This window comes from Ochotona curzoniae, unplaced genomic scaffold, assembly GCF_017591425.1.
Source record: "Ochotona curzoniae isolate NIBS_2020 unplaced genomic scaffold, NIBS_Ocur_1.0 contig_883, whole genome shotgun sequence".
Lineage (NCBI taxonomy): Eukaryota > Metazoa > Chordata > Mammalia > Lagomorpha > Ochotonidae > Ochotona > Ochotona curzoniae.
This window is the reverse complement of record NW_024466599.1, coordinates 36,234,272-36,378,450: the sequence shown is the minus strand read 5'-3', so window position 1 is coordinate 36,378,450 and position 144,179 is coordinate 36,234,272. Positions and strand designations below refer to the sequence as shown.

At 46.3% G+C, this 144,179-nt stretch overlaps 1 protein-coding gene across 2 annotated transcripts; it reads right to left on the bottom strand.

The window, feature by feature from the left end:
* Positions 1 to 27,020: 27,020 nt before the first annotated feature.
* On the bottom strand, positions 27,021 to 114,169 carry TGFA (transforming growth factor alpha). 2 transcript variants are annotated; one of them, XM_040993247.1, is made up of 6 exons: positions 114,065 to 114,169; positions 81,346 to 81,399; positions 40,385 to 40,505; positions 32,934 to 33,083; positions 30,238 to 30,347; positions 27,021 to 28,691 (listed from the first exon to the last, which is right to left on the bottom strand). In XM_040993247.1, exons 1-6 carry the CDS (start codon positions 114,102 to 114,104, stop codon positions 28,684 to 28,686), a joined length of 483 nt encoding a protein of 160 aa, XP_040849181.1. In that variant the 5' UTR covers positions 114,105 to 114,169; the 3' UTR covers positions 27,021 to 28,683. The 2 variants fall into 2 exon arrangements, with proteins under 2 accessions (XP_040849181.1, XP_040849182.1); XM_040993248.1 differs by having other exon boundaries at positions 40,385 to 40,502.
* Between the last annotated feature and the right edge of the window lie 30,010 nt (positions 114,170 to 144,179).

Below are 144,179 nucleotides of genomic sequence, written 5' to 3'. Positions count from 1 at the left end.
GGGCCTGGTGGAGGAAATTGGGAAAAGTCTCTGGTGGGCCATAGCTCCTGCTGGTGAGCACATGGTCCAGGCCAGGGTGTTTGTTGGGCCAGGCAAGGTAGCTCCATCCATTAGGAAGTGTGTGGGTTGGTTTTGGAAGGGGGCAGACTGGGCAGGGCTAGGCAAACCTTAGCTCACTGGCATGTGCAGAAATCAAGCTGGAATGTGGGTCATGCCGGGTTAGGCTATCACCCCTACCAGTTTGAGTTAGCTAGGGATGGGAGCAGACTAAGTAGGGCCAGGTTACAGCACTCACCAGTGTAAGCTGGGACTAGGAACAAGCTGGGACATGTCAGGCTGCAACATCTGATGGCAAAGGCCAAGACAGATAAGAGGCTATGCCAAGCTGGGTCAGAACGACCACTAGCATGTGTAAGACCTATGACTGGGAACAAGCCTGGTTGGAGAGCTAAGGGGACATTTCAGCTGGAACGTGGTTCTCACTGGTGAGCACAAGGGCCAGAATGGGGGCAGAGATCTGGTCTGGACATCACTAGAGTGTCTCTTGGCACGGGTGTGGATTAGGTCTGGAATGCACCAAACTGGGTTAGACTCCAGTATACACTGGTGCTCATGAGAGCCAGGGTGGGTGCAGGTTGACCTGTGTCATTGGGCTTCTACATCCATGTGGGAGACCCAGAAAAAATTTCAGCATCTCAGCTTCAGATCTGATTAGCTCTGTCCATTACAGCCATGTGGGGAGTGAACCAGCAGATGAAATCCTCTATTTCTCTCCTTCTCTCTCTATAACATCTGTCTTTCAAACAAAATAAATCAATCTTTTTTTAAAAAAAAAAGTACAGACAAGGACCAGCCCCATGGTATAGCAAGCTAATCCCCGTACCTGCAGTGCCAGCATCCTATATGGGTACCAGTTTTAGTCCTGTCTGCGCCACTGGTGATCCAGCTGCATGCTAATGGCCTGGGAAAGCAGCTGAGTACAGCCCAGGGCCTTGGGCCCCTGTACTTATGTGGAAGATCCAGAAGAGGCGCCTGGCTTCCAGCTTCAGGCTGGCTCAGCTTTGGTTTTGGGACCATTTGAGGAATGAATCAGAGAAAGAAGATCTCTATCTCTCCTTCCCTCCCTTCCTCTCTCTCTCTCTCTCTCTGTAACTCTATCAGGTAAAAATAAATTTTAAAAATCTTAAAAAAAAAATAAAAGGCTCAGAGAGCTATTAAATAGTGATTAAGGGATCAATTGAGCAGGATGAGATAAAAAGTTTAACCAGGGGCCAGAACAGTGGTGTAGAACACTGGCATCACATAAGGGTGCTAGTTCATGTCCTGACTGCTCCATTTTTAATCCAGCTCCCTGCTTATGACCATGGAAAGCAAGCCCTTGGGATCTGTACCCCCATGGGAGACCTGGAGGAAGCAAGCCATTCCTGATTTTGGATCGGCTCAGCTTTTGCCCTTGAAGCCTTTTGGGGAGTGAGCCACCAGATGGAAGATTCTCATTCTTTTTTTCTCTCTCTCCCCTTCTGCCTGTGTGTGTATGTCTCCTCTCTGTAAATCTGCTTCTTAAAAAATATTTTTTTTTTTAGGTTTTACTATATGCACCAATGACAAAGCACCTAAGGAAGTGATAGGTTCTAATACAGTATTTGTGGGGAACTTCATCCTATTTTTACCAATGGACAGGTCGTACAGATAGAAACAAAGATGAATTACAGTTAAACTATACTTCAGATGAGAAAAACATAAAAGACATTTATGGAATAGTTCAGTCAGTTATTGATTTTCAATAACACAAGGAATATATTAGATTGCACAAGTCTCAACAAATTAAAAAAAATCAATCATATACCTTTTATGACTACAATGAAATAAAATAACAAATCAGTAACAAAAAAATCCTGGAAACTATACAAATACTTAAAAACATTCTGAATTAGTTCATTTGAGAAAATCATTAGATAAATCTAAAACTTTGTTCCAGCAAAAGAAAATGGAAACACAGCATACTAAGGAGATTCAAAACAAAAAAAAAAAACACTTAGGAGAACTAAGAGGGAAGTAAACAGCAATAAATTCCTGTATCAAAAAATATAGAAAGCTCAAAAAAAAATCTGCCAATGTAGCTCAAGGAACTAGACAAGCAAGAGCAGTGCAGACTTAAATCAGTGGGAGAAATCACAAAGGTTGGAATCAAAATAAAGAAACAGAATGTTAAAAAAAAAAATCATGAGTGACTATAAACAAGCAAATTAGCAAATCTAAAAAAAAAGGATCAACTTCTAGACATATAACCTATCACTAATGAACTATTAAAAAAGAAAAATGCAGAAAACATAAAGAAGTCAATAATGAGAAACAAAACAGGAAGAAAAATTCCAAAATAGAAAAATCTAAGGGGTCCTGGTGTGGTAGCATAGTGGTTAAAGTCCTTGCCTTGCACACACCAGGATCCCATATGGGCGCCAGTCCACGTCCCAGTGCCCCACTTCGCATCCAGCTCCCTGCTTGTGGCCTGGGAAAGCAGTTGAGGATGGCCCAAAGCCTTGGGACCCTGAACTCACACAGGAAAGCAGGAGCTCCTGGCTCAGTGAATGAAAGATCTCCCTCTCTGTCTCTCTTCCTTTCTATATATGACTTCCCAATAAAAGTAAATAGATATTTTTTTTTAAATAAAGAAAAAAAAACCCAAGGACAGGGGTTTATGTTGTAGAAACATGGGATAAGCTACCACCTACAACACCAGCAGCCCACATCAGTCCTGGTTCAAGTCCCAGCACTATTCCATTTCCAATTTAGTTCCCTGCTAACGCATGTGGGAAAGCAGCAGCAAATGGCCCCAGTACTGGGGCCCTGTCCCCATATGGAGACCAGATGAAGTTACAGGCTCCTGGTTGCAGCCTGGCCCAGCACTGGCCATGGTGGCCATTTGGGAGTGAGCCAGAGGATAGAGGCTCTCTCCCTCACTATCTGAGTGCTTCTCCTTCTCTCTCTCTGACTCTCAAGTAAATAAGTAAATTTTTTAGAAGTATTAGTCCAAGACAAGATGGTTTCTCTACTGAATTTCACCAAACTTTAAGAACTAACATCAATGTCCCTCCAACCGTTAAAAAAAAAAAACTGAACTGGGGTTTTCTCTGTCTCTTCTGCTCTCTAATTCTCACGTTACATATTCAAAAAAAAAAAAAAGGAGAACTCATTCTGTACAATCTTATGCTGAATCCAAAGCCAGAAAAAGGACTCAATAAAATCAAACTAGAGACCAATATCCCTGATGTACAGACTTGCAAAAATTCTCAACAAAACACCTGCAAATTGAATCCAAAACCACTTCAAAAATGACTCACCATAAGGAAAATTCAATATGCATTAATTGATAAACATAATCCATCACAGCAATAGAATGATGAGAATTATGATTCTCAATAAACAGAAAAAACTCAATAAAATTCCATATCCCATGATAATTTAACAAACAACTTCAACAAATTAGATTGTACCTCACCATAATGAAAGTTATGTTAAGTCCACAGCCAATATCGTACAAAAGGGTGAAAAAGAAGTATTTCTTCAAAGACTTGCAACAAGACAAAGACTTCTACTCTCACCACTCTCATTTAATATAATACTAGAAGTTTCAACAGAGCTATTATTCAAGAGAATGAAATAAAACACATACAAATCAGAAGGAAAAAATTAAATTACCCCTCTTTTCAGATGATATGATGCTATATTCATTTGGAAAAACTTAAATATTCTATCAACAGTCACTTAAACTAAACAAAATCAATAAAGCTGCAGAACACAAAATCAACACACAAAAATTAGCACCACTTTCACACACCAATAATGACTTTCTAAGAAATTATCAAAGAATTATGAAAGCAAGTACATGCATTCACAATAGCTACTAACAAAAAAAAACTTAGATTTAACAAAGGAAGTAAAAGACATCCACCATGAAAATTCAAAAACTAATGAGATATATTGAACAAGGTACAAAAAAAGTATCAGATCTCCACTGGTCTTTTATTTTATTGAATTAATCTTATTAAACATCCATGCTTCTAAGTACTTTACAGATTCAATCTAATCTCTGTAAAAATATCAGTGACATTTTTTTCCATAGAAATAGAAAAGCTCCTAAAATACATTTGGAAATAGAAAAGATCCTATATCATTGATCTTAAAAACAATGAAGCTGGAGGCATCCAAAACCTGATTTCAAGTCATACTCCATAACTATAGTAACCAAAACAGCATGGCACACACAATGTAATACAGATTCCTGCCAAAATCTATACATCTGCTACTTTGCTGGCTTTACCTTCAGACCAGAGATGGTCTCACCAAGAAATCGTTGAACCCACTAGGATAATAAGACACTGGACTTTATGCTTGGCAAATACTTCCAATGAAAGAACCTCAACTGAATTTGAACTGTGGTAACACAGCAAGGTGGAGAAATCCACCATGGGGAGAGGGTTTGGGGAGGGGTGGGGGGAATCCCAGTACCCATAACACTTTGTCACATAATGCAATACAATTAATAATAAAAAAAAGATGAAAAAAAAAGAAATGTTCTAAAACCAAAAAAAAAATCTACACATCTGCAATCAACAAATTCTTGACAGATGCGACCAAAATATACAATGAAGAAAGGACAGCCTCATCAATAAACAATTGGTGCTGGAAAGCTAAATATTAATCTGTGAAAGTAAATCAGAGATCAAAATATAAGACCTTCAACTATAAAACTTCTAGAAGGAAATATACAATGACATCAGGATAGGTGATATTTTTGCATATGACCTTCAAAATACAGGCAACAATAGACAAATGAAATCACATTCAGCTAAGAGGCTTTCATACAGGAAACAAGGGAACAATCAAGAGAATGGAGGAAAATGAACAAGGGAAGGAAATAATTAACAGCATGAAGAGATCACTTGTAGGACAAGAGAAAGTATCCACAGACTACTTATATGGAAAGGAGCTAATATTTAGAATCCCACCTTTAGGGATATCCAAAGGAAGTGAAATCAGCCTATCAAAGAACAATCTGCACTCCTACATTTATTGAAATGCATTTATAATAGCCAAGATATGGGACCAACTTTGTGTGTCCATCAACAGATGACTGGATAAAGCAGCTTATGGGACATATAGGAGGATACTTGAGAAAATTTGTAGAAGTATAAAATTTAAAGATAAATGTGCAAAAAATGTGAAATCTTTGCATATCTTTTTAATATTTATTTCCATGAATTTTTTGAAGAACCCTTATAAAAACTTTATTCAAAAGAAGACAATCTCATCATTTGTAATGTAGATGGAACTGGATGATACAATGTTCAATAAAATAGTTCAGAAATAGACAACTATACCATGTTCTCTCTCATGTATGGAAGCTTATGAATAATTCAACCTCAATGTAGACTTGTGACAACTAGAAGCTGGGAAGGGTGAGAATACTGGGGTTGGGAAGGGATAAGAAAATTGGAAAATGGGTGCCAAGATACAGTTAGATAAAAATAAGTGTGTTCCAGTATGTATTGTAGCATAGTGATGGGACTATACGTCATGCTAGCATATATTTTATCAAGGACTTCCAGTTTTCATCTAGAGAGGAATTCAAAGCCTTTAAAAAGGAGATGCGGCAGGGTTCGGTCATGGGGTTAGGGCAAAAGTAGCTCCCTGCAGTGTGGCGGCTGTGGGGGGTGCCCCAGCCAGGTTGGACCCAATGCTGGGGATTCATGCCAAAGCCACTACCAAAGGGCAGTGACCGGAGTCCTAGGCTTTGGGTGGCCAGTGTGCCATTTTCACCAGGCTCTGCCTGCTGGCTGCCCGGCAACAAGCTCTGCGGTTTTTAGGATATGTAATTGCTGCCTAGGGACACCCATGGATAAGGTCAATGTGAGTGTAGGTGAGGGATGAATTCTGGGTGATTCCCAGCAACGTGGTCACAGAACTTTCTGGCAAGTGTGGGGACTGAGACCTGGTGGTTTGGAAGTGAGTCTATAAGATCTATTTGAGCCAGACTGATTCACCAGCCCAAATGGGAATCCTGAGATAGGCTGTTAGCATAGAGCATCACTGGCTGCCACACAGCAGTTCACACAAAAGCTATGGATGGGGGCCTGTCTGGCAGGGCTAGGTATCAGTTCCTGACTGAGAAGTGGAACAGTGAACGGGTCACACTTGGCAAGGTCAAGACACTAACCAGCACACAAGAGAACCAGGTCTGGGGATAGATTCTGTGGGGCACGTGTGGGCCAAACCCTGTGGAAATACAAGTCCTCTGGTTAGCTCGCAAGCTGGGGTGGTGATGGGCTGAGCTAGGTGTGGCCATGGAACCTGCCATCAATTACAGGTAAAGGAACAACAGTCTGGGCAGGTTAAGGCAGCAGCACCTGAAAGTGCATCCTTAAACAGAATGTGGGATGGGCTGAGCTGCAAATGGAAGGGGGTAGACCAAGCAGGGCCAAGCAAACCTCAACTCACTCAGGATGGAGTACAGGTCATGCCAAACTAGGCTCTTAAACTAACTGGTCTGTATGAGCCAGGGATACTAGGCCACAGCATCAAAGGCAAAGGCTGAGACAGATGAGGGGCTAAGCCAACTGGGTCAGAGCAACCACTGGCACTGGCACGTATGTAATCTAGGGCTGGGAATAGACTCGGTTGGGGAGCTGTGAGAGTACACCCTTGCTGGGTTGGGGTTCCCACAGGAGAGTGCGGGGGCCAGAGTAGGGGCTGCATTCTGGTCTGGATATGGCTGCAATCTCCCTTGGCACAAGTGTGAACTGAAGCTGGGCGCACCTATCCAGGTTAGACGCCAGCACCAACTGGTCCTCTGGAGAACCTGGAGTAGATGTAGAAAGGATTAGGCTAGGTCTCTGCCCCTACTGAGCCATGTGTGAGCACTGTCTGGGTATGGACAAGCCTTGGCTGGGCTGAAACATCCAACAGTAAGAACTAGAATGGATTGCATGCCAGCAAGGAGGGCTGTCCCATGGAACCACCAGTATGTGCAAAATCTGGCAATGGGAGAGGTTCTGATGGAGGAGCTTGGGAAATTCCTGTTGGGACACAGTCCCTGCAGGTGTGTACAAGAACCACAATAGGGAGCATCCCAGATCAGGCCAGAGAAAGATACCCACCAGCATAAATTTGCCATAGGTTGGGAGCAGACCAGGTTGAACCAGTTCACATCATCTGCTGGTGAATCTGAGCACCAGAACAGAGTGTGGATCGGGCCAGGTTCAGTCATGACACAAACCAGTGCACATTATGGAATGCCAAGGCGAGGTGATGTATCTGCAGATGTACCTGCAGTGCCTAAGCAGCCCACATGAGAACCAGGGAGGGAGGGAGCAAAGCCGGCAGGGGGAATGTGGGCTCCCCTGCTGGACAACAATTCCCACTGGAGAGCATAAGTTGGAATGGGGGCAGACCAGACCAGGCAGAACTACAATATCTGTGGGACTCATGTGAGCCAGATCAGGGAAAAGCCAGGCTGGGCTGACTGTTCCGACTGGTGCAAACAAAAATTAGAGTGGGTGAAGGTTGGTTGGGCATTGCCACAGCATCAGCTGGCAGATGCTGGCACTGAGGGCTAAATCTGTCAAGTTAAACTCCAGAACCACATGGAGAGAGCATAACCCGGGAATGGAAAGGCCTAGTAGGGAAACAGTGGGCACCTCCCTCTTGGGTTACCACTCCCGCTGCTGAGAATGAGAACCAGGACTGTGACGGGTGCAGCTACACTTCCAGCACATGCATAGGCTTGATAATAGGGCTGCTTGAGTTGAACTAGGCTTCAATGCCCATTGACATGTATGATAGCTAAATGGGATGTGGGTCAGACTGAACAAGTCTGCGGTACATACTGGCAAGCATGGGAACCAGAGCAGGGGGCAGGCCTCGTGGGAGTAATGGGGAGTCACCCCAACTAGACTGCAGCTCTCACTGGTTTGTGTGAGGGCCAACTATGAAGTGGACAGGATTGGGCTGAACTGCAACACCCATCAGTTCGCATGGAAGACAAGGCTGGAAACAGAACTGACCCAGCAATTGCAATGACCAGCATGTGCATAAGCTGATTGGGGTGACGGATGATGCTGGACCCTGTACTGGCAAGCAGACACAAGAATCAGGTCTGGGATCACCTCAGACAAAGTTTTTTCAGAGATTCCTCCAACTGAACTGTTGATCTCAGAACCCCAACCATGAAGAGACTATGTCAGCCAGTGGATTCTGAATAGATTTTATCATGATTGGAATGGCAAGATTGGCAGCAATTCAGAATTGTTGAACTATCAAAACTGTTTGAGCAGGACCCTCGGAGCATGTCTCACATCAGGGACCTGGGATGGGTGGGAGGCTGGGTGGGGCTTCTCCCTTTGTCTCTCCCCTCACCCCAGATACAGAAAAATATATATATATTAGTGTGGAAACAATGGTCTTACCCACTTTCCTGTAGCCCTTGATCCTTTGTACCCTAATCAACGCTGTAAGATTATTAAAAAAAAAAAAAAGAAAGAAAGAAAAGTTAAATATAAAAAAAAGGAGATGGGAATGCTGGTGGTCCTGACTGTATCAATATATATCGAGTGCCTATGTTCAGATACCACCACATACCCCATAAATATGTATAAATCGTTCTGCCAATCAAAAATACCATTAAGTTTCTTATAAAAATGAGAACATAGTGAAATCCATAGATAAAGCAAAAGTAGTGCAAAGAGACACACTTATGGCAATAAATGCCTGTATCAATAAGTAGATAGGTTTCTAAGGAACCAAGGAAGTAGAAAGCAAGAGTAAGTCCAAAATTAATAGAAAGAAATAATAAACATTTGAGCAAATGTTAGCACACTCTGTCCCTCCCTCCCTTATATGTTTTTATATGTGTATAGGTATGTCAATGAAGAAAAAAGATTTTCTGAAAAGATAAAATTGACAACCATTTAGCTATCCTAAGAAAAAATAGAGAACATCAAAATATATAAATTCAGGGGCCAATATTGTGGGGCAGCAAGTTAAGCTGCCCTCTGCGACACCTGGCATCTCACACAGGCACAGGTTTGAGTCCTAGCTGCTCCATTTCTGATCCAACTCCCTGCTAATGTATCTGGAAAAGCAGAGGAAGATTGTCCAAGTGCTTGAGCCCCTGAACTCATGCAGGAGATCCGGCAGACTCCAGGCTCTGGGTCAACCCAACTGCAGCACTTGTGGCCACCTGGAGAGCAAACTGCTGGATCTCCCTCTCTGTATCACCCTCTAACTCCGCCTTTCAAATAAATTAATTAATCTTTGAAAACCATGCCAAAGAAATTAGATCAAAGATAAAAAAAAAAAGCAGCATTACAGCTGATACGAACTAAATACAAAAGAACATTAAGTGGCCTAGTGTTTTAGCACATTAGATTAAGCCATCACCTACACTGCAGCATCCCAAATGAGCATTAGTTGGAGCCCTGACTACTTCACTTCCAGTATCATTCCCTGTCCATGTACGTAAGAGAGCAGCAGAAAATGGCTCAAGTGCTTGGGCTCCTGCACCCACATGGGAAACCAAGGCAGAGTTCTAGGCTTCTGGCCCTCTAGAAAGTGAATCAGCAGATGAAAGGTCTCCATTGCTTTCTCTAGTTCCCTCTGTCCTCCTCTGCCTGTCAATTCAATAAACCTTTTTAAAAAATATATTTAAAACATCATTATGAATGGTTTCAAACTATACACCAAAAAATTAGAAAATGTAGAACTGGATAAATTACATACATATAATCTGCCAAGCTTAACCAAGAAGAAACAGAAAATTTAGGACAATAATTTGCAACAAAATTTAGTCAGCAATAAAAAGGTTCTGAAACAAAAGCTCAAGACTAAATAGCTTTATTGCCGAACACACCAACTTTTAAAGAACAAATACCAGTGATTCTCTGACTATTGAAAAAAAGTAAAAGGGTAGTGAATTCTTCCAAACATATTCCATGAGGCTAGCAGTAACCCAATAATGAAACCAAACCAGGACACAGAACACCAAAAGGAAAATATGGACCAATATTCCTGACTAACATACATGCAAATATTCTCTCTCAAGGAAATACTAGCAAATCAGACTCTGACTCTCGGCTTTCCAGGAACAGAAAGCTCCTGGTTAACTTTGAGCAGCATCCTAGGATGACCACAACCACATCCTTACAATCCTTTATCTTTGAACACATTCACTAATTGATAGACACAGGAAAGCAGCAGACACAACAGTGTGGCATTGCAGTGACTGATACCCCAGCGGCATTCAGCAACCCATGATCTAAACTCCACTGGCTGCCGAAATTCCACCAGCAACAAGGTGAGAAAGGACGTTTACCAGGAGCTCAGGAGCTAAACTCAAACAACTGCCCATCCTGATGGTCTGATTTGACCAGGAGCCGAGACAGAGCAGCAGGTCCCAGATGGGCAGTGTGGGGAACAGGGTGAATTTCACTATCCAGTCCACCCCCTAAAGCCGAATCGGATGCCATTTTGTATGGTGTGAAAAATTTACACTGCAGGGTCAACAGCAAGCTACACATGTGCAGAGCTGGGAGCAAACTCGCTGAGCTCAGTGCATTACAGTGGTCCCACAGGAAAATAATACTGACTTTGGCATTGTACAGGTCAAAATAGGTCTGTGTGGCCCTCAGACCTAATAGCCAACAGGTTCTGGCAAGATCACCACCACCAACAACTTCGTTGTGTAGGACACCTGGTGTCTCCCTAATCCTGGGACCTAATCCAACCGGAAGTAGGAGAAAGGTTGTACAGACAACAGTGCAGTCTCAGCATGGTATCACAGGAAGCGGAGAGTGGTGAGTCAGGAGTTGGGGCTATGGAGATTATGGTGGAAGTCTAACATAAGAAGAACCCAGACCTGGAACTCGCTGGAGGGAGTGGCACAAGTGACTGCAAACAAAGGCCATGTGCCAACGGCAATAAGTAAAATAGAATTGTAGACCTGTGGGTGACAGAGCTTAGAATCCTGCCCCAAGGAGAAGACTCTGTTAACCAGAAGTAGAACGACCAACAGCAATACAGTGGCACAATGAATATTTCTAAAGACTCCCCTGCAAAGGAGTAAAACCCTTTGCCAGCCTCAGAGTTAACTGAGGAAGACATCGAGAAAATGGGGGAATACAGAATTCAAAACACTTGTTATAAAGCTTCTTATCAACAATGAGAAGTACATGAAGCAGGCATTCAAGGAATTCAAGGAATATGTTACACAGCAAATAACAGCAGTGAATCAAATGAAGGCTGATATATCAGAAGTGAAAAATAGAGTGAGGCAAACTAAAAGTACAATGGAGAGTCTCCAATATAGAATGAAGCAAGCAGAAGAAAGAATGTCAGAATTAGAAGATATTTCCTGTTACCAGGGGAAAACAAACAAAAAGCTGGAAGCAGAGCTGAATCAGGCCAGAAAAAGGATTCAAGAATTGAAAGACACTATTAAAAGGCCAAATATAAGATATAATATAAATGAGTCCCAGAAGGTAAAGAAAGAGAAACTGGGTTTAAAATGTATTTACAAAATAATAAGGGAAATTTATCTAATCTAGAGAAAGAATTGGGAAACAACATCCAGAAGGGACACAAAACTCTCAACAGGCTTGACCAAAAGTGATCTTCACCAACACACACGATCATCAAGCTCTCTTCAATTGAACATAAGGAAAAGATCCTTAAATGTGCATGAGAAAAAAATCAGTTGACATATAAAGGAATGCCAATTAAACTCACAGGAGACCTCTCACAGGAAACTCTACAGGCAAGAAGAGAATGGAGTGACATATTCCAGATTCTAAAAGCAAAAAATTGTTGGCCCAGGATAACGTACCCAGCAAAACTTTCCTTTGTCTTTGAAAATGAAGTAAAATTCTTCCACAGTAAAGAAAAGCTAAAAGAATATGCCAAACCTGCCCTACAAATGATACTTAAAGATGTTCTCCACAGAGAAAAGGCAAATGTAAAGAATATCCCAATAAAACAACAGAAGACTAAATCAATGAACAACCCATTGCTAAAATCACAGGGCCAAATTACTACCCGTTCATATCAACCCTGAATGTAAATGAATTAAACTCATCAATCAAATGTCATGGATTAGTGAACTGGATTTTTTCCCTTTATTTTTGACAATCTTTACATAGTGAATTAGGGCAGGAAGGTTTAAGGGCTGCAGGAGAGTCAGTAAGTCTATTGTTTCCACATTATTTTTTTTTTTCCTCTATCTGGGGTAAAGAGGTATATAAGGGGAGAAGTTGAAATCCTCAGTAACTGACTAGATGACTGGATCCAGCAGAAGAAAGAATATCTGAACTTGAAGACATGTCTTTTGGAATATATAAAATGAATTTTTAAAATATTTTTTAAAGCGTGAAAACAGGACCCGTGGCAGTAGTCCAGTGACTAAAGTCCTCTCCTTGCATTTGCCAGGATCCCACATGAGTGCTGGTTCATATCCCAGCTGCTCTACTTTCCATCCAGCTCCCTCCTTGTGGCCTGGGAAAGCAGTAGAGGATGTCTCAAAGCTTTGGGACCCTTTGGAAGAAGCTCTTGGCTCCTAGCTTTGGCTCAGGAGCTGATGCAGCCACTTGGGGAGTGAACCAGCAGACAGAAGATATTTCTGTTTCTCTTTCTCTCTTTAAGTCTACTTTTCCAATAAAAATAAATAAATCTTTGTTTTAAAAAAGGATGAAAACAACTTTTGAGATCTGTGGGTTACAATTAATCTTATATTCAAGTTGTGGCGATCCTTCAGGATAAAGAGTAGTAATCACATAAAAACGCCTATTCAATGAAACAGCAATGGAAAATTTGAATATCTGAGTAAGGAAGCCCATAGACCCCACACAGGCATCACTAGAAGAGGTCCGCAGAGGTTTCACACAGCACAGTGAAATCTCAACAAGTCAAGACAAAGTGAGTTCTAAAAACTCCAGAAAATTTAAAGAAAAATCTTCAAAGGAAAACCCACATTCAAGGGAGGTGCCAGTAGAGTGACAGCAGAAGTCTCAGCAGGAACCTCACAGCCCATGACTGGAATCCCAGCCTCCATTTTCTGAAACAAGACTGTTTAACCAAGCATACTCAACCCAGCAAAGCTATCCTTCACAAAGGCAAATAAAGAAATTGAAAGTAAAAATAAAAGAAACAGGATACATTCCTTCCAAAGACTTTTAAAACAAAAATTTTAAAAACATAGATCAGTATATAATGATCAAGGAAATAAGTGCAACAAGAAGATCTGAGGAATTTATAGAAATACATGGAGACTGAATAACACCTTTCAGACAGAACAACAGGTCACTGGAGAAATCTATGGGAAAAGTTTAAAATTCCTGAAACAAATGGACATATAACACATCAAAAGTTATATAATAATGGGCCCGACGTGATAGCCTAGTGGTTATATCCTCACCTTTGAACCACCGGGATCCCATACAGACACTGGTTCATGTCCCAGCTACTCCACTTCCCATTTTCTGGCCTGGGAAAGCAACAGAGGATGGCCCAAAGTCTTGGGACCCTGAACCTGCGGCGTGGGAGACCCAGAAGAAGCTCCTGGCTCTGGATCGACTTGGATCCAGCCACTGTGACCACTTGAAGAGTGAACCAGTGGACTAAGATCTGTCTCTCCCTCTTCCTTCCCAATAAATTAATCTTTTTCTTTAAAAAGGTTATAGAATAACACCTAATACTAAGGAAAAGAGTTTATAGCAGTAAGATATATTTTTTAAAGTCTAAAACAACTTAACGTTGCATCTCAAGTATCTAGAAAAGACCAAATGAAAGCCAAGGTTAGTAGAAGGAAGAAAATAAAGATCAAAGCAGAAACAAATGAAATAGAGGCTTAAAAATACCTATACAAGGGCCCGGCGCAGTGGCGCAAGTGGTTAAGGTCCTCACCTTGCACGCCCGGGATCCCATATGGGCACCGGTTCTATCCTGGCAGCCCCACTTCCCTTCCAGCTCCCTGCCTATGGCCTGGGAAAGCAGTCGAGGACGGCCCAAAGCTTTGGGACCCTGCACCCGTGTGGGAGACCCTGAAGAGGCTCCTGGCTTCGGATCGGCATAGTATCGACCTGTTGCGCTCACTTGGGGAGTGAATCATCGGACGGAAGATCTTCCTCTCTGTCTCTCCTCTCTGTATATCCGCCTTTCCAATAAAAAAATAATAAAAATAAATCTTTTAAAAAAATACCTATACAAAATCAATGAATTAACCAATTGGCCCTTTGGAAAGATAAAAGCAATAAATCTTTGGATAGACTAACCAAGAAAAATAGAAAAAATCAAATTTTAAAAATCAAAGATGAGTGGGGCCAATGTTGTAGCACAGGACATTCAGATGCCTGCTGCTACGCCAGCATCCCATCTGCATGCCAGTTCAAGTCCCAGCTGCAGCTGATCCAACTTTCTGCTAAAGAGCCTGGGAAAGCAACAGATAGTTATGACTGAAGTGTTTGGGCCCCTGACACTCTCCTGGGAGACGTGGATGAAGCTCTTGGATCCTGGCTTCTGCCGACCAAGCCCTGACTGTTGTGGCCAGTTGGAGAGTAAACCCTTGGATGAAACACCAACTGATCTCTCTCCCTCTAACTACTTTCCAAATATATCCATATTTTTAAAAACTCAGAAGTGAAAAAGGAAGTACTATAACTGTTATGAACAACTATTCCAAATTTGAAAACCTGAAACAAATTTCTCAACAAATCTAACTTACTAAAATTGAACCATGAAGACATTAAAAAGAAATCTCCAAACAAAGGAAAATTTAGGACCATATAGTTCAATGCTGAGTTGTACCAGATACTTAGAATAGAACTAATACCAGTGCCTCTCAAATTACTCCAAAAAAATTGAAAGGGGAGTCCACCCCTTTGATTCCAAAACCAGACAAGGATTCAACAACAAAGTATGGGCCAACTCCCTAATGAATAAATTACACAAATGCTCTCAACAAGCAACAAAATACTACCAAACAGAATCCAACAACATATTAAAAAGATGCTCATAACAATCGAATGAGATTATACCAAGGATGTAAGGATGATTCCATATCCACAAAGCAATAAATATAATCCATCCATCAACAGAATGAAGGCTACAAATCCTATAGCATCATTATATACAGAAAATATTCAATAAAATTCAACACCCATTCACAAATAATTCCTGAACAAGTTAAGCATAGAAGGAACATAACTCAATACAATAAAGGTTATACGGGACAAACTCACAGCCAACATCACATCAAATGGGGAAAGCACTTGCTATAAGATCTAAAACCAGTCAAGTATGTCCATTCTTATCGTTCCTATTTAATATATTACAGGAAGTTTTAACCAGAGCAATTGGACAAGATAAAGAAATAAAAGGCATACAAATAGAAAAGGAAGAAGTAATATTACTATATTTGGAGATTATGCTTCTATATAGAAAAAAAATACTAAGGATTCCACCAAATACCATTAGAGTTGATAAATGAATTTGATAAAGCTGCAGCATACAAAATCAAGATGTAAAAATCAGCAGGATTTTCCTACACTGTTTGTATATTCATTTCTAAATAGATTATAAGAGCAAGGCCAGTATTGTGGGTAGAAGCATTACCTGAGATGCTGGTATGTAATATATGCACCAGTTCCAGTCCCAGCTGCTCCACTTCCAATCCAGCTCCCTAATAATGCACCTGGGAAAGCAGTGGAGGATGGTCCAAGTACTTGGACTCCTACTGTTTACACTGGAGATCCAGATGAAATTGCTTCAATCTACATTGCAGTCATTTAGGGAATGAGTCAGCAGATGAAAGATCCCTCCATGCCTCTTTCTCTCCTGTAATTCTGATTTCAAATAATCTTTCTGAAAAATTACTTTTCAGGAAAATTATAGACATATATCCAAAACAGTAGAAACGCCACCTATATTCACAGATTAGAAGAATTAGTTGCATAAAAATATCCATATTATCCAAAGCAATTTATAGATTAAATGCAATTTCCATTTAAAAATGACATTTTTCACAGAACTTGAGAAATAATCATAAAATTTGCAGAGAAATGCAAAAGATTCTAAATAGCCAAAGCAAGCTTAACCATAAATAACAAAGCTAGAAGCAACACTATACCTGTATTCAGAAAATACAACAGTGGTATAATAACCAAAACAGCATGGTGCCAGTGCAGAATCAGACCATAAAACACATGGGGGAAACAAGCTCAAGATCAATAGTCATCAAGGAGCCACAGATCAATACTTCAATGTAGTATAATCTCATGAAAGTTAGAATGACTGGTTTCGAAAAAGAAGAGAAATAACAAATGCTGGCAAGGATGTGGAGAAAAGGCGTCCCTTATATGCCGCATATGAGAATGTAAACTACTAACATCACAATTAGAACAGTATGGCAGCTCTTCAAAAACTAAGCACAGGTCCATGTCAGAAAAGAAACTCCAGAAATGAATCCATGCTTTTACAGTCAACTGATCCTCAGTAAAAGAGCTAAAATCCTATATAGGCAAAGGACAGTTTGTCTCTTCAAGAAATGATGCTGGGGAAACTGGATACTCATCTTCAGAAACCCAACACATAACCCTCATCCTCCATCCTATTCAAAACTCAACCCAAATGGATCAAAAACTTAAATGTAATACAGAAAACTACTATCAGGAAACACGTGAAGAAATTTGGCAGAGTAGTAATTACCCCAAAAGGGAGGTAATAAATATAGAAAAAAAAATGAGGGTTTAGCTCAAACTAAGAAACCTCTGCACTACAATGCAAACACTCTTCAGAATGAAAGGATAGCTGATTGGATGGGAGGAGATATTTGCAAACTATTTATCTGACAAGGAATATTTAAGGTTCTCAAAAAAACTCATGAAAAAAAAAAACTCACTAAAGAAATGGGTAAAAGATCAGAATTGCCTTATCTCAAAAGAAATACAAATGGCCAACAGAGATAGGGAAAAATTATCCTGGTCACTAGCCATCAAAGAACTGGAAATCAAAAGTACAATTAAAACCATCTCACTGCAATTAGAATAGCTATTAAAAAATAACAAATGCTGACAAGGATGTGGAGAAAAGGGAACACTTCTTTGCTTCTGGTAGGAATATGAATTAGTACAGTTGGACAGGCGCAGTAGCCTAACAGCTAAAGTCCTCACCTTGCGCATGCCAGGATCCCATATGGGCGCTGGTTCTAAACCCCACTTCCCATCCAGCTCCCTGCTTGTGGCCTGGGAAAGCAGTCGAGGACAGCCCAAAGCCTTGAACCCTGCACTCGTGTGGGAGACCTGAAAGAGGCTTTTGGCTCCTGGCTTTAGATTGGCTCAGCTCCGGCTGTTGCACTCACTTGGGGAGTGAATCATCAGACAGAAGACCTTCCTCTCTGTTTCTCCTCCTGTTTGTATATCTGACTTTACAATAAAAATATACATCTTTGAAAAAAATACTTACAAACTATTCATCTAACAGGGAATATTTAAGAAACTCAAGAAAACTCATGAAAGAAAAATAAAAATTGAAAAATGTTTGAAAATATGTGCACATCCCACAACAGAGTATTTGGGCTTGATTCCTAACTTCAGCCCCTGGAGGCCAGGTTCATGTGTCCCAGGGACAGGGGATCTAACAGGGCTGAGGTAGCCTGGCTTAGGTCCTGGGACCTATCTGCATGGTGGGGGCAGGTTCCTGAGCCCTGGGGAAAGGGAAACCGGTGGAGCTTGGGTCACTTAGCCAAGGTCCTGGGGCCTGCCTTCCAGGTAGCTGTTGGGTTCTTGAGCCCTGGGGGTGGAGGGTCTGGCAAGACTCTGATCATCTGGCCCAGGGCCTGGGGCCCACCTATTAAGTAGGCATTGGGTTCATGAGTCCCAGGGGTGGGGGATCCAGCAGGGCTTGGGTCGCATAGGCCAGTTCTTGAGGCCTGCCAATGAGGTGAGAGCTGGGTTTGCAAGCCTCAGGGTTGGGGAATCTGGCAAAGCTCAGGACGCCTGGCCCAGGGCCTTGGGCTCACCTGCAAGAACATGTCCTAATTAATGAAAAAGGCAGAGCAGTGGACACAGGCCCTGTTGTAAAAGGAGAATATGGCAGCTCATTTGATGCTGTAACAGAAGAAGGAGAACAGAACAAACTGGACAACTACCCTAGCCAAACGATGACAGCAAAAAATCTTGGTGAATGGAGACTTGAATTACTATGTCAGCCAGTGGATGGGGGGGTGGGTAATATCATCCTGACTTGGTAAAATTGACAGCATTTCAGAACTATCAAAACCACTTGGGCAGAACCCTCAGAATATGTACCACTGAGACCTGGGTTGATATGAGGTGGCAGGTCCTCATGAAAAGCAGTGAGTGGCTTACCCTTTTGTCTCTCCCCTTCCCCAAGAAACAGGAAAAAAGAAATAGAAAATTTGAAAACAATGAGTTCACCCAATTTCCCCCAAACCTTGATCCTTTCCACCCTGATCAACCATGTAATCATTATAAAAAATTTAACTTAATTTAAAAATTAAAAAACTAAAAGATACTTGAAAAGATGTGCACATTCCACAACAGTGTATTGGGGCTTGATTCTTAGTTCCAGCCCCTGACTGCAGTTTCCTGCCTGCCAATAGACCTGGGAGGCAATGGCGATAGCTGAGCTAATTGGAATCCTGCCACCCACATGGGAGACTTGGATTCAATTCCTGGCACCTAGATTTGACTCCAGCCCTGTCCTAGCCATTGTTAAGGTGTTCAGGGAATGAATCAACAGATAGGACCTCACTTGCTCACTCTGTCTCTCTTTCTCAAATCAAAATGTTTATGTTATATATAGAAACAAGCAGGAATATTAATTACCTATAACAAAATTCTGACATTTGCAGAAAATGAGTGGAACTAGAAGTTGCTATGGTTAAGTGAAACAAGGCAGATACAGAAAGTGAAATACTGCATATTCTTGCAGTATTTGTTAAGTTTTAAGTCTGTATGAACTTAGAATAGTGATTACTAGAATCTGCAAGAGGGAAGAAAAAGACAGGATATTTGATACTGAAACACAGGTAGAATAACTTCTAGTGTTCCAAAGCACAGCGTAGGTGGGATGCCTACAGTTCATCATATTGCATTACATAGTATATAAAGAATTGGAAAAAGAACAGGGAAGCTCCAAACAAAAAAATAAGGAAACATACTAACTGCTGCATTTAGGTATTTTTATACTATGCATGTGTTGAAACATTAATTGTACCTTATAAAATGTATAAATTTACACGTTAATCCAAAAATTCTAATTTTAAAAAATAGACAATTCAAATGTCCATCAACCAATGAACAGGTTTTTGCTTGTGAGAGAGACAAACAGAAAAAGATCTTCCGTCCACTGATCATAAATACCCACCATGGCCAGACCCAAACCATAGGACTAAAGCTCAATCCATGTTTCCCATGTGGACTGCAGGAATACTGCCAGCAAATTGCAGTTGGAAGCACAGCCAGGATTCAAATCCAGGTACTCAGATCTGGGACACAGGCAACCCAACCAGCATCTTAACCATTATGCCAAATATCCACCCTGATAAATGGGCCTTAAATATCATACCAACTAAAATATTTAGCCAAAAATATGGGTCACAATTGCATGTTTATGAACAGTCTGCACTACTATAATAATATAGGCAGAATCGTGGGGACAGTGAGGGCAAGGGATTTAGAGAGGGGGTCAGCAAAATCCCAGAGCCTATAGAACTGCAACATAAAATAATTTTTTAAATGAAAAAACCTGTATCATGGTATAATACATGAATTAAAAGAGAACATTTTCTATAATTAAGTAGGAATGATGGTTATTATAGCCACTCGAGTACACTAAAAGCTACCAAACTATACACTTAAAAGAGTGAATTATACTACAGGCAATATATTTCAATAAAGCTATTTACTTTAAAAGAATACAACTGAAGATTACATTCCATTTGTTAAATATACTATTGTTTAGCATAACACAAGAAGGTTCAACATATACAGGGCAAGTTATCCCTAAACAATTTGGTATTTTATGGTTTTTTCCTTGTAACTTATGAGAACACAGATAGACAACTAGCTATACTCATAGAATTGAATAGATGTTTAGGTCACAAGCAAAGAACTGAACAGGTGCTGTGTCAGACATGACATCAGAGGATGAATTATTCTGTGTTGAGAACATTCTTGGAAAGTTTAATGGAGACAGATAAAATGAGTCAGCACAAACATGAACAGTGTTGCTGTCATGTTGGTGTTCACATGGGACTTGTTAAGAAATGTAATTCCACGATGGCGTCATTCAGCAAGGAAACAGAATCTGAACTCATGGTGTCATTCACCAGGAATCTCTTTGTTGCCAAAACATTAAAGACAGAACCCATGCTGAATGTGGTGTGTTAGGGTCACACTCTGGATTAACCCAGACAGTTCTGTGCAAACAAGTTGCCCAAACAACATGGGAGGCTGTGATCACACAGGGCTTCTCTAGCTAACTAGTGTCTAGGTACAAAAGCAGTTCTTAAAGCTGTGGGAAGGGTTAGAAACTGCACTGTTCACGTCATCTGAGGCAAAGGCCCCAGCTCAGCTCACCAAAGAGAACTGGGTCAATTCTTGGTAAATTATCAAGGTGATACCTTCCGAATGCAATTCACAAGTAGTTCCTCAAACATGGGATTTCATGGGTTCATTTTCAGGAAATTATGTCTTAGCAAAAATTTACTTGGGAAGAAATCACATAACCCATTTTCCCATATAAAAATCTGTTTTCTAATAATAAAAATGATTATTTGAGGTTCTTTCTCAAATTGAAGAGGTGAAGATTGAGTCCCATACAGTCCTTATTGTTAAAATTATGAAAATGAATTAAATTGCTCAGTTGTCTTTTTCAGTTAATATTGATGTAATGAATGAAGAGCTGCAGGAGAAGTTTTAAAAATCTGATACTGGAAGCTGGCATTGTCATGTATCACATCAAGTAGCCACCTGTAGCACCAACATCCCTCTGAGCATAGATTTGAGTCGCAACCACTCCACTTCCAATTCAGCACCTCACTAATGGGCCTGGGAAAGCAACTGAAGAATGCCCAAGTGTTTGAGTCCCTGCATTCATGTAAGGGATCCTGAAGAAGCTTCTGGTCCCTGGCTTCCAATCAGTCCAGCTCTGGCTGTTAAGGTCATTTAAGGAGGGGAGAGAAGCAAGATGGCAGAATAGGATAACGACACATTTAAACAGATGAAGAAATATTAGCCAGTGTGAAGCAGAGAGGGCACATTCCAGGAAGCAGGAGAGGACAGAACAACAGCAGAGGGGACCTACACTTACAAACATAGGAAATCAGGGGAGACAATGGTGTGGTATTACAGTGACTGATACTCCAGCACCATTCAGAGAGCAGAGTTCTGAACTGCACCAGCAGCCAGAACTATACCAGCAACCAGGTAGGAAGGGACTTGCACTGGGAGCTCAGAAAGTGAACCCAGACAAAGAATTGCCTGTCCTACTGGTCTGTTTGATTTGATCGGGAGCAAAGACAGAGCAACATATCCCAGATGAGCAGTGCAGGAACAGAGTGGATTTCATAGCCAAGTCCACCCCCTAAAGCCAACTCAGATGCCATTTTGTTTAAGGAGGCAATGGCTATGAACTGTACTGTGTATGCATTGAGCTGGGAGTGAACTCATTTCTGGCTCAGGAAACAAACAACACGGCATCCTACAGGTTCCACCCAAATATGTCTGGGTAGCCCTCAGACCTGATGGCCAGCAGATCAAGAACTCTAGTAGTGGCACATCAGGCACCATTTCGTACAGTGTGACAAAGAATTTAAGACTGGAGGGGACAACAGTGAACTGTGCATGTGCTGAGCTCAGCAAGAACTCACTAAAGGAGACACTGTGGGACTAATGCCACTGGATGTGGCCCTACTATTTTAAAATTTTCTTTTGAGGAGCTATTTATTTAAAAGCGAAGAGACGTGCGTGTGCATGCACACACACGCACACACAAGTTGAAGGAGGAGGGAAGGAGATGGATGGATCGATCTTCTATCTATCTTCAGCCATGCTGAAGCCACGAGCCAGGAACACTCCATTTGGCTTTCCCACATGGATGGCAGGAACCCAAGCTCCTGGGCCCTCATCCATTGGCGTCCAAGGAGGCTAGATCAGAAGTGTAGTAGTAGGCTTGATGGGGTATCCTATTGGCTAAAGTCCTCACCTTACCTATGCTGGAATCCCATGTGGGTGCCTGTTCTAATCCCGGTGGCCCCGCTCCCCATCCAGCTACCTGTTTTTGGCTTGGGAAAGCAGTAGAGGACAGACAGCCCAAAGCCTTGGGACCCTGTACTCACATGGGAGACCTGGAAGAGACTCCTGGCTCCGGATTGGCCCAGCTCCGGCCATCATGGCCATTTGGGGAGAGAATCAATGGATGAAAGATTTTCCTCTCCATCTCTTCTTCTCGCAATATATTTGACTTTCCAATAACAATACATTTTTTAAAAATGTAGTAGCTGCATACTGATATGGAATGCAGGCATCCCAAGAGGTGGCCTGGCCTACTGCACCGTGATTAACATATGCTCCCTATTTGCCAGTGGGAATATCTCTCGGGACACTCCACCATGCCTTCCTACACCTTGAACTGGAGGTCACTGGAGGACCTAGGGAGTAGGGCCTCTCCAGGGTTACACAGCAGTTTAAAGGCATCTATGACCATATTAACCCTTTTGATTCCAAGAATCAGGCTGTATATGGGGAGTTTCAGTTTTACTGCCACAATTCTTTGAACTACACAGGTAGGAACTAAGCAGACAGGCCTAGTGGCTGGGAAAGAAGCTGCTTTTGCAAAGGCTGGAGGTGGTGGTGAGGGGGTGTCACACTGCAGTGAAGGGTGCAGCTGGGACACCTGCTCTGCTCTGGTTGGACATAGTTTTAGTTATGCCAGCTCCCCATGGCACAGGCCAGCTGGGACACCTGCTGTGTACAGCCCAGACCTGTGGCTGAGGACCTGGCTCCAGGCTACTGGAGTGGTTCCGTTGGTCAGTTTCTGGTTTTTCCTCCCTGCTACAGGGGCTCTGGGATGAATGTTGTAGAACAGGGAGCTTCTATGGTCTCAGGGCACTTGTGGCTGCACAGCAGGCTCTGGGCCATTCTCTACTGCTTCACCAGGCCACAATCAGAGAGCTGGATGGGAAGTGGAACAGCTAGGACATGAACCAGCACCCATATGGGATCCTGGTGCATGTAAGGCAAAGATTTAACCACTTAGGCTATTGTGCTAGGCCCAGGCCTGACACTTCCATTGGAGTCTATGTCCATAGTATCCCATCTCCCCAGCTATCTTTCAGAATAGTCATTGTGTATTTTATATGACTTCAGGCATTAGCCATGTGGTACTTCTGGGTCCACAGTTCTTTCCATTTCTCTGCTTACAGAAATGGAGGACCTAGGGAGTAGGGAGAAATGGAATGGGGATCCAAGTTTCTGGATGTCCCCAGGTGCTAACACAAACTGAATATTGACGAATGTACTTAAGGCCAAAGCAGAGTGTAACGCCCTGGGTGGGTACCAGCTCACACCTTCCCCAGGTGTGATTCCTGATTCCTGGGACTTGGTATATTCTAGAGGGCAGAAGGGATTGGATTAGTGTCACCAGGAGTGATCTCAACAGATGCCCAATGGCCATCCACCCACATATATGTGAATTCCTCACTGATCTGGGGTGAGAGACTACCTCAGTGGTTAAACAATGCTTATCCCAGCTGCTGTGACCATGGACAAACTACTCCCTGTGTTAGAGGTGAAAAGCTGTCACAGAAACCTAGGTGTCTGCTGCTAAGAGTGGAGGAGGAAGAAGGGGTTTTAGGAGCCAAGTTCCAATGCAAGAATTCCAGGGACCTCAAGGGCAAGGAACTTTGAGCTAGAGTAGATGTAGGCAAATGTAGAGTCAGACTTAGACATGCAAGGCCGGGATCAGGGCACATAGAACTCAAGAACAGTAGGGGTCTGAGGTGTAAGGGAAATAGCTGGACCCCAATGATCTGGAACATGGTATTGAAGTTGTTTCCAGCAAGTCATATGATGTATGAGGAAGGGCCTGACTCAATCCAGAGTTCACAGGCATTCTTCTGGGATGGATTGTTCATACAATTGATAGTGCAGCATAGCTGGTAAAGACCAGTGACAGCCACTGGATGTGGGCTCTTGGAGGCAGACAATGCTAGCAGGAGAAGGGCTCAGGAATAGGGAAGGAAGAGCAGATGTGGGAGCTGGTGGGAAATCCCAAAGGTTAAAGGTCAGTTCTCCAGATGTCCTTGCACACTGTCAGGTCATGACCCAGGATGGAGGAGTTGGCTGTGGGTAAGAGATAGTGAGATGAATGAATAAACTGATCTATGATCTAGATAGATGCAAACCCCAAGCCAAGGCTATATATTTTGATAGCTGCTAAATGTGAATCTGATGAAGAAGATGTTTTTTGGCCAGGACTCTACAAAGGTTTTCCTAGCAATGGGAGCCCATGCTTTGGTCCTTTACAGAGTCCTGCAGCACAGGGATTTGCAGATTGCAGGATATGTCATAACAACTTGGGGGCTCAAGAGGGAGCATGGCATCCCTAGGCTTAGTGGGTCTGGGCTGAGGCCTGAAGATTTGCGTTCCTAACAAGCTTCCAGGTAGTGCTGATGCTGCTGACTGGGGATCACACTTTGAGAACCATAGCTCTGAACACATCCTCTCTGCCTTTTCACTTCCTGATGAACTTCTGTTTTGTTTACAGATAGTTCAAAATGACTCTATGTATGTCAGTTGGTCTTCCCCGCTCCGTGTCAGTTCCTTTGGAGAGCAAAGATTGTGTGTTATGGATTTTCCTTCACATCAATCAGCATTGTTAGACACACAGTAGGTAAAATACTTACATACTGGGAATGGGCACACAGGGATCAACTGTGGCTCATTATAAGTCCCATGTTTAGCAAATCTTTTTTTTTTCTCATCATCTGCATTTGCAGGGAGAAAGTGTCATTTGTTGTGGCAATCTCTCCATCTCATTAAAAATAACAAAAACAAAAACTCCACTCTTGGTTTAGGAAAAAAGAGTTCATTCCTTCATCCTTCCAAATAAGGTACAGTACAACTGAACAACAATGTACAACACTGACGAATGCAACTGCATCTTCTAGTGCTCACTACTCTTTTAAGTATAATTCAGATATTAAGGAAAAGAACCGCTAATCACATTGACACATTACAGAAATCAAAATTAACTTACCACACAAAATAAATTAAAACATTAAATATTAACTTTTTCAGTGCAACATATACAGAAGTCAGAGTAAAGAGTTCTTAAAAAAGCATCCTGTTATAATAAAGATAATGAAAGGTTGAACATTTCTGTAAGTTACTATGCTGCTAGGGAATTGCTTCTCCGTATTCTCTCTCTGTGTGTGTATCACTAAGATCTTTCTGGAAGCCTGGGGAAATCAAACCCTAGAAAGAATAGATCTTATGTGAGAACATTAAAGACAAACACATGTGTAGGTCATATTTCTGTTACAGCCTGTGGGTTCTGGGCTTTTGGATCATTTCATCCTCTTTGGCTGGGCAGACTGGGAAGCTACTGACAGACTGGGGCCTACTGTTTAGGGGGAGAGGTTTCTTGTTCCATCCCTGCCATGCTACCTGGAAAAACAACCTGTGGCTCACATGCCCTGCAAAATCTGGCTTGAAAACCCCAGGCAGCCTTCTGCACTGGCAAAGAGCATTCTTGAAAGAAGTTTCAAACCAGCAAGCTTTCCTCCCTCGTTGTGCGGGTGGGTGTGCATCAAGCTCTTCTCCTTTCTTGGAAGGCCTTGGCAGGTCCTTTTGCTCACCTCCCGTGCTGGAACTGAACAGGGAGCTCAGCCTTTGCTTCCTTCCACTCGTGCTGAGCGGTAGCCCTGGCTTCTAGATTGTAGGTGGCAATGTTTCCTGCCAGCATGTTGAAGGAGGCTGCAGCCTGGAGTGCAGTGGCAGAAATGTGTGAAAGATGAGCAGCCCTCTGCCAAAGTGTTCGTTGTTGCTGGGGGGGGGGCGGGCTTTTCATGTCTTCCAAGCCATAGGGAACAGCTGTGTTCCCCTGCCAGATGTGTGAGTGTGTCCCACATTAGGGAAGGCTTCCCTGGTCATGATCATGGGCTTTCTAAAGGGCAGTGAAACACAGGACCTTGCAGATAGATTAGAGGTGGTTGTGGTGGGTTTTTTCTTCTCTTTCACCTCAAAAGGGGACACTTGTACAGCTAAGCAGAGAATGACTGTTGCCATGGCACCAGATGCTCATGGGTTATTCGGTTTCTAAAGGAAAAAAAAAAAATCCCCCAAAGGAGCAAGTCCAGCATATCACAGACAGGCCTGCTTTGATGCAGTCACCATTCCCAACCCTTCTGAGTCTTGCTGCTTTATGAAGGACTGGCAAGGAGGGAGGTACCATGGCACAGTGGCACAAGGCAGGGGGCACCACCAGCTATTCTCTGCTGGATATGAGAGCTTTCACGGGCACCAAGTCTAAAGTTCTTGCACAGATCCTGTGCTCCCATTGCCTGTCCATTCCCATCTTCTCAGGCCCCTGTTGAGTCCTTTGGGTGCCAACTTTGACACCATCTTTAGAGGGACACTGCTGCTTCCCATGGCTGGGTGAAGAAAGCCCCACAGGGCACTTCCACACGAGCTCAACTCTTTCCAAGCAACAAACTCTTCCCAGGTTCTCTAGGGGACTACGAGAGAATTGTCTTCAAGTAACACCAAGCGATACTTATTCCACTTTCCTTAGTTTCTCTGAACCAGAATCTCAGACTTTGAGGAAGGTCTGATGACAAAAGCAGGTGTCAAATGGGGTCTGTGGGTGGTGTTTAAGGAGCTTGCTCCCAGCAAGCCTTGGGCCACTGCTCTAGGACCAGCCTACGCAATGAAAGCTTGAATCTGTTTTTAAAAAAATCTGGAGCTGTCAGTGACGTTGCTAGCCGCCAGCTCTGATTTTTTTTTTTTCACTGAATACATGAGGTGTGGCATTATGACACAGGAATGCCAAAGTAAGACACAGCACTTATGTCTGTCTCAGATGTAAAACAATAATGAGGAAATTCATGGAAACAGACCAGGGAAAGGAGAACCAGGGGGAGGATAAAATTTTCTAGTGAAAGCTCCAGCTGACTTGATATATTAAAAATGTCTTTTTTATGGTGGGATAAGCTAGATGCCCTGCAGGTGACGCATGTGGAAATCTTGTACTCCCAGTATTAGTACTCAAAGAGTTTCCTCACAAGAGGCGTTTCCATCATTGTCCTGTTTCTAAGTTTTCATGAAAATTCCTAGGCATGAGCTCCCTGCTGTCTATTGGAAGGGCTTCCTGCTCTCTCCAGCAGGCCCCTGGGGTCAGAACACCTCCTTGTGATCAGGACTCCAAGACAGAGATAGCTCAGGAGCCTTTTTATGAATAAAAGTCAGCATCCCGAATGGAAAAGAAAAAGCCACTAAAATATTTCTCCCAATGCTTTAAAATAAATAGGAAAGTTACACTTCTCCTTTTAAAAATAAAGCAACCAACCAAGCAACCAAATGGAAATTCTATGACTGGTCTCCCTTTCATGGAGTTATCCTGAAATGCCCAGGGGCTCGCTGTTAGGCTTGGGCGGGGCATGCGAGGGAGTCTCTGGTTCATGGCTGTATGGTGGCATATGCGTCATGTCTGTCCTGTGCTTGCTCCCCTGTACACGGGCTGCTTCGGCTCCCCTCCCTGAAACAAAGTTATCTGGGGCAATTACCTGCTCTGTGTCTTACATGGCATGGCTTCTAAACACCAGTATTTGCTTCTATCAGGAACCCAATTTCTGGATCCATTGTCACACGCTCTGGGAAAGGGGGTTCCCCAAACCCTCTGCTTCCTAAACAGGCTGGTGTTTCGGATCTGTATGACAATACATATGTCATGAATGTACACGTTGGAAGGGGTTTAGGCTTTTTACACTGACTTAGGAGACTGACAATATAAATCGTTCTCCATCTAATAAATAACAAGTGATCTCTGAGGGCAGCCATGGCTTGGGAAGGACTTCAACACCTCGTACCCATAGAACACTTAAGAATGGCTGAGGGCCTTGTGGTTGGAGGACATGGCGCTTCTTAAACTCGCTGTCTCCATGTAACAATCAGCAGCTTTCCCCGTCCCAATCAGCAGATGAGAGGAAACTGTCGTGACGGTAGGAACCCCGGTGCTGGGCAGGATTCTCTAGTGGGGACGAGACTGGAATCTGTGACGTCAGGAGGTAACCGCACACACCTGGACTTGGACACTGACCGACCACACACCTGATGTAGGTAAACAGGAAGTCCACCCCTTGGCAGTTCTTGTTGGACCAGTCTTTGAAATCCTGATCCTCCGACTTCTCTGGGTCATGGAGAATAACCCCAAGCAGACAGAGTTCTTGGCAGAGTTTTGAAGGCCCCCAAGGGGGCAAAGAGGCTGCACAGGTGACAGCAGGCAAAATAGGAGGGGTCAGCCGGCACGTCCCAGCATGCCTTGCAGCGCCATCCTGAGGAAGGCCTCTCATCAGAATGCTGCAGTCCACCTGGCCACGCTTCTCCTCGGGGTTCTTCAGACCACTGGCAGGGAAGAAAAACAGGCTGGTCACATGCTCTGGACCCTGGGAGGTGGTACCAGCTACTTCTCTGGTTTCCCTGGGGAAAGATTTCTACCTGTTCAACCTCAGGAAACTGTTTTTAGGGCCAAACACAATCTGGAAGCAACAGGAGTTATGGTGGAGAGAAAGGAGAAGATATGGTTGCTCCCTTGTCCTGAGAGAGGGCCTCAAGCTGGCTGTGGCCAGTTCCCTGGGGTTCTGTGGCAGAAGATGCTCTGAGGGTATCCCCTGTGGCTGTCAAGGGGCAGCAGCAGGGACATTTCCTTAGCTCCTGAGTCCTGCTCAGCATGGGCACCTTCCTGTCCTGGTTCTGTCCTGGCTCCTGTGGCCATCAATCCAGGGAGAGGGGCTTCAGTCTAGAGGCCTTTTCTGATGGCCAGACCCATCCTCTGGTTCAAAGCTAGCATTTACCAAATGTTACAAGAAACTGACTCTCCTGCCATATAACTGTGGAGGTTCAGACAGATGCGATAAAATCCATGCATTTTCTGAAAAGATTCCAACTCTTTTTCTAGCAGTGCTATGAGAAAAACTAGCTGGAGGGACTGCCTTCCCTCCAGGTGGTGGAGAAAGCGGCGGGGTGGCTTCAGAGGCCCAGGTCATCCCCTGGCTCCGCCATTGACGCAAGGGGAGGACATAGGTGACTCAGTTTACCCATCTTCCAAAGGCCAGGGTAAGGATGAAGGGGTCTGATCCTCAAGGGCTGTGGGTCTCTAAGTGCTGCTCTGGTCCAACTGCCACAGCTCTTGAATTGGACAGCCAATGAATGATGCCTTTGGGCTCACATCTCAGGAGGCTTTCATGCACATGTCCTGGCTGCATGCAGCCCTGCCGCCTTTGGACAGCCTGGATTCACTCAAGATGGGCATGCAGGTGGAGCAGCCTCTGATAGCTGTCTCTTCCCCTACTCCTCCCTCCCGCAGAGCTGTCAGTCAGGGTGGGCTCTCATAGTCAGGGGGCCCAGGATGCAGGTGAGACATCCCAGGGGAAGGAGCTGGGAGTCCAGGAGTCCAGAGCCGGGGATGCTTAATGAAGGTTCCCAAGGGAGAGTCACTCTTCCTCCAACCCTCCACAAGGCAGGTGTCTAAGCTTCTTCCTGGGCGTGGGTCACAATTTCCATGAAGCAATGGCAGACCCAGTGAAGAACATGGGATCTAAGAGTGTGAAGGGGTCTCCAAGACCTTCGATGGGCCAGGTTGTTACTTCACTGATGGCAGAGGGGGGAAGCAAATGAGCATCTGTTTCTGTGTGGACCTTGCAGCTCCCCTTGCAGCTAAGAATGGGTGAGGGGAGGCTTTGAGGGGTGAGGCCACTTGTTAAGGGCCACCTAGTCACCAGTAAGGACAAGATTCTCTGGCTAAGTGAAAGGCACCTGAGAGAAACGGAACTAGACTGCGTGGAATACAAGAACCTTTTTCTGCTTTCCCTAAAGCCACCCTACTCCACTTGGAGGAGGTGCTTCCCGAGGCTGGCCTGCCCCCTTCCACCACTCCATGTGGGTTCCTTACCTGTCTCTGAGTGGCAGCAAGCGGTCCTTCCCTTCAGGAGTGCACTAGGCTTCTCATGCCGGCACACGAGGGCTCGGCACCACTCACAGTGTTTTCGGACCTGGCAGCAGCTGTGGACACAGATAAGACGGCCTGGGTGAGGGACCTGGTGGGAGACAACCAGCCTTCTTCTGGGAGGCATGGGGTACACAGGGTAGACCCAGGCCAGCACCGAGACACCCACTGGCTGCCCCAGAGTGTCAGCTTTGTATCCAGAGGCTGGCCTGACAACAGCTTTCCTGGCCATTGCAGGACATTCACAAGCTATTTTCTATAAAGAACATACTGAGTAAACTGTACACGTGGACTAAAGGCCTTGGAACAGACATTAGGTCTGGAACAAAGCAGCCAGCTTGGCTGGCAGGGCTGTGCAGGTTTGGGAGGAGGTCAGGATTAGGCACTGCCAGCCACAGAGCAGGCAGCTGAATGTACTGAAGGGACCCATGGAAAGGAAGGGGTGAGTGAGTCATACATCTCGATGGCTTTGAGTCCTCTTTTGAGGACTCAGTTTTGGAAAATCAGAGCTCTCCATAAATCTAGGTGACCAGGAGTCCCAAAGCACGAGGCTGTCAAATGCGCCTGCCTCTGGCTGCGGCCAGGAGCGAACACTGCTCAGAGCTGGTGTGAAAAGAGAGCCAGGAACTTGGAGCAGCAGCTGAGAAGGGGGCCCTGAATGACACTGAAACTACCCCTGGTGTAGCAGGGGGCACACTGTATCCACATGAAGGTTAGAGCGAGGGCAAACAATCCATGCACCCTTGGCCAGGACTGAGGAGGAGTGGTCCCTGCTGACTTGTGTCCCCAGAGATTGGCAGCAAGTCTGTTCTGTGCTACTCTCTTGATGCCAGGTGGCACCAGCCCAGCCCCTGTTGCTTGACCCTGGATGATGAAGCTGGAAAGATTGCCAAGCTCTGACTTCAGAAAGCAGAACTGAGACGGGGAGCCTGAGACCTTCCAGCCCCACCTGTCTGTCACAGGGAGGGGAGTAAAGGAGAGGCTGGGGCAGTCTGCCTGGCCTGGGGCCCTCTTGACTGAACAGAATCTGGGCCGGGCCCAGGCCCAGTGCATACCGGGCTCTGCTAGATTGCAGGACCTAAATTCCAGAGCCACCTGGGACTGTCTTGCAGTCAGCTAACAGGTTTGTTGTAGTCACTTTTCATCCATGAGTTCCCAGAGCAATGGGGCAGAGCCTGTAGTTCCCTTTGGCATGGGATAAACTGCTGGTATCCATCAGCCTACAGGACGCAGGGGTCAGTGTCTGTAAATGGACAGTGGAGACGTGCGAGTGGCTCCCTCTCTGGGAATGAGAGATGCCCAGGCTTCTGGATCCTTCCTGTCTCCAGGACCATGAACTTCCAAGTTCCTCTGATTGTAACCTGCACAGCCCTGCCAGCGTGAGGTGGCTGCTTCGACCCAGACCTGATACCTCTTTTGAGATTCCTGTACATTCTTTTCAGTTCCTTGTTGTGTTCTTTAGGGAAAAAGCAACTGGGTGATGGCCAATCTCCTCTGACATCTGGGGAAGTTGGAGTCAAGACAGCCTCTGGCACAGAGCTGGCACTTTGGGGCAGCCAGTGGGTGTTTTGGTGCTGATCCTAGTTTTGTTAAGGTTCTGGAACCCTCCAGGCCACAGAAGCGATGGTGAGCACACTCAGATTAGCTGGTGATGGGAAGCCAGCCCAGCAGGTTGCTCTGGCACCCCCATGGAGAATATTCATGAGTGGCAGAGCCCAGGCTGTGCCAAGACTGAACTAGGGGGCTGCTTGGCCTCTTGCAACAAACCTGCTTTCCTAAGGTCCCTGGCCTTGAAATGGACACTGGTAGCAGAGGAAGGAAAGGCCAGCCCAGTTCAAGCTGCCTCCCTCACCACCTAATCCTGGCTTGGCCCATAGGAGTGTGTGCACAGCTAGGGTTACTGCCAAAAGCTGAAGCTCGAAGAGATGTCTTGTGTGTTGTTAGAACCAGGGGCCTGAGCTTCCAAAATCATAGTAGCAGCAAACCAACAGGACCCTGTTCCTCTTTACCCATCCCAAACCTGAGCGTCCTCCTGTTTAGGAGGGCTGAAGTCCCACTTCCTGCATTAACATGCTTTTGCCGTGAGTTACCTGTACTGGGTGGACCCGCAGCATTTCCATGATCTGTGAATTCCCTGTGCATATTCACTTAGATATAATTTAGGCTTCAGCTATTTTCAGGGAGCAAATCGGGCCCAGTACCCGGTGCTGGGAATGTGACTGTGTTTTCCTGGATCTCTGAACAGGCCAAGTGGTAAACAAGGGCAAGCAAGAGAAGTTAACACTCCTGGAAAGGCACTTTGTTGGTCCAGAGCTCAGGCTGGCTTCCCGGAAGTTGCTTTACAGAACCTGAATTTGGAGGAGCAGCAGCAAGGGTGGGAAACGCTGTGGGGAGTGGTGTCACCAGCCTTAACAGCAGCAACCCAGGATGTGCTCTGTGCCTTCAGCAGCAAGGAAGTGCTTTGCCGCTACCCAGAAGGGGTTGGAAGCTGCTCCAAGGTCTCTGCAGAACACTTCAATGTGCTTTATGGTGGAGAGGTCTTCCAGTAGCATGTGGGCCCACCCACCCTGTCTGAGAGTCACTGACATTTGTCTCACTGCCATCACAGACAGCAGCTGTTTGCCTGCACAGCAGATACTCACTGTATCAGCACGCACGTGATGATGAGGACAGCCAGGGCCACGATGGAGACCACCACCAGGGCGGTGATGGCCTGCTTCTTCTGGCTGGCGGCCACCACGGCCAGCAGGTCCGCGTGCTCACAGCGGGCACCCACGTAGCCTGAGTGGCAGCTGGGGAAGAAAGGCATGTCAGCATGCTCTGCGCATGTGTATGTCTGCAGGCCCAGCTCTCCAGGGAGGGCCCAGGGCCTTGGGACATAACCCACAGGAGTCCCTCTGTCCTTCGCTGTGGGAGGCAAAAGTAGAAGCCAGAAAGCTCCTTCCTGGTTGCTGGCCCCACCTGCAGGGAGAAGAGGCTGGGGCTGGAGCACCTCACGGTCATTGCCACTGGGCCAGATCTTGAGGGAGTTAAGACAGCAAATGTGTCTTGGACACAAACTGCATTTTGACAGTTCATAAAAGTCCAGGTGACTTTTAAACCCAGTGCATGTCTATTTAGGATTTCTGATGCTGGAAGAAAGAAAACAAGCTAAGCCAGTTGGAGACGTAGGCTGTGGTTGGCTTTTTAATCTATGTCAGCAAGTTTAATGAGTTATGTAAAGATTTACTCAGGGGGGCAGGACTCAGGGAAGTGACAAGCAGGAGGGCCCAGGGTCACTACCTGGTCACGGAAGGGCTGGGAAAGGCACTAGCCTCCTGTAACCCTGGAGTTCTCATTGGCCATTGACACCTGGCCTACTTCCGCCACAGGATTAGCACAGACAGTGGCACAGTCACATGTGAAGGTGCACAGCAAAGGGCCATGCCAACATTGGGCTGTGTTATCTCTGGCATTACTATAATTCACAACGGCCTTGGCATTGGCCGCTTCAGTAACAGCCTTATGCTGGGCACAAGTGGGTCCAGGCTGTGCCCCAGTGTTTGGAAGTGAAGGTCATTTTCTTTGACAGGCATTTTGCCTAAGTACATGATTAGTCCCTGCAGAAGATACTTAGCTTCTACAATGGTCCCTTTGTATGCAGAGAAAATGTTTAAGTTCCCTCCCAAGGGGGACTTCCGTGAAGGACATCCACACCCCCTACATGCTGGATTTAAAGTTTTAGCTACAGCAGCCACATCTTGGAGGAGAACTTTTTTCCTCCCTTGAGATCCTACCTTTGGCCTAACCAACCATCCTAGATCCTTCACTTGTAGACGCAAATGCCCCTGAAGAACAAGGAAAGCTGGGCAGAGATTTGATCCTGGAGAGCCTGCTACTGCACCAGCCTGGCCCTGGGGCACTACCCCTGTGACTGCTCTAACTGCACACTACTAGACCGTTATGCCCCGGATGTTGGAAGGATGCCAGAAGCCACCAGGTAAGGCCAGGATTTCCCTGGAACATATACTTTGTTCAATGTCGGCACAAAGGCAAGCATTCTAATGTTAAAGCAATAGGTATTGTTTGGATTTAAGATTAACGGAGGATGGAAAATGCTGCAGAAAGTTATCTGAAGCTACTGCATGGGATCCCAGGGGGTACAAGCTTTTGTCTTTAACACTGCCTCGTGGAAAAGTTGTTCATGGACTCTAATGATTGCAAAGTCAATTGTCAATGCAGCTTACTTAATATACCAGGCTACTTCAAAATAGCTGGGGAAAAGGGAATTAAAAGGTGACTCTTTTTGGGTGCAAACAATTTTGAAATCCTTGTGCATGAAGAGGTCTTCAAAGTTCACAGAAAATGCTACTGTGAAAAAAACTTCATGGATATCAAAGTGTATTTGCACCAAAAACAAATTTACCTTGTATTTCATTGTCTACCAACTTTTTGAAGTACCTTGTGGGTTTTTCTTTTTAGTTTGAATTCAGGCATTTGTTGCTCTGCTATGAATCATTCTGTGTTTAACATATAATTGTTTTGATTTTTTCCATGCAAGAATTAAATTTAAGACAGTTGCCTTCCTTGTACTCTATGAAGGATGAATTTGTACCCAGATTGGCTGTCTCTGGGATATGGGTTGGTGTTCATTCACTCTCCAGGCTGTTTCTATATGCTGGCTAGGGTCTGGTGTGGGAACGGTACATTAAGGCTCTATAGGAAATCTGATTTTTGGTTTCATCTCTAATTTTGAAAGGGTGAAAGGGGCCTCAGAGTCTACTGCATGTTCTGAGAGGTGCGAAGGGCTTGCAGTCTTTGCTGAGTAAGGAAGCTGAGGCAGCAGGTGTGAGCCAACTGCACCGAACAGGGCTCTCAACAGACCTGTGGCAGAGAGAAGGCGGGAGTATCTCCAGCAGGAAATGAGCCCACCCCAGAGCTCTGAATAGGAATACTGTTGCACAGGCTGAGGGGCTATGGGGCCAAGGTAGGCTGGGACTTGTGTTTGCTTTGAATTTAACACAATTACATGAAGGCAGGAGTCTGGCAATGGCTTGCACTGGAGGCTCATCCTGTAGGTAGTGATCCCTGTCCACTAGTGGGAAGCTGACTGTGGATGAGACTCCAGGCAGAGGGGGTGCTCAGCACCAGGCTCAGGCAGCTCAAGTGTCCACACAGCCAGCACTTGCTCAAGTTTCTGCATCCAAATGGCTCCCTATGTGGCAGGGGCCCACCTAAGATGTTGGCTTCCTCACTGCCAAACCCAAACCCACCCTCTCTGCTTTCCCTCCCATCACCTTAGCTTCCAGCCAACTCCAAACTATCACCTCTCCTCTACTTGTTGCTGGATATCACACATGGATGATGTACCTAAGGGATGCAGGCACCACACTCGCACTCAAGACATGCTGCCAAGGACCACCCTCCACTTGCTCATCTCAACTCTCACCGTTTTCTCTGCCTGGGGTGTTCTCTCCTCTGGACCTCTTCTTTCCCTCAACATCACATTCTCCCAAAACATGCACTTCACATGGACATTTCATCCACTTGCCTGCCCATCTGTCTTTTCCCACAGCTCGTTCAATGGCGCTCCCTGTTCTCTTCTCCATTGAACATCTCTAGAACTTTGCCTGCTCTTCTGAGCACTTTCCTCTCCCTAGCCACCTTGCTCCTTGCTCTACTGAAACAACAAAACAAAACAAAACAAAACAAAAACCCAAAAACCACTAAACAGACTGGGGCCAGAAAACCAGCACTTTGTAGTGGATCATGAGATTTGTTTTTAGGAGCTGTCTGTCACCAAGGCAGAAGGAGTGTTAATGAACATCTTTGGTAACAAAAGCCAGATGTAAGAAGAAAAAAAAACGTTAAAAGACAAAAAGAGAGAGCACACAGACGGACACACACACACACACACACACACACACACACACACGGGTGGGAGCGTGCCTGGAGGTGTGAGGAGCCTTGGTGTAGTGAAGGATCCTGGCAGGCTGGTGATGAAAGGCAAGTGCCCCAGCCAGGTGGGTCCCCTGAGGCCTTTCCATTGTTGTCCCTGATTGAGTGTGGAGGCTGCCTCCCTGCTTTTCTTAGGTCCTTTGTAGCTGCTCCTTTGGAACAGGAACAATTGCTGTCTATGCGGGGCCTTTCTCTTCTGCAGGGGGCTCTCCTATCTTTCTTAACCCCTGGTTCACCTGGTTCAATATGTCTTTGGAAACTTTTAAGAAAAGTGAGGATGCAGGAGCAGCTTTGCTCGCAATAAATTTTCTCCACCTAGAATGTTTTTAAGCTCATTAGAAAATGCATAAACTATAATAAGGAAATGGGGAGGAGGAAGAAAATCCAGTTTGTTGTCCTTCCCCTCACCCCCCAGAGGCTGTTTTCTTCCAGATTATGCAGATTCTAAGATTTAAAAAAATTATATCAATTTTTTGTTTGAATATTGCTTCATTTTACTACATCATTAGAAAACTGCAAAAGTCATTCTAAATGGCTACACGGTGCCTGTAACATTCTACCATTTGCTTCCCTCATCATTCATGCTATCTTCAGCTTTGGTATCAACAGTAACTCCAGGTGACAGTCTTGGTGCATGCATCTTTTGCATTCGGGGTTATTTTTTTCAGGACAGGGTTCTAAAAATAGGCATAATAGGGTACAGAATCTGTGGCCAAATTATCATGAGCTCAAATACCACCACCTAGCTACCTGTGGGACCTTAAGCAAGTTGATCTGAGCCCTGGATTCTGCGTCTGTAAAATGTAACAGTAAGCCCTCATTTGAAAAGTTATGGGCCTCAAATGAGTTAATACCTGGTCAAGAGCAATATTCCATCCTTGACCAAGACAGGCATCTGAAATGCTAAAGCCACATGCAAAAGGGTGGGAGTATATTTCATTTCTGAAGACATGTTATGTTCATAATGTGATGGACTCTCTGGCGAAAGGGTAGTCCTGGATTTTTAGCCAAGGCTCCTGGCACAGTCTTTAACATGATGGTCAAGAACTAAGTTAAAATACTTTCAGAAATAATGCTTTCTATCAACTTGCTTATAATATAGAGAAATTGCACAGAGTTGGTTGGGAGTGCAAATGCCAAGTTAAAGGGTGTGTGTACAGGGCTTGCCCATTCCTGGCCTCTCCAAAACTGGATCGTCCTGTCCAAGACTCCAGGGGCAGGGGAGGGGTGGGCTGGAGGAAAGGCTCCCTGCCTTGCAGCTCTGACCCAAGGGTCCCACGGGCTGTCCTTGAGTTGTGTGGTCCTTTCAGCAGACCTAGAAGGGCCCTGTGCTGATGGCTGCTGTGGTGTTGACAGGATGGTCAGAGTGCTGACAGCAGCTGCCACAGTCAACACTGGAAGTCGTGTGTTGCACTAGGACTAGGGTCTCAACTTTTTCCTGTGCTGCCTAAAGAAACTTTCTGGGGTGGCAGGAGGTGTGTGTGTGGTCTGCAATCTGGGCTGTCCAGTACGATAGCCACCAGCCCCCTCAAGGTCCTGAGTATTAAAAATGTACCCAGTACAACCAGGAAACTAAGCAAAGGGGGGCTGTGTGTCTAGTAGCTTTTATCCTAGCCAGTAATTGCTCCATGTGTGTCACCATACCTGGGTTCTCATTTTGCATACAAAGATATCGAGGCTGCATGTGACTAAGACCCTTGAATGAGGGACTCAATAGATCTTAGGTATGTCTCAAATTCAGGTCTTTGTTGTGTGGTCTGGTCTGCTGTGCGCCCCCCGTTTCTGGTGGGCACAGAGACTATGACCTATGTGCTCTATACACATGGAGGTGCATGATGTTAATAGAGGTTTGCAGAAAGCAGGAAAAAAATCTCCCTCCAGCCTTGATCCACACTGGTGGCTGGTTCCTGCATCGGTGGGGGTGGTCACATCTCTAGGTGGTGGACTCTGCTGCGATTCCCCTGGAATGTTTTCCCTGGCTGGCAGCAGTCTGTTTTCCCACTCACCTGTGGGAAAGCTGTTGGGGAGTCCAGTGGTGCAGGAGCGTGGAGGACAGGTGAGTTCCACCTGCCTGCCACCTGGCTGCTTCCTCCACATGCTTGCCTTTGAAGATTTCTAGGGGACATAGCCCAGCAGCTGGAGGCATCGCCTCAGGGACAAGTTGCTGCCCTCACTTATTATTTCTACAAGCTTACCTGTCTCTGGAAATTCTCTTCTCTGTTCTCAGGCAGCTGGGAGTTATTGATGGGAGTCAAAGCAACATATTGAGTATTGATGTTTAAACTTCTTACTTCCTGTGCTCCTCTCTGAGTAGTTCTTTAACCTGTTCTTTTTTGCCTTCATCTTACAGCATGCTGTGTCAGCTCAGGTTCTCTGGAAACCTAGAGAATTCTGTCTCATGTTCGATGGAAGAAGTCTCAGAATGATGGTAAACAGTGTGCCTGCTTCCGGGCTGTAGTGCTGGCTCTTGGAAGTTCTTTCCAAGGCCATGACCTCCAGGTACAGCCACTTCATTGAACAGCATGTGCTGGGCGGGGCTAAGAGCAGGGACAGAACATTCTGGCTCTCTCTACCTGGACTTCTGGTTTAATAAAAAGTTAGATGGACCTTCCTATAGGTGCTGTAAGTACACCAGGGTAGAAGGCATGGTCTTGTCTGTTCTCTATGGGCAGGGAGGCCTCAGGATGCTGGACTGTGTACAGGCATGGAGTGTGCACAGGCACAACTACAGCAATGCCTCTGTGCCCAGGGGCACCATTATGCATTTTCACACTGATGATCATGAGTCCTGACAGCTATCGCTCTATATCATCAGCATCTTCACTGAACTTTGCATTTGCAGGTTGGGCTCTGCAAATGTTCCCAGAAGAGTCAGGTGATCCAGGGAGCTCTCCTTCCTCTGCAGGTGGGCTCTCAGCTGCCGTTCAGGAAGAGAAGGGCCCTACCACATTGCTTATGGCAGCAGGCTGTCAGGTCCCCAGTGGCCCCTGGGCGAGCATTGAGTGCTAGGGCTTGGAGCTTTGCTATGCAATCTGGGCACCACCTCTCTGTACTTCCCTCATAATTCTATGCAGATTACATGAGTTTCCCTGTGGATTGTGTTGGAAACAGAGCCTGGCAGGGAGCACCTGCTCAATCATTATTAGTTTTAATGAACATTTACTGTTATCTATGTTATCACTAGGTTGGAACATATATGTTTTCTGACTTGTGACCATTTCTGACCTATAAAAATGGCAATTCCATAGAGATCACTGACTTTTACCTGGCGGGTGGCAGCAAGGGGTGTGCTACAGGCATCTCAGCAGGTAGAGACCAGCAATGCTGCTGATCAGCTTGCCTTGCCCAGGACAGCCCCACAGAAGAGTTACTAGGCTCAGAATGTCAGTGGTGCAAAGCTAAGTACAGGCCTACCTGATCGTGTGCTAGCAGGGACACATTGACTTGCAACAGCTCTTCCCAAGACATACATTGCTCCTACTGCCTAGAGCATAAAGCTCACTTCCCACAGATTCTGCCTCCTTACTGACCTGCAACAGCAGATCTCCCAGGCTCTCCAGGCCTGGAACAACCTTGTTACCTTCCCAAGTGCCTTTCTTTCCCAACCTGGCAGTTCTTGACTAATGTGATCGCTATGTTCCTCACTGGGAGGTTGGGATTCAGTAGGTCAGGGTGCAGCTCAGCAATACTTAAGCAGCAACCAGGAGGCAGATTCTGTGCTACAAATGGCAGCCACGTGCCCTGGTCTCATCTCTGTTTCTAAGGGTTCCAAAAGCTCCTCCCTGCTTCCATGTATGGGCCCTATGCATGCACATCTAGCTTCTTACTAGCTGGACAGTGAAGATATTGGAGCAGGAGACCTCATCTTGGAGACTGGCCATGTAGAGGTATTCAGTCCACCGAGTTGCCTTCCAGAAATTCTAAGCAGTGAATTCCACTCGAGTCTGGAAGTTTTTAGACCTTGCTGGGTCCAAGGATCTCAATTCCAGGCTCCAGCCCAAGGGATTCCCCATGTGACTTTAGGCTGGGGTTCTGTTGAGCAGGCATCTGAGCCCAATGTCCAGATCCATGGGTCTCAGGCCCGAGGCAGTAAATACTCTGGTTGGACAGTGGCCCTCCCTCCAGCCCTGGAGCCTGGGTGACCAGGGATACTCACACGCATGCTGGCTTGTCTTCCTGCACCAAAAACCTGCAGGTTCCATGGAAGCAGAACTGAGTGTGTGTGTCTGGACAGTCGTTGAAGTGGGACACCACTGCTGCAGCCACGGGCGGGTCTGCTGGGGAAGAAAAGACACGGAACTCAGGACAAGGTACTGCTGAGACACACATTGTGACCTGCACTGGTCAAGGAGACTGGAGCTGATAATGGCTGGGACTTTCAGTCCCCACCTAGGGGATTCCATCTGATACTTTCATTAAGTTCTAAAGAGCCAGGGCAGGACAAAACTTCTACATCTTACATGTTTCAGCAGGATCCTTGTGTTTTGTAGTTGATGACAATATATCCCTAGAACCTTCTACGTAACTCAGAAACACTCAAGCCACTTCATTGTTTCTACTCCCAGAGCACCTGAATCTCACTTTTGCATGGTGTCAGCAACCCTTTTTATGAAAGCTATCTTCTCTCTCTCACACACACAAATCTCTTTTCAAAAAAGCAAGAAACCAGAAGAAAGGCACCAAAGATTCTGATCTTTGGTGGAGAAGGGGAAGAGTTAATGATGTGAAAGGTGTTCATGATAGGCTGTGAGTCAAACAGCAGGTTTCTAATAGGATCTGTACCAATGATCCAATAGACATGGAGGAGTCTGGGAGGTTACACACTAACAGGGCAGTAGGGCTCCTCTCAGGCTTGGGATTACAGGTGACAAGTCTAAAGCAAAGAACTCCTCTGACAGCAGCACAAGCTGTACAGGGAGAGCCTAGGTGTGGGGAGAGAAGGGAGCAGTCTAGTCTTGCTCCTAGTCCTGGCACCAGAACTCTCATGAGTTTGGGTGGGCTCCCAGGAGTTTCCTTCCTTACATTTCAGACAGGAATTTAAAACAACCCACGAGAAGCATTGTTGTGCGAAACATCACAGCACAAAAGGCATCACTTTGCTTGATCTTACTCCATTCCACAGCCTGATTTAGTGTAACACTAGAGGTACCGGTAGGCAGCTATGCATGATGGCACAAGAGATGTGGTTTGTATCACTTCGTTCAGCAGGTCCTCTGAGACTTGAGTTTCAGGGAATGAGTCTGTCCCCTTTCATTTCGGGGAAAATATCCCTTTTGAATTTTAGCTTTCTTAGAAAGAGCGGAACATCTTACACCGAATATTAAATGCATGCTGCTGCTTATTCATGACTTTCTTGAAGGGGTGTAACTTTAGGAATCCCAAAATTCCAGTGGAAAAAGCAGAGACTAAAAACAGAACATGTAATATGAGAATGTGTAGGGTTGGAGGGCCTGAGCTCTGGGGTCCTCGGCTTGAAGCCTGCCTCTGTCACCTACGGGAGGACTTGGCCTCGCCTCGGTGGCTCTGAGGTTGTCTGGGGTGTTAACACTCAGCTGTGAGCATCAATGACCATCCCTAGGGACCAATACAACCCCACAAGGGACAAGACCTCTATGGTATAGCACTCTTTAGGTTCACTGAAGTATAAATAAATGCTCAGTATCCCCTGCCCCATGGAGACAGTGTTGACAAGTGAGGCAGAGAAGCCCAAAGCTGGTGGAAATACTGACCCAGGAGGGCTGGCCTTGCTCCTCGGCTGTGGATTCTCCTCTGGGAAGCAGCTTCCACACTGATGTGGTTTGAAGGTTGGACAGCTACAGCTCCTGCAGCATCCCATGCTGGCAAGCTGCTTAACAGCCTCAGTCAGCGCTAAGGGCAGACCCCAGTGATGTGCACTGGAAGGCTCTGCTGGAGTTGCCCTCACTGGTTTCTCTGTGCTCACTGAGCTTATCAAGGATCAGAAATGGAGAATTGAAGGGGCTACAAATGAGTGCCTCTAATTAGATTTGGATGTTCACACAGGCCTTTCAGGGGGCTTCACAAAAGGCCACTTAACCACCTCCAAGCAGCAAAGGTAATGACTTAGACTTTGGCTTGGCCCTTGCAAGCATGGTCTGTGGACTGACCCACAACTTCACATCCTTGGGAGCTTACAAAAAAGCCAAGTTCGTGGCCTCCATCCCAGATGTGCTTCTTTGGGTTTAAAGGACAACTTTTCTATGTCGGTAGCTTTTAAAGTGAATCATCTAAAGATTTTAAACAACTTATTTGGGCGCTGCAGCAAGTTAATCCTCCATCTGCAGTGCTGGCATCCATATGGATATAGGTTGGAGTCCTGGTTGTTCCACTTCCTATCCATTTCCTGGGAAAGTAGAGAAGATGGACCAAGTGTTTGGGTCCCTGCACCTCTGTGAGACACAGAACTGGGTGTGGCTCCTGGCTTTGGACAGGCCCAGTTCTGACCATTGCAGCTATTTGGGGGAATGAAGCAGTGGATGGAAGATCGCTCTCTCTTTGTCTCTCCCTTTCTCTGTAAATCTGGCTTGAAAATAAAAAGAAATTTTATATATAATAAAGGCAAATCACAGAGATGTACATAGACCTTCCATCTGCTAGTTCACTCATCACAGTGCTTCAATGGCTGAGGTGCTAGAGATCCAAAGGCTTGGACCAATATCTGTTGCCTTCCCTGGCATAGTGACAGGAAGCTGGAGTGGAAGGGATATAGCTGGGACTCAAACTGGTGCTCCATCTGATTCTGGACAAGTTCAGTGAGCACAGAGAAACCAGTGAGGGCAAGCACAGACGACCTTCCCATCACCACGGCATGTCCCGGGTGTCTGCTGTCAGCTGCTGAATGAGGCATCCTGAACGGTGGCTTAACCTGATGCACCACAACACTAAGCCCTCTAGGTGATTCTTTTTCTTGAAGTCCAGCTTGTTGAGATAGAATTGCTAGGCAGTAACTGCCTGGCAGGTGATACACACCACAGTTGGAGAAACCAGGGAAAGTAAAACATCCAGCCCAGTCATACCGTCTGGCTTCTCACTGAGCTGTGTAACAGTTCCAGTGAAGGCAGGGAGCACATGGTTGGGGGGCATCCAGGGGCCAGGTTGGAAACCAGCAGCTGATGCTGAGGATGCGCCCCCCCCCCGGCCGCCCCCCACACCAAGCAATCCTGTAACAAATCCACCTGTCTGCCTTAAGCCAAAATGTGGCCACTTGACAATCACAAGCCTCGGCCATGTTCATCCTAAAAGCCCTTTCACAAAAGTAGTACATTTTTGCAAGTTTGTGAAAACACTAATAAATAAAACACTTTCTCCACTTGCAGAGGACAATGTAAGCAAGTACTGACAAAGACACAGGGGTCAGTGCTTCTGTTTGATGATGGGTTTCTCCTGATACTCTCTCCCACATCATCTGGCGGAAAACTTAGCATGAGACTCTGCACAGGGTGCCATCCTGGCTCCCGACCCACAGAAGTTCAATGGGTACCACTCACCAGAGAGGCCCTAGTTCCACTGGCAGCTCTGGAACAAGTCACAGGCTTTCAAGTAGCAGATGTGATTTGCACTTGAGAACCAAGTAGACAGGGAGGTTCACGGTCACACAATCTTGAGGGTGACCGTAAACCTTCACGGTGAGTCAGCCATCGATGGAGGGGAGGCACAGGGGCTGATCTGTCCCACCATGCCAGCTCTCAGCTAACATGCTTGACCAAATCCCCATGCCAAGTGTGGAGGTGGAGCATGTGGTAGGGGAAGGGGGAAGAGCTGGTTCTTGTTTGGGGGCCCTTAAGGGGTCTTGTCTCAGTTACCACCAGACTCAGTAGGATACTCCTGATACCGTATGTGTCGGTTTATTCTCGTGAGTATCCTAGGAGCCCAGCAGCCTGGGGAGATGGGAGTGTGTCGCCACCAACACAGCCCCTGCTATGTGCCACATTTTTTGCATGCTCTCACACAGGGGCACGTGACCACCCAAGGCAAAGATGAACACCATCTTCTTATGGCAGTTGGGGGGTGAGGTAAAACTGCTTGTAGTCCTCAAAACAAGCATTACCAGGACGTCGCTCAAATCGCCAGGATCTTCTCTCCAAACGAGTCTTCTTTCAGGATCTGAATCTTACTCTGTCTCTTTTTTCAACCTTCCTCTACTCTCTCACTCCCTCTTTTTCCCTCCTCTTTGTGAAAACTCATGACGATACCAAGTGAAGGCAGATAAGGCCCAGAGACAGAAATCATGTAGAAAAAAGGGGAACAAAACGAACGACTTAGGAAAGACATAGTGAGGGGCACATCCCAGGAGTCCATGAAGTGCAAGTGGAGGTGGGAATGGACTGGCCCCCTGTTACCCCCACCTCCTCCCCCATAGCCGGCAACTCTGGGAGCTATACCTAATTGGGACAGGTGCTGATAGGAAAAGCAAATGTTCCTGTTTTCAGACTAGACCTCAGACCACAAGTGCACCAGCAGCTGTGATCCCAGAGCCGCCCATTCCTGTGGCCACAAAACTGACAAGAGACCCCGCTGAGGTGGGAATCTAACACATCTCCCAGACGCCAACGTTCCCTTGGGGGGAAGCAGGGAAATCTCTGCCCAGATCCCAGCCAGCCCCCTCACAGGAAGAGGGTCTGGAATAGAAATTAAGGGATAAAGAAATCCTGAGTTCTGTTCCCCGAAGGGATCTTGGTGGGTCAGAAGCACCAAGGAGAAGCCATCTGGACAGCCCCTGCCAGCAGCCAAGATCCTGGGGGCTGGAGAGTGGGGGTGGGCCTGCCACTGAGAACCATTGCCCCCTGCAAAATCAAACCTAATTGGACTCTGTCACTGAAGTGGGCCTCTCTGCTCTTTCTCCAGATGTTCAAAGTTGTGCACACGTCTGCCTGTTGCAAAGCTGACATCATTTATAGGCATTTCACAACTTCCTCCGTATCCCAGTTAACTTGGACAATTCCACAGTGATGTCTGGCTTCTAGGCATGAGCTCCAAGGCAAAGCCTCCAACATAGAATGAAACAGTTCCTCTTCAGAACCCTTAGAGGGGGCAAGCCAGCAGGTGCCTCCTAAGCGTCCAGAAGAAAAGGCAAAAGATGACCTGGAGAGGATGGGAGTTGGCAGGTGGCCCCGGGCACTGCTGGGGAGGGTGTCAACCACAGCTGAACACTAGGATGCTCCCAGGGGCCAAGGCCTCCATGTTCCGGAAGGTCTGGATGCAGGTACCCATGGGGCCGGCTTTAGTTCCGTTATGGGAAGCAGCAAGCCCAGTTCACAGTGAGGGAGTGCCAACCCCACAAAGCAATAGGTGAACTTGCAAAATTGGCTGCCATGTGAAGCTGAGACCATCACACAGGATGTTACATTTGGAGTGGCAGAGCTAAGCTTGGGCTTAGGGAGGAAAATGCCTGTGAAGCCCAGGCCCCTGTCCCTAGGGACACAGGTGAGTAGGGTTCCTCCTACCCTGGCCTTATGAGAGGTAAGAAGGAAAAGGATCCTTACGATGTTTATAATGGCTTCCAAGGGGGAGGACTACATCAGGAGGGCTCCAACATGGGAGCCACTGACCTCTGCCAGAGAAAGGAATGGCTGATAAGGAAGGAGCCTGGTGAATGCACATCCTGGGGCTCTGTGTGGGCACAAGGATGCCAGGGTCTCCCTGGTGAAGTCAACATAGGACAGAAAAGTGACCCTGGTTAGAACAGGAGCAGGAACTTCGTCTGTCACGAATAACAAGGAACACTGGTCAGCTGTTGATGAAGTTCCCGGTGTGGTGGGAGTGATTTAGTCTAGTCATTTCACTCATCTGCTAGGAAAATCAAGGGTAGGGAGCAACTTTTAAATGCAAGTTATGAGCCCAGCATGATGATAGCGTAATGGTTAAGGTCCTCGCCTTGAACGTGCCGGGATCCCATATGGGCACCAGTTCTAATCCCCTCTGCTCTCTTTCTCCAGATGTTCAAAGTTGTGCACACGCCTGCCTGTTGCAAAGCTGACATCATTTATAGGCATTTCACAACTTCTCCACTTCCCATCCAACACTCTGCTTGTGGACTGGAAAAGCATTGGAGGACGGCCCCAAGCCTTGGTACCCTGCATCTGCATGGGAGACCCAGAAAGAAGTTCCTGGCTCCTGGCTTCGGATTGGCGCAGTACCGGCCGTTGCGGCTACTTGGGGAGTGAATCATCGGATGGAAGATCTTCCTCTCTGTACATTTGCCTTTCCAATAAAAAAAAATGCAAGTTATAAGCTGTTGAAAAGTTTGGCTTCCAAGTGCCATTGTTCAGAGAGGGGGCTTTGATTTAGGGAGACAGGGAAAAGCTGCAGTTCCTCTGGCTACTCCATTTTTGACACTACCAGCTCCCGGCAGCCCAAGATGCTCAGCTTACTGGGAGAATGCCTGTGCTTAACAGATACCAGCTTTTCTAGAACATGATCTTTGAGCAGAGAGATACTAATTCAGCTGTCCTCTCCGACCACAGGGTCATTTTGGCCCTATCTAATTCGTTTACTTCTTTTTTTTTTTTTTCTAACTTTTCCTAATCTTTAGGCTGATGGCAAACCCTGTGACTTTGGGTCTAGTATTGTGGCATAGTAGGCTAAACCTCTACCTGCAGTGCTACTATCCCATATAGATGCTGGTTCATATCCTACCTGCTCTACGTCCCATCTAGTTCCCTGCTCATGACCTGGGAAAGCAGAAGATGGCCCAAGCATTCCGGCCCCTGCACCCACATGGGAGACCTAGAAGATGATCCTGGCTTTGGACCAGCCAAGCATGCTCTAGCCACTGCAACTATTTGGGGAGCAAACCAGTAGATGAAAGATCTCCCTCTCTCTGTGTCTCTCCTCTCTGTAACGCTGCTTTTCAAATTAAAATAAATACATAAATATTAAGTGAGGTGGGGGAAGGCATAAGATGTTTTTTCTTAAGGGGAATGACACTATCTCAGTCAATGTTAGACCCACTTATGGTGTAAACACCATTGATCTGCTTTTTTTTTAAGATTTATTTTTATTATTATTTTTTATTGGAAAGGTGGATATACAGAGAGGAGAGACAGAGAGGAAGATCTTCCGTCCGATGATTCACTCCCCAAGTGAGCGCAATGGCTGATGCTATGCCAATCCAAAGCCAGGAGCCTCTTCCAGGTCTCCCACACGGGTGCAGGGTCCCAAAGCTTTGGGCCGTCCTCGACTGATTTCCTGGGCCACAGGCAGGGAGCTGGAAGGGAAGCGGGGCTGCTGGGATAGAACCAGCACCCATATGGGATCCCGGGCATGCAAGGTGAGGACCTTAACCACTGCGCCACCGCGCCGGGCCCTGATTTGCTTTTAAAAGCAAAGAAACTGAAGCCTAAATGGACCAAAGGACACTCAGAATTTCCTCTGCCTTGTTCAATTTTGAGAGAATGAATTGGTATAGACAATAAGGATGCTGTTCAAGTCCGGCAAGAGAAAGCCCGAGAAGGCACAAGGTCAAGTATGAATTACCGGGCAGGAAGGGATGGAGCACCTCCCTGGTGAAGCAGATCCTGGTCCCTGGCTGGGGCACCCCCAGGAGAAGTCAGGGGGCTGCACAGGCCGAACTTCCATTCTCACCAGGGAGCAGTGGCTAAAAGATGTCAAGAGATGGGCTACAGAGGTCTGCTTGGCTGACCATGCACGATGGTTAACTGAGAAGCACGGCTGCTTCAGGAGATGCTGTGGGGCGTTACACAACTCCCCTGACCCCTGAGCGTACACACCCTGGATCCCCAGCCGCTGGACTGACTCTACAGTACTTTGCCAAGACCCCAGGAGCTTCTAGCTTGGGGCAGGGCTGAGAGAGACCCCCAAATTGCTCACGCAGCTTTTTACAAGCTGCTGGAGAAAACCCTTAAATGGAACAGTTTGATTTCTTCTGATCATTTCCCACTTTGGGTAAAACTTCAGAGGCATAGGATGTGATGAAATCAGAGCCACCAAAAGGTTCTGGAAAGGAAGCAGACAACCTATTTTCCACTGCTCTATGAAAATACTAGTTCTTTACAGTCCTGTGTGTGTGAAACAGACCACGAATTCGCGGAGATTGGGACCCAGCAGGGCTCATTCTGTGGGTGCTGCTTTCAAAGGCAGAGTTGCTGTCACTGCGGGTCCCTTTTAGAATTCCAAGATGATGAAATGAGATCAAATACACATAAAAATACTTCTCCAGGTTCCTATTCCATCTACAACCCTTGGTTCAGAGTTCCTAACCCAATGTGGATTTTCTGAGATTGGGCTCTGATAATAACCATGACAAGGAGTTATTAATAGCAGCTATTATTAACAGATTGTCTGTGAACTGCAGGCACTACATTCAGCATTTACAGAGCAGATTCTCTGTCATATTCACAAAAATCCCAAGAGCAATTCCTCATCACCCGCCCCACAGATAAAGAAAGTGGCTCACAAATTCAGTGGCAAAGCTGAGACCAGAAACCAGGGTTGCTTTTGTCTAACATCCTTTTTCTAACACAACATATTACCACTGTGTGTGCGCGTGTGTGTGTGTGTGTGTGTGTGTGTGTCTGTGCGTGTGTGTGTGTCTGTGTGTGCGTGTGTGTGTGTGAATACAGGCTAAGAAATCCCCAGTGGGCACCTTCTACAGTGAGAATGCTTTCATTTATAGAATAAACAAATCAGAGCTTACATGAAGTTCTCAGGGGGATATTTTAGCATTAAAAGGCCCAAGATTTCCAAGGCAAATGGCTTTAATTAGCCAAAGAGGCTTTAGGAATGGAAAATAAAACCTCAGTAAAATCCTGAAAAGCATGGACTAACACAAGTCTACATGTATCCATCGAAGGATGCACTGTACAACTTGGGGGGTGGGGGCACTTGGGCATGTCCCCAGGTTGCCTGCGCGTCTGCATTCTAGACTCATTAGGGATGAAAAGTACATGGACACAGAAAGGACGTGCCCTGGGCAGGTGACTGTCTCCTTGGTCCTCATGGCCCCAGTCTCCAGCCAGTTCCTTCTATCCCTATATTGATCTTCCTTTTAAAAAAATCAAGAAAATTGCATGTATTTTGCTTTGAAGATGAACAGTTAAGCCTCCCTCCTCCTCTTTTATATTTTAGCATTTTGATTTCAAAGAGACAGACCATTTCTTTTTCTCCTACCTCCAAACCAGAAAGTCTCTTGTTCTAAATGACATCCTCCTGGGTGTCAACTGGCATCCTGAAAAGCTCTCCCTTACACTGCCATTCACAAAGTAAATAAGGACACCTATGTTCGCCTCTCAGTGGCCGGCTTTGAGTCAGCACGTGCACAGCTCTGGGAAGCAGAGTCTTGCAGGCTGGGGAATTCTGCTCTGGCTTTGTTGGAAGAAAAGCCCCGTTGCAGCCCTGGGCTACCTGTCGTTGCCATTTCTGTGTCTGTTCTCTTTGGAAATACCAAAATTGTCTGCAACTGTGTTTGGCAGGAAACCTTTAAGCTCCCCTTAGGAAAAAAAACAAAACAAAACAAAAACGCTTCCTCTTGTTAAGCCTTTGAACCAAGAATCCCTTGGAGCCTCCACAGCCAGGATGTGTAAACACAGTGGGTTGATTGTTTTTCTAGAACGTTTCACGTCCTTAGAGCTTTTTCATTTGTGGTTTGCAGATGCAATCGGGGTGGATGAGGGTTCTCATTTTAAGGGAGGAAACTGAGGCACAATTAAGGCAAAGCTCAGCAACCTTAAAAATAGCAGTGGGTGGGCTTTAGTCCTGGGACACCAGTGTGACTCTCCCCTCTTCCACTTGAGGTTTATGTAGATGGGTTATGGTTGCCCCTTAGATGAAAGTCCTTTAATCAAGATTATATTCCAGAGGAAAGACCCTGAGATCTTAAGAATGGGGACATTACAGGTAATTAACTTGGTTGCATAATTTTCTAAATTGCATAAAGTGAGTATTTTAGAGTATGAAAATAAACAAGGTTTCAAATTAAATTCTTACCACATTACATAGTGAACGCGCAAATTGTTTTTAGATTTAATGTTTGATTCCTAGGTAGAGCTGTCGTGGGATTCCTAGGTAGTGCAGGCTGGCCTGTGCCAGAAGAGACTAGAAGGTACACATGGCAAGTCAAGTGACCGTCTCCTGTTATTATTAGAAGGCGATACAGAGATAGATGGGAATTGGTTCTGGTACCACCTGTGGATACCAAAATCCACCACGCTGAAACCCCTTATATAAGATGCTGTAATACCTGTATACATGGGCACTTCCAATAGTTACACAAAACTACAATTAAGAGATATGCTTATTTTGGTGTAAAATATTGTGAGATCTCTGTATAGGTTTTTCTACCCCCCACAAAATGTATATTCCAAAGAGGTTTTGAATGACCCCATAAAATACATAGATTTCAAGTATTTACTACCAAATGAAACTTATTTTAAAATTCAATTTCCATAACCTTTCTGAAGTACTCTCATATCGCCTATATGCTTCCCTTGGTCAACTTTAGATCAATGACTTCTAGATTGCTTTTCATTCCTAAAACAGGAATCCCTCTAGTGATTTCCAAATTTAATGAATAAATGTGTTTAAATAAAAGGGGAGGGTGGGGGAGAGAGAGACATCTTCCATCCTTCAGTTCATTTCCTAGATGACCTGGTTACACTGTTTGTGATGCTGATGCCCCACATGAGTGCCACTTGGAGTCCTGACCATGCTACTTCCCCAATCCAGCTCCACACTAATAAGCCTGGGAAAGCAGAGGGTGATGCTTGGGTCCCTGCCACCCACAATGAGATGGAATTCCAGGCTTTTGGCTTTGGTCTGGCCTGGTCCTGGCTACTGTGGCCATTTCAGGAGTGAACCAGCAGACAGAAGATCTTGTCTTTCCCTCCACTGATTCCCAAACAAATAAAAAAACATCTTTAAATAAAAGGGGAGGGTGGAAGAGAGAGATCTTCCATCCTTCAGTTAATTTCTTAGATGACCTCAACAGCCAGGGCTGGGCCAAAAGCTAGGAGTTTCATCAGGGTCTCCCACATGAGTAGCCGGGGTCCAAATACTTGGGCCAGTTTCTGCTGCCTTTCCCAGGTCACTAGCAGGACATGGGAAAGTGGAGCAGTAGGGACAATGAAGTGGTGCCCATATGGGATGCAGATAGCAGCTTTACCTGCTACACAACAACACCAACCCTCCTATTGTAACTCCCTCTGACTCTGCTTCCTTTTTTTCTTTCTTTCATGATACAGTCTCCCAGGCTCAGGGATTTCCCCTTCTACCCTTTCCACTAACTCTGCCTTTTAAACAAGTAAATAAAGCTTTAAAAACACCTAATACAAACTAAACCTTTGCTTATTGTATTGTTTGGGGGATGGAGAAAAAAACCCAATTTCCTCTGTGTTTAGGACAGGTGCATTATTTTTCAAATATTGTCAGTTTGTAACTGGTGGACTCATGGGTGCAAAATCCCTGGGTATGGGGTCAATCTTAAAGATGGTACGAATTGACCACAGGGCAGGCCCCTAGGGATGGAAACCTCACCTGCTCCCAAAACAACAGAATCCAGAAAGAACACAGCATATTTGATCCACTCTGTTTCCATTCATGACACTTAAGCCATTTTTTTTTCCTTTTTCAACTGAAAAGAGCTAGCAGGGAAACTGTTCTCCGAAGGAGGAAGGGACCCTCAGATGTTTCCTTAAACCCTAGTTCCTCCCCTCCTGGGCACTCAGCCTCCCTTGCAGCCAGGTATGACCATGTAAGCAACTAGAAGGAAAAGGTCCACTTCTAGGTTCTGATCATACACCTCTCCTCAGGCTGTCTTTCTTTCTCTTTCCACAGCTGCTGGCCAGAGAATTCCTCCATGGTGGGAAGAAAGGAGGGTCCCTGATGGTCCAGCAGCCTTGTCCTCAGCTTACGCCTGTGTAAGTCTGCAGGGCTAAATATACCTGAACAGACTTTGCAAGAAATCAACACAGTTTGGAGCTTATCTTACAGTGCTAAGTGCTGACGTCTTGGAACAATAGGCGAGGGCAGTGAGTAAGTTTCTAACTGGGACAAATCCTTAACAAACACCATAGCCCTTTTCTCCTGTTCTCTCATTGTCTCCTCAGGGAACCACATTCAAGCGCCAACCTGTGCTGGTGCACACAATGGAGTCAGCCTGGTCCATGATTGAAGCTTCTACGTGGGAACCCTTGGTGCTCAGTGTGCTAACCATCTTCCCCCACCCAGGGCTGAGGGGTGAGTGTGTGAGCCTGGCCAAGCTCCCTCATCAAGGCTTTGACTGGCTTTTCTTGAGGTCCCAACAGGGTCCGGATGACCTTCCCCCAGCCTCCCTGCCACACGGGCTGCCTCATCCCCTGCCTGGGCCTTCCAGCATTGATTGGGCTGGTGACATGTTTCTGCTCAGGATAGTCAGTACTGTCTCCCTGGGAAATGTTAGGTGGAATGAGAACCATTGCATCTTGACTGAAACTCTTGCGCTTCTAAGTACTTATATGAGTTCAGAATTAGTTCCAGATTCCGCTGATGGAAAAGAGGAATATAAGTGACCTGCTTCCGTTTTCCTTTTCTTGGAGGCCTTCACCTGTCCATAGACATTTTCTCCATCCTGAGCATATGGGGTAGGCAGTAGCCCTAGTGGCCTCACTACTACCATGAACCATTTAGCAAGTTTCTCCTGGAGACTATTTTAAGAATGGATGCATTTTTGGTGGTCCACATGGGCATCCCTAGCTAAGACTCAGCAAGAATCTTTGCATGGAAGAGAGGAGTAGTTTTCATGGATCAATTCTGTGCCTTTTCTGCCCAGGGCAGCAAGCTCATCCCTTCTCCTGCTCTGCCAGGGTGCCCAGAGAAAGCAACTGTCATTGCTTCTCCCATGAACCAAAGGCTCTGCCTCAAAAAAGTTGGAAATTCCTGGCTTAGCCACAAACAGGAAGCTGGATGGGAAGTGGAGCTGCCAGGATTAGAACCGGCTCCCATATGGGATCCCGGCGTGTTCAAGGCGAGGACTTTAGCTGCTAGGTCATGCCGCCGGGCCCTATTTTTCACTTTAAACCATTCATCTCAATAGAAATATGAAAGGAAAATTAGTCAGTAAACTTTTTCTGGTCTGTACTAACATTTATTTCCTCCAAGAAAGGTTTATCCCTTCACTCTTCATGTTATCAAATACAGCTTTAGAAAGACCTATCTTGGGACTAGCATTGTGGTACAGTGGGTTAAGTCACTGCCTGAGATACAGACATCCCAAATTGTACTGCTAGTTTAAGTCCTAACTGCTCTGAATTGGATGCAGCTTCCTGCTGACATGCTCGCAAAGGCAGTGGAAGATGTCCCAAGAACTCTGACATATGCTTGTCTGCTCTCTTTCTCCATCTCTTGTTCTGTTTTTCTAGTAGGTAAATCAATCTTTAAAAAATCTGGAAAGTCCTTTCTTAAGTGACCCATAGCCATGGAGGCAAGCCTGCACTCCTTCTATTCTTTAGTATTTTTGACATTCTCATAAACATTTGCTATCACCCAAAGTAACAACTGCCACCTACGAGGCACCAACCAAGGTGACTGTTCACTGAACAAAATGCCCTTCCTTCCATGCCAATCTTGTCACTTCTTGATTTCCCTGATTGTTAGATGGTGTCCCAGAGACACTCCTCTGCAGATGCACTTGGGTTCTCTTAACATCTCATCCCCTATTTTCTCATTAACCCTCTGACTATACACTCAGAACCACTGTGAGCCACAGTCTCTTGAGCATCCTGCTTAGGGGATACCACATCTGCTTTTCTTTGAATTTTTGGAAAATTTCCTGGTGCTTTCTTTCACTGCCACCATCATTAAGATGGCACCTGCACATAGCCAGGTTTATCCCACCAAGACTACGTTCGAAGAGGCAGCTGTCCCCGTTGTCATCCCTACCTTATGAGTCACGTCACAGACAGCAGTGGTGTCAGTGTTTCAGATGCTCAATCTGTGGCATGCTAAGATTTCCAGAAAACATACCCATCTGAAGTGTGCTGTCAAACCACGTTCTCCCCTTATGTTTCTCTATGTAACCAGCACCTAGATAGTATGGATTATTCGAATACAACCATCTGGCCATAGTATTGACCCAGGATGATATGACTTTTGATATCCCCTTTTTATTGTCCCTGATGGCCACATAAGCTGATCTGGGGGCCCAGCAAGCATCCCTCCACTTTTAATGATACCCCATTTTCTAAAGGAATCACCACCCCATTCTGTTACACCTTTACTCTCTCTCTTTTGAATACAAGGTTGACAGGCTGAAAACAGTTCCCATTGTTAAGACCACTAACTGCCAGCACCCCAGAGCCACCTGGGTTACTGTTTGTTTCTAAGTGGGACCCTCCAGCTTTCTTGCTGTTTCTGGGGGTTCCCAACAGCCTTCCAACAAAGGTGCTTTTGTTCAAGTTAGCCACATCTGATTGCAGATCCTGACTTGGAAGGTTAGGAGAGACACCCTTGTTGGCGGGTTCTTCTGATGACATCCTGGGATTCTGTCCCTTCAGGCCAGATCACCTATGCCCACGGTCACTGAATCATCCATTCACCTCATGGGAATTATCTACTTACTTACGCTTAAAAAAAAAATCATATCCTCAAAGCCACAAGGCAGAAACTGGGTTAAAATGTCAAAGTTCTCAAGTCATTCATTATCTTTCAGAATACTCCCCGTGTCCTCAGGCATCCAAGATCTTCAGTCCTGGCTGAAGTGCAGCTATGTTCATCACTACTGTTTGGTTTGGTTCTGGATTTCTATCTCCCTGTCCTTTGAATTTCCATTTAAGAACACAGTGATGAGCTCAGTGGCTCTTGCCAAATGTGCACTTACTATTCTGTCCAGCAGGGCACAGCCCATTTATGCTGAATGATCCTATTTATATACTAGGGTATATAGGCAAGAACCCCATTTTGGTGGCTCTGTTGGCCATTCTCCACCATGCTTCACATGTTCAGCCAAGAAAGACCAGAGAGACACTTACTAATTAGCTAAAATTCACAATTCACAATCATATTGCCAACTCCTGTCAGTGAGGACTTTTGGGATCGTTTACACTGGCAGGTATCAAGGCGAAAGTAGTTGGAAGGAAGGCATATCACATGCTAGCTATCTCAAGTCCTGTGGCCCGAGGATGTGTCCCAGGCTCTAGGCTAGTACTGCCCACTGGGTGCATCTCCCCTGCACGTAGCTTTTTGGGACATTTTATTCCCTGAATTTGGAGAAGGTGTCATGTTAGAAAGCTGAGAAGTGAAATGTGAACAATCCAGTCCCACTCACTGTGGTCCTGCGGGCGAGAAATAGGCACCAGGAGCAGAGGCAGGAGGCTGTGCTTCCTTTGAGCCTTGTTTAGATACCTCCAGGGTCTATTTCCTTTGCTGGGAGAAGACTCCAACCACAGGCAACTTCATCATCACTCAAAATCATCTAAGTGGGACGGGTAGTGTGGTGTAGTGGGTAAAGCTGCTGCTTCTGATGTTGGCATCCCAGTGGCCACCAGTTTGTGTCCTGGCTGCTCTACTCTGACCCAACTCTCTGTTAATGGCCTGAGAAAAGCAGAAGATGGTGCAAGTGCCTGTTTCCCTGCTACCACGAAGGAGACCTGGATGAAGCTGCCGGCTTTAGCCTGGCCTAGCACAACTCATTGTGTTCATCTAGGGGAAGCAGAATAGAAGCTTATGCTCGCTCGCTCTGTCTCTCTCGCGCGCTTTTTCAAAATATAGATATATTTTTTTAAAATTTAAGTAAATTGTACCCAGATTTTGACAATTTCAATTTCTGGCCCTTATTTCTTGTTTTCTGTAACTTTGACATTACATTCATAAAATCAATATAGATTCAAGGCAGAAAACTTGAGATAACAAAGCAGCATGATGAAAAGGCCCAAAATACTTGAGAGCCAATGATTTATAGATCATTGCCTCGAACACTTTGGAATTGAACCTTGATCTTTATTCAGAATTCTACGGTGTCCTCAACAGGGAAGAGAATGATGCAATCATGACCAATTCCTCCACTGAAGTATCACGCTGTAGCGGACTCTTCTAAAGTGCTCTCAATATAGATATATTTGCAGATGTATCTTCCTGAAACCATTTCGAATATCCCACTATGACAAGTATCAATGAAATCAAGTATCCTTCCAGATGAATCTTGTCCCAGAAGGAGAATTACTGTGACAAATGAATGCTTATTTCTGAGACATCTGTCACAGGCCAAGCTGCACTCCACATCATTTCTAACCATGTACCTTCCATCCCCAGCCCCCAAGCTCTCACCCCGGCCCCTAGTAACTCCTTCCCAAGACACAGTGTGACCTTTCATTTGGCTTTTTGCTAATCTCGTGGAGGAAGCATGACAGATTGTCTTGCATTGATTGCTTTTTCTTGATGACCTGTGATGCTCAACATTTCTCATATGCTTATTAGCCTTTGACTTCCAACTCTGGTGAATCTGCTGTTTAGAGCCTTGGTTTATTTTCTACTGACGTGTTCTTTCTTGTTTAAGCACTCTACGAATTAAGAGTGCATCCTGTTATACATGTAGCAAATAATTAGTGGTCTGTGTTTTCATTTCATTTCCTCCACACTGTGATTAGTGGTCTCCCCTTCCTTAAGGTTATATAAATATTGACCTGTTTCCTTTTGCTACTTTATTATTTACTTACACCAAATAATCTATCCTTCATTTTAGTATTTGGCATGGATTTTATTATTTTCTAAGCAGCTGGCAGATTGTCACAACAGCTTTATTGAACAGTCTATCATTTCATCATCTACCTAAGTGCCACCTTTGTCAGACACAATACAGTCATCCCTCCCTTGGCATCCACAGGCATTGGTTCCAGAAACCCGTATAGATGCCCCAATCCAAGGATGCTCAAATCTCTTAAATAGCCCAGTATCTGCATCAAACCAGTACACATCCTACCTAGATGATTTTCCTCTGATTATAATACCTTACACCTGTACTGCTGTGTACATCTTAGGGAATATGGATAAGAGTCTGCCTATGTGAATTAGATGGAGTTTTTATCCCTGAATATCTTCTATCCTCAGTTGATTGCTTGAATCCACAGATACAGAAACCACAATAACTGCTAGAGGTGGAGCAAGTGGACTTGCTTTTGGGTGCTTCTATTTAGTTCCACTCAGATTCTATTTCTGTACCAAAGCCACTTATTTATTTATAGTAACCTTGCAGTATGATTTAATACCTGGTAGTACCAATCTGTCATCTTCCCTTGCTTCCAATCCTCAGTTTTGGAAATAATCTGAATATTCTCACTGGCTAACTTTTTCCACATGAGTTTTAGAACCATTTATATAAATTCCATACTCCATAGCCAAATATTTTGATAACTGGCATTATAATTATAAATCGATTGGGAGAACCAACCCATTTACAACATGGCATTTCCTTCCTGCAAATGTGCTACATGTCCCCATTTCTTTGCCTTTCTGCTGTGCACCTGATAATAAAGTCTCATGGGCTCCTGCACAGCAAATATCCCTGGATGGCTGCCTGCTGACCCTGATAGCCACCAAGGCCTGCTGCCACATCATTTGAGGAAAGCTGGAAGGGCAGCCACAGACAGTGAGTTGGCAGGCTGGGTCCTGGTGGTGGTCGTGTCACTCCCACTCCTGATGAGTTTGGCCAAGCCCCTCCCTTTCCTGGGTGTCCCTTCTGAGATGATGGGCTTTAGTCCTTACAGTCAAGTTTCCCTTTGGATGAAAATTTTAATTGTGTTAACAAGGAGAGTCCTTTGAGGACAGAGCCCCACAGCAGTTCCGAGGCGCTGTCTGTGGTTCATGGAGTGCTCAGGTGCTGAATAAGTGAAAAATGATGTGGGTGGGGGATCGTTTCATCTGAGACAACTGGAAGACAGTGAGCCTGACCGTGCTTCCTGAGACCCACAGTGAGTCTCTCCCTATGGATGTGTGTGTAAAGCTGCAGGAACAGGGCTTGGGGTAGAGGGGGATGGACTGAGATCAGAGGGGAGTCCTGCAGGAAAGTGGGGTATGGGCATTTTCACAGGTCTGTTTCTTTTAGCTCTGCACCGAGTAGCGGTTCCACCAAACCATCCTAACCCCACTACTTAAAAGAAGGGGTCAAGTCCACAAAGTTGAGCCCAGTCCTAAGATTTCCTTGATCCAAAGGATGATCAGAGTTAGGCAAATGAACTCAGGAGTCTTGGCCCTGACTTAGCTCTACTTAGGCATCAAGAAGTCATAGCAATGTGGAGCTAGATGACCACTCCAAGTCCAGGACATCAGGATACTTGGTGAAGGGTCAGGCATGGGACATGTGGGCAGGAGATCCCAGACGGAGGCACAACCTGCACAGCAGTGCCAGGGAGGCACACATGTCCTGAGGCTTTGTGCTGTGGGCCTGGCCCCACGGCCAAGGGCAAGAGGCTCCCTGGGCAGGTAAGCACCTTCTCCCATGAGCTGCTGACATAACGTGGGCGTTGGAATGCTGCTGTGAGGCACCCCAGCCTGGCTCAACCTGGCGTTTCACACACCCATCCCTTAACCTCATTCTCGGACCGTCTCATTCTTCTTCCCACGCCATGTTTACCAAAAATCTCTCCTCCCCTCCAGACAAAGCACGAGACCAGGGTTCCCCACAGGGAATGTTCCCACAGCCCAGGAGCTGCTGGGCAGAGGATGCAAGGGGTGGCCACCTTGTCCCACCCTACTCGAGGGACGGCAGCATGGATAAAACTAGTTTGAGAAAGAATGCTTTCCCTTTGGGGCTTGCATATGACAAAACAAGACACTTTTCAGGAAAGGGACAATAAAGCTTTGCTATTTGTCTATAAATCAGGGGACTACAGTGAGGGAAAAGTGAGGACCGGTAGCACCCTGTCTACAATCTAGCGCCAAGCTCTAGCTTGTATTAGCCTAGGATCTTGCTGCCCAATGTGTGCCCATAAGGCAGGCTGGCTGCTCCCCTGGAGTTTGTTACCAATGCAGAAAGCCAGACCCTACCTAGGGCACTGAACCCCTGGTCTTCATTTTAGCCAGACCCTCAGGAGCGTGGTACTCTGTGTGGCTGGAGGTGTGCTGCTTGGGTATACTGGAATTATACCCCATGCCAGGCTCACCTCCCACAGACATTGTTTTAACTATTCTGGGGATACAGCCAGGACAACTGGAATTTTTGTGATTTTGAAACTTCCAGACAATTGCAATATGTAACAAAAATTGAGAGTCACCGGTGTCATATCCACACAAAGAGATGAAGAGTGAGAAATGCCTTCCCAGATCAAAAAAGAATCACACGACTCTTTGCCAGCAACTACAGCCAAACTCATCGACAATAAACTGAACATACAAGCGATCTGACATGTCTTTAGCACAGTGTCAGAAAGTGATGTATTGGGAAAGGGAAACATAAATATAGCAACAGATCTCACTCTCCCATGGAGTTAAAAGATAACACTTCCTCTCACCCATCCTCTTCCCACCTTGTGACTAATAAACTTCCCTCCCCACCCCACTTTGCAATTTTCAAATTACAGCAAATGGGAATAGTTCTATGCTTCCAACATCCTAGCACAATTTTCATTTTTGCATTGCAAATTTTTGTCTGATAATGCTCTTTGCACTAAGGTTACATAAGCAGAGTGGAAGGTCTTGTGTTCACTTGTAGAATACAGAGTTTCCTTTGACTCACACACTCCTTTAATGTAGTTGGACATCAATCTTTCTAGCTTAGAAAGGAGGTTTTATTTCACTGCCAGGGGATAGAACTTCCAAAAAACACAAATGTCTTTCAGCATCAGGTTGAGTAAATAATCAAGGGGGTATGAATTGGTCTCTCTCTAACTTCCTGCCATATTTTCCTTCAACTCAGAGGTGAGCCAGAAGAAGACATCTACCCTCACGATCCAGCCACCTAGGTAGGATGTGTGCACCAAAGTCGAGTCTTGGTTTACCTTGGTTTCTGCACTTGGGGCACACATCAGCTCCTGGGGTTGCAGCAAAAACTAGCCTGGCAATAGACAGGTTTGGGGGCCATTTTGCACCTCTCAAGTCAAGTCATTCATAAAATTGACTGAGGAAAATGGAGTGATTACTCAGTCAGAGTAGATTTTAGCCATGACATGACCACATCTGATGGGTACTGACAGCAGAAAACCTGTCAGTCATCTGAACCCAGAGGCATCATGGAGTCCATAGGCCCACTGATGCCTGCCTACTCACCTTTCATTTATCTCACATGGCACCACCAGAAAGCTCACCCAGAAGAGTGCTGAACTCACTGCTTGAAATTCTGGATGGGGCCTCTTTCAGGCTCAGTAGTGATCAGGTTTGGCTCAGCACCTGGACTGGGGTTGGAATGGAGTCCCTCATGACACTCGTGGCCTAGACTGGGCAACCACGAGGTACTGGGAGGCGCTGGGAGGTCCCGTGGTTTGCAGTTTCAGTAGAATGTGGGGGATCAACAATCCTCCTGACGCAAACCATGCCTTCCAGCTTGGCATGCTGTGGCTGAAGTCACTGCCACAAACTTGAGTGCCAAGGAAACCCACCCTATTCAGCACTACTCCACCAAGATCCTGAGCTCACAAGTTTCTGTGGATACGGGCTGGCCTATGTGAAAGTTGGCTTTTTAAAATGTCCACTATCTCCTTGAAAACTCAAAAAGGGCCAAAGTGTCTGCTTGTCCCCAGTCAGCCAGCTGGGCCCCCTCCTGGGAGATAGTAGCCTAACATGGTTTCATGTCCATGAATGTTGGTGCTAAATTCTTTCCCTGAAGGGCTCTTCTCTGACCCCCTACAGAAGGGCTCTCACTCCTATACAGCTTCCCACCATGTGGAAGATTCCATGGCTGTCAGTTTCCCACCCTTATCCCTTGGAAAGTCCTAAAGCATGGAGCATGGGATAAGAATGCAAACATGCAAATTAATCACATGGCTCCAGTCTCTTGTAGGCAGGAGCTTCAATTCTTCACTCCCCCCCCCCCCCACCAAATATTAACTTAAGTCTTCCTCTATACAGAGAAACTTGTTTGAAGCTGATAAGACAAACCTTGAGCCAATGACACTCTACTTTGACAGGTTCTGGACCCAAGTGAGGTTACTATCCTCATTCCAATCTATAGCAGAAAATGCAAGCAGCAAGAAGGGAAAAAGTAGGAGACAAGACCACAGACTCTGGCAGTGAACACTACAAGGTGTTGGGAAGGGAGAGAGGAGAGGGAGAAGGTGATCTGTCCCCTTGGTCTTGAGCCACTCCAGGGCCCTAGCATGGTGCTGTCACTGGTAACAGGGGGTGCAGTGTCCTCTTCCACATCTGAGGAGAGAACACCATTTAACAGGAAGTAATGGGCTTGGCGTTAGACCACGGTCAGTTGAGCCTGACCCCAGCATCTTCTTGGCCACCCTGCATGATGAGGGACTGCGCATGGCCACTGTCACCGCAGTCTGTCACCATCACCAGCCAAGCCAGGGTTTCCCATTTCAGAGACCAGGAAGCAGGTCCTGAGAGCTGAAATGACTTGCCCAAGATTGCCCTGCTAGTTGGCACCAGAGCTGTGTCAGGGACCAGGACTGTGCTTACTCAATCCCAGACTTTTTCCCCCCTCTTCCTGTTCTAGGCTGTTTTATTCACCTTGACGTTTCCTGCTCTCTGTTTCGGTTACTGAGCTGAATTTGCATCTACAGGGGTTTCCCATACTCTCTCTTATAACTTCAAAACCCAGCTTCCGTTTCATAATCTTTCTGTACGTTGGAGTAACAAGCGACAACTATGCTCCCTTCACAAGCTTCTCACAGACTGTGCCTCAAGTGTGTTCTGAGAAACAAAGGTGTCTTTCATGTTCCTCTACCACTAGAAACAACCTTCTTAATCAGGGTGGGAAAGCTAACTTCCACGGCAGAGCTCCTGATGCTTTTCAGCTTAGTGCATTCTTGTTTTCAAATGTCACTCTGATTAGTAGAGACACAAACACGAGTTTGAAAATTACATGTGTATATGTATTTTTAATATAGTCCAACAGTAATGAATATTGATTTGGGCTATTGTGTATCTGTGGAGAGAGAAAAATGAAACAGGGATGTGAGGGCTACCTGCAGGCAGGATAAGGCCCCACAAAATCATTGACCTGGCACCACCAAGGCAACCATAGGCGAGATTAGAAATTCAATAAATCCATAGCAGACTACTTTTTAAGTGGATAATCCTGTAGGGCCTATGAATGATGTTATAAATATCTAAAAGGCCCCTAGCAGAAAAAAAGCTTGCCCAGCCTTGACATACATAACAAAGTCTCCAAATGCCCAAGGACCAAGCTATTAAACATGCCATTCAGTCAAGAATCGAGTGACAGCTGCTACAACTAATAGGGAGTGCCTTCAGGCACGTTTCCTGTGGTTTTCTGTAGACCAGACAGTAGATAGAGCTGGTAAGAAGACCCCAGAAGGCCCACCCTCCATTCTATGTGATTTATAGCTCCACACTGTTCAGTCTGTATGTGCAAAATTTTGTGGCAATCTGTAGTAGCTGTGTGAGTAGGAGGGATATTTCAGGAAATCCTTCCAGAAAGATCTAGGATCACCAAGGGGGACTGTAAGGCTTATATGCCCACTGTCAGGTGTACTGTGGCATCCATGTGCTTTGGTTCCGATAGTTCTGACCTCTGCATCTACCTTCACTTGCCTCTGCTTCATGCTCTGAGGTGTTTGGGGATCTTTACCCCTAAAGGAAAATGCTAACAATAGTGCAGCTAGCTTCCAAGCCAAACCTGATCTACTCAAGGCGTCACCCACGCTTATCAGTAGCATAACAATGAGCTATTTAACCAATGTTTCAGGAAGAACAGATTTGAAGAGCCAGAAAGGAAACCAAAGCATGAAGACAATGAAATCAGGACAGGTGACATCCTAAGGCTGTGACTAGCATCCAAGCCTGGAACTTGTCACCCAGGACCAGCTAATGTCTAACTATGGCTTAAGTTCAAATTCAGCTTATCCTCCTTTCCCAAATATAGTTGCTTTCTATTGCTACAGTAACAAATGATCACAAACATAGAGACATAAAACCACACAAGTTCATGAACGGACAGTGCTGGAGATCTGAAGTCTGAAGCAAGGCTGGCAGAGGATAACACCACAGTGTCTTCACCATCAGGACCAGCTCCTTCCTGACCATCTGGGAAGAGACTGTTTCTTTGTCTCTTCCAGCCTGAACTCCTTGACTCAGGGCTGCATCCCCGACGGCAGCTGCTTCCCTCATCACACCTTCTGTTCTGATCTTGATCCTCCTGCCTCCCCATCTCAGGGTCGTAAATCAGACCTGTAACATCCACTTGCCACAGATGGTACTATATCCATGGATTCAGAGATGGACATCTTTGGCGGAGCACTGGTGGTTCAATCACACCAAACAAAGAGTTTTCTTCAGGTTCCCCAGTCATTAGTGTGCCGTCTGCAGAAATGTAGTGGGGTCCAGAGACCAAGAGGAGTCAAAGACCCAATCCTATTCCTCTGCTTCTTTGTACTACACAAACCTAAACAGGTTAGCAGTGGCCAGACTATAAAACAAGAAACCTGGTCCCAGAGTCAAAGTAACCTGAAAGTTACAAGCCTGAAAAACTTCCATCAGAATGGGAAAAATAAGCTAACCAACTCTCAAATACCAAAACACCAAGTGCATCACTGCCATTTGTAAGTACTGCTCCTTCAACCCCCAGACAGGAAGTTGGGATCAAATGCCCATATATGTGGCTAGGGACATGATGGGTTCCTGGCCTCTGTCCAAGCACCCCGTATTATTTCAGTGTTTGGAGTTTCCTGATAAATATCTTGTTGCAATGAACATTATCAGTTAAATCTTGATACAGATCCACCCATGCATATTTCTTTAGGATAAATTCTTAGAAGTGGAATTTCTGGGTCAACAAGTGAGCAGGGTCTACAAATCTTTTACAGTCTTATGAGGAATATTGCCAAATGGCTCTCATAAAAGTTGTAGCAATTTACACACACACATACACACACACATCACACATCTCTATAGACTGTATGCACTGACATTCAGTTTTTATCTTTGCTAATTTGGTCAATTAAGTGATATCTGGCATTAATTTGCATTTATTTGATGATTAGCAGGTTGGACTTTCTAGGTTGTCTAGCCCATATGTAACTGTTTAATTCTGCTTTAAGTAATTTGCTCATTCTAACTGGCATGTCAAAATTTTTGTTATTCCTTCATAAGAGTACTGTATGTATTAAGGATATGAATCCTTTTGAATCCTTTTTAGGATTCAAATGCTGACAAGTGTTGCTCATAGCCTTTCATACACAGTAGCTTTTACAGTGTTATTTTGGCAATGTTGAGACATTTATCACTTCCGTAATTTATGTATCTCTTTCCCTTTATGGTTTCTGTCTTCAAGTTCCGATTTGTCTTTTACATTCTACACACACTATAATTTTCTCAAACATTAGGCTTTTATTTTGAAAATATTATAGTAGGCTAGATAGAACTTTATTTTTGAAAGTCACTAAGTTTTCAGATCTTGGACTTTTGGTAATGTTTAGCCTATTGCCTCAGAACCATTTGTAATAGCTACTCTCTACTGATGGAAAGACTACTTTTATCATGGGTCAACTTGTGTGTTTCTTTGATGCTTTCCCATGCTTATTCATAAACGGATCTTTCCTCATGCTAGTGCTATAAGGTTTCCATTATCTCAGCTTGATCATTTTTATGACTATTTGAGTACAAATCCCTGCTCATTTTTATGAACATTTTCTTGCAACTTATTCTTAAATATGACCTTTACACCCTTTTCAGCTAAGTTCACTTAATCATCCTGACCTGTCAGAAGTCTCTAGTAATTACCTTGGATTTATAAAACCCTCTTAGCATTTCACGTGTGCTCAAAACTGTCAGACAAGAGCACCACATATTCCAACAGCTCCCCAGAGCTGCCCATCTACATCAACTATCCCTGCTGAAGAGCAATTTCCTCACCCCACCCTGCCTGCCCAGTGGGTTTCTGATTGGTTACTAATGACTCATAGAAAAATCACTGCTTCCCCATTGGTACCCTTGTGGATACCCTTAATCTTTCTAATAGGCAGGCTGGTGCTTTGTGTTTTCTTAGCATGTAGCTGCGTGATTTATAAATATAATCATCTACTTCCTCTCCAACCAGAGTTTGCGGAGCACCAAGCAGGGTGGCTGCTGCTGCAAACCACCCCTGCCCCGCAACCCAACCTATGTCACCCCTGAAGTCCAGGCCTTTGGATGGAAATGTTAGAATTCTGTACTGCTTACCAAAGGTTATCATTATGTTACTATTTTATGAAAACTATGCTTTCAGGGTCATTATTCTCAAAAAACAACCATCCCCACCTCGCTACTTGACTGTGTGCTTAACCTGTGTCATCACAATGCCAGTCCTGTAATTTTCCCTTTCAAACAAATAAATCTCTTTTAAAAATTGAGGTTTTTTTAAAAGGTTATGGAAAAATGGAATTAAACTAGCATATGGGTAGACATACAGTGCAGCAGTTAAGACAGCCTGAGATTCCCATTTCCCATATCAGAGTGCCGGGCCTGAATTCCAGCTTCTCCACCTCCAGTGCAGGCGCCTCCTCACGTACACCCTGGGAGGCTGCAGGTGTTTTTGGCCTTGACCTATCTCAGTTTTCGCTTTGCCAGCAGAGTAAACCAGCTGGTAGAAGACATTACTATCTCCCATAAAATAAGCAAAAAATTGTTTAAAAGGATAAGTTTATTTTGACACAGTTTTGAAGCCCACGTATTGTTTTTTTCCATGAACTGCTTGAAATCCTGCCATGTATCATAGCCATCCAGGCAGAGAGGTTTTCCCTCATCATTTGAAAAAGTGAATTCACACCAAATACCTATTTATGGAATGGTACTCCTGCATTGTTCTGCCCTGAAAGTGTTAGATGTGAGAAGAAAAATAACTAAAGCCAGCTTACTCCAGCACTACCACTTAATTCCATCAGTGGCAAGAGGCTAAGATGGTATTGCTACAACCACAGAAAGCGGACTTTCTGGGGCAGCTTCCAGCTTACTGGATAGTAGCATTCCAAGAGTAGTTTGCACATCAGTTGATTGGATTTCAGAGGCCACAGGAAGCAGAACATTTAGGAGTGGAGAGTGCTGGAGCAGCTTATAAGTCATGGCCTGGCCTGTAACAACTTGTCCTTGGAGACAGAATGCTACCCAATCTGTGCTTCTTAGGTACTGTGGACACCTTGGGCATTGGGCACACATGCATTCCCTGCGTGCCCTCGCCATCAGCATGCAGGCATGGGTACTCTGCCTTTTCTGGCACTGTCTCTGGGGCCAGGCATGTGCGGTGTAGGTCTCAGGCTCAGCAGGGTCTGAGAAGAAAGATGGGAGGTTCCCACGTGACCCCTTATCAGAAATGTGGTTCCTGGTTTCCCTACTCCACAGGCTGGCTCTTCATTCTGCCCCTTGCATTCTTGCTGTGCAGAACTTTTTTGTTACACCTCATTCCACTTGTCTATTTGTGAATTTGTTGCCCATACTTTTGGGATCACATATAAAAAAAAAGATCTATCACCTAGGTCAAGGCGCTGGAACTTTCACCTTTGTTTTCTCCTGGAGGTTGTATTGAAGTCTTTCATTCACTTTGAGTTGACTTCTGTTTATAATGAGATGAGGGTCTCCAAGTACACACGGTAATGAATATGTTAATTGGCTTGATTTGGCAACCACAATATAAACATTTCATCATGCTGTGAAATGTATATAAAATTTCTATCATTTTTTTTTGAAAAAATGTACACGCTACTTGGTTGCAAAAAAAAGAAAAAAAAATTCCTGCAGGGAAGCTTGTTCTGTGCCCTGTAGGGACTTGCTCACAACCCTGCTGCGCTGGCACACGGGCACATTGTACCAGTCTCCCCCTCATCTCCACCACCTAACAGACCCCAAGAACCGCCCCATCAACCTCAGCTCCCCCGCAGTAAACCAACCCAGTCATCAAAATGCTTCCCCAAAAGTCAGCCAGCTGAAACTGGGGCGAGGAATCCTTTGAACGGAGAGGATCAGGTTTCTCCAGGGTCCCAGAGAAGGTTCTTTTTCTCTGAAGTGTTATGCTTTTCCTCCTTATTCCCAGATGGTTGAGAATTGAACTGCAGTCGCTCTGGTGCCTCAATAATACACGCTCCATTTAGTGATCTAATTATTCTCCTGTCTTGGTGCAGCTCTAACTTGCACTGCTGCTCTGATTCTATAGCACTGGTATCAAAAGGGAAATTAGCAGTGAGCTTTTCCCACATGAGTGGTTATTAATAGTCCCCATGTGATCCCCAGCCTCCCCCTGAACCCTATGTGTGAAGTGGGAGTGACCCACTTGTATGTTAAACCCTGGAGCAAGAGTGTGACTTCCTCATGCGTGGTCCTGCTGTTGCTGTAGCCTCTGTGACAGTGAGGGTCACAAGAAGCCAGTCTCCCTCTGCCTTCCTCACCCTCCTGCCGGATTCCTGCCTCTCTGGCCCTGGCCTAGTCCATGGCATCCCCCACTCCCCGTGCTTCTCTCCCGTTTCCTCATGTTCTTCCTGGGGTGTTGTTCATTTGAGCATACAACCTCTCACATCTGTAACTGCCACCCGGGGGACAGATGGTGCCTCCTTCACACTGGGGACTGTGATTCCTAAGTCAAAGTTCAACTGTTCAGCATCTACTCAAACAGCAGGTCTGATACGCCACTTTCCAGCAGGCAACTGGGGGAAGCTTCCTTTAATCAGTTTGCTGCGTCCCCCCTCCAATTTTTACTGATGTATTTATTTATTTGAAATAATTGAGGCATCGGCGGGGAGAGAAGCAAGGGCAGGGAGAAGAGATGGAGGAAGAAAAGAGGGAGGGAGGGAGAAGGGGAGAAGAGAGGAAGGAAGAAGAGAAAAGGGGAGCGGGAGAGAGGGAGTCTCCAAATGCCTACAATAGCTGGGGCTAGGCCAACCTGAAACCAGGAGCCTGGAACTCCATCTGGGTCTTCCACATGGGTGGCAGGAGCTCAAATGCTTGAGCCATCATGTACTGTCTTCCCAGGTGCATTAGCAGTAAACTGGATTGGAACTGGAACAATTGAAACTTAAACTGGCACTCCGATATGGAATCCCCTCCACTATTATTTTCATTTTTATTTAAGAGACAAGAGAATCTTTTATTCAATGATTTATTCCCCAATGCCTATAACAGCCAAGGCTAGGCTGGACTGAGATCAGGAGCCTGGAACTTAATCCAGGTCTCCCACGTGGGAGCCATGAACACGAGCACATGAGCTGTCACCTGTGGCTTTCTGACATGCACAGTAGCCAGTACTTAAACCAGGCACCCTGGGTACGAATACAACATTCAAAGCCAGATGCCTGCCCGCCCCTGTTTTTTTTTTTTTTTTCCCTGAAGTGTCAACAGTATGTTCTTTTCTATTATGCTACTCATTTATACTATCAAAGTCCTTTATGATATCATAATGCAATCTGAACCTGCCACCAATTAACCACACTGGTATTTCAGATAGCCCTGTTACTGCTTTCTCACTTCCTATCTTTGTAAACCTAAGTGAAAGGATTCATATAACAGATATATAGGACTGAGTGTGCACATGGTCCTATCCTAAGTACTTTACATATCTCATCTCATTTAGCTGTTATCACAAGACAGGTTCTACTGTCACTGCCACTTTACAGATGCGGAAACCAAAGCATCAGGTGACTAAGGAACTCACTCGAAGTCAGTACTCATGGGGCACAGGTGAGAACTGAACCCAGGCTGGGCTGACTGCACACTCCAGTGTAACCACCATGTTACCAAATGCTATGGATTTTAGTTTTAGGCATCCTTCCAGCAAGCTAAATTTAAACGATGAAAAAGATCTAATTCCTTCACCTGATAACAAAAAGCAGAAATCAAAAGGGAGAGCCCTCAGCTAGAAATAGTCTCTGCTGGATGTGCATTTGGTACATGGGAAACTTCACATACAGGGACACTGAGACAGACAGTGTGCAACTCCGTGACTGAAGGGTCCTCTAGGCTCAGCAGCCTGTGTTTCCCAGGTCTCCTAACACAACCACCCTCAGACACGTCCAAGAGAGGCGTCTTTTAGGGAACAATTATCCATGGCCAGACCTGTCTAACTAAAGACACAAGAAGAGAAACCTAGACAACTCAGAACAAAGCCTATTGCTGGAACAGTCTTGGAAGAATTAGTTTCAGTTACAGGAAGGCACCATCATTTTGCTGTTAAGAATATAAAATTAAATCAAAGCTAATATAGACACATACATGCACATGGGTACACTCATGTATACACAGGCACACAGATGCATGTATACACACATGGATGAACACACCTGGCTTTGAGGTGTATGTCTAGTTTCTAATGAAGTGGAGGATTAAGGAGAAGCTGCCCTGTCTTACAAAAGAGGAAGAAAAGGGCCAGTTACTTAATACGAAGTGTTGGTCAATGTCCCCTCACATGATATCTGTGGCCTGAATGAGATACACGTCTATCTGTGAGTATATGTTTTAAGCATAGTGATGGAATGGACATAGCAGTGCAGTGAAATAAGCTTCAGCTTGAAACACCCACATCTCATACTGCAGCGCTGGTTCGAGTCCTGGCTCCCTCCCTCGCCTCTGATTCACCTTCCTGCTAACATACCAGGGTTCCCGCCATCCCTGGGGGCAGATCTAGACGGAGTTCCTGGCTCCTGGCTCCTACCTGGCCACAGACATTTGGGGAGTGAACCAGAGGGTGGAAGATTCTCTTTCATTTCTCCCTTTACCACTCAACCTTTCAAATAAAAAATACTCTTATAAAGCAGTATAATGGTAAGAGAACTCTGCAGTCTGAGTTGTGTTCAAATCCCAGCTCTGCTACTTCCTGTATGTCTTCCCTGTGCCTGTTTTGTCAACTTTAAAATGGGACTAGTAATGTACCTTTTCTTAGTTACAGAAATTCAATAAGAATACACATAGAACATTACCCAGCACATTGTGAGTGCTTACAAGTGTGGGTTCCTAATGTTACATATGTGAATTCTGTTTTAATAACAAAAAATCATGTTAGTTAAAGCGCTACTGAGTTCTTCAGGCAGCTTCTGGCCATTATGTATGTTAAATGATTTCACGCTTCAGACACACACATCATCTGTGGGTTCTCACATGGGTCTCTAGCTGAAATAGTTTGGGAAGGACTGGTCAAAAGTTAAATCCTTGCCAAGTTTCCTGAAATGACAACTGAAGTTTGGCCATCATTGGGCTGGGTGTGCATTCAAGGTCCTAGAGCCTTTTGTCATCCTGAGTTGTGTTTACCCAGCAGGCTGTCAGGTGGGAAGCCTGACAGGGTTAGGGTGAGAGGCCGACCTGCATGGAGGACAGGCCTTGCCATACCCCTGGCCAGATACTGCAAGATCCACCTTGTGGCAGACTACATAGAAAGCTCTCACATCCTCTACTTTCATGATCTCAAAAATACATTTCTAGGCTGGCTATACAAGGTGGGGAAAAGGGTTCACTATCTTCTGAGTCCCCACAAGTCCAGTTAAACAAGGGATTCCTCACCAAGTTGCCAAGTGGTGCCTAGGCAAGTTGATCTCCCAAGTCAACTTCTACCAGCATGGTAGAAAAATCTAGGGCCCGGCGCGGTGGCGCAAGTGGTTAAAGGTCCTCGCCTTGCACGCCCGGGATCCCATATGGGTGCCGGTTCTAATCCCGGCAGCCCCGCTTCCCTTCCAGCTCCCTGCCTGTGGCCTGGGAAAGCATTCGAGGACGGCCCAAAGCTTTGGGACCCTGCACCCTGTGGGAGACCCGGAAGAGGCTCCTGGCTTCGGATTGGCATAGTATTGACCCGTTGTGCTCACTTGGGGAGTGAATCATCGGACGGAAGATCTTCCTCTCTGTCTCTCCTCTCTGTATATCCGCCTTTCCAATGAAAAAATAATAAAAATAAATTTTTAAAAAAAAAATCTAGAAGAATCGAGCCCTCTATTGTACTTCCTCTTAGCCATTTCATGTTCTGCAAGGGGTATCTGTGAAATATATATTCTAATCAATGTAACCTGATGATACCACACAGCCAGATGTGTAAGTCATCATGCAGTATCCATTCTGAAAAAGGAATGGGTCCTTAAAAATTCATGATAAGAAACTTAAGAAGGGAGAATCTGAAGGAACCTGAACCAAACAGTCGTAGGGGCCTGCAAAAGGTAGTGGTGGGGCGGGGGTAGTTGATATCCACACCTGCTTGCATTAGAACAGCTGGAGGGTTCTTCATTAAGGCAGAACCACAGGCACCAGGCTGGTCTCCAAACACTTAGGCTGGAGGCTTTGGGCTTCCAGAAACACACAGCTGATGCCTTACCAGAAAGCCAGCATGTTCATTTCATCACATCCAGGCCAACTGAAAGAGGATGCTTGCAGGTGATGGCCCAAGGCCTGAGGTTTTTGACTTCTCTTTAACATGCCCCCAGACAAATACTAGGAAGTTGATCCTGGAACCCACGTGTTTCACAGCCTCCCAGGGCACAGTGCAGTCCAGCCTGAGGAACAGCAAGAGCTGGAGCGGTGCTGGGCTGGCCCCTTCAGACGACAGCATCTCAGAGCACAAGCACATTAATACTCATTCTCATCTTCTCACTGAGCTCTAACTAAGCATGGTTGAGAACAAGGGGCACTCAGGCATTTGCATTAACACAGCTTGCAGTGTGTGAGAGGAGCCAAGGTGAGAGGAGCATACTTGGACTTGACTCCAGGCCACACTAAATACCATAAGGACACAGGAGTTGCTTCTGGGCCTGGACATCCCCAGTATGACAGCAGAGGAAGGACAGGGAGCCAGAAGCAGCTGCAGCTCACACTGAAAGCAGCTCTGTGTTCACGGACACTTCCTGTCACTCACAAATAATGCTGTGAGCCCTTGATGCTCACAGCAGCCCCATGAGCAGGTGCTACCCTCATTCCGATCCTACAGATAAGCATGTCAAGGCACAGAGAGGTTAACAAACGTGCTCAAATCACAAGGCCAGTAAGTGGTAGAGATGGAATTTGAACTCAGCTCATCTGGTTCTGGAATCTTCATAACTGAAACATTTATCCTATGGCTGAGAGGATCCCAGGAAAGTTCCACTTCTCTGTTGACACACAGAAGTATCAAGTCCTTAAAATATGTGGAAAGTGGATCAAGAGTCAAAAACTGCAGAGCCCTGTGAAGAGTTGGGATTCGCAGCCCCAGAAGTCCAGAGTGCACTGGCAATTGTCAGGGCCAACTTATCCAGACGGTGGGTTTTTGGGGGGCCCTGCAGAGATAGGGCATCCCTCGGGCAAGGCCAGCGGGCAGATCCCCACGCCCCAGAGGCAGCAGTGCTGACAGAGAGACAACTCCCATCAATCAACAGCCGAGGGCCAGTACCCAGGACAGCCCCATGGGATAGTCCAGTGACCACTGAGTGTGGACAGGAGAGTCCAACGGAAATGAGATTAGCCACCAGAGATCTGATGGTGACATAATGTTATGCTGGCCTTTGCATTTTACAGCTGGCACAAGGTTTAGAATATCAGTCAACACAACATGCTGTTGTAATGTACATGGAATGTGCATTTCCCCTATCATTACCATTCTTCATCAACACGTTTTGCAGGCTATAACAGAGACCATCTACACACGTGTTCCCCCTTGCTGATCTTTAAATTGGCTTGTTTTAAAAAATCCATTTTAAAATGTATTTGAGAGGCAGAAAGACTGACAGATTTCCCATCTGCTGGTTCACTTGCAAAATGCCCACCGCAGCCAGGCCTAGCTAGCTGGAAGCCAGGAGCTACAAGCAGAGTCCAGGTCTCCCATGTTTCTCCCTGACTGTCAGGGGCCCGATGGCTTAAGCCACTGGACTAGGAACCAGTCCAAGAATTGAACATAGGGACTCCAATGTGGGATTATAGGTGTTTTAATTACTAGGCCAAACACTTGCTTCTAGATCGGTTCCTTTTCACTCTGATGGATAATAACCATCTTCTCTATTTTGGTAAAGTGGATCTTTGAAAAAAGCACAGGTGGTAAACAGTTGTAGAATTCTTGTTCTCTCAATGACTGAGCATCCAAAAGTCCAAAATCAGAAACTCTAAAGCTTTAGATTTCTTAATCAGGGATGTTCAAGTGATCAAGTCTGTAATTATTAAAAAAAAAAATCTCAAAAATGCCAATACCAGAAACACTTCTGATCCCAAGCACCCAGATAACGGAGAGTGGGCCCACAATCCCAAGGAATTAAGTTCCATAAAAACTAAAACTTATTAGCAGTATTATGTGAGAGTACTTCAAAAGCTTGCAGAAAAAATGGAATTAAGAGACAAATGATGGTGAATTTTTTTTTGGAATCCAGTTTTTCAAAATACAGATATGTTCAGGAACTTTTTGAAGCTCCTTCATACAGGGTCATGATTTCATGTCACCCAGAATAGTATTCAGCAGTTATTCTCAAATATCCTAAAATAGGATAGCACATCTGTCTTTCCCATGGGAATATCCAGTCCTTGAGATGCCTGTTGTGATCAGGGCCCAACGTGTAGTAGCTGCTCACTGAATCGTTGATTGAATGAATGATTCAAAGACTCAGTGTGGACTAGGGATGCGGATCTGTGTGCCTTCCAGGCTGATGAAGGCGCTTCCATGTCCATGGCTTTTCTGCCTGCTGGCACCTCATCTCTTACAGCCTTCCCCTTACAACATTGCCAGAGCCAAGAGGAGAACACTTAACCAAGGAAGAAACTCATCTGATTCTTTCTGGAGGCCCCGAGCTAAAATGCAATTCCACAGAAATGGAACAACCGAGAGAACAATCTTTATGGTGTGCAGAGCACTGGCCACAGACTGCTGTTGCTGGGAGCCTGCCGGCCGCCCCAGCTGCTCAGCAGCTCCTTGGATTCCCTGAGGCCTGGCTGCCTTCACCGAGGTGAATGTGTGTTCAGGTTCTGCTGCTGAATGCAAGGTGCCTGGCAGATACACCCTTTTGGTCCACTTCATGGCTAACAGCCACAGCACACAAGAACGAGCCATCTTACAGAAGCAAATGGAACAAGGTGCAATTTAACAAAGAGAATAGCAAGTACAGAATTCAGAACTTAGATTGAAAATCCAAATTCTGAAAGTGATAAAAGTGCTATTTACTGTAAAGAAATCCACCATGGAGAACAGCCTTGAGGTGTCAGAATCAGCATCATGTGCCTGGTGCATGCACTCTGCTCTCAGGATCAGGCTGTAGTCTCCTGGGGATGCCCAGGGCGGGCACAATGCCCAGCAGAAGGTAGAACTTGATAAAGAGGTGCTAAATAAATGCTGAAAATGAAAAAGTGGAATAGCAAGGCCTCTCCAGGTCTACTTTTTTTACATCACCTAGTTTTGTCATTTGCCTTCCTTCTTTCAACAAAGCTGCTCTCTTACCTGATCTCTACTTAAACCAAGAGCCCAACTTTATCCAATCCCATTCCCTCCCCCCCCTTCTTTTGCTAACAACTAGAATGGTGCCCTCAGCCTGCGAAAGCGCAGTTAGTTGGCTCCTCTAGTTCTCCGGCCTATTTCTGTTCTTAACAATTAGGCTGTCTATTTACCAAGAGGTTATTTGTGTTGGTTCCCAAACCTGTTTATGTCAAGTGTCCTCATTATTCCCTTTACGTAATTTAATTACATATTATGTATACTAATGAAATATCTGTGTATAAGGAAAGAGCTTTTGTTTCTATAGGTTGAGTGTTTTGGAAAGACTGGGTGAAGATGAGAATGTGAAAAGATATGCTGACAAATTAGGGGCAGGCCACACAATTCTAAAAGATGCTGGTGGATAGGGAAATATTCAGGTCCCAAGAGATTTAGAGCATTGGCTCTGCAGGTGTCTAAATTCTCATGATGCAGTCAAATCTAGAACTACAGAAGATGCAACAGAGGGGTAACTGATGCAAGTAAAATGATGTAGAGTGCCTATACACAAATCTATGAATCCTAAAACAAGAATATCAATACACACACACACTCTGAAAGGCAGAGTCACACCAAGACATTAATTTTCATCTATTGGTTCACTTCTCAAATGCCCACAATGGCCAAGGCTGTGCCCGGCCAAAGCTAGGAGCCAGAAACCCCATCTGGACCTTCCATCCGGGTGTAAGGGACTCAACCACTTGAGCCATCACCTGCTGCCTCCAAGATGCACATCAACCACTTGAACCATCACCTGCTGCCTCCAGGATGCACATTAACAAGAAACTGGAACATTGTGGGTAGGGGAGGGGGATAGGTGGCAGGACTCAATCCAGGCATTCTGATACCGGGCAGGTGCCCCATTGTGCCACAATGCCTGCCCAGAAATTCTCTATTTTAAGTATTTCAATTTCATTGAAAAAAAATGCTAATAAGTGCCCAACTAAAGTACAACTTACAGTTTGAAAGGACGCTGACCTGATCCTATTTCTTCGTTTTATTGATAGGAATGGAAAGTTCAGAGAGACTCAAGGTCTCACAGCCAAGAAAGTGGAACTATCATTCTGGATTCCACAACAGCACAAAAAGCAACAGATAAGCACATTTTCCTTTGCAAACAAACAGAAGATGAAACGTGGCAGTGGACAACAACGATGAATCTCTCATTCTCCTCGAAGTGTTTGCAAAAGCGAGGACACACAGGTAGCTGTGATTTTATCCTCACACACACCAAGTCTCCTGTGTGACAGACACATATCTGGAACAGGTGAACTAAGTACCTGGGCTGAACACGTGAGCATTCTAATTTTAGACCAACTTCTGCTCCATGTGGGAAAATGTAGACAAAGGAACAGGGAAGCAGTTTGCAGTTGCGAAAAGCTTTTGTTAGATGAAATGAGCACTAACCAAGGTCCCTTCCCTGTCAGCTGACCCAGGTTCTACCTGTAGGCCAAACAAGATGACCTCAGAGACTGTCCTCCCTCTGTGTACCCCCTGCCCCTCACTCCCCCATCTAAACTCCCATCTCAGCAGACCAAAGCCCAGGTTTCCTGTCAAGGCCTGGGGACCAGCTCCCCAAGTAAGCTGATCATAGTGCCGGTCGCCGTGAAAAAACCCGTGTTATTTCCATATCCTGTCAGCACCCGCCCTGAAAATCTAGACAGTAATCAAGCAAGCCCTCTCACATGCCCCAGTTCTGGGGGGCATTCCTGGATGCAGGTCAGAGGCAAGAGCCGAAGTGCAGAGGGTTCAAGAGCTGCTCCGCAAGAACCTCAGAGCACGCCCTACATCCGGGACCTGGGGAGGGTGGGAAATTGAGTGGGCCTTCTCCCTTAATACCCCCCTTTAAACATGAAGGAAACAATATGGAAAACATACATACTAGTATTATCCACTTTCCTGTAGCCCTTGAACCTTCTTACCCTAATTAACTATGTAAAGATTGTCAAAATTAAAAAAAAAAATTTAAAAAAAAGAGCTGCTCCGAGCAGCCAAATCATGCAAGGCAGGATCCCAGAGGGACGCCAGGTGCCTGAGCCAGGTCCTCACCACACCCCGTGGGTCATCAGTGTGAGTCTCACGAAAATACCAGAACCAGATGGGCGGCCTGGGAATGGTGAAGCACTTCTGAGGGTTAAGCAAGCAGCCGCCTGACAATTTGTGAACCACTATGGTGCATTCTGTCCTTTTACAGGGCATTAAAAGTGCCTTTTGAAGACAGGTCATGCATCCTTCCTTAGGAGGGTGTGACAGCCCTCTAGAGCTGTAGGTGCTGCCACCCTCAGCTGCCTCCTGTGCTCTGTCAACTGACAACCAAACAAAAAAAAAAATGTCCTGGCCCCAACTCCAGACTATTGATTTCACTCCCATGCCAATTCTTTCCTAACTCATGGCACAGAGCAGGCAGCTCAGGGTAGCCCTACCATGCTGATGTTCTTTGGCTGGGTGGGCCCCAGCAAAGCAAGACAAGGAGACGGCTTGTGTTTTTCTATAGTCCCAGCAGCTGAGGGGTTAGGACCTGAATGAACAACAGAGAATCCATTACGTGGCCATCACCCTCCAATTTCCCAGTCATGGTCCCTGCCACTTGATCACCACAATACTTCCTAAAAACCCAAAGACGGCTCAGAACCCTTCACAATGCAATTCCCTGAGCACCATGTGAGAAATCTTACAGGCTCTTCCTGATGTACAGAGCAACAGATGAGGAAACCAATCCAAGCAAGAACCAGATAAGTAAATCCTCTGCAACTTGAACAAACCAAGTCCAACTGGGCTTACCATCCAAGATTCTTGATCTTTAGCTTATGGTGCCATATCCCTCCACCATCCCACTCACAGTAGATATCTAGGAGGCATCTATTAATGGCAATGCCAATGTCCTATAATTCTGATATCACCTCCATATTTGGAGGATCTAAAAGAATGGAAGAAATAAGCCAAAGAAACCTTCTTAAAAAGGCCAACAATAACTCAGTTAACAAGAGGATCAGTCCCATATTCCTTGAAGACTATGCACCACCTGTGATTGGCACATGGGATTTACAGTTTTCTCTCCATGGAGCTCCATGAAAGTGCTGGGTTTCCTCTCTGAGGAGGCCTGCACCCTCCAGCTCCTGTACTCAGAACGCATGACTTCTAGCTTATTCATTATTCTTTCCCATACTGGTCCAGTCTTAGAGTGAAGACAACTGCACATTTATATCATAGATAAAGCCCTTACCTATCTTTGTCCTATTCCCACCCCCCTCTTCACACCTAAATGGATGGTCCTGCAGTTCAGTCAATGAGCTTGCTAACATTCAGAGAAAAAGGAGTTGGTGGGCTCAGGTGTGAATGTCACCCAGGTAACATTTATCAAGAACTATTAAAAAAAAAAAAAAACCTGTTCACCTGAAAGAAATGCCTGGAAGTAGCGAACACCACATGAAAACATTAAAGTGTCACAGAATCAAATCTAGCATCCTCTGCCCTCCATATTAAAAATCAATTCCTGATACTACTGTTAGCGTAGAGCCATGGTTATGCTTTCAAAAGCACTTACCTATTATACATATTTAATGAAGGGCTCATGAGTGAAATAAGCGCTGCTTTCAAAGAACCTGGCAAAGGGAAAAATACAAAAGGCAGGGAATGGCTGAAAGCAAAGAATAGCAGACTGAAGCTAATGTGGGGTATACGAGGATTGATTTCACTATTCTATTTTTCTGTGGATGATTATTACCACAATGACAGTAAATAATCTTACTTACTAACTTAGCCAACAGCTATAATACATCCTTACTCCAATGTTGGAATAATGAATGTGGCTGATGGGGAGTTGGACCCTGGTTTGAGCTGCTTCCACCAAGGATCTCAACTTTGGCTGGGGATGAGGGGAAAGGCCCACCAGGGTCCAAGCAGACTTCTAGGAGACAGAACAGCTGTGAGAGAGAGAGAGAGAGAGACAAAGAAGCCCAGATCAGGCACAAACCCCAGCTATGGAGAGGTGACTCTGGGTAGTCATTGCCATTTGGACCGTCTCCCAGCCTAGTCCTCTTTGGGCTCAGTCTGGATCCCCCAGCAAAAGGCTTTTTCCTTCACCTCTAAGTTCCGCAGCTAAGTGATTTGTCTAGCAGAGAGTAGTTCAAGGGACTCACAGGCAGCAGCCAACACTGGGAGCTGCAAGTTCCACCTGCTTTCATTCCCCATCCCACTCCACAGTCTGTCACAGGATGGTGTGGCTTAGGGCAGGGTCCTGATGGCTATTTCTGACCACATGCTGAATTGAGTGACAGCGAACCTCACAAAGTGCCAATGTCAATGTTATAAGGAGGAACGTGGGACCAAAGGTTGGACACTACAGCAATGACAGTCAATCACTTCTGGATAAATGCTTCTGATCTCCTCAGATCTTCCCTGGAGGGACTGGCTACCCAAGGGGTCCAGGCAGGGGATGCGCCAGGCCCCTGAGGGAGCAGGCTTAGGAACAACATTCCTTAGCCCTTCTTGACCTGTGTAAATGAATGAAGACAGAAAGGAAGGAATCGAAGAACCAGGAAGGTCTCTTTCTCCCCAGGGAAGGTAGCATCAGCATGCGCCTGTGCAATGTGCCACTTGAACAAAACTCAGAGAACCTGGCTCTCAACTTGGCCTACCAGGTCCAGGACCTGGATGGGCTAAGAGGACACTGCAAGAGAGCCAAAGAAGCAGCCCATCTGGCTTTACTATCCATCTGCCTCAGTTTCTCCCAGCTTGGTCTGGGAGGGTACAGGAAGAACAAGGACAACGCAGGGAGCATCTCAACCTGTAGAAACTCCCAGACAAGTGGTGGACCTAAACTGGTCCAGCATTCAGTTCTCCCAAATGTTATCCATGGGCAAGGGTTGCATGGGTTCCCAGAAGGCAGATCACGGAGATCTCTATAGCAGGAGCTATAGAACAGCCTGGGAGAATCACCAAGTTGTCCTCACACCCTCACATCTGAGCCTGTCTAGGGTGGAGGGTCATTCAAGAATGAGGGGGCTTCCAATAAAAATAAAGAGGGAGTTTGTGAGGGGGGGGGAATGTTGGCGTTGTAGCGTCGCTTTGAGGGGGGGCTTTTTCCAATAAAAATAAAGAGGGAGTTTGTATTAAAAGATCAGGGGAAAATGGGTGTGATTTACAGATTGTGATAAATTAAAGATGCTACTGAAGGGGAAAGCCAGGCATGGAGTAATGGGGAGCTCTGTATGGTTCTACAATTTTTCTTTTTTAAGTTAGAAAAGAAAACGAACGTATAAAGTGATGACAGAGGACTGCCTCCTGGGAACCCTGGGGAACCCTGGGTTCCAGGAGCACAACTCTAGGTGAACATATTCTTGCCTTTCCACTTCTAGGACCAACAAAGTCTGGCATGGAAGAAGAGAGCCACTTCCTCATGGTCCATCAGGGAGCACCAGGTGGTTTTTGGGAGCCATGAGGGTTCAAATACATCAGGATGTTAGCTCTGGGGAATGGGAGGGAAACGATGAGGCCACACAGGCAGTGGTACCCAGTGGGAATGACAACATCCTCTCCACTGGAGTCAAAGGAGACCAAAGCACCAGGGACACTGTGTGTTGGTTAGAGAATCTACAAAAACTTTTGAACTGTGCATTCCACTGAGATCTCCCTGGAATAACCAGCAAGACACAGTGAGGGGCTGCTGCAGCAAAAGAAAAAAGAAGTCAGGGGAACAGACTCCATGCTAACAAGGGAGCCATGATGCAGCAGCCTCATGCCTCACTAGTGGAAATCAGTGTGATTCACCTGGAAGTGAGAGCTGGCACTTGGTACCTGGATCTTCAGTGCATTTAGTCCACACCTGATATCCATCCCAAAGGGCAACAGGGGAAGCTTCAAACCAAAGAAAGAGCCACTAGGCATGAAAACAGAGAATCACAACTTGAAAACCCCTGGGGCAAGGGGTATGGAATCACCCATTCCTGTTGTAACGGCGCTTTCTGACATTTTATAAGGAAACATTTCAGGACGTTCCAGCAACATGGAAAAATGCACAAACCAACACCCGAGTTTCAAAATCAGGAATCCAAATCATTTCCTCACTAGGACTAATCCTACAAAAACATTAACTCACACAGACCAAGGCTGAGAGCAACATGCACCTGTAACAGCAGGTGCTTCCCTCTAACGTGCATTCCTGTGTGGCTCGCCTCCTGCACTTCCCAAGCTCCCCAACATGTAGATCTTGGATCTTTACAGTGCAAAAAAGGAAGCTCTTATCTAAATATCCAACCATAAACCAGAAAACAACTGAACAAAGCTAACCAGGCAGCTGCCATCTAGGCGGGTTGGAAATCTGGGTCTTAGAGGTGAATTCACAGGTGAGCTGGAAGGGTGTGGTGAGTGCTGAGTTCAGGGGTCTTGCCAGCCCCACTCAACCAGCATACCTGCCTACACAAGTCATCTGAACCCCTGTTGGGAAGAACTGCCTGCCTGTGGCCTACAGTGAAGACCTTGCAGTGAGCAAAGGGCCCAGGTGCAGGTGCGCCCAATGGGCAGAAAGCCAGGCAGGGAGCTCCGCAGGTGAGAGCAGCGGCTTCACAGATGTGGCCCTGTCTGCTCCCTTCACACAGCCCACACACCACCCACAGCCCAGAAAGGGCTGGACTCACCGCTCAGGGGCGACGTGCTGTTCTCCAGGGCTTGGCACACAGCCAGGACAATACCTGTGAGGGGAAGAAGAGACGGGAGGTGAGAGTCTACCAGGCAAACAGCTTTCTAGGGGGTTCCAGAAGGGGCTATGGTGGCTATACTACCTGCAGGCCCAGCACAAATCTAAAACAAAGCCTAAAGAACAAGGACTAAAACTTTTTGTCCTTCCAGCATCTCTCTCTCTCCACCTATCATGGCATTAAAAAAAATACCTTATATTAAAAACATTTATTTATTCAAGAGGGCAAGATAGAAGGAGAGAAGATGACTTTCCATGGGCCAGGCCAAAGCCAGGAGCCAGGAACTCAATCCAGATCTCCCACATGGGTGGTGGCAGAGAACCAACTATATGGGCCATTACCTGCTGCCTCTCATGTTGGCATTAGCAGGAAGCCCAAGCCAGGGGCCTGAGACAGAGATGGGAGCTAGACGATATGGGACATGTGCATCTCAACCAGTGTCTCAGCAGACAGGCTAATCACATGCCCTCAGTTTCATAGTGGAAAAATGCACAGAACATAAAAATTTTCCCTTTGAAATCATGTGTAAGTGTGCATTTTTCAGTACACTTGCACTGTTGTGCATGTTACAGTACTTGCTATGTGCTTATTCATGTCACTGCTCTCCTTGAGGCAGGAAAATATTTGCAGGTTGGCAATGGATCCCTCACAAGCTCACGGTGGCCCAGTAGCAAAGTGAACAAGACAGCAAGGGGCCCACTGACTGCTGGGTTGCACAATCCCTGTCCTGGGGCAGCAGCTGGATGCCCCATCTCCAGGAGGGGAAGTAAATTTGGGGATCTGATCTTCCTAGGTACCTCCTACCCCAACCCTAGCTGGATGGGTCACCCCCAAGGGCATTGTATCTTTTACATCAGTATGGTATGTGCTGGGTACTTGGACGAAGAGAGGCACGAAAATGGCAGAAGTCAGGCGCCACTCTGGGGCACCCAGACTCCAAGCCTGCAGTGCATGCTCCATCACCTCCTACCTGCCAAGGCTTCTCTTACAAGACACAAATCCTGAGTTAAAATAATGTGGATTTTGAGGCTGCAACTGCCAGGCAGGGAACCCATGCTTACATCCCTTCTGAGCATGGGGCACTATGCAACAACCTCTCAAACCAGCTTTGCTGACAGAGAGCCCTCCTCTGACGCAGTCCCAGAGGTTTCTGAAAACACAGCAGCCACATCCAGCGAGGAAGGAACCTCCCAGGAGTTACGCAATTGAGATGAACTCAACTAGAATGACTTCCCCAAAGTACAATGTGCAAAGATTCCCCAGTGTCCACACAAAGGGCCTGGCACAGGATTAGCCTGGAAAGGGGGACAAACCCAGTGAGGTCAGAAAATGAGCCTGATTCTCATGCTTTCACTACAGGGGATCCGTGCAGCCCACCACTCCATGGGCTGTGAAGGCACCTGCCCTTTGCGGTATAGACCCCAAAGCCACAACTCGAAGGAAAATACACGCAGGTGAAATGGATAAAGCAGTGTCTATGACTTTCAGCCTTTGAAACCAGACACATCGTTTAAGAGCCCCTGGCAGCTTTTCCTGGAGGCCTGATGTGACCTCCCCCAAGACTTCAGTGTCCTGAATCACATGCCTGGGCTAGAGCTGGAGATGGGGGCAACTAGTGACAGCACCTTCATCTGCCTCGAGCCATTCTTGTTGCCAACAGATGCTCTTTGGAAATGCAGCTCTTGGGTCTCCCTGGATATGTTTAAAGGGGCAGTGTGTAATGCAGACATCCAGTGTCAAAAGGAGGCTTACCTTGCTTCAAAGGAGTTAAACATTCAAAGCTGGAACAAGGAGATGGATGTGTGGCCTGGTGGTTAAGACACCTGTGTGTCTCTTTGGAGTGCCTTGATTTGACAACCAGTTCCACTCCTGATTCTAGCTTCCTATTAAGGCAGATTCTAGGGGGCAGCAGGTGACAACCCACAGGGCAGGCCAAGAATGAGTTCCTGGCTAATGGCTTTGGTCTGCCCCTGAAGCTGTGAACATTTGGGGAGCAACCCAATAGAAGGGAGTACGTGTTCTTTAATTAGATCAGAAAACAAAAACCCTAGGGACTGTCATGTTCTGCCTCTCCTGGCACTGCCACAAAAGTCTGGGCTTGGCAGCCAGTGACCCGAAACGATGGCAAAGGACAAGGATATGGGAGATATTTTGCGTGCCTCTCCCGGCAGGCGTGACCAACCTGTCACGAACTGTGCCAGCACTTAGGCCCGAGTCTCACAGCTTGTTCGCTGTCACTCCGGGTGAGCAAGGTCCCATTCCTGGGCTGCACACTGACGTTAGCTGAAGCAAAGCCGAGACAGGAAAACAAACAGCCTGCAGCCGGGCGTGGTGGACACCAGCTCTCCGGGGAGATGCGGGCGAGTGAGGGCGCCATTCTGGCATGCACCAATCCCAGGCCCGGTACTAGGGCTGCACAGGCATCAGCTTGTACAAGCCTCAGAATAGCCCCCAAGCCTTACACCTCTCAGCCTCCTGTTCTTGTATGCAGCTAGCAGAAAGAGCTGACTGGATGGAGGCTGAGAGAGGCTAAGAAACGTGCCTGAGCTCCACAAGTCCAATTCAAACTCACATCAGTCCAGTGCATTTGTCCCAGGAAGAGTGTAGTCACCACCCACCACAGTCCCCTCTACCACAGCCAGCAAGGAGCCCCAAGCAGCTGTGTGTCATCAGTCACCCCTCCTCCAGGGAGGCCAAACATCACATCTGGCAAACACAGTGGCTGAGCCTTGCTCCCTGACATCCAGAGGCCACCCCCGGCCTCATGGGACTTTCCCATTTCCTCTAATTTCCCCACAAATGAGCATCCAGGCTGGCAGCTGCCCAGTTTGCTAGGACACAGGAACCCCGACCTTGGGCCATGTGCTTGCAAAGCCAGGTGCTGGAGACCTTCCGGGAACATGGCACTGGGGCGACCCCAAGACTGATGAGAAACCAAGTTAGCCATGGGGAGAACCTGGCCCATAGGGCTCAGGGATCACACAGCACAGCCTTGGTGCCTGCAGCCACAGTGCTCTACAGCCTGACTTTCAGAGCTGAACTTTGGAGCTGGCATTTCAGCACACTGGGTTAAGATGCCACCTGCAACACTGGCATCCCATATGCACATGGCTTCAAGTCCCAGTTGCTCCATTTACAGTCCTGCTTCCTCTAATTGTATCTGAGCAAGCAGAAGGTGGCCCAAGTGCTTAGGCCCCTGTCATCTATATGGATGACACAGACAGAAATCCTGGCTCCTGGCTTCAGCCTGGTTTCCTCCATAGCCATTGAAACCATTTAGCGAGTGAACAGGCTAGTGGAAGATTCTCATTCATTCTCAATTCATTCATTCTCATTCTCCCCATCCCCCTCCCCTCTTTTCCCTCCCCTCCAGTAACTCTGTTTCAGGTAAGTCAATGTTTTACTAAGAAGTTGAACCTTGTGGGGCTGACACCATGGTTTAGTAGGCTAAGCTTCCACCTGTGGTGTTGGCAACCTATATGGACACCAGTTCATGTCTAGGCTGCTCCACTTCTGATCCAGCTCCTTGTTTGTGGCCTGGGAAAGCAGAACTGGATGGCCCAAGTCCTTAGGCCCCTGGACCCACATGGGAGACCCAGAGGAAGCTCCTCGCTCCAAGCTTTGGATCAGATCAGCTTTGGCCATTGCTGCTATTTGGAGAGTGAACCAGCAGATGGAATACCTCTGTCTCTCCTTCTCTCTATAAGTCTGCCTTTCAAATAAAATAAATCTTTTTAAAAATCACTGGGCCTGACCTTGTATGCCATGGACTCTCTGTGGATACATGTAGGCTGGGATCGCGGGTAGGCTGTTTTGGCCAGTAACCCATTGAATAGTTGCAAAGAGGGGAATCCCAAGATTGTGGACTTCAAAAAGGAAACTGGGGAAAAAAAGGAGGGGAGAGGTATCCTGGGGAAAACCACACACAGTCAAAGGAAAGCCTCAGGCAAGCCTGGTCCCTCTTTCCTAGGGCAGCCTGCCTCCAGGTTGGACATTTTCAGACTCAGGTCCAAGTTTCCATCAGAAACAATGCAGAAGGAAGGGTCAGTCCACTTATCTCAGGAGACAGAGCCATCCTGAAGCCTGTCCGTTGATGTGCAGATGGAAAATGCTCTGGAGAGATGCCAGGCTTCAGCTGTCCCAGGGCCTCACAGCAAGATGCCCTTTGCTCATACGCAGGACTGGCATCCTGGCAAGAGACCCAGGCTGTGCCCTTAGTGTGGGCCATCTCCCACCCTCACCTGTCACCAGGTGCACCCATCTGCTACAGACTCTCAGTTGTGTAGTGCCCAGACCTGGGTAGGGCACCTGAGCTATTGCCATTTCAGCAGAGGTGACCATGCCTTGGCCTGGGCGCCACTGTGGCTAGTATTTTCTCCTGGGTTCTCATATGGCTCCAGTGGATGGAGCCAACGTTCCTCCTAGGATTGAGAGCTCATCCATTCTTAGATGCCCATAGCCAGGTCTCCGAAGGAAAGGGTGAGCTTTGGGTGTCAGGAGAGAGATGTTCTGGGCTCAGAGCAGGTGGTGAAGGAAGGCGTGCAAATGATGCTTAATGTGGGGCAGGAGGGACAGCAGTTGTGCTGGAAGGCAGGTCCCATGGGAAGATATGTGTCCAGGGGCTGTCAGTTCCCTTCTTGCTCTCCTTCCATGCTTGGTCCCAGGGATCCTGAGAAACACAGCCAGGAATTCAGCCAGCAGAGGTGGCCCCTAAAGGGGGGAGAGCAGCAGGGGCACCCAAGGGAGCACAAAGCCATGGACAAATGGGTTCCAGAATTCAGAGCTCGCCAGTACAGGTTCATGGCATCCACCCTGATGAATCAAACCCAACATCCCAATATTACTTGTAAACCTCACAGAATGTTTTAACTGCATAACAAAACTTGCCAAAGCATATGGTGTTAACAATGAGTTTATATCTAAGAGCTTGATAGCCAGGCAGAGATGCTGGCTGCAGGGTCAGAACTGATTGGTAAGAAGGCAACAATGGGAACACACTGCAGATAAGGACAACGGGGGTTGATTTTTATGGTTTTTTCGGGGGGCGGTGCGGGGAGGAAGGGATCTGCCTTCAACTCCAATCCAGAGATTCTCCAGTAACTAGGGAGGATAGAAATGGAAGCAGTCATGAGGCATCTCTTACCAGAGGTCAGCCCTTGGAGAAACTGGGTTCTGTCACCCAGGAACAGGGCACAGTTCACACTGGCCCTTGCCCAGAGCCCTGCCAGGGCACCTGCTCAGAGGACCACAGGCAAAGCTGCCAGGGAACCTGTAGGGGAGCAGGCCCAACAGGCTTCGGAGAACCCCAGCAATGGCAAAGAGAGAAGTTTAGAAACGTGACTCAGGAATGACTCCCATGGGCCACAGGTCACCACCCCAGCCTTTAGAAGATGGCCTTCCAAACATAGGTTGCAGCCGAGGGCACCAACTTGAAATGGTTTGTGTTGGGCTCTAGGTGGCAGCTCCTGGAAACGACCATGGCAGAGAAGCCAATCCCACAGCAAGGAGCACCTCCAGTCAGATCCCGATCCCTGCTCCCCAACACGACCATGACACAATACACATTTTGGTATCAGTGGTGGGGCAGCGGCTGGAGCCTGGGGGTGGGTCTCCCCAACCCCTCTCTCGTATGGTTCCGCTGCAGGATTATTACTGTGCCGAATGCTGTGGTCAATCACAGAGCAGCCACATCCATCTCAACACCCACTGTGCCCTCTGCATCATCTCGGTAAATATGACAGTGTGATGCAAGTGGTACAGGTGGAACATTCCTTACTCAAATTGCTTGGATTTAGGAATCTTTTGGATTTAGGAATCTTTGCACACATATAATGAGCTGTCAGAAGTGTGAAACCTAACTGTATGCATGAAATTCATTTGCATTTCCTATGTACCACATACACATGGGCTGAAGGGGACTGTATATGGTACTGTTGCCTATCACTTGTCCTGTGCTGCCAGGTAATGGATTTTCCACTGGTGGCATCATGCTGATGCTCACCAAGTTTTGAATTCTGGAGCATTTCTGATTTTGGCTTTTCATGTTAGGATACTCAGTTTGGGGCATGCTCCCATTTTAGAGTTAAGGAAGAAGTACAGGGATAGAGCTAAGGAACTGCCAGTTTATAAGCGACAGACACCGCAAGCTCATGTTACAGGAGCCAGCTGGCCTCAACGCACCGAAGGATGCAGCAGAGAACACACGTGTGTTAGGGAGGATGCCCTGTCACCTGGGCATAGGCAGCAGGGTGGGGAAAGCAAGTGAGTGGGGGAGTCCAGAGATTAGGGTCATTTATGAGTGGTGTTCTCTTATTTTACCTTTTTCCATTTCCGGCTCCTGATCTTTAAATGGTACTGTTGGGCCAGAAGACTGGCCAAGTTTCTAAATTCCACAAATTTACTTAAGATACAGAACTGTATGCTTTCCTTAAGCATCCAGCTAGGGGCTCTGGTCCTGCACCAACTCATTTCAGGTGAATTTTTTGCTTTAAATGGAATCAGGCAAATTTTATCTTTCAATTTAGCATGGCATGCATGCCAGTTATTAGAATATGGCCAAGAGCCTCAATCAGTCCTTTCCGTTTCCATTTTAATAGAAACTTGATGTTAGGTTGCTAATATATCCCAGTGTCACAGGCTACAAGGGAATGCTCTGAAATAAGTGAACTTGGGACCCTTCCTAATGATCCCCAAGACGGCCATGAGTAGTAAAGTCCAACCTGGACAGTCTAAGGCAAAACCCAGGGCAGTGACACCCAAGAAATCTACCAGCCTTACCAGCTCTTAAGCTCAGAGACTTTTTCCACCCACCCATATGTCTCAGATGGGAACAAAGTAAAGCTTTCCACATGAACCCTTGGGACCAGGAGGCAGGAAAGATGGCAACAGGTACCTGCACCAACACTCTTCCATTTGCTAATTCTGACTGTGGGTCTGCCCAGGCAGGGTGGATGGGAGCTTTGCTGTCAGGCCTGGGTTCCAGCTGGGAGCACGTGGCTCATTACCTAACCTTGCAGAGCCTGCGTGTCCTCATCCACAGAGCGAGGCTCACAATGGCCCACAAGGACAGCTGCAAGGTTACATGTCATGCTGTGACACATAGGGCTACTGTCAGTGTCCACTCAACACGGCAGTCACTGGGTCTTCCTCCTGGCTCTTCTCCTTAGCTTGTTTCATCACAGCTTCCAGAAAGTTCACAACAAGGAGGCTGTGTTGATGACCCTCTGATCCCCTCCCCTAACTCCTGTCCTCTTTCTGGGACAGCAATAAGGAGGGTCGACAGAGGGGTCCACGCTGCAGGTCACCAAGGTTCTGGGACATTGAAGGTTTTAAAACTGGCTATTTACTTCATGTTAATTCCCTGAATAACTGCAGATTAAAAAAATCACAACAGACAGCTGAGAACTGTGACTTGCCCCTCAGGAAGCCCAAACCACACAGAATGGCAACAATATCCATGCTGTTAAGGAAAAGTAGAATCTTTCACGTTGCAGTGCAGGCAGAAGGTGTGGGCTGCTACAGCCCACCTCCACGCCCCTACAGGCTGCACCTAACTGCTGCACATCCCAAACATTGTCTCCAACTCCTGACCCCTCCCTGCAGACCGGGATCTCAATTCGTGTGTTTATAAATAAACTCCCTGGGTCTGGTGCAATAGTGTAGTGGTTAAAGTCCTTGCCTTGCACACACCGGGATCCCATATGGTCGCTGGTTCTAATCCTGGCGGCCCTGCTTCCCATCCAGCTCCCTGCTTGTGGCCTAGGAAAGCAGTCGAGGACAGCCCAAATCCATGGGACCCTGCACCGTGTGGGAGACCAGGAAGAGCTCCTGGCTCCTGGCTTTGGATTGACTAAGCTCCAGCCATTGTGCTCACTTGGGGAGTGAACCATTGCATGGAAGATCTTCCTCTCTGTCTCTCCTCCTGTCTGTATATCCACCTTTCCAATAAAAATAAATAAAATCTTAAAAAAAATAAATAAACGTCCTACCACCAGGGCTGACAACCACTATCAACCCCACCCTCTCCTTCACCCCATTCCCAAGCCAGCCTCTCCCACACACCTGCTGGTTCATCCATCCCCTGCATCCCTCCTGCCTTACACCAGTTCAGGCCTCTTCCCCTCTCCCTGTGCCATCACAATACTTGCCAGACTGGTTTTCCTGCCAACAACCTTTTATACCTTTGTTTCTGCTATCGGAGTAAGCTTGGGAGACCACATCTCTGCTTTCCCTGGGTGCCACCTGATCACGGAAGCAAAGTTTAAAGAGTACGATCTGGTCCCAGATTCCATTTGCACCTGAATTCCCCCAACCACTTGTGCCTGGCACCATCCCCTTTCTCTGCACCTGGCCTCACCCAGCTCCAAGCCTTGGATTCAAGCCACATAGATCCCAGCTCAGGTCCCTACAGCTGCTGACTTCGGCTTAGTTAAGACTCAGAATCCTTTGTAGGAAAAGCAGCTACAGACTCCCATCTCTCATGCTGGGGCAGGCACTTTGCTTCCCATCCAGCTCCCTTCTTAGGACCTGGGAAAGCAGTGGAGGATAATCCGAGTTCTTGGGACCCTGCACCCATGTGAGAAACTCAAAAGAGGCTCCTGGCTTTGGATCGGCTCAGCTCCAGCTGCTGCTGTCATTTGGGGAGTTAAGCAGTGGATGGAAGATCTTTCCTTTTCTGTCTCTGTTTATCTCTGTAAATCCTCCATTTAAATAAAAGTAAGTTTAAAACAAAGAGTAAAGGAATGGAAACAGGAGAAATGGGTAACATACTGAAGAAGGATAAGGTACCATTGACAGTTATCAGTAGCTTGCTGATAATTATCTCAAGTGCTCAATGTAGCATGTTTACTAATTACCCAAACTTGATCTACACACAATGTACCAAAACATCCCACTGTACCCCATGGATAGTATGTGTTAATTGACTTTCTAAAATGTTGACCTCTCAGACCTTCTCCAGCCCATGGGAGTCAAATTTGCCTCTCAAAGTCTCTCTCAAATGTCAGAAACAGTCATTGTCATCTCAGAGTGGTCTTCATCCATACTCTGCCTCAGAGCTGGGACACTTGTGCATTTTGTGTGCCCTGTAGTGTGGCCAGAACTGTGGCCTGTCCATCTCTAACCTCACACTTGGCTCAATGCCTCAGCACCAGTTGGGTTTACAGCACTTGCATGCTGAGCTGCACTGCTCTACGTGGTCATTGGCATGAACACTGAGTTGGTGGGGAATTAATGGGGTAGTGAGTCTGTTTGGTTGGGGAAGGAGTACAGCTATCTTCCAGTAGGAAGTCTTTCCTCACTTCTGTCCCAGATTCCTGGCTCTGGGGTGGGACCCAGAGAACCCCCAACTCCTGATGTGCGTTAATTCAACAGGTGCTAATGAGCACCTGCTCTATTTGTTCAGGTTCAGGAGAGAACATGAAATCAAAACCCTCCTCTCATGACAGCGACCATGCTCTCTTCCCAGAATATTCCGTCAAATCTTGAAGACCATCACGTGGATCATACTGGAAATGTTTGGTTGCAGCATTCAGCTCAGTAGTGAGTTAAAACATGTGTGTATGTTTCAATAATGACATCCCACAATCTTATCAGAATCAAGGAAAAAACAGACCATGGAGGTGGGGAGAAGCATCCTTCTTGATAGAGTCAAGTTTGCTGGCCCAGCCTGCCCTGCTGACTCTGGGCTGCATGGCTTACCCAGGGAGACAAAATTTTTTCTTACCTTTTCTAGAACCTACACAAGAAATGGAAAGTCCTGTACTTGGTGGCTCCCAGGAGGTCTGGTTGCCACCCTGGGAGGAAACAGGGTTGCACAAAGCGAGATGGAGCTTTGCGGCAGGGCAGTTGCCCAAACCAGTGGGCCCCAACTGACCATGAAGTGCCCAGGGTCTCCGTGAGCAAAGACCAGCCTGGCCACAAGGAGCTGACATTTGTGAGGAGGACACACAACCAAAGTGCACATTCTTCCATTCTGTGGGCATCTCCCATGCATCCTAGCTAAGCCCTTTCACCTAACGTGGACCTGGTCCAGCTTTCCTGAAGACATTAATTTACTCTTCTGCCTGAAAAAAAAAAGTCCTCATTGCACTACCCCCTTCTGCCTGGCTCACTCTCGCCCACTTTCCCCTGGTGCCTCCAACGGGCAGATCCCCTGCCAGCCCTGGGACTTGTATGGACTCCACTCGGGTCACCCAGTCTCCTCTGGCTCTCCCTTTCTCAGCCCAGAACTCGCTTCCCATCATCTCCAGTTTAGAGGAAATTATTAGCATCTTCCTTCCCCTAGGTCACAGGACGAATGAGCACATTCAACAAACCACCTTAGCTCTTCAGATTGGAGGCCCTGGTAAACTTCACATGAACAAGATCATCAAGACGAGAGGTAGCTGCACACACTGGCAGTGAGGGCTCTTGTTGAAACCTGGAACACACTCAGAGATGCCACAGAGACCCTCGTATGAGGGTGGCACTACTGTGTGGAGACAATTTGGTTTCCAAGGCCTGGCAGGGGTAAGGCAACGCCTCACACTGCTACGCAGATAGCTCCCTCCACTGCCCCTGCCAACTTTGCCACTTCAAAGCCATCTAGAACCACAGTGCTCTCTGATCTGGTTGTGGTTGGGGACCCCTTCCTACAAAGGATAGGAACCAGCTCCCAGGACCAAGCATCTGCCATCAGTGAGGGACGCGGGACGTGCTGAGGTCTCCTGGAGTATTCCAACAGGCCCAAAGTGTGCTCCCATCTGTGCTGATTCACACTACGCCTCTTTTACCTGGGTTGGAGCGGCGGGGGAGAGGGGGAACTGGGGGAGAGAGGCCATTTCTCCCGCCAAGTTACAGCTTTATCAGAGCCAAAAGGGCTGGGCGCTGAGCTGAACAGCCTCTTCCCCAGGACCTGCTCCATTCCTGACTGAGGAACTCCCATCCCAGTTCCAGGCCTTGCCAGGCACCAGGGTGAGTACTGCAGCTCCCTGCACAGGCCAGGGCCCCTCAGAGCTACAAGCTGGTGGAAGCACACAAAGTCCAACAATGGCTCTCCATGAGTCCAGGAGATGCTCCAAGCCACTACCCCTTCATGAAGACCCACTGACCTTGCCTCAGCTTCCTTGACCTTCCTCGAGGCCAAGTCAGCAGCATTCCTGCCCATGTGGACCTCAGACCAGCGGAGTTAGCCTTTCACAGCCACAGCCGAGGCAGGTGCATTCCTCCCTGACTGGGTCAAGGCCACACACAGGCCCATGCCCTGCCGTAAGCCGCTTGTTTGGTAGGCATGAGTAGGAAGCAGGCAAAAACAAGAAGTCCTTGAACTCTGCCCCATTTCCTGAATGTAGATATCCGAGTGCTGACAAACTGATCCTTCTCCACCACAGCACGACACCCCGGAGAGCCAGGAACCACCCTGCAGGAGTCACTGTGAGGCCCGGGGCTCAGGCCAACATAAACACTAGTGCTTGGCAGAACCTCAGACCAACCTGGTGCTGGGGAGTGGGGGTAGGGGCAGGGCTACATGAACACTAATCACCGTGTTATGGACACAGCCAGACTTGTCCCCCCAGAGCTCACGCACATGTTTGACCTCTGATGTCTTAATGCTAATTGATGGATTAAGGGTGGAGATGAGATCTAATTGTGGCATCTGAAAGGCGGGCCTAGGGCGAGGTGTCTGGGTCACTGGGGGCGTGCCCCCAGAGGCTGAGGGTTTAACTTGCAAGAAAGTTGGCTATGTGAGCTCCAGTTCAGCCCAGCTTCTCCCCAGCTTCCAACATGCCACAGGATCATTCCTCCACCCAAAGTTACCACCCATCTCTCCCTGGGAGACCCTATCACCACACCACGCTCCAGCCTGGAGGTTGCCACTGCTGGTGGTACCCCCAGTGAGTAGGTTTGGGGCTATGACTAGGGGGTACTCCTGATATTTAATAGGCGGGGCCAGGGGTGCTAACTTTCTGTAGTGCAAAGGACTTTGTCCTGCTGAAGTAATTACCAGTACACACCATTGAGAAATTCTGGACTCCAACAGGGGCAGTTCCTTCAACTGTAAGTCACTGAACCTCCAGCTGCATGCAGAAGGATCGAGAACTCAGGGGAAATGGGCAGAAACAAGAGACCAAAGGGAGGTGTTTTCTGCTAGGACTGCTCAGCCTTTAGAGAGCACGTGGGGTGGGGCGCAGTGTTGCCCACTGAAGTCCCTAGCCGGAGGTCAGCAGGAAGAGGTCTTGGAGGAACAGTGCTTGGTGGGTCTTTGCCAAGGAAGACCAGGCTCATCAGAGGGAAGTGGGTTTAGAGTGGCACAGAGGCTGTCCAAGACAGCAAACAGAATTTACTCCTATCAAGGGATCCAGCCACAGTGCTCTTCAGATTTGCCCAGATACACAGAATAACCTACACATGGACATTTGGAGCAGCCCGATTCACAAAGGCACAAACCTGGATGCAACTGAGACGCCCTTTAGTAGATGAAGGGATAGAACTGTGGTCCTTCAACTCAATGAGAGATCATTTCATAGCAAGAGAGAGAAATGAGTTGGAGGCATTTAGCCTAGTGGTTAAGATGTCCATGTCCCACGCTGGAGTGCCCAGGGTTCAGTTCCTGCCTCCTGAATTCAGTAACTAGATTCCTGCCACTCATGTGGAAGACCTGGACTGAGTTCCCAGCTCCTGTTCTCAGCCTTGGCCATTGCAGGCATTTAGGGAATGAAGCAATGGATGTCACACTTTCTATTTCTGTGCATCTCAAATAAATGAGCAAAACTCTTAAAAAAAAAAAAACAGGCCATCGAGAAGACATGCAGGAACACTGAATGTGTATTACTTAATGAGGGAAAAAAATGTGAAGAGGTTGTGCACTATGGCACCAATTATATCAGATTCTGGAAAAGACAAAACTGCGGAGACAGCTGACAGGTCAGCAATCGCCGGGGGTGTGGGAGGGGAAGTGGGCAGAGCCCAGGGCAAGTTCCCAGCAGTGACTCTGCGGTGGGCACAGTCATCACACATCTGCTCCTGGAGCACCTCGGCTCAGCATCACTAGAGGTCCTGCTGGCCTAGCTGGGAGGAAAGAAGCCCTTGCTAACCCAGCTGACAATGCGGAGCGGGCATGCGCAGAGCTGTCAATGCTGGCCGAGCACGTCACTCCAGTGCAGCTTCTGTGCACTTTGAAAATGTGCTGCTGGCCAAGCTGGGCAAGCATCGAGGGACAGTGGCTCCCAGGCAGAAGGAAAGACCAGCTTTGATTGGGAACGGATCTCATGGGGCTGGGCCGCCCTCTGCCCCCTGCCTCACACACTGGGAGCATGCTGAGTGACAAGGAAGCAGAAGTCAGCTCTGAACCCTGTGGCAGGGACCATAGGAAAGGCAGCAGGGGCGGCAGGCAGGGCAGCAGAGGAACCTTCCAAGGCAGTGGCTGAAAGGGACTGAGTAGTCTTGGCAACAACCAAGGAAAACCTGCTCTCTCAGGGCCCCGGCTTCACTTGTGTGGTTTCTCACATAAGACAAGAGAACCTTATGTCGACTGGGGAGATGCCATCAACACAAGAGTCTGCTGCCAGCGGCTGAGACAGGGAAGCAGAACACCAGCCACCGGCTCGGGCAGGGGGCCGGGTCATCCCACTTCTCGGCCTTCCAGCCACACCCCAGGCCAGGTTCCCCAGTGGATGGCAGACCGCAAAACAAAGCCACAGCTCCCCAAAAACCCTTCTGTCCTACTTAAATATATATATGTATATATTATACAGAAGACTAGCAACCAAAAAGAGTGGGAGGGAAAGAAGGAGAGAAAGACATAGACACAGAGAAAGAGGTGGATCTTCCGTTTGCCGGTTCACTCCCCAGACGGCCGCAATAGCCAAGTCTGAAAGTCAGGTACCTGGAATGGCATCTAGGTCTTCCATGTAGGAGGGAGTCAGGGCCACAGCTCCTGGACCGTCACTGGTTAGCTTCCCAGGACGGCCCACAAACAGCTGCCTTAAAAGCAGAGCAGCCTGGACTTAAACTGTTGCTCTTCTTTGGGGTGCTGGCATTGCATTTGGTGATTTAACCTGCTGTGCCACCATGCACATCCCTCCTTTCTGTCCTTTCTTATATTTCAGGTAGGAAAGGAACCAGAGTGTGCTGTGGGGTAGGAGAGCCTGACTGGTGGCACCCTCCTCCGTGAACACCTAGCACCATGCCACAGGCAAGCAGTGCACTTCCACTCTGAATTCCCTTGGTTCACAGCACTGTCACAATCCAGCTCTTACTGTGTGCTCATCTCCATCTCCATTCCTCAGGACCAAGGAGGCTGTGTGCAGGGGAGGGCTCTGTCTTTCCACTTACCACATTCTACACACACACACACACACACACACCAGTGCCAACTATTATAAAAGACAGCATAAAGATTCCCGAGATATCTGTAAAGAGATTACCCTAGGATCCACCCATCCCACTTGTGGGAATATATTTAAGTAAAATGAAATCACCATTTGAGTGATCCTGTACCCCATGTTTGTAATACTGCAATTCACAATAGCTAAGATATGGAACCAATCCAGATGCCTCTCAACTAATGACTGGATAAGGAAAATGTGGCACATACCACTTAGGCATAAAAAGGAATGAAATCCTGTCTTTTGCAACTAAATGGATCGAGTTGAAAAACCATCATGCTTGGTGAAATGAGCCAGTCCCCAAAACACAAGTGTCATGTTTTCTCTGATCCATAACAACCAATACACAGAGCACCAAGACATATAACCTATGAGCAAGCCTAATATCCCAGGATTTAAATATTGCTCATAACCTGTGTCTATATTTCCATGTTTTTTCTTTTTTCCCTATGTGCTAAATCATGCTATCTTTTCCTATTGGGGTTTTAAGCTTAGAATTGTGAAGTGAAAGAAAAAGAGGCCAATTGTCATAATTTGGGGGAAAAGACACGGAGTGTAGATAATGGGAAGAGGAGGGAAGGAGCAAGGAGGAACCCTTGTAATTCTGAATCTGTTGTGTAATACATGAAGTCTACTCACTTTATATATTTTGAAAAATATAAATTTAAAAAGTCATAGTACCACACAAACAAACTACTCACCATGGATACTCACTAAACACAGGTTTTGTCAAGCCAAGCCTACAACATACAGACAGTTCCATACAGACATCCCAGGAGTGTCAGCCATAGGGGAACATGCCTCAACTCCTATTTCAGCAGGAGGGCTTTATAAACGCCTTCTAGAGTGGCCAGCTTTGTAGCCTAGTGTGTTAAGCCAGTATCTGAAGTGTTGGGATCCCATTCGGTACTGGTTGGAGTCCTGGCTACACTACGTTCAGTCCAGCTCCCTGCTAATACACCTGGGAAAGCAGAAGATGGGCCCAGCCCTTGGGCCTCTGTACCCATTTGGGATACCCACAGATGCTTCTGGCTCCTGATCTCACCCAGCTCAACCCCTGGCCATTGCAAACCATTTGGGGAGTGAGCCAGTGGATGGAAGACCTCTCTTTTGATCTCTCCATCTCTCTCTGTAACTCTGCCTCCCAAAAAACAAAAATATTTTCAACAAATGACCTTGTGGAATCAAGATTCCCTCTTTTTAGAAGAGGTGGCACCATTGGGACTGTCCTGGATGGCAGTTCTTTTAGGAGTCACACAGACACGGGAACATGTTCTTCTTTAAGAGTGTGTGTGTGTGTGTGTGTGTGCATTTATGCACACAGATAGGTAGAAACACCAGAGATGGCCCTGCTAAACAGGTTACATTTACAGAGACCTGAACACAGTGAGACAGTCCAGCCCCGTAACATTAGGGGAAAGAGCATCCATGGCAGAAAGGTCTTGGTAGGGGTCGGGGTGGCGAGTGAACTTGTCCAAGAAAGAGCAAGGAGTCAGCTGTGGCTGGAGGAGGACAGAGGCAGGAGAAGAGGCTGGAGCAACAGCAGCCAGGGCAGCCCTAGCAGCCCTTGGAGGGCTTCCCTGCAGAGAGCCCTAGGAGGTTGGATTTTATTTCTTGTCCCAGGACCGGTCTGAACAGAGGGAAGACAGATGTGAGGCAGGGGTTGGCAGGGTCATCTGGGGAGATGGGCTCAGAAGAGGCCTTCAGGAGGCAAAGAGTGAAAACCAGAAAGGCAGGACAAGACCACTGCAGGAGCCTGAATGGAGGGCAGGGGCTGAGTGGGCAGCTGTGCAGTATGCAACACATGATCAGGTACAGAACACAACCAAACCAGGCCCAGGAGGCTTCCCGATGCACAGACTGTGCAGGCACACTCTCCTGCTGCGTGCACCATCCCTGCCTTCTCTGCAGCTTCCTAGGCCACGTGTAGCCTCCAATGACAACTTTATCAATGTCTCCAAAAACCTTTCATGACTTCCTATAGCTCCCAGTAATGTAATAGGCAGGGGCTGGCACCAAGGCGTAGTAGGTGAAGTCTTCATCTCATATGGGTGCATATGGAGTCTCAGCAACTCCACTTCTGACCTAGTTCCCTGCTTAGAGCCTGGGAAAGGAGCAGAGGAGGTCCTTGGGCCCCTGAACTCATGTGGGAGACCAAGAAGAAGCTCCTCTCTCTAGACCAGCCCCGTTCTAGTCATTTCAGCCATTTGCGGAGTGAAAGAGCAGATGGAAGATCCTGTGTGTATGTGTCTTTCTGTGACTCTACCTTTCAAACTAAAAATAAGGAAATATTTAAACAAATGTAAAAGACAAACCAAAAAATAACAGGCTTAGAGACCACCTATTAGAAGTCTCAACTTTCACAAGGGTCAAATCCAGCCAAGTACACCTCATCTCTGTTGCACTGCTCTGAAAGTCTAAAGAACGTTCATTTAGAGTTTCTTTCCAGGGTCTGCTCATATCTTTGGGATATCCCAGGATGCTCCTAATTGGAACAGAGGTCTTGTCCCTGGCCATCCTCAGGTAAGTCCCAGGAGTGTTGGGCTAAGGCTACACCACTCACCCATGTTAAACATCCAAGATCTGTTAGCTTTCAGTCCACTGTGCTGGGTTCAAGGATTTCTGGAAACCCAAGCTGTAAGTCAGTCTGTCTAGCAGACACCGTAACACTCCTAGCTCTGGGTTGGCCTGACAGCCTCATAGGCTGAAGGATCCGAAGGCACAGCATAAACAGGTCAGTGCCAACTGAGACCACAGCATGTGCCAGTTGCAAATGCCCAAGCCCCAAAATGGTCTCATGCTCTGGGGGCCTAGGCCCTAAATGCACAGTGGCTTTTGCAGTGACACCCTGGGCCCTACTCTCTTTTATGTCCCCTTCTAAGTGTTGTTGGAGGACTGGGGAGTTGACCCAGAGTTGCCCTCACAGATATGGGTATAATGCTGCTGCCTACAATGGCTGTTAGCACTGGAGGACTGAAACAGGCCACATATCTGCAGGGATCTGAGCCCTTCCCTCTGAAAGCTGACAAGGAGGCAGCCAGAACACTCCTGTTAACAACTCCAGAGGAGCCAAGGTCAGCAGACTTAAATGTCCCGAGTTTAATGACCTAGCATTAGCTGTGATTTCTTAGAGGATGTGAACAGCCTGGCACAGCCCAACGGATGGCAGGACGTGTGAGTCGATCCCCTCCCAAGCTCTTTGCTAGGGTGCCAGGCTGGTATAAAAGGGCTCGATATGCATCAACATGACTATGGTATCAAGTTCATGGAATTGTTTTTAAAAGCCTAAGTACTGTATTTTTAAAAGTTTTTTTTTTTAAAGCATAAAATACAAGGAATCTTCAAAAAGTTCATAGAAAATACATACTAGGAAAAAGCTATGGTGGATTTCAAAATTTTGGTGGCCAAATTTAAATTATTTCATTCTATTTTCCCACACACGATGAAACCCCCTCTTATGAACAATATAAGGACAGCTTTAACTCTCAGAGACGCCTCTTTTTCTCACGTTTTTAAAGATTTGAAAGGCAGAGTAACAGGCATGGAAAGATAGGAGATCGCTTCTATTTAAAGATTTATTTCCAAACTCCTGCCAGGGCTTGCCATGCTGATGCCAGGAGCCAGCAACAACATCTGGTTTTCCCCTGTGGACAACAGGAACCCATGTACTTCGCTTATCATCTGCTGTCTCCCAGGCATATCAGCAGAAAGTTGTACCAGAAGAGTGGGACTTGAACTGACATTCTGGGTGGTCCCAAACGGCAGCTTAACCATCTAAACCACAACACCTGCTCCTTTCTCACTCTTGAGAAGGATGACCCATCATCTCAAAGGAATGCAGATATGCTATGCACATAGCATCACTTTTGAACCCACATCAGACATTACTAACCAAACACAGTAACTGTTTCCCACTGAACTCAGATGCAGCTTCCAAACCCTTTTAAGCAGGTACTTCCAAGTATCCATAGTGGGCCTAGAAGATGAACTATTTCCAGTTCCTTCCTACAAAATATCTGTGACTATACCAGTAATGTTGTGTGAGTGAGAGGTGGAGAATGAAGGAAGAGGGAAGTAAAGAGAGGCTCTGGGATAAATTATTTGTCATCAATACAGATATTGGCCAACCACTGGGTGTGATTGTGAAAGTTGAGAATGAGGCAAGAAAGATGAACAAAAGGCCCACAACATAGGATGAAACCACACATATGCTCACACCCTCAAACAGAAGTGCCGACAGAGCAGGTCACCCAAAGACACCTGTAGGAACAACACCATCAAAGGGCTGGTCCTTCTCCTGCCCTTGCGGTGGAAGGGAGACAGTACAAGAGCATCAACAGCTACTCAGAGCCCTACCTACGCAGAGCACATGGGATTTTTACAAGCACAAAGACCCAGAGTTTCAGCAAAATCCTGCGGAGCCTCTGAACACAGCTCACCAGGTGATAAACAGCCCAGCTGAGAAACAATGACAACCAGGGAGCGAAGAAATGAAAATGGAGAAAACCAGGAAAAATCCACAGCTAAGTGATTCACAGAAATCCAGGTTCCCCTGCTGCTTCCTTTCTTTTTTCTTTTAAGTCAAAATATGCCTTTTCACAACTGCTAATGCCTTAGTCTTCAAGGACCAATAGGAAGGCCATTCTAGAATGGCCTCTGCTCTAAGTAAGATCTGGGCTTTTATTTATTTGGAAGGCAAATTGCAGGAGAGCCGGGGAAAGAGAGACACTGATCTTCTACCTGCTGGTTCACTCCCCAAAATGCCACAAAGGCCAGGGCTGGAACAGACCAAAACCTGGGGCTAGGACTGCACCATGGTCTCCCACATGGGCAAAGGGGCCCATGCATCTGGACCATCTTCCACTGCTTTCCCAGAAGCATTAACAGGGAGCTGGATTGGAAGTGGGATGCTGGCATTGTACGAAGCAGCCTAACTCATTACGCCATGATGCTGGGCCAAGGCCCCCATACTGCTTTCAGAAGCATCTTTGTGAGATAATTCTGTTGAGTCTGTGATGTGAGAGAGGCTCAAAGTTTCAGGAAAAATGGAATTAAAAATATAACAGACATTTCCCATAAATCTTAAAAAAAAAACTTATATATTTATTTATTTGGGAGGCAGACCGTCATAGAGCGAAAACCCCCACCTGCCCGCTCATTGCTAATATCATTCCCAGATGCCAACAATAACTGGCCCTGGGCCAGGCTGAAGCTACAGGCTGGGAATTCAATCCAAGACTTCCCTGTGGGTGGCAGGAAACCAAGTTCCTGAATCACCTGCTGCATCCCAGGGTCTGCAGCGATAGGAAGCTGGAGTCAGGAGCTGAGACCAGGCACCCCAACCAACATAGGGCGTGGGCATCATAACTGCCAGGCCAAATGGCTAGTCCTCCCCTGTGAATCTTTTAGAGATCCCTGATAAATGGTCTGCCAATATGTATAACTCACTTACCTTTTATCTGAAAGGAAAAAAAAAATCTGCCTTTAACAAATGTGTGTACAATGCGAGTTTGGTGACCTGGCTGTAACATTGGAGGGGAGGAGGGTACCACCAAAGAAGCACAGCTACTCAGAGACACAAAAGCCATCACTAAAGGCTGCTGGTGGAATCAAGTTCCCATAGCACCTCCACATAAGGGTGAGAGCAAATGCTATTTCTATCCTCATCTGCTATTCTACCAGGTCCATGGAAATGCCTGTATTGCTTGCGGGTGCCTGCCACTGCTCCAGTTGGGGGTGCACAGTCTGAAAGTCAGCCAGCCGCTAGCAAAGGTGTTAACACAGGTTCTATCTTTAGTCAGACTGAAAGTGTTAAAGTAGACACATTGAAGATTTGCCATCTTCTGCTCTAGGGGAAAATGTTGACTGGGGAGGCAGAAGGGTGACACCAACTCCCCGGCAGAGAGTGTTGGAGTGGAGCAATGAACCTTTGAAGCAAACATCTTGAAAGAAAAACTGCATTAGAAAAGCAAATAGACTCCCATCAACGAATGCATTGTTAAAGGATGCTTGGCCACAACAAACTACGTCCAACAGCATGTCTCATGCGATCATCTCCTTTGGAAAGCCTAAGCTTTGGACTGAAAGGGTAACAGCCCTCTATTCTTCTGATTTCTTGTCATTCAGAACTGGGAAGTAGTAGTAGTATTTTTTTTAAGGCATGGCAATTCCTCTCAAGACTGTAAACATGGAAGGGAGTGGCTGTCTGGAAGGCTGAGAGCAACACCTGCTTCAGTGAGGTGCTCTCACACAGCAATGTCTCCGGCATCCACAGGCTCCCCCAACTGACACAGCCAGTCAGGAAGGTGGGGTAGCCAGATCATGAGGTCAGGATTCCAACCTTCATTCCATCCCTTGCTGGCTGTGGGAAACTGGGCATCTTACCTACCATTTCCTCACCTGTGAAGTGGGGATACTCGGCATATCTCCTAAAATTGCTGGGTGGGTTAAAGGGTTTGTGCAACATGTCAGGCACTTCGAGAACTTAACTATGAACCAGGACCCTCCTACACATTAGCCCTGGACTCCTCACAGTGTATTTGTGTATAATACCAGGAGCCTTCCTTCGGAGTACAAGATGCTCAGATGCACCTTATATCACAAGGTAAAAACAAAACAAAACACCTGTCTCTGTTTCTGCCACAGTTTGCCTGGCATTCAGGGGCTAGAGGCAAGGGACAAGGGACTAGCTCATAGCTCTCTTTTCATCAAACCCAGGGCAGTCCTGATGCAGAGCTAAATGTTTCCTGAACAAAAATAAAATTCCATCAAACAAATGAATGAAATACAGATAATATAACATCTCTCATTTCAAGCTGATGGATTTTATTTTGTCATCCTTCCCATTGATTCTATACTAGTCTACCTCAGATGAATTATGAACCAAATATGGTGTCAGGTTTGGCTCACAAAAACCACAACCATCATTTAATCACTGACATACCTATGTGGGATAATAACAGCGGAGACCCACCGTGTGCCTCTGTTCTATTGTTAAAGGGCAAATGTCCTTTTTTTTTTTTCTGAATTCCAAAACAATCCAGTTTGGTTGAAAGGACTGTTTTTGCTAACTTGTCATACCCCACCCTTGTTGCACAGTACGGGAAACAGGTCCTTTATGAGAAATCAAGTACAGGGAGTTGATGCTTTCCTAAGGGCAAATCTCTCAACTTTGCAGCAGTTTGCTGGTGCATAACCAGCTCATTAGCTCAAAATTTGACCACAGATGACCTCTGGGCTTTGAGAGACCCTAATCTATCTTTTGAATCATACATGACAATATCCAATGCATATATGCACCTAATGATAGCGTCAAAATCCACAAGGCAAAAATTAATCAGAGTGTAAAACCCCTTTATCAGAAACGGTCAAAGCTAGCGGACAAACATCAGCAAGGACATGGGACTCAACACCTCCATCCATCAACCTGATGTGACTGATACCAACAGGCTAAATCATCCAACAATAACAGAATACACTCACACGGAACAGTCATGGAGACAGACCACATTTTGGGCTACAGGACAGACCTTAAACATACTTGAACCAATTTAAAGGAACAGAAACCAAACATGGTGTATCTCAGATCACAATGGAATTCAGTTAGAAACCAGTGACAAATAGCTGGAAAATCCCAAATACTGGGGAATAAATGGCATGCTTCTAAATAACACCTGGGGCAAAGAAAATCTCTCAAGGGAACTGTTTAGAACTATATGAAAATTAGTCAATCACACAGGATAATACTTCTCAAACTTCTCCACTAAATTCCCCCAAAATGACAGAGAAGGAATTCATCTCTCTAAAGTCTAAAAGTATAGCCCGAAATAATCCAGGAGACAGTGGGGGAGGGGAACCTCAGAATTTATCTGAAAATATTATGGTTTATCCTAAAATACATCTTAATATTTCAATTTTGTTTTTAACTCAATGATGTGTATGATTTTAATACAGAAGATGTGCATCTACTTGCACTTTTCTTTTTGATTCTCTAATAATTTCCAAGTTGAAAGAGAGGCTCCAGGTTTGTACAAGTAGTTCTGAGTATGCTACGGCATCTTTCACAGTGTCCCCACTTGAGAAAGGGCCTCGGAACTACAAAGGCTCAGTTCAGTACAATGCCCAGCCGAGGATTACAGGTCTACCCCCAATGCCTGCAGTGAGAGTCCAGGAACAGGCTCACCCGTCCCTATCCAAACCAGGGAATGCGCTAAGTCTCTCTGCAGAGAGAGAAACACAGTAGGTAATTCCTCTCTCCAACACACCCCCCCTTGGGGTGCGAGAAGTGATGGTTAGCCACTGTAATGCACCGTTCACCTTCCCAGCATTTCATACTTCCTGCCCCAATTTCCTAGGGCAACGACACATTCCAAGCCATGGGAGTGGCTCCTTATGGCAATGATCCTCAGATCAATGAGCAGGAAAAAAAAAAAAAGGAAAAAAAAAAACTTTCCACAAATGGATCCAAGTTCCTAAGAATGTACCAAGTGATGAAGTGGAATTTGAACTCCGTGAGTACAGGGATGTATTATTCAATAAGTGAAGCGAGAATAACTGGGGCACTGTTATTTGACAGAGAGGCAAATTAGGTCTTTATCTCACACCCTACACACAAACACATCCCCTCAAAACTGAACCTTAGATCTGAACAGTTACAGCCTAAATGTACAAGGGGACATTGGCAGTCAGTCACAGACAATCCTTTAACAACACTTGATCTTGGGATGTGAAACAGTAAAACTCACATAGGAACCAGGAGCATATTTCCATAATACTTAAAAGCTGAGTGAGCAGGATCAAGTGTTCAGTCTAATGGTGAAAATGTTTACATTCTACATTGAGGTGCCTGGGTTCGAGTCTTGCCTTTGAGTCTCCTGTCAATGTAAACCTTGGGTGGTGGTGGCGAGGGTTTGGGCAACTGGGTTCTGCCACCCACATGGGAGACCTGGGTTGTATTCCTGGTTCCTGACTTCCACCTCAGCAATTGTAGGCACTTGCAGAGTAAATCGAAGGATGGGAACAATCTATGTATCTACCTTCCCTCCCAAAAAACGAGTTTATAAAAATAAAATCACACTTTTTAAGCTCAAACAGAACTCACATGCATGTCAAAGGAAAACAGCAAAGCAGTTTGCATGCTTAACAAAGCTTTGAAAGGCACTGACAAATCAAGAACTGACCTACCCCAGACAGGATCTACGTACACAAAGTGATAACTCACAAGAAAATAAATTCTGAAAAAGCATTCAATTCCACTAGAAACCAAGGAAATACAAATTAAAATGAGAGAGCATTCCATCCACATAAGAAAGTAACAGTCACCAGAGGCAAACTTTCCAACAAAGAAGCATTCGCACCTATGTGATGAGAGTGAGTTTGGAGAGCTTTCTGGAAGGTCAGGTTATCAAAACAATAATACTAAGAGGTGAAAAAGTAAATGCAATGATCAATCCTGAGGAGTAATTCATAAGAAGTCCCGGGCCCAGCATGATGGCACAGTGGTTAAGGTCCTCGCCTTACATGCCCAGGATCCCATATGGGCGCCGGTTCTAATCCCAGCAGCTCCGCTTCCCATCCAGCTCCCTGCCTGTGGCCTGGGAAAGCAGTCCAGGACGGCCCAAGGCTTTGGGACCCTGCACCCATGTGGGAGACCCAGAAGAGGCTCCTGGCTTTGGATTGGCTCAGCTCCAGCCGTTGCGGCCGCCTGGGGAGTGAATCATTGGACGGAAGATCTTCCTCTCTGTCTCTCCTCTGTATATCTGCCTTTCCAATAAAAATAAAATAAATCTTAAAAAAAAAAAAAAAGAAGTCACAGGAGATGCTGGGAAGGACTTCACTGCAAGGATTTTCACCTCCGTTTCGAATATTTCAGTGTGAAAACCTTATCACCAAGATGACAGGGTTGTGTAATAGAACATATCATAGCTATAAGTTTATATATTTATGTTTTCCACATAAATATCGTCCCTACGTACTCTATCTAAGAAGCAGAACTTTAAAAAATCTACCAAATGTCCTTTTTGAAGGAAAAAATAAATAGAACACAAAATGTCTGTATCTATGCCCAGGAAGGGCTGGAAAGAGAGCCGACATGTACCTAGAAAGGGGATGTGTCTGAGAACTTGGAGACAGAGTGGTTTTGGGTTCTTCTGATAGTAGATTCTGACTGGTGTTGCCTTTTAGGAAAACAGGACCGAAGGAGGCTGGTGGAGAAGGGACATGAACTGCACAACCCATCTGTGTGTGAAGTGGGGGACAATCAAGCGCGCATGTTCAGTCTAATCGAGCTGGTCGGTAGTGGGGTCAGCACAAAGTATATGTCTGTTCTTGGGGTTTTCCCTGAACACCACAAGAATGACTGGAAAGTTCTGGAAGAATCCAAATTCAGGATTTCCCACCTGTGCAAGCAGGGATTGACCTCACATCCCCCAAGACGCGAGCTCAGACTCCACGCTCCAGCTTTCCTCCCAGCGTAGTGACCCATGCTTCATCCCTGAAGCCCTCATTATAACATCAAGGTCAGCTATGTGCAAAAAACATCTGTCAGGGCTTGGAGCTGCTGGTGGGGAATGCACACAGCATGCAATAGGCTGAGGATGCCTTCGGGCCCAATACTATCCCGCAGTGGGCCGTGCTCAAACCCGGAGGTCCCAGCTGAGCAATTAGAGGTTATATCCCTCAACTCATTTGCCACTGCCATGGTAAAAGCTGTAGATTTTCAACCCCTTCACTTTCCTCTCCTCCCCCTCCCTTCCTTCAAGATGTATGTATTTATTTATTTGAAAGTCCAATTTACAGAAAGAGAGCTATCTTCCATCCATTGGTTCATTTCTCAAATGGCCCAAATAGTCAGCATTGGGCCAGCTCAAAGCCAGGAACCAGGAACTTCTTCCAGGCCTCCCACGTGGGTGACAAGGACTCAAGCACTTGGGCCATCTTCTGCTGCATTTCCAGGCATCATAGCAGGGACCTGCAGCAGAAGTGGAGCAGTCTGGACTTGAAGCAGTGCCCATATAGGATGCTGGTACTGGAGATGATGGCTTTACCAGCTGTTCCCCAGTGCTGGCTCCTAACTCTTTTTTTCAGCCTAATAAAATTGGTGTTCTCCCTGTTGGTTGCCATGGTCTGGCGCAGTGTGCTATTGTAAACCTCTGCATTAGTCGCCTGGGCTGCTTTTCTGTGGCTGCACGGTGGGTGGCCTTGAGTCAGGTCCTCTCCTGCAACTCCAGAAGTAGTCATTACTTAGAGAAGGCCTCGGAGGTGGCAGGAGACATGAGCAGCAGAGGCACACATGCTTTCCAGATTGTTCCCTGATAACATTCAAAGGCAGATGCATGTTCTAAAAGAACCCAAGACAGGGTCTGTCTCTAAGACGTGAATATTTTCACCAACAAGAGGCACTGATCTTAAAAAACCAAGCAAAGGTCTAGAAATGCACAAAAGCATTGTCACACAAGCATTTGCTGTGCTGTGGTAGCGTCCATGGACATGACAGGCTACACAGCAGCCACAGCCTTAGCCGGAAATCCCAACACCACACACTCCCCAAACCAGAAGTGCTCTAATCCAACAACTGTGCTGTGGGTGGCTATGGAAACAAACTATTTGCCAGAGTTTATGGGCCCTCCGTTTATCATAAAACTTACTCTTGAATTGTTTAGCAGTTTAAAAGAGATATTTAAAAATAAATCTCAAAGGGATTGGTGCAATGGTTCAACAGATTAATCCTCCACTAGTAGCACTGGCATCCCATATGTGTGCAGGTCCCAGCTGCTCCATTTCCCATCCATCTCCCTCTTTATGGCATGAGAAAGCAGTGTGAGATGGCCCAAATCCTTGGGACCCTGCACTCAGGAGTGGGAAACCTGAGGAAGCTTCTGGCTCCTGGCTTCAGATCAACTCAGCTGTAGACATTGTGGCCATTTGGGGAGTGAACCAGCAGATGGAAGACCTCCCTCTCTCTCTCTCTCTGCAAATCAGCAGTTGAAATTTAAAAATAAATAAATCTTAAAAGCAACAAACCTGAGAACATCAAGTATACGTCAAAAAGTTCATGGAAAATGGAATTAGCAATTAGTTTGGTATAGAGAAAAATGTTTAAATCAATTCTTTCTCTGCCTTTCAGGTAGAGGAAAATAAAAATACAGCATTAAAAATTAAATCATCATCTACTTTTAAAATAATAAAATGACATTCTGAAGACTAGCTGCATCCATGATTGTTCAAAGAATCTTCCAGGATTGATGTCAATACAGTCAAGTGATTACCAACAGAATCCACACTTGGAGTACCCTGGACTGCACACTCCAGACCATCGTCAAATGCTTATTGGTCTAGGATTGCCAGATGCTCAGAGGTGCCAAACTGGCAGACAAAAAAGGACAAGCCCCAGTCAAGTTTAATTCTCAACCAAATAAGCAGGGGCCAGGGTTCATCCAAAAATGTCCAGAACTTTGAAGATTAAAACCAAAAAGGGAAAGCAATGGAAGGCTGATTTTATGCAAAGGAGTTATGTGTACAAGCCCTTCTTATGGGAATTCTAGCCATCTGCAAGCACTTGAAGAGTGCAAACCCCAGGGTGAGGACAGCATGAAAGCCTTTCAGATAATGCACAAACTTAGAGACTAAAGCGCTGAGCACAGGATGCACCTGCCAAGGGCAGGGAGTCCGTGTGAAGGGTTTTCTGTCCTCTGACTTAGACAAGCACAGCACCAGAAAAATACATAAAATTCCGTTTCAATAAACTTTTTCCTAAGTCCAGTTAAAATAAAAATTCAGTGAGTTAGTTGAAAGGCAGTTATGAGAAAGACGAAGAGGGAGAGGAGAGACGATGGGGTAAGAGACGGGAGAGAGAGAGGAAAGACAGAATCTTTTTGGATACTCTGCAATGGCTGGGTTTAGCCAGATTGAAGCCAGGAACCTGGAACTCTGTCTGGGTCTCTGACATGGGTGGCAGGAGTCCAAGCACTTGGATCATCTTTGCTGATTCCCAGGTGCATCAGTGCTGGATTAGAAGTAGAGCAGCCAGGACTTGACGCTCACATGGGATGCTGGTACTACGAAAGACGGTTTAGTTGCATGTCACATTTATTTACTTCCTATTTATTTCCCTTTATTAAAAATGTAAGATTTATTTTATTGGAAAGGTATATATATATATGTATATGTGTGCATATACATATATATAGAGAGAGAGAACGCGCGAAAGATCTTCCATCTACTGGTTCACTCCCCAAGTGGCTGTGAGGCTAGAGCTGAACTGATCCGAAGCCAGGAGTTTCTTCCAGGACTCCTATGTAGGTACAGGGTCCCAAGGCTTTCCTAGGCCACAAGCGGGTTGCTGAATGGGAAGCAGCACAGCCAGGACACAAACCAGCGCCCATATCGGATGGACCCCGGCATATGCAAGGTGAGGACTTTAGCCACTGGGGACTATTGCCAGGGACTATTTCTTTCTTAAGTTATAGTCTACATAAAACAACTTAAAACCAAGAATTTATCCAGGTCCAAAGGAAAGTGCCCTGCCTCTAAGAGATGAACAGGTGGCCTTGATTTGTGGTTTCTTGCTTCTGTGAAAGATTTATGTTTGACTCTGCATGGCAGGGTTTGGGGGAGCCAAGCAAAACCCAAAACCTCTGTAAAGCTCCCATCCTCCCCTATCTAGACACTGCCTGGGAATACCAGCCCTGTAGTACAGGATTGAGACTTCAAAATTATGTGATTTAAAAAATTATGTAATTACAAATATTTGGAATGGTTACATGATATCACCCCCAAGTAGAGGGATTGCATCTGGGGAGGAGCCCATTTGACAGGAAGGAAAACCACGGTCAGGTTCCTATAATAATAATAATGAAAAAAGTGTGGCATGCTGAGTGTTGACAGCTTAGGTTTAATGACATGGGCCACACATACTTACAACAATGGTGAGATTTCAGCAAGAGTCCTACATCGGCCATGGTTAACAAGACAAGCCTCAATAGCGCCTTTAATAATGGTTCACAAATCCACAAGAGCATTTAACAGGTCAGAACATAACTTGAGATCAAACTGATAGGCTAAGCTAGGAGCTACCCCACCGTGCACTGAAAAGCACTAGATTTGCAAGTGTTCTTGCTGTCCCCTCCCCACCAGCAGCAGAAGCCACACCCAGGGACTGGGTACACAGGGACACCTACTGAGTCACTTCCCTGCTAGAGAAGAGGTCTGGCAACCTGTGCCAACCAGCTCCACTGGCAATCCTTAATAGGAGGAGATTCTACAATACTTGGCATAGGAAAGCAAGCACCAGATGCCCACTGCAGAGTCCTCCCCTGGTCAGTCCTCCTAGAACACAACACAGAGACGAGGGTCCGACTTAAGAGACGCTTGGCAAAGCTCCTGGGAGAGAGGTCTGATGGAAAAGCCATCTACTGTTCAGGTGTCACCATAGTAACAGCAACAGGAAACATCACTTACTCCTCTAAGAGAGGTCCCCTCCACAGGGGACACTGGCTATTTACCAAAAGGTCACTTTATCCCAAGGAAACCAAATTCTGGAAAAGCAAATACAGTCAAGTCAGCGTCAAAGGCTGCCATATCCACCTGAACGGCCCACTCTCTAATTATAACCGCCCAACATGGAAAGCATGTGTCCTGGGCAAACTGCCACCGTCTTCTCTGAGAGACACATGCCCAAGGATGGATAAGTGTCTTTTTCGACTTCCTACTGGTCCTTCAGTCCTAACTCCCCCAAGGTATCCATTTTGCCTGCGCCCACCCCTCATGCTACCTGGTTCCTCTGCCATCCTTCTTTAGAGCTAATCCTGTCTTCACTTATGGGAGCAGACATAAAAACAAAACTATGCTTATCTGAATTATAAAATCCATTTCTGTATCATATCAATTCATTGTGTATGTGACCCTTATTTTTATAAGTTAAAAATTCTTTCATGTTCAGGCCACCTCCCATACTCACATCTCATATGGGCACCGGTTCAAGTCCTGGCTGCTTCACTTCCAATCCAGCTTCCTGCTAGTGTGCCAGAGAGGATGGCCCAAATGCTTGGGCCACTGCACCCACAGGAAAATACAGAAGCTCTTGGCTGTTGAAGCCACTTGGGAATTGAACCAGAGGATGGTAGATCTTTTGCCATTCCTCTCTAACTTCGCCTTCAAACAAATATCAATAAATCTTTTATTTTTTAAGATTTACTCATTTTTATTGGAAAAGCAAATTTATGGAGAGACAGAGAGAATGATCTTCCATCTGCTGTTTCACTCCCTAAATGGCTGCAAGCTGAGCCAATCTGAAGCTTCACAAGCGCCTCCCATGTGAGTGCAGGGTCCCAAGGCTTTGGGCCAGCCTCTACTGCTTTCCCAGGCCACAAGCAGAGAGCTAGATGGGAAATGGAGCAGCTGGGACATGAACCAGCATTCTCAGGGAATCCAGGCACCTGTAGGGAGACGATCAGCCAGTTGAGCCATCGCATCAGGTCCAAAATGAATATAAAAGTAATTTTAAATGTTTATCATCTTGTTTGATTGGCAGAACCCCGAGTGGGACAGCTACAGTCCTATTATTCCCACTTTATTGATGACCACTGAGGTCTATTGAAGACAACTGATCGACTACTGAGGAGGACACACCCTGCATCAAGAGCCAGTCGTGTCTAAAACTACTGCTGCACTTGCCTGAATTTGTCATCTGTCAAAAGACATTCACCTGAAATTCCCTAAGGCTGGATTTAGTTTCCGTGATATTCTTCCGGCTCAACGAGGGGCAGGAGTAGTGAGAGAAGTTGGAAAAGGACTAACTCTCCCAGTTTCAGAACGCACATAACCCTGTAGCGATATCTGGGATTCTAAGGGGCTCAAAGCCATAACAGCCATGCTAATGATGGTGATGCCAAAACCAAGATCTTACTCAGCGCCAGGTGCCGCTCATCCAACGTTCAATACGTTCAACAGCATTGTGAATCCCTCTATTTTGTGTGTGGGAAGGGAGGAGAATGTGAGGGGACAGGTGTAGAAATGCTGGGTAACACGTCCAAGATTACACACTGCTCTCCAGACGTGGAGCAGGACACACAACTGGACATGCCAGGCCCATGTGAAGTCTGCCTGCCAGCTGCGGGATCCAGACCTGGGGCGGGGGGGGGGCACCCCCACCAGAGTCAGGATGATAGTTCCAGTACTGCCATTCGGGCAGTAGGCCCCGCGCTCTGCCACTGATGACACAAACCAACAACATTCGCGTCCCAAGTCCTCAAGCATCAAATCAGACTTCCAGCAAGCAGCCACGCCCTTCCCAGACTAACCCCAGGAGGGTCTCCCAGATTCTGGCTGGCGATGACATAATGGCTGATGTGCCTGCATCGGCCTCCAACTAATTTAAGAAAAATTAGAGAGGAAAGCAGCTTGGGAGGAAACGTGCAAATTAAAGACACACGTGGGAGGCGGCAGGTCTAGTAAGCGCAGGGGCTAACGGCTCTGGTTCTCCTTTTTATTAAAAGCAGTCCTCGGTGGTGTGAACCACTTCAGCTGCTCACATGTTGGAAACTGTAGGAGCCAATTTCTATATATCTAACAGCCTTTTAAAGTTTATACATCTTTTCCTTAAAGACAAAAACATAAAAATCACACAGAAAAGAACATTCTCCAGCGAAAGAGCAAAATGCTCCGGCTAAGAGCGCAGTCTCCAGGAGCGAGTATTCCATGGCAGGCATGGCAGGAGCCAATGTGCACAGCTTTCCTCACATTTGCCTGCTTGCATCCTTTCCTGCCTCTACGCTTCCCTGGATAACCACCTTGGGATCTCAACAGCTCAACTGAAACCCCCCAGTTGAACAAGGAATTCTAGGGCATTTCAAGACCCAGACCTGAAAGAGGTGAGGCCCCTGACAATAGAGAGAGGAAGACCACTTCATCAGATCCGTGTGAAAACAAACGAGCAGCTTCAGCTACTAGCAGTACCACCGTTATTTACAAACGCCTCACAATCACATCCAACAGGCTTCCACTCTATCCGTAATGTTTTGCTGGTTTGTGCAAGCCAAAATTGATTTTTTTTGTTACAGATCAATACAACTGGAGAGGGAGGGAGGGAGGAAGGGAGGGAGGGAGGGAGAGAGAGAGACTGAGAACAGTCCTTAGGAAAAACGTGGGAGCCAAGCCACCCACTACCGTGTCACCTGTTGGTGCACCCGCTGGGCGCCCGCTTTAGCGGACATCCCTCCTTCGACCGCAGCTCCCAACCAACGCTTCTAGGGCGGGACTGCGAACCCCTGGACTTGTACCCGGCTCTGGATGAGACGAGGGTTTCTGGGCATTTAGGGGGAGAGGTTTCCGTGGCTTTGCTGAAACTCCAGTGACCTCATGATGAGCACCTTGCCCCGTGAGGTTCAACTCCTCGGCTGGGGGCTGAGCACTGGTCGAAGCGTATTCTTAGCGCAAAGCCGCCCAAAAGCCGGGACACCTGAGCTGCCCATCGACTGCCCCGGCAGCGGAGCCCGGGCGCCGCCGGTGACCGGAGCCGGCGCCGCCGGTGACCGGAGCCGGCCCCGCGCCCCACGTTCCCACAATGAGCTCCACGGTGGAAGGACTCCCGCGCCCTGCAACCCCGATCCCGGCGTGCGGGAGTCCCCTCCCCCACCTCTCGTTCATTTCCAAGAACAAACTCAAAGGAAACCGGCAACGCTCGGTCTAGGGTTTCACGCCTGCCCTCAGCTGACACCGAAAACACTTCTCGCGGGGAAGTTAATTCAACGAACAATTAATCCGTACAAAAATCCAACACCTACCCCCGAAACCCAGGAGCTCCTCAAGGGAGATGACTAGGGGCGCCTCTGTCAATGGGGCGCATCAGCCGGGACTGGGACTGTGGCCTGGAGATGGGGGACGAAGGGAAAGGAGGCCGGGCCGGCCAGAGGGGCCCGACACCCGCTCGGCTCACGGCGGCGCGGTGAAGCCCGGCTAGCAGGCGGCCAGGTAAGCAGGCAGGTGTGGGCGTGTGTGAGAACAGACTCAGCTGCGGCGGATTAAAGTTCAAGCCCGTCCACAGGGCGCTCCCGGTGCTCAGCGCTCTCACGCACCGCCCAGTCGGCCACTTCCCGGGGCAAGCCTGGGCGCCCCACAGCCCCCTGCTCCCCAACACAGGCGGGGACTCCCCTGGCCTCCCCGGCTCGCAGCCAACCAAAGCACTGTCCTCCCTCCACTTTGCTAGGAGGGCGCGGGAAGCCCACCCTCCTACTCCTCCGGGAAAAAGCACAACGGGGGTCTGGGGGCGTGGGGTGCGCGCCAGGCGCCGTACGTACCCAGCACGAAGAGGGCGAGCTGTCCAGCCGAGGTGACCATTTTACGGGCAGGCGGGCGGACGGGCGGGCAGCAGGCGCTCCAGCCTCCTGCCCTCCCGGCGGTGCCCGAGTGGCGGAGCGGCGCCGCGGTGCGGGGGAAAAAGGCTCTGGCAAGGCAGGGCCAGCCCCCGGCGCGGGCGGGCGGAGCGAGCACCCAGCGCCTCGCGCGCGCTCGCACCCCGCAGCGCTGCCGGCCGGGCGGAAATAGGAAGGCGATTACCGCCACCTCTCTGCCACTCGGCGCCCGGGACCCGGCTGCCCACCCTCTCGCCCTGGTGGGGGTGCCCCCCCGAGGGCACAGGGGGTAGGGGGGGATTGGGGCTGGGGCGGGGACGCTGCGCACTCGGAGCTGGGCGGGGCGACCTGGAGTCCCCGAGCCTGGCGGCACGGGTCGGGCATCCGCACCCAGGAAAAGGCAGGAAGCGCCTGACTTGAGACGCCACCCCCAGACTGCCGGGGTGGTGCGACCGCTCGCCCCTACACCCGGGGTCGCCGCCTGAGTGTCCTGGGGCGCAGTGCGGCTTCTCGGCTCTAGGCGGCGGAGCGGAGCCACCTGGGCGCCGCCGGTCAGGGTCACCTGCGTCCTAGAGCTGTTGCTGGGGCCTCTTGTGGACTGGAGACTTGGGAGCGCGGCCAGGGGGAAGGGGTTTCTGCTCACCAGCCATCTGCTGAGCTGGCCAAGGAGAATGCCCCCGCTTCCCGCATCAAACGAAGCGTATGTGAACCCAGATTTCCCACCTGCGCCCCCATTTCCACCAATCAGGGGACACCTGTCGCCCGGGGCGCGACCTCTGTCCATCCCCAGGTGGGTACAGGGTTAATATCAGCGAGTCTTGGTACTCTAGCCTGGCGCTGATAGTGACGGTGGCTTTCTATGAGGACACTGGTTAGACACCTCCACCACCACCTGCCACAGGGAGCGGATACCAAGTAGCAGTAGCAGGCTCCCCAGGAGAGGGCTGTGTGGGCCTCAGTCTTCAGGATTTGTGACTTGAAGCTGGCCCTGGTGCCGACACTGGGGGAGGTAGAGGGACGAAGGAATGGCACTCTGGTCAAACAAAGCACGCTCCCTCTGGTCCTGGGACAGCAGGCCCTGGAAGTGACCACACACCTCCTGCAGGTGGCCCTTCTTGCCTGGCCCTTAAAGGTGGGAGAGGTGCCTGTTTGGTCAGAGGGTCAGACTCTAAAAGGCGCTTTTCAGGAGCAGCAGGGGCATGGCTTCCAAAAGGAAGCATCAGGCCATTAGTCTCAACTTGGGGCAGAAAGCAGCAGCCTGAAAAGGGTGTCAGTTTGCAAGTGACAAATCACTGCCTTCACTACGTTGTCAGAGGACATTTGGGTGCTGTGTCAGCAACGAGGATTTCATGGTAAATTCTGATCTGTATTTGTTGTTTCATTTGAAGCAGGTACGGGACACACACTTTCTTTGGCACGCTCTTCAGCCTCTAGGTCACCTTCTTTTGCTTAACCTTGACCTGTTCTGGTGGCTTTGCTGTGTCCTCCTTGGGCTAGCCTGCTTTGGCTACAAGAGGGAAGGAATCTGCAATTCTCCCAACTTCCCCGGCTCTCCTCTGTTGTCCAGGACTGGAGAATGGACCTGCCACCTTGCTTCCCCCTGCGACAGGCCTTCATGCTCCCTGCACTGAGGGTTGGCTGCTCAGAGACTTGGTTGGCAGCCGCCGCTTCTCAGCTCCCTGTGGGAGAGGGTAAGCAGCCGGCTCAAGCCCGTGCGATTGTAAAGCCCTTTTTCATCAAGAGATGATCTTCATCTCTAGAGTGCTCAAATCAAAGGACATTGCAGCACTCAAAAATGGTTAATCCCTGCATCCCAAGATTTTGGGGAGCCTGCCTGTATCCATGGTTTTGTATATAACCTTCCAGGTTTTCTTCAAGTCCAATCGGGGATTGTGTTTTAAACTTAAGCCTTATTTTCTTAATGTGAACTGAAATAGTTTTTGAGCATTTTTTTTTTAATTCTAGCACTAAGAAGAAACCTAATGTCCTAAATCATCCATGCTTTCTCTTCAGCATTTTATAATCTCACCTAACCCTCACAGCTTTGTGAGAGGAGACTCCCACGTCTCCCTTTCCAGTGAAAATACTTGGGATTCTAAGAATTTTGTACTTTACCTAGAGTTGCATGGCCAACAAGTGGCAGAGTTTTTAAGCAAATGAGGCACTTGCAAGATTCATGTGTTGCTTTCTGTATCATGCTGCTGCAGTATCCAAATTAATAAGGATAATATTTGTTGGGTTAGTAAAACAAAATGCAAGGATTTATTCACATTTTTAGCACAGTATTTGATTTCGACAAGGCTAGCTATTATGTAAAGTCTCCCTTAAGTGTCCCCACCCTTCCCTTCTTTAGTTACCTACCATTTCCATTAGTTTCTCCCTTTCCATATCAGTTGATTGATTTTTAAAAACAGGTTTATTTAAAAGTCCTATACAGAGAGGAAGAGAGAAAGAAAGATCCCTCATCTGCTGAATCACTCTCTCCCCAAGCAGCCGCATTGGCGAGAACAGAGCTGAGTGGATCCAAAGCCAGGAACCCAGAGCCTTCCCTGGATCTCCCACGTAGGTGCAGGGTCCCAAGGCGCTTGGATCACACTTGACTGCTTTCCCTGGCCACAGGCAAGGAACTGGATAGGAAGCAGGGCTGTTGGGATACAAATTGGCGCTCACATGGGATCCCAGCAAGTGCAAGGCCAGTACTCTAGCTGCCAAGCCACCATGCTGGGCCCTCAACTGGTTTTCTGGATCTGTGCATATGTTCCCCTCCTCAGTCGCAGACACACACACACACACACACACCTTTCCCATGGAAAATCACTCAAACATAACTCAGGAGCTACAGATTCACTTTGCAACTTCTGATGTGAGCAGAGAAGAAAAATTACAGAAAGTGGTTTACAACCAAGAAAACACTTTTCCTAGAGGGTGTTGAATTTTTTGCGGGGGTAGAGGTGGGGGCGAGTATGGAATGCATTGCCCTCTGAGCCAAGTGAAATTCCAGGGTAGAACCTGGAAGCTTAGGGGACACCCAGTGTATGTAGTCACCTGCAGATGCTGTGTGTCCCACGTAGCAGCTCCTATTGCTCTGTGCCTGTGGCCCCTAAGCACCATGTGACTGGCTTCCAGGCATCTGCATGCTTTTGCACACTGGCTGCAGCTGGCCTGGAGCGCAGCGTGATCCCTGCTGTGACAAGCCAATCCCAGCCTGATCCACTGAGATGCCAGGACAATTCCACTGTCAGCTTTCTTTGTCCTCCCTCCCTCCCTGCCTCCCACTCCCTCTCCCTTCCCTGCCCCCTATAAAGGTAGATCTATTTATTTGAAAGGCAGAACTACAGAGAGCGAGAGACCGAGGGAGATCTTCCATCTGCTGGTTCATTCCTTCTCATAGCCACAACAGCCACAGCTAGGCTGGTCCAAAGCCAAGAGCCTCTTTTGGATCTCCCCTATTAGTGCACAGGCCCAAGCACTTGGTTCATACTCTGCTGCCTTCCCAAGCACACCTGCTGGGAGCTGGATCAGAAGTGGAGCAACCAAGTCTAGGGTCATAAACTGATGGCCACATGGGATGACTGCACGACAGGTGGAGGCTTTACCTGCTACTCCACAGTGGCCGGCCCCTCCCTTTCCTTTCTTATACATACTTATTACAAAGGGAACATTTAAAGAGGCCCTTCTTCACTGTAATCAGCCTCCCCCTCCTTCCTGATTCGTGTGTGGAGGTGATTGTGAGACCACAAACCTCAGTCTTCCCTGAATGATTTGGCTCAGCTGAGCTTGCTGTTTGGCTCGGCAATTACCCAGGTTATTAGTGAATAAACAGCCCAGCCATTTGAGGGAGGAAGCAAAGCCACGGGCCACAGCATGGAAGGAATTTCAATACCTGCAGACAAGCCTCCAGCAGCAATGACCTTCCCGGTGGCAGCAGCAGATGGGGGCGAGGGGGGAAGTATTCAGAGGAAAACAGGAAGGGGCACTTGATACAGGAGTAGGGCAAAGGTCAGGTGCCCTGTGAATAGAGAGACATTTTATTAAGGGCTCCGGGGAATTGTGTTTAAGGAGAGTGAGTAGATTTTTTTTTTTAAAATATGTTTGGAGTCTTAGAAAAAAAGTTGAATCCAAAGTAGGCACTGTTCAAGTTCCAGCCCTCTCTGGGACCTCAGTTACTGGTGGATGCCTTATCTCTAGCTGGCAGGATTAGTAGGAAACCTTATGCTGGGCTTAATTTGTTTCACCTCCAGCCCTAATGGGCAGGGTAAGAAGCAATAGCGGCATTTTCTCTGTCCTGGTGCTGTGCTGTGCGGACTGGTCTGACCTGCCTGGCACCTGCATCCCGGTACACTTGGGAAAATGCATGGAAGTTGGGTTGTAAACTTGCAACACCTCCTCCAGCCAGCCCCTATTGCTAGAGTCTCTATCACAGAATGGTTCTAAAAGCAGATATGACATCTAGAGGTTGGTGGTTCTGCAGGTGGCCCAGCCAGCTCTTTGTGCTAATCAAGGTGGGAGGTCAGAGTCTCTAAGACCTGGGGTCACCCAAACTGAACTTCCTAGAAGCAGAGGCTGCAAGAGGAGGACCCTGGAGGCAGAGCACAGCTGAAGCCAAACCATCCTACGAAGCACCCTTGGAGGTAGAAGGACTCAGCATTCAGTCTGACTTCTCTGTCCTTGTTGCTGTCTGCCTGGAGCCTCTACCACACCGCCACACCCCTCTGACATCTGGGAAGATTGATTTCCTGCTGGTCGGGGTTGCCTGGGGGAGTGCCAGGTCAGGTGCCCCAGCGATCCCAAGCCAAGACAATGGATGATGGTGCTGGAAATAGGGAGTGAGGATCAACAGCAACAAGAGATGGAAAGGATCAAGAATGAAGGAAGGCAAGAAAACAGAAAGCTACAGATAGCTTCAAAGAGAGATTCGTGGTTGATTTTCCAGTGATGGGTCGGTGCCTGATTAATTCAGGCGAGTGGGAGGGGAGTTGGAATGAGACATGAGGTCCAAGATGGAGGACAAACAAAGCCAGGCTATTTCTGATAAGGAGCTCAGCAAGAGAGCTCAGCGTGGATGGAGAGGCTGTGCTGCTTGCTGCGCCAGGACGGGTCCCACCAGCGGACAGGACAGACTTCATCCTGAACCAGACCTCCAAGCCCTCCCAGCCAACTTCCCATCCCACTTCGCTTCCACACTCCAAGAAAAAGAATCAGGGGAAATCTGTCATTGCTGAGAACTGACAAAGGATTCCGCCCACATCTCTGTCATTTTGAGGGATTCTATAAAACTCCATGCAGATCAGACCTGTTTGTGAGAAGGGTTTGACAACCTTCAGTTCACCTTGCAGAAGAGAAAAAGCAAGCCTGACTAGGGAGCTGCACTGCCAGAAACCAGCAATGCCCCGAGGTGCCTGTGACAAGAAGTCACATAGGGCACCTTCCATAGCACACGGCATAAGCCAGCACAAATGTATCCGTGTTCCCATCAAACACAAATAGGTTCCGCTCTCCCAGTAAATGCATACCAGACTGGAGGCTTTGAAGAAATATTCCTAATAGTGATACAGAAAATAAAAGTGATTGCCAAGTAAATGCAAATTTTAAAAAATCTGGAGAGGTAATACAATGATAAGAAAATCAAAATTTGCAACCAAAGATATATAAGTAGGATCATTTGGGTCAAAACTTTTGGAAATATAAGGAGAATTGCATGCACAAACGACAAGCTCTTTGTGTTGGTAGGTTGTAATCTCAATGGTCCCAAAGAGAGCACCCTCCCTGTCACCCAGCACCTTGTGTGGTCCCCTCCCAGGCTGAATCTGGATGGCTTTGTTTAAGGAGCATCAGAAAGCAGAGGGGTGTGTACAGACTTAGCAAACTGCTGTGCATTCTGGCATGCTCCCTTGGAACATGCCTGTCGTTACGGCAGAAGCCCCGTCTAGTTGATAAGCGGAACAAAGGCTGCGGGGAGCACCAACAAGACCTTGTGCCTGAACCCAGCCCTGACTCTACACACAAGTCAAATTTGGCTATAAGAGGGAACTCAGCCAATCCACAGAATTGTGAGCAATAAGAAAATGTCATTGTTCTAAGCTGCCTGAACTTTTTCTCTCTGGCACCTCAAAAGAATAAAGATCAAGTGAAGTTAAAATGAATTTGGGTAATTTATCTACTATTGATGTATACAATACAAAACCCTCTATAAATATCAGTACTTCGCTTTCAGGCATTCTTATGCTAACTTTCAACTAAAACCTTCCTAAATTTCAAGAAGAAACTACATTTTGAACTACAGCCGTTGGCTATGATACAATCAAGCCAGAACTTAAGAGCAAAGGGTGACTTAAATATCCAATTCCTTAGGAAAAAAAAAATGTATCCTATATTATTCTTGAGCGAAGATAATATGAAATACTACAAAATGTTAAGGAATAAAAGCACTTTAGATTCAGCCAAAGCTACATGCAATGAAAAAAAAATTTTCAAAGGCAAAGTTACAGAAGGAGGAGGAGGAGGTAGAGGGATAAAGATTGCCGACCCACTGGTTTATTATTCAAATGGTTGAAATGACCAGGACTGAGCCAGGCCAGAGCCAGGGCCAGGAGCTTGTGAGTCTCCCACGTGGGCACAGAAGCCCAAACACTTGGGCCACCTTCTGATATTTTCCCAAGCCGTTAGCAGGGAGTTGGATCAGAAGTGGAGTAGACAGGACTCAAACCAGTGCCCATGAGGGACATTAGCATCACAGGCTACCATGTCAACCTCCACATTTTAAAATTATTATTATTATTATTATTATTAAGAACTAATAAGGGGTCAGTGCTGTGGCATAGCATGCTAAGCCTTTGCCTTTGGTACCAGCATCCCATATGGGCACTGGTTTTTGTCCCAGCTGCTCCATTTCTAATCCAACTTCCTACTTATGGCCGGGGAATGCAGGAGAAAATGGCCCAAGTCCTTGGGCCCCTGTTCCCACATGGGAGATCTGAAAGAAGCTCCTGGATCCTGGCTTCATATTGACTCATCTTCAGCCCTGTGGCCATCTGGGGAGTGAACTAGTAAATGAAAGATCTCTCTCTCTCTCTTTCTAACTCTGCCTTTCAAAATAGAAATATAAATTTTATTGGAAAGGCGGATATACAGAGAGGAGGAGACAGAGATCTTGCGTCCGATAATTCACTCTCCAAACAGCTGCAAGGACTGGAGCTGAGCCAATCCGAAGCCAGGAGCCTCTTCCAGGCCTTCCACGTGGGTGCAGGGTCCCGAAGCTCTGGGCAGTCTTGACTGCATTCCCAGGCCACAGGCAGGGAGCTGGATGGGAAGCTGAGTCGGTGGAATTAGAACCGGCGCCCATATGGGATCCCAGCACATGCAAGGCGAGGACTTTAACTGCTATGCTATTGTGTCGGGCTCAGAAATATAAATTTTAAAAGAAAGGATAAAACTAAATGAAGTAATAACACTTTAACTGAAATAGGAAAGAGGAATAAAGTCAATCAAATCTAAGAAAGGGAGAAATATAGGGACACAGTTGGAAAATAATGGATTAAAAAAGGCAAAGATGAGAAAATCAGTATCTTTGAAAAGTGTGAGAAAACAGGGGCAAGTCTCATCACTAGGAGGAGAGAGGGTAGAAGCGTACGTGGACAGACATTGTGGTGGTGCAGTGGGCTAAGCTACTGCTCTGTCAGAGTGCTAGTTTGAGTTCCAGCTTTCTGAAAACATTCCAATGGATGAAGGCTCAATTACCTGGCTTCCTGCTACCCATCTGGGAGACAGATCAAGTTCCTGACTCCTGGTTTTATCCTGGTCCTGCCTGGTTTTGGAGGGCATTTGAGGGGTGAACCAATGTCTTTAAAAATTTTTTTTATTTATTTTTTAAAAAATATTTATTTAGTCATTTGAACAGCAAAGTTACAAAGAGAAAGAGGGAATGACAGAAAAAGAAAGATCTTCCATCTGCTGGCTCATTTCCCAAATGGCCACAATGGCCAGAACTGGACAAGTCTAAACCCAAGCGAGGCGCTTCCTTCAGGTCGCCCCTGTGGGCACAGGGGCCCCAGTGCACAGGGGCTCCTGCACTGCTTTCCCAGGCGCATTAGCAAGGAGCTGGATTAGAGGTGGAGCAGCCAGGACTAGAACTGGTGTTGCAAAGCGCCAGCCCCATTGTCTCTCTATCTTTTCCTTCCTCTTTTTCACTCAGCCTTTCAGATAGGTAGGTAGCTAGAGGTAGAGCCTTTAAAAATATATTAAATTGAGCCAGGCATGGTAGCCTAGTGGCTCAAGTCTTTGCCTTGCACATGCCAAGATCCTATATGAGTGCTGATTTGTGTCCTGGCTGTGCTGCTTCCCATCCAGCTCCCTGCTTGTGGCTTGGGAAAGCAGTGGAGGATGGCCTAAAGCCTTGGGATTCTGTACCAGCATGGGAGTCCTGGAAGATACTCCTGGCTTCAGATTGGCTCAGCTCTGGCCATTGTGGCCACTTGAGGAGTGAATCAGCAGATGGAAGATCTTCCTCTCCGTCTCTCCTCCTCTTTGTATATCTGACTTTCCAATAAGAATAGATAAATCTTTTTAAAATGTACAATATTGGGAATAAGAAATAGAATTGAACATACATGGAAAAAAAATCTTGATTATAAGAAAGTGGTTTAGGCAATGGGCTTGAGGATCTCATTAAAATAGATTTTCTATGACCATGTAATTTCCAGATCAACTGAAGAACAGTAGAAACTTGGCAAACAGTAATAATCACAGAAGAAATAGAAAAGTTGCTAAATAGTTATTCCATAAGGGCAAGTGTAGTAGTGCAATGAATAAAGACAAAACCTGGGACACGTGCATTCCACAGCCCGGGTTCACGTCCTGCCTCTGCTTCAGAACTGGCTCCCTGCTAATGAGCACTCTAAGAGGCAGCAGATGACAGCTCAAGTATTGGCTCCCTGCTTCCCATGTGAGGCTCCCTCGGTGTTCCTGATTCCTGGTTTCAGCCTGCCCGGCCCTGGCTCTTACAGGCATGCAGAGGAGTTGTGAACCACAGGTTGGAAGATCAACTTCTCGTTTTCTGTCATCCTGCCTTTCAAATTAATCAAAGCACACCATCAAATCTTTGAAACAACAATTATTATTTCATAAGAGTCACACAGTCTATGCTAGATTTACTTACAGCCCAAATAATGTAATGGTCTTGTTTAAAATGTTCTAGAACATAGAATAGAATGAAAACAGTCACAATTCAGTTTTTGAAACTAAGGTAACTCTGAGATTCTAAACTAACAAAATCAATAAAAACAAAGCAAAAAAAAGAATATTTAGCCAGTTGGACTTATGCATAGGTAAGAAAAAAGTGGTAAATAAAATGTTATCAAATCAAAATTAAAATGCTATTAAATGTTACAATAAATGTGGCCAAGTAGAGGTTGTTCTAGTTTTTCAGGTAATGTTTTATTAATATAAATAATTACATTTTAAAATTAAATATAAAATATAAAATATATCACTAAAGCTGCTTAGAAAATTTGACATGGGATACTTAATAAAAAGAATGCCTATGTCAAATCAGCACTGATAAAGTGCTTTTTAAAAGGAATATTCCTGTTATTCTTGGTGTGGAGGGAGGCATTTGGCACAGTGCTTACAGTGCCTCTTGGAGTACCCTCATCCCATTTATAACGCCTCAGTTCTAGTCCCAGCTCCACCCGGTTCCAACGTCCTGCTGATACACTGCCTTGGAAGCAGTAGATGATAACCCAACTCTGAGTCCCTACCACACCCATGGAAAGCTGGACAGAGTTTGTACCCCAGCCCTGACTACTGGGAGGCATTTAAAGAGTAAACGAGCAAGCGGAAGATCTCACAGTCTGTCTCTCTCACTGAATGTGTCTGCCTTTCAAATAAAATGAAATTGAACTTAGAAATTCATCCTCTGAAACTATTAGAAAAATTCCTGTTGAAGACAGAAACCACACAAGGGTGTTAATTTGCCCAATATTATTTAACAATCCCCATACAGTGTGACTTGATGGGATGAATCTCAAGATGTTTTGATATTCACACCTTTATCCACTTCCCCCCACTATTTGAAGTCACATCTTTATCACATCTCAATTTCTTTTTATATTGTTGACCCCCATGCACTGGCAGACTTTGTATTCTCTATTAAGGATCTGTTGTCTATCTGCCTCTTCCAGTTTCATGCTGTTTACACTCTCTTCACTATATAATGTGTTTGTATGGCCATTTGAAGTCATACACAGAGGTAGCCACATCCAAACTGCCCTCGGAAAAGTATTACCAGTTAATATTCCTACCAGCTTTGTGGTGAGCTACTTCCAATTTTGGAAACCAAGTTAATGTAAATGGCTGTTTCCATTTCCTTGAATTACCTGCATCTTTCGTAGGCTCTCTTTCCTGCTCCCTGCACACATCCATGTTCACATCCCCACCTACCAAATTGTGCAGATCATTATGGGCATTTTTAGATTTTCTGAAGTCTAGTGACGGGCCCCAGGTGAACACCTCCCCAGCAACATGTATTTCACACTTTTACATCTTCATTCTTTAACCCAGTTGAGGCTCACTGTGGGTATTACAATACATCCCTAAAAATGTGTAGTATTGTGGTGAGGTAGGCAGCCAGTTCAGGGTCATGAGCTTGGAAGTCACTCCCCCATCACCTAGTATTCCCTCCTGCCCACCTGTGATGCTCACCTATCACCTGAGACGGGGTGGTATTGCATTATTCTGTAACCATTCCCCTCACAAGACCCTACAAAGGCTCATGATATCGCAGGGCTCATGCTCTTGGTCCTGTGCTTCCCTTGCACTGGCACCCCGACTCTTGGCTTCCCCAATAGCTCTGAGGACAGATATCCCCTGAGCATCACCTCTGTGTGTCTGTATTCCTTATCTTCTGTTTCACTGCTTGGGTGGGACAGTGAAGATAGCAATGCTAAGAATGCTTTGTATTTCTAATTTGTGTACTGTCAGGAGTTCCAGGAGAGGTGAAGACAAGCAATAGTGGAATGTGGGCAGAGAAGCCAGGGAAAGGTGAATGTCTGCAGCTTTGTAAGTGTGTCCAGGTTGTTCACTGTATATCTCTTGGGGTAACTTATATTGCTGGAGAAGCTGGGACATAGGTCTTTAGCTTAACGAATGGACTTCAGGGTAATGACCATTTATTTGTTCCTCTTGGGGTTTCAATTGACTGGGTTGCTGTATGGACTTGTGATTTGCTATTTCTAGTGGGCCCTGTTATCACCAAGCTTGGTTAATAAAGACTCCTTAATAAATCTTAGACGTGTCTGGCATGATCTCGCTCGTACCCCACAATAGTATGAGACAAAAGTTGTCCTTCCCCATGAATACATTACTCTATGTGCACAGAGTAGTAGCTGGAAAGGTTACAGAGAGACCCCAATGTTTTGGCATTTTCGCCTGCCTGGATGGCAAAATCCAGTGCTTTTTTACTCTTTGCTTTTCTTACATTTTCCACAATGAGTAAGATTCACTTTTGCAATAAGCAGCAGACTAATCTCCTTCAGACAAGGCAGTGAGGGCAATGTGGTGGGGGGCAGGGCTGTGGAGAATGTGGATCAAGAGAGTATCCCTGTTTTCATAGGGTGAGATGATTCTGGAAGTGGGAGGCAGGGTGTCAGCGAGAGATGAAGCCTCAACTTCAGCTGGCTGTGCTGCTGCCCCAGCACAGGCAGGAACGTGAGGCTGGCTGGGTCCATGGCAGTGCCCGGATACAGGCGCCTCAGTGTGAGCCGGGCCTGTGATGGGCCGATACCTTTCACTCTTGGAACAAGGGCCCTGTGTCTGCCGCTGTCTCGCACAAAAGACAGAGGTCCCCTGTTTATTCTGGATTAGAAACGTCCAAAGCAGAGACAGTGAAAACATGTGAGTGTTCCCCCTTTTCAGCTGCTTACAAAAAAAGAAATTGTAGTAAGCCATGGATTTTTTTTGGCATCTCCTGTGAATAAACATCAATCAGACTAAATTGCTGAAGGAGTCTTAAAGAGCTTCCCTTGTTTACTATTTTTTTAAGATTTGTGGCGAGGGCCTGAATTGTCCATTCATTTCCCAGGAAATGAGGAATTCCCAGTTCCTCAGTCAGCTGGCCAACTGACCTTTGACATTTTGCAATAAACTCATTATTGGCTGGAAACACCCACATAGTGGTGGAAACACCCCTTTACCCCCTTCCCATCCATTCCCATACTTTGGACTATTCCTTCCTTTCCGATGCTCATTCCATCTCCCACCTCTTAGGAAACAAGGCTTATAGTAGGAGCTGGATTTTAATCAGACAGAGCAGTATTTAAATCACAAAAGTCCAGGTAGTCCTACAATGAAAAGACTGAGCCCAAGGCTACTGGGAATGAGATCTGGATAGGGAGGGGAATGGGGGAGATAGGAAGTAGGGAGGTAGAAATTGGTGGTGTCTGGGTTCAAATCCCAACTCTGGACCTAATGACTCAAGGACAACCCCCAAACTATGGTGATGGTCAATTTCCTTTCTGTGAAATGGGGAATAGTATCATATCCAGCTCAGGGTATTGTGAAAGGATATGGAGAGGAGGTGTGTTCAAGAGTGCAGAACATACATACATGATGCACAGTGGCTGTCATCACTGCTGTGGCTTACACCATCACTTCAAATGGAAGACACAGTTAGGGTAATGTCCAGGAAGCTGAGGCTAAATGGGTACATGCACAATCCCAGAAGAGCAGTGAGACAGAACAAATGATGGCTTGTACTGGGGTCAGTGCCATAACATCAGTGGCCATCAAACAGGTGGGGAGGCACTTTTGAACTCATGTCTGATCTTGACCCTAGAGTCTGATGTGCCCTTCCAGCAGTGAAAGATGGAGCATGTTCACCTGTGATGAGAGCCATCCTGGGGACGGTGTGGCATGCAGCTGAAAGCTAGGGAAAGGGGAAAAAGGAGAACACTAATTCAGATCCACCTTAGCCTCTCTGCTCCATCAATGTTCACCTGTGACTACATCACCAGAGGCAGATGCCTGAGGTGACATGAGCCTGTTCTATTCCCAGCCATGGGAGTTCCACAGCCTGGTAGTCAATGTGATGTGCTGGCCTGTGCAGGTCAAGGGAGACCTGGGTTATTTCTGAGAATGTGTCTCGGAGAGGTTTCTGAAACAGGTGAGCATTTTGGAGTAGATTCAGGAAGGACAACCCATCCTCACCAGTGCAGGTGGGCATTATTCAATTTGCCAAGAGTCTGAACAGAACAAAAAGATGGAAAGAGATTTGTTTCTGTTTGAGCTGGGACATCTGTTTTCCTGCCACTGGATGTCAGAGCACCTGATTCTCTGGCCTTTGGACTTGGACAAGGACCTAAGCAATTAGTTCCCCTGATTCTCTAGTTTTCAGGCTTGGATTGGACCACACCAATCTCCATCACTATGTGGATTCTGTCTTCATGATAACTCCTATTCCATGTGTCTCCCTCCACCCTACTATTTCTCTGATGAGTTCTTACCCACTTAGCCCTTCACAGATGTGGTTCAGATATGCATCTCCAAAGCTCTGACACAAAGCGGTAGGATTGTACACCCTGGCAGGGCCTTCTCTGTTCTTTGTACCCTGGTTCTCTATTGGCCACCAGCAGGAACACAGCAAAAAGGCAAGCAAGCATATTTTGAGAAGTGACTAAGATCACACAAAGAAAACCTCCCACATTGAAACCATAGCTTCCCACATCACTACGTTCTCAGAGTTCCAAAGGATACCAGCATGTCTTTTCCAAACAGGTGGGAGAGAGATGGATAGAACTGAATGGACTCCTCTGAGAAATCAGTCAGTCCTAACCATGCTGCAAGCACAAGTTGGCTCCCTGCTAACTTTGTTATTTATTCCTTTGAGAGCAAGCACTCTCATCTACTTGTTCACTTCCCAAAATGATTGCAAGGGTTTAGAAGCCAGGAAACAAGAACCCAGTCTTGGTGACCTGAACCCAATCACTGTTACCTCCCAGGGTCTGCCATAGCAGGAAACTGGAGTCAGGAACTGGAATGGCCAAGCCAGGCAGGCCCTATATGGGACGCAAGTGTCCCAACCTCCGTCTTCACCACTAAATGCCTGCCCCTGTGCTCCCTTAAAACCTGTTGCTTCCTCTTCCCTCTGCTGTCTCCTCTTCCTCCTCAGCCCCCCTCACTTCCCACCATGCACCTCTTTTTCTGCCACATTCCACTTTCCTGTGGATTTTTATTTGTTCTTTCCTTACATCTTGCCCATTTCTCACTTTTTGTTTACTAGCAAAGGAGAAACTAAGCATTCATCCCATGTCTTATTTCATTTTTATGAGTGATGCCTTATGTTTTGTCCTTAGATTTAAGGGACTCTGTTAACATGTTACCTTGTAATCAGAAATGCTTAGTTATTTATTCAGATGTAATTCATATAACTTACTTTCCCTTTTAGTATGAATAGCATTTTCAGTTAACAGTGACAACCATCCTTTGACTTCTAGCCTGGTCCAAAACATACTTTATTTTGCATTTTTTTTTTCTTATTCTCAGATAACCAGGCCTCTGTTTCCAATCTTTTTCTTCTTGTGAGCAATGCTATACAGTTATCAGTGCATGTTTTTCTCCCATCCAAGTACTAACCAGCCCCGACCCTGCTTAGCTTTCGAGATCAGACGAGATCGGGCGTGTTCAGGGTGGTATGGCCGTAGACAGTGCATGTTTTTCTAATAGTCAATCACTCAGCATAATCCAGTTCCTGCCTATGCGCAGCCTTTGCCTCTGCCCTGAATCTGTACCCCAGATAGCAGGAAAAATGTGCCTGCCCTGTCCTTCACTTACCTATCTCTAGAGATCTTGCCAGCCAACTGTCACAGGCTTCCTCCTGATGCCACCGGGGAACCAGCCAAGGACCTGCTCCACCAGTAGGGCAGGACAGTGGAATTCCCCGGGATGGGACAGGTCCGTGGGGATTGCTGTGGGATCACACCGGTGAGATCATCCACTGTCCCTGGCATGGTACCGTTTAGAAAGGGCTTCTGAATCATTGCCTTTCTTGATCTTCCCATTAGCCCATTAGAGCTGCCACTACCATCCCCTTCTGCCTTTGAAAGACAGAATCAGAGAAACTGAAGCGTCCAGGGTCACATAGCTAAGGAAGTGTCAGAGCAAATATTTGAACCCTGGCCCTCTGATCCCCAAATTCAGAGCCTGGCTCAGTCGGTACACGTGGATGGTTCCCCCATCACACCAGCCACCAACCAGGGAGAAGTGGTTGCAACTGTGGTGGGGCTGGGAGGGGGCAGGGGTGGACACCAACTCCACCTTCAGGATCCTTGGTGAAGAGAAGCTGGCCATCATGTTGTCTCATTCACTGTTCAGTCCCTGGATTTCCCAGGCCTCCCTGGATCCTCCAGCCCACTCAGCTGATGAAGATGCTGGTTTGTGGTTTAGCAGCACAAGAAGGGAACATATCCACAGTCCAGAGTCATTATCTCAGCCTAAGTACATATGAGTGACACACAGATTACTGAGTGCTCCTCATGGGCCACCTAACTGCTCAGCCACTTACACTCCACTCTCTGGACTGGGCTGGGTGGTGCAACCAGCCAGGCAGTGGGTAGACTGAAAGAGCTCCTAATAGCACCAGGGAAGGCCTTTTTGAAACAAACAAACAAATAACAGTGGAACTGGTTTGAGAGTGAAGGTGAAACTTAAAATCAAGTTAGAAGAAAGAAAAAATCAAATTAGAAAAGATGGTGTTTGTAGAGGGGTTGGTAAAATGTGAAAATTGATCACATTATTTATAAAGGCTCACCCTTGTGAAGGTTAAATATCCTAACTGCCCTTGGGTCTGTATTTTGATCATGGAAAGGAAGCTGGGTTTGCCCATTTTTTTGGTTTTAAAACTTGCAAAAAAGAAAAGAGATGACTTTAAAAAAAAAAACTACCTAAAAACATTATAGCTGAAGGAAGCAACCAAGCAACTTGGTGGGGAACCCAGTGAGTAAGACAATGAGGAATGACAAACATGTGCTCCTTTGGGAGGGGTTCCATGCGTGCACAGCACACACAGGAGTCTTAACACCAGGCGTGTCCTCACATGTGTGGTGGTGGTGGTGGATGGTTTGAAGGAATTCATAGGGCAAAGCACTGTCTGGAACATGTTCAGGGGTTTAGCCAGGGAGATCATTCTAAGCAACTCCAAATCTGTGCTTCCTGGTTCCCACAGGATGATAAAATATTTGTCTCTGGAAGCCCCAAGAAAAAGAACATCCAGACATGAGATTGAGATTGTCCTGCCCACCAAGCTAGACTCACAAGGGAGAAGTTATCCTTCTAGTTCTGTTAACTTTTCATCCTTACTGTATTCTCAGAAATATATCCACATAAACTCGTAAGAGAGGGAGAGGAGTAGGCAGTGTGGGGTTTCATGTTGCCACATTTTAATCCTTTTTGGTCAACTTCTAGTCATCCTTCAAAGCTCAGTGTAAAATTCACTTCCGCACCTGTGAACTCTGAAGAGTGCCAGCAGGCAGCCCCCCGGCCTTTATTCTCATCTCAAGGTGTTTCGTCTGGCCCTCAAGTGTAAGCATGGGTGCCCTTCTGGACCATACATCTCTCATCAGATTCTCTTATAGTCTGAAAGGCACTCTATGTCCCAGAAGGACACAGAAGGACATAGAGACCATGGGCCTCCCAGGTGGGAGTGGGACCAAGGAGGATGTCAGAATCATTGGAAACTGGGATTGGAGGGGAAAGTTAATGCAGCTTTGAGTCCATCTCTGCAGCAATGGACAGGTGTTAAGGTGCTATAGAGCTGAGGCACTGGACCTGCAAATTTGGGTATCTCAGGAGGCTTAACATGGTCGAATCTACAACAGGGTGGTAGAATACTATACAACAAGCTACCACTGCAGAGCAGCGATGGCCAGGCTAAGAACCAGTCAAATCTAGCCCAAACAGGACCTACTGTCTTTCTCTGCATAGATCAACTAGAGGGTAATAAGGTTCACCTGGTGAAGTTGGTCAGCCAGACCAGTGACTTCAAGTTGTATTGAATTTGACTTACAAAAAAATTATCTTTTTCTCTCATCTAAATTCATAATTATATCCACAACACAGCTTTATTTACATATAGACTTCTGAAATTGTTGGGTTTTATGTTTACCTTCTCTGTTAGAGTTTATATACCTAGCACAAAGTCTAAAAGGTAATTGAGTCTCAAAAAATATTTGACAGACCAGTGAAGCAGCTTTTGAAAAAAGAAATCTTAAATCTTCCAATCCTTCAATCCATTTTTTGGGTAAGATTCTAACAAAAAAGTCATTAAACCATCAACATCTCAGATGTTTTGAAAAAAATCTATGTCAGTCTTGCAAGTCTGAAATCACAATATTGGGGGGTGGAAATTAACAAACAAAAGCCAGTATAATGAAATGGCTTAAAATAATAAGACAGGGTCTTAAGCCCCTATAAATGCTTAAGATCATCCTCCTTCCCCTATGTTTGTCAAAATTCAACTGCTTGATCACGTGATTTTGTATATATCCAGGAAGGCAGTTTGAGAAGCAAAGAGCTGGAACTGGAGTTTTCCCATTACAGAGGGCATATGGAAAGGAGAGCTGTGTTCTAATAGCATCTGCTGATGGAGAGACTCTAGTACAGTGCACAGTGGCTAGGAAATATTATCTGTTCAGAAGTGAGCAGGGTAGGAGAGACAGGAAAGGGGACCACTTCACGCCAAAATCAATGCAATGGAGAAGACAGATCTGTGTAAATATAACAAGCAGAACAATAATATCATTCTCTGATGTTCAGACTATTTCTTTGTCATTCTGCTCAACCAAGAATAATGCTATTTGCAGATCACGGGTCACGGGTGTTTTACCTGTCCTCTAATAAAAACACATAGGTAAAAGTCACTGACACCAAGAAATAATTTCTGGCTTGAGATGCCATTTGATTACAAGTGTCTCTGACAGCCCACTTTTCTGATGATACTTATGAATACAAAGAAAAAGGGCAAGATCTCAGAACTATGCTGGAAACTTTGATCAAATCAATGGCTTAGTCTAATTCATGGAGACATTTGCAATCATTCTAAGAAGGGACACTTGAGATTGGAACAAACCTATCCAGATTTTGTTTCAGGTAGGGTGAGTGGGCAACCATGGTGCCCTGTGCTTTTTGTCACAGAAATAGAGCACCCCGGTGTGTACCAATCAGAACTCTAACTGAACACGCATGCACCGTGGGCGTGCTGCTCTTCAAGCATGCTAATACTGCAGCTATTGGAAGGCAGTGGCTCCAGGAAACAACCTGTTCATGTGTATGTATATGGCAGGGTGGGGTAGGGGGAGGGACAACCAGAGGCGAACCAGTAATTTTGTACTGTATCCTGGGAGAGGCAACTTTGACAAGCTAAACACTACAGGCAAGGGAGGGGACAGGAAGATCTCTAATCACAGCAAACACTGTCAACTGCAGTTTTGCAGGTGACTCCATGGGTCAGAAGAACAGAGACCCAGGAGTGGGGGTGGGGCAGAATGTGCAGCCTCAGGAGAACAGAACTGTGGTTAGGTGCGTGCTTGCCAGAAACTGAAACTGGCACAGACTCATGTGTGTCCATGTGAGTCAGGAAAAGGGATGTGTATGTGGAAAATGCAATAGGATATACAAACAGTTAGGATTCATAAGTGATTCTGGCAAGGATTCAGAATCCAAGATCATTGGTGACCATGTGTCAGCAGTAAGTCGCTTAAAATATCATGGACAACAGAATGACATTATCAGATACTTGGAGATAACAGAAGGTGTTTAAGAGGTCTACATGGAATTCTATAAAACATGGAAGAGGAATAAATTTCATAAAACATATATGGAGGAATACACCATGTTCATGGGTCAAAACATATATTTTTCAGGTGTCAATGTCCTCCAAACTGGGTTGCAGTCTCAGCCCAGATTCCCCCTCCCGTCCACCCCATGTCCTCTGGCAATATGACCAAGCCCCTATCCCTAAGCACATGACTCTGGTTTGCTCTGCTAATCTAGATGGGAGATACAGCTGCATGATTTCCTGGTCAGACCAGACTGCCCTAGAAACTGGGAGACATCATCACCCCAATGTTGACAGGAAGAAACAATGAAATAAGGGCTATTTTAATGAAAGTTAAAACGTAACTAAATTCACTTTGAGTTTCTTCAAAAGTAGAGTTGTTGAAGAAAACTATGCAAATAAAACAACAGGACAAACCATCTCAGAATTCAGAGGAAAAGGGCAAATCATGAAAACGGGGAGTGAGAAGATGACAATTTCAGAAGACAGACTGAAAAATGGTCACTCAGCTAACTGCTGCTACTGAAGAAGCAGCACAGATTAGACTAGTGACAATCAAAGACACAATAGATAAGGGTAGTCAAACTCTATTAGACAGCAGCAGAATTCTTTGCCTCCTACTCAAAAGTTATGCCCACAAACCTTTCCATGGGTGGCAAAGCTGGCTAACTGTCCACGCAAACTCACTTGTTCCTGAGGCTGTTGGGGGCAACTTTTCAGCCACGAGTTGCATTTCTCAGCATCCCCTGTGTCTAGGACAGGCCACACACCAGTTCTCATCAATGAAATGTACACTTGTTGCTTCTAGGTCACAACAGTTAGAATGTAATACTCTCTTCTCCCTTTTGCCTGCTGTCTACTGATGCCCAAGGTGGCCTTGGAAGCTGTGAGAAAAGCACATGTCCCATGAACCTTCACACCCTGAATGCCTGTGGAGCAGGGACTCCTCCAACCCTCACCCCAAACAAGGAACCTTGCATGCTATGTGTCCACTAGCTGATCTGTAGAAATGTTAGGGTTTGTTTCAGCAGGTGTGAGTTAGTGAGAACTTTCAGAGTTGATTAGAAGTACAATGACCTGGGAATGCTATTGGGACTACCCAATACTGTTGAATGTGTAGGATGCAGTGAGTCAGCTTCTAAGTACGTGTTCTCTATGGAATGTCTATAGCAGAATGGTTCGTAGCAGTGGTTATGAATAGGAAGGCACCTACATCATCACTCAGAGTGGGTCAGATGAGTTGTGACATAATTCATAGTAATCATGAAATGCACTGAAAGCCAACAAAAAACAAATCAATAATTATTTTGTAGCCATGGATACATGACTGTGCGCAAAAAAAAAAAAAACAAAAACAAAACCAAAAACACAGTGTTAAGGAAGTCTCATAAAAATATGGGTAACATAATTGAATTTTTATCAAATACAAAAGTCAAGCAAAAAATAAACAATGTATACCTATCTTGTGATTAGCAATTTAGTCCATCATGAAAATCCTGCTGCTAAATAAAAACTACTAGCTAAAAACATAAAAACTCACTGTGATTAGAAAACTTATGATTTACTCCTTTGAACACAAAATACTCCAATCAATTTTATACACAGGAAGTAGTTGATGTATGTGGTGTATATAGTAGCACAACAGGTTAAGCCACTGCTTAGGACTCCCACATTTTGTAAAGGGGTCCTTGGGGTCAAGTCTTGTCTCTGCTTCCCGCTACTGCACCTAGAAGGTGGCACACGAAGGCCCAAATAATTACATCCTTCTTACCCACAGGGGTGACCCACACACAGTCCCTGGCTGCTGACTTCAGCTTGGCACAACCCCAGCTGTTAAAGGCATTTGGGAAATGAACCACAGAGTTTAAGATCTCTCTGTGTCCCTCTTGGTTACTCAGCCTTTTAAAGTAATAAACTCATACAACTTTAAAGAAGAAAATAAGGGTCCAGTGTGGTGGCTCAACAGGCTAAGCCTCCATCTGCAAGTGCTGGCATTCCATATGGGTGCTGGTTTGTATCCCGGCTGCTCCACTTCCCATCCAGCTCCCTGCTTGTGGCTTGGGAAAGCAGTGGAAGATGGCCCAAAGCCTTGGGACCCTGCACCCATCTGGGAGACCCGGAAGAAGCCCCTGGCTTTTAACTTTGGATCGGCTCAGCTCTAATCATTATGGCCATTTGGGGAAAAATTTGTGTCTCTGTAATCTGCCTTTCCAAAAAATATAAATATATCTTATATATTTATTAAGAGTCCACCTCACTGGACTCTTAATATGTTGATTGAAAATGGAGTGGGGGGAACAAGTTTTTACAAGCAATGGCACCAATTTTGAAAGGAATTAGGAACTGTGTCAAACTAACACAATGGACATTCATCGTTTTCTCAAAGACCCTTACCTCAGAAAAGTTACCATCCTGTTATTGAAACTGTCTTAGTTCTGACCTGATTTTCCTGCCAGAACACCAGGAGCTAGCCTGCCTAGAGTTGGAAACGGTTTGCATCTGCACCTGTAAATGTATTCATCCTTTAATTTATGTAAGGTCTTTGCACACAATTCCTGATTCTTTAAGAGATGCCAACAAATCTTGGTTTTCTACTGTTGCATGAGAACATTAGGCCCCAGCAACACTCATGTACAGAGAAATAAACATGCTGCAGTACCTAAAAACAAAACAAAACAAAACAAAAAAACCCCTGTCTTAGAACAAGAAAAGATGGAACATTTCCCAAGGCATGTCTTAAAGTTGGCATAACTCTAATACCAAACCTGACAATAACGCTGCAGAAAAAAGGAATACTTCAAATTGGTCTTACTAATGAATATATTTTAAAAATCCTAAGTACTACAAAATTAAAATTAGCTGGACGCTATAATTACATAGCATAAAACTTAATTTATCACATTGCAAGTTACAAAAGATTTAACAAGTGTTTAAAATAATTTGCTAGAAGTGTCTCTTTTGATTAATCTAGGAAATTTGAAATAAAGGAATCTTCTTTGTGCAGTGAGATTGTTTTGGGTTCAGAGAAGCACCAGTGTTACTTTTCGTAATGGACGTTAGAGATGTTCCAACCAAATCAGCAAAATGACAGGGAAGGGACACTGGTCAATGTCTCTTGTCACTTCTCTGAAACTTCTAACCAATGTAATCATTTATTTGTACCATGATAGGTGTAGATTGGAAAGACAGGAGGAAGAAAGGTACTCGCTCTTGGATGGTCAGCTTGGGACTGGCGTGCGGTGAGAGAAGGCCGCTTTCAGTGCAGGCTGTCCAACGGCAGCCCCTTTGCCTGCTGAGCAGGTATGGGAAAGTCAAGCTTCTTACTGTGAAGGGAATTGTCATGCCATTCTAACAACTTGGGGGGAAATAATAAGGGAGGAAATGGAGAAGAAGGAGCCCCTGAGCTTTTAAATCTGTATCAAGAAAAATGTGAAATCTCCTCAGAGAGAGAGGGAGAGAGAGATCTTTCATCAGCTGGTGTCTTCCCCCGCTGGCCGCAGCAGCTGGTGATGGGCCAGGCTGAAACTCAAGGCCAGGAACTTCATGCAGGTTTCCCATACATGTGGCAGGGACCCAAGCACTGGGCCATCTCTTGCTACTTTTTCCAGGCCATTAGCAGGCAGCTGGATCTGAAGTGGAATAACTTGGACACAAACTGGCACCATATGGGATGCTGATGTCTCATGCAGCAGGTGTCCTGCTATGCCACACACCAACTCCTGAGACCACAATTTTTACTGAAGTCACCCTTGTCTTTCAGATTTTCCCTGTTTACCTGGCACTCCATGTGACAAAACATTTTGATGCTAAAACTAGTAAAAAGTCTCGTTTTTAAACTATGAGCAAAGATAAGTAAATCTGGCCACACCATCCAATCAACATGAACATGCAGAATGATCCACTTTGATGAGGGGGTGACAAATGTGTAGAAGTCCCAGAACCAGAAACTGCAATGATGATTATTGCTTTGTAACTCAAACAAACCGCAACAAACCGGTGTATAGGTGTGCATTTTCTCCCCTTGGCAAAAATACATTACATAAAAATATTATTATAACTAAATGATAACAGCATAATAGAATGCATTATAACTAAATCATAATTATTTATTATTAATCTGTAAATTATTTTCTTTCTACATTATATTTTACCATGAGTATGTTTTTACTGGCATGATCAAATATCAAATTTTCAACAAAAGAATATTTTCATTGCCTTTTTCTTCTGTGATATTGCCATTTGTTTAATTATATATTGTTACTAAAAATAATTTCATTGTACACAGGGAGAGGGATAAAAAATAAAAAGGTCTGCTTCAGACACCAAATATGCTAAGCACACCAGTGCCAGTATTATCAGGCTCCTACACTAATCACACAGTTGCTCTGGGGAGTATTTCTGCACCTGTTACACTGATTTTTAGTTCCACAGTCTCTGTAATGGGCAGAGTGGCGACATCTTGAAGCTGGTGTGGATTCCACATCACCAAGATCTTTGGCTGTGCTTTCCGAATGGCAGAAAATGGTACAGGAATTCTGTGGCCTAGTCTACTGGGAGCTAGCTTTAAGGATCAAGTATAGCAGGCATTTAAGGCTTAGATCTCTGTGTGCTTGTACCATTGCACAGCATGCAGCTAAGGTTACCAAGCCGTGGCTGTCTCACCGCATAATATCTACTCTAAAATGCAAATCTACAAATAACAAAGGCAAATGTTCACAATAGCACAGGTGAGTCTACAAATGGACAAAGACATGGTCAATGCAGCTGACATTCTGGAACATTCCTGACATCGGTTCCTGAATGTATGTGCTCCCAGATACAGAGTAATCTGCTTGCCCACTGTGCTCCCGGATACAGTGTGACCAGCTCACCCTCTGTACTCCTGGATACAGGGTAACCAGCTCATCTGGTTTGCCTGGAGCTGGGGGATTCTCAGGATACAGGGTAATACTTTTCAGTGCTAAAGCCATGGAAATGCATACCAAATGAGATGAGTTGGTCACCGAAATTGTCAGAGTGTCCTACTGATGCTGCATGGATTTTTGTAAAATTTAAGAATATTTGCAGTGGCTGTCACTAGCTGTGTAATTGAAGTACAGAGTCATTTGCTCACACAATGAGCAGCGGAAGGCTAGCCGACCAGGTTGCTATAGCCACCCACAGAGCTCTGAGTCCCCGTTCCAATTCTGCTTCTCTGTGCTTTTCACAATTTTTCTTTGGATTGCACATTTCTGGCAGAAAGATGGCAGGGCAGGGGTGGGGAGGACAAAACAGGGAAGGACAACAGCAGCAGAATTTGCCCATGTCTCTCCATCCAGGCTGTGTGCATGGGCACTCCTAGTTACAGGTGCAGCAGGGAAATGTGGAGCTTGTGTTGCTGCTGCCAGAGTGGGAGGAGGGATGTAGGGGCTAAGTGGAGGGTTCCTGATGAGTCAATCTGTACACCAGGGTTGTCACACTCCTTGAACACATCCAGGTTTTTATCTGCAGGGTTCTGGTATGTGGTGGACTTGAAAAAGCTGAACGCTTCACCTACTGTGGAAGATGCCTAGGACAGGCCTCAGGGCACAGGCCATTTCTGAGTAGGACTCTCAGAATAAAGACACTTAAGGGATTTTACATCTGATCGTCCCACTGGGGAGCTCTCAGTACATTCTCAACCAGAATAACACACTGGGCCATGGAAGCAGCAGCAGAACCTTGGGCCATATTCAAGTGTGCGGTGGTATTTAATTCTGGGGCAAAAAAAACCAACACCACAGTTTTGAGTTTATGTCCTCAAGTGGAATGAGGACAGTCACCTCCAGAAAAGCCACATCTGGAGCTGATGTGGACTCCCATAGCAGAATGTAACTATCCTCTCTGGTTATTGGAAAACATGCTAACTGTGCTCAAAAAGGGGCCACAGCGCTCAACGTGATGTACCACCATCAAAAAATCATCAAATTTCGCTAACCAATTCATTCGCTCATGTTGAGAAGCCACTACATACCTGGTAATGTTTTAAGTGTATACAACACAGCACAGAGGGGGAAATAAACACAAATTCTTGCCCTCAGAGTTTGCATTCTGGTGGGGTAAAACACACAGAGACATGTACAAATATGCTGAGAAGTACTATGGAAAAAAGCAAAGCAGGGAAGATGGGGAGGGGATGAGAGTGTGAATAGCTGTGACCAGGGGAAATGTCCCTCAAGGGATGACATTTGAGTCAAGATTTACAGGAAGTGATAGAGTGAACTGCACAGGCAGATGGGAAACAGTGGTCTAGGAAAGGGGTAGGCATTGCAAGGACCTTGAGGCCAGAGAATGGTTGCTCTCTACGGGGTACATCAAGGTATCTGGGTGTCCAGAACAAAGGGAAACAGTGACCAGTGGTGACAAAGACAGGCTATGCGTGGCCCTACTCTGTCAGCCTTTCAGCTTTTTGCCTGAGATGAGAAAAACAATTGGAGGTTTTAGACAGAGGAGTGACATGACCTGATTTCTTGCTGCAAAGGATTGCTTTGGCTGTAGGTTAAGAGCAGTGGGATGCAAGAACAGGTGCAGGAAGTCAATGGGGGAGATTCTGTAACAATCCAGGTAGAAGGAGGTGCTCTCCAGGAGCACGGTGAATGGGAAGCATTGAATTTGGGATACACATTGATGACAAGGGTGACTGGCTTGATTGATGTCTATATGAGAAAATGGGACTTAGGGTCTGAGCAGCTGGGAAGGTAGCAATGTGCCAGGTTTAAGAGAATTTAGCTAAGTAAAGACATCAAGCAGACAGAGGAAGAACCTACCCTGAGAAAGTGTGAAGTATGGGTCTTCATGAGACAAGAAGCTACCTGCCCAGGGCTTCATGGGGATACATCTCCCGCTTTCCAGACAAATGTTCTATAGCTGCTCCGGCTGTGATCTCAGTGAGCCCAGCAATGGCCAGTAGCACCTCTCCCTGGGGAGTAAGCAGAAGGCCTTGTTGTCGCTTACTACTGATTTGGCATTTGACCATGCAAGAGCTACATGGTCAGGGCAGCTTCTACCAAGATTGCAAAGGCAAGTCCAAGAGGGCAGGCAGAGGTTGGCCATGGGGCAGACCTACCACAGACTCCAGTGGGATAATTTCTACTGAAACCAAATGGATAGAGCTACAGGCAAGATCCCATCAAATGGCCCTGGCCATGTGCAAAGTCAGCCCATGAGAGAGGTCACGGAGTCTACAACAAACCAAACCATGGGAATCATGGCTGCCTCAGGGTCTTAGGGCCCCACCACTCACCCTATCCCATTCATGGCTTTAGGATTTAATGTCTGCCTGCAGAGTTCTGGTCTTGCTTTGCATCAATCATTCCTTTGTATTTCTCTACTTCTCCATGCTTAAAATTTATTTATTCACAAGACAAAGAAGCACTGGCTTTTCTGGAGGTGACTGCTGTCATTCCACTTGAGGACATAAATTCAAAATTATTCTGTAGGGGCCAGAACAGTAGCACAGTAGCTTAATCTACCACCTTTTGATGCCAGCATTCCATAGAGATGCAAGTTCATATCCTGGATGCTCCACTTCTGATGCAGCTCCTTGCTTATGGTATGGAAAAGCAGAGAACAGCTCAAAGCCTTGGGACTATATGCCCACCTGGAAGACCACAAGGAGGCTCCTGGCTCTGGCTTTGGATCAGCTCAGCCTTGGCCACTGACTGTTGCGGCCATTTGGGGAGTGAACCAGTGTTTGGAAGATATTTCTCTAGTTCTCTTTTCTCTGTGTAAAATATGCCTTTCCACTAAAAACAAATAAATCTTACAAAAATGTATAGTTTTCCATAATTGAATATTACTATATACTCACGTATGACCTCAGGTTCCACTGCTGCTTCCATGGCCCAGTTGTGTTATTCTGGTTGAGAATACACTGAGAGCTGTCCAATGGGACGATCACATATGAAAACCCTGAAGTGCCTTTCTTCTGAGAGTTCTGCTCACACATGGCCTGTGCCCCAAGACCTCTCCTAGACTCCTTCCAAACATTCTCCATGTTTAAATTTTGTTTATTCTGGGGGGTGAGATATCTCAATTGACTCAATTGGCTTGCAAACACAAGGATCCCATATGGGCACCGGTTCATGTCTTGGCTGCTCTACCTCCCATCCAGGTTCCTGCTTATGGCCTGGGCAGGCAGCCAAGAGTGGCCCAAAACCTTGAGACCCCGCATCTGTGTGGGAGATTGGGAGGAAAATCTTAGCTTCTGGTTTTGGATCAGCTCAGTTCTGGTTGTTGTGACCACTTGGAAAGTGGACCAGCAGATGGAAGATTTGTCTCCTTCTTTTGTAAATCTGATCTGCCTTCCCAATAAAAATAATTTTTAAAACCTTATTGTTTTGGGAATATATATATGAGTGGTGTGTGTGTGTGTGTGTGTGTGTGTGTGTGTGTGTGTGTGTGTGTGTAGGCAGCAAGAGAGAGCAATCTCCCATCTGTTGGTTCATTCTCCAAGTATTTACAGGAGCCAAATGGACTTAGAACCAGAAGGTCAGTCCAGTCTCCCACCCTGTGGGAACACAATTACTTGAGCCATCACTGCTGTCTACAGATCTGTGTTAACAGAAAGCTGAAGTCAGGATCCTAAGCTGGGAATTGAACTGTGGTGTGGGACACAGGCCTCTTAACTTGCATCTTAACTCTTCCAGGCTAACTGCCTGCCAATGCTTTTCTCTTTTGGAGTTGGAATGTTTACCCTGTGCCTAAACCACAATTGTATCTTCAAAGTAGATGGCTTTTCTATTATTATTTTAAAGGCTCACCACTGAAAGAGTTTTCCTTGAGTCCTGGATGAGACTCTTTTGATTTAGATTTTTGAGTGATGTTGGAACTTAGGAATTGATGGCATGGAATAAAGGCATTTGGCCCTGTGAGATGGCTATGGTTTGGGTGTGGTTTGTCCTCTGCCAGATATTCGTGTGCTGGAAGCTTGGTTCTCAGTGTGGTGATAGTGAAGTTGGGGACACTTTGAGGTCCAGGACTGAGTGCTAGGTACTTAGATCACTGGGGACACTTCCCTAGGAAGTAACCAATACTGGTCTCACAGAGTGAGTTGGCTCTCAAAAGGGTAGATTGCTACAAAGCAAGGCCACCCCAAGCACTTGGCCCCCTCTGCACATGACCAGTTCTTTTTCCATCTCTTAACTATTTGTAACACAGTCAGTGGTGGGTGCCATGTTGCTTGGACTCCATCCAACACACTTATGAGTCAAATAAACCTCTTTCTTTTTAAAGTACCCAGGATCAGGTGTTTTGTTATTACAACAGATAATAAACTAGTTCAGTATATTTGAATGCGTATAAATATACCGCCCCCCATACACACACACCAGCCTAAAAATATTTCAAACTGATACTTAAAGGTTGCAGATGATTGGATATCTAAACTATCATCCAAGCATAGTGGTCCAACAGGAAACTTAAGCTCACAATGTTTCCTTCCTGTGATCCTGGCTGATTTAGCAATCCTAGAGGTATAGTTCTCATTGAAGAAGAGGCTCTGGAGAACTACAATTGGAAAGACAGAATGGGGGCTTCTTTAACACTTTATGTGCATTTTTAGATGTGTATTTGGAAAGAGTCGTCACAAGCCTGACATTGGAGGCCCTGGGATGTCATAGTATTCCAACTTTATGGGCTGTGGGCTATGGGTGTCAGATAGTGATGGTAGAGAATGCAGCAAAGTGAAAATTGGGTAAGGTGCTGCACAGGTACCTGAGGAGACTTTCTAACTGCCTTTATCCATCAGAGGCCACCCTTTTACCCCCTTCCTTTCTCCTTTCCCCTTGCTTCCTCTTTAGTCACATTGGCCAAACACTAAGTTGTACAGGCAACAGGTTTCCTATCAGATGAGCCCCTTTAGAATGCAACATTGTATTCAATGTATCTTCTGCACATCACAGCTCCCAGCCCCACTGATTCTCCTCAAAGCCCTGCTTGGATTCCTTTTTATAAACTCGCATGATGAAGAAGTGACAACAATAAAAATGTATGGATTAGAGAGGAGCATATGGGCATGGTGTGTATGTGTGTGTGTGTGTGTGTGTGTGTGTGTGTGTGTGTGTGTGTGTGTGTGTGTGTGAACACCTGCCAGGGAACCCACCTAGCGAAGACTACAAAGTAAGATTCTAAGAACTTAAACATCCTTGTGGAGACCCATAAAATTTATTTATTTCTACGTTTCTGAACAATTGTTGGAAAACATGATTTGTGATTTTATGTTTCAGAGTATAGCTTTTTCTCCATTTCTTTGGCAAAGCTGTTCCCTCCAAGGGTTGTGGTGTGGAAGGACAGGGAAAGGAAGTGGAGAGGGCATCCAGCCCACAGATATACATGCTGTTTGGAAATTAGCTCTGGCTTTGCTGAGACTTTGGGATCCGACATTTCCTGTTGGGAAAATCTTCAGCAAAAGGTCACAATGCAACCGAGACAAGAGGGAAAAGGTTGACAGGATGGTTAACACCCGAGACTCAGATTAAACCCACAGAGGGATGCAGAGGTCTTATTGGAACTTCATTTTATGTTTCTGGAGGGTTTGTTCACCCTCACTCCATACAAAGGAAAATATTCTCTGAGAAATAGGTTATGCACTGGTAGTTTTTAGTGAAATCTTACCTTAAGTTAGGGCTGCAAGAGACATTAAACATCTTGATCAACTTAAGGATGCACTGATTGCAATATTATTTGGAATGAGGATTTAAAAATGCATAACCAATGAAGCCTCACCTTTGGAGATTTGAATCAGGGGTCAGCTTCAAAATATTGGGATGAGGTTTTTAAGGAAGGGGGTGAATAGAGTACCTTTCCAGTACATTTTGCCTCAGATATGCTCTCAGTCTTAAGGTTCCTGACTTTTGTTACAAACTGAATGTGAAACCAGCCGAGGCATTAATTGGAACCATGGCTCCTTGTTTTGTTTTCGTTTTTTTTTTTTTTTTTTCATTCAGCAAACAACTACCAGCCACATTCTCCGAGAGCCTGGGGCACTGAGGGTCTTGGCCACAGAGCTCACCCCGGTTTCAGGACCCACCCAGATTGTCACATCTTGACAAATTTCTCCCTGCCTCCACTCCATTCTGGGGGCTAGATCTGTTGCAAAGCATGCTTTGGCCTCCGGTTGCTACACAAAGAGCTTTTCCTTAAGCCTCCCAGCACTGCTCCAGTTGAATGCAATGCATTGTTCTCGCATCATCATCACTGATGGTAATAGAGGGAGCACAA

Excerpts from the sequence above, each read along its gene's own strand:
- TGFA (XM_040993247.1), bottom strand. The coding sequence starts at position 114,104 with ATGGTCACCTCGGCTGGACAGCTCGCCCTCTTCGTGCTGG. Across the intron at positions 81,400-114,064 it reads GCTCGCCCTCTTCGTGCTGG|GTATTGTCCTGGCTGTGTGC; the intron begins GTACGTACGGCG and ends TTCCCCTCACAG. Across the intron at positions 30,348-32,933 it reads ATCACGTGCGTGCTGATACA|CTGCTGCCAGGTCCGAAAAC; the intron begins GTGAGTATCTGC and ends CTGTGTCCACAG.